This window comes from Pristiophorus japonicus, chromosome 11 (genome assembly GCF_044704955.1).
Source record: "Pristiophorus japonicus isolate sPriJap1 chromosome 11, sPriJap1.hap1, whole genome shotgun sequence".
NCBI classification, from domain to species: domain Eukaryota; kingdom Metazoa; phylum Chordata; class Chondrichthyes; family Pristiophoridae; genus Pristiophorus; species Pristiophorus japonicus.
In genome coordinates this window covers 149,125,050-149,269,228 of record NC_091987.1, presented here as the reverse complement: position 1 = coordinate 149,269,228, position 144,179 = coordinate 149,125,050, and the positions used below count along the sequence as shown (strand labels likewise).

General features: G+C 47.9%; 1 protein-coding gene across 1 annotated transcript; it reads left to right on the top strand.

The window, feature by feature from the left end:
* The first annotated feature begins 34,454 nt into the window (after positions 1 to 34,454).
* On the top strand, positions 34,455 to 109,656 carry tnfsf11 (TNF superfamily member 11). The gene is made up of 6 exons (XM_070892787.1): positions 34,455 to 34,598; positions 56,277 to 56,432; positions 92,472 to 92,508; positions 102,853 to 102,942; positions 107,581 to 107,880; positions 109,235 to 109,656. Exons 1-6 carry the CDS (start codon positions 34,455 to 34,457, stop codon positions 109,654 to 109,656), a joined length of 1,149 nt encoding a protein of 382 aa, XP_070748888.1.
* Positions 109,657 to 144,179: the final 34,523 nt, after the last annotated feature.

Here is a 144,179-nt window from a genome sequence, read left to right as displayed (position 1 = left end):
ACACATCACTCTGGTTGGATGTTTACACTGGTTTCTGTGTTGTTCAGCTTGTAACTGGAAAACCAATCAATTATTGTTTTGATTTGATAACATTACAACAGTGACTACACTATTGATAGAGAATTCAAACAGGCTGCATTTAGACAGGCTGTGAAAATTCACAGACAACAAGTCAGAGATGCTACGCGAGTGGTAGCATGTTGCATTAAGCCATCAATCAACTTGACATTTTAGGACCCTTGGGTAGTGAGCCAATAAGGTCAAAGAAGGCGAGTTCTTTTCTGTAAATTGATCCAGGCATAAATACAGCCATTTTGACCATGTGGTTTCAGTAAGACAAAGGAACTGGCAATCAGCTAGCAGTTTGTTGCTCTCTGCCAAGATTAAAAAGTTAAAACTACAATCGGAGTTCGTATTTCATTGGAAATTAAGAGATCTAACACACTTCATTGGCTGTAAAGCGATTTGGGGCGTCCGGTGGTCGTGAAAGGCGCTATATACATGCAAGTCTTTCTTTCTTTGTCCCATGCTGTGAAATGCACAAACTATTTCTGTTTTATAAACTAATTTCTTGATCATGGTGAATAGTTGAGCAGATAGCCCAGCTACAACAAACTGGATGCATAAAGGCGGGATGAAACGTGCAGCGACACAACTGAGCTGTAAAGCAATAGGACTCAACTTTACATCTGTCACAACAGCTATTCATATTTCTGTAGTGCTCATTACAGAACAGTGAGGCACTTAAGGTAGATAGATAGAGAACAAGATGGAGAAGGGAAGGGTCAGAGGAGGTCAGAAACATCGTTAAAACAAAGGGTCTTACAGAGACTTTTGAAGGGATTGAGATGGCGAAGGGGAGGTGCAGAAGGAGCGACTTCCAAGGCCTGAGAGACCACTAACTCACACACACTGTGTTCTGGTGGTTTCTTGCAACAGCAGGCCAAACCACAGTCAGCAGAACAGATAGTGATTATTTGAGCCAGTCATGACACTGTGTGCTATCGATGTGTGACACCTTGATGAGCTGCCATCAACTCTTCCAATGCTCTCCTGGCTGGCCTCCCATCTTGCAGCCTCCGTAAGCTTCAACTCATCCAAAATTTTACTACTCGTGTCCTAATTCACACCCTAGTCCCACTCACCCATCACCCTTGTGCTCACCAACCCACATTGGCTTCCAGTCCCTTCTGTCTCTCTAATGTCTCCTGCCTCCCACCCTATCACACACCTTCCCTTTTGTTCCGTCCTCCCCTCCTCCTTTCAGTGCTCCTTAAGAATCTGTTCATTTCGAACATTCGCCAGTTCTGACGAAGGGTCATTGACCTGAAACATTAACTCTGTTTCTCTCACCGCTTGACCTGTGAGCAGTGTGGAGGCATACCGCTTCAGGGAGCAGCGCGAGCTGGTGCAGGAGGGTGACGACTTGGAGAGGGGCGACTGGATTGGATGTCACCAAAAACAAGGTCGCTGAATGGACGCTGGTGGGCAGGTACAGCAGGAGCGACGAGGTCGGAGCGAAGGAGCAGCGAGGATTGCAGAGCGACGTGATCAGGGCCCAGGAGATGAGTGAGTTCGGGGCTCTGAAGAGACGAGGGCCCAGGGGCAGCAGGGGTCAGCCCACACTGCGATATGTGTACGCACTAGGTCCGTGCAGCAGAGCTGGTCCTCAGTCGTCCTGGTTAACCCTTGCCACTGGACCAAGCCCTCGCTCTGCCAAGCCCGTGTGGTGGCTGGTGTGCAACGGGCACCCCACATTAAAAAATCCACGCACAGGCATCTTCCACCCTTCAAGATTTAGTTCGGGATCCGGAATATTAGGTCCTTCATTAAAACACCGTGAACTCATCCCTTTTATGTGTGGAAGCAAGTCATCCTCGATACGAGAAGAAGAAGCCTAAGATGGAGAAGAAGTGCAACATCCTGTGTATTTCACTAATGTAGAAGAGTCCATACAATGGGATAGATACAATACTATCTAGCTTGGCCCAGGGCACGGTGCCAAATTAGTCGCTCCACCATTTTAACAGACAGATTAACACCCCAAATTTGTGCAATTTGCTAAAAGTGCTTTAGGCATTGGAATGATAAACTCAGACAGTATCATTTTGTGGCTTCAAGTCTTTAATCCCACAATCATCCTTGGTGCTCTTCTCTGACCTCTCTCATGTCTAGTGTCAGCTGTGGCTCAGTGGGTAGCACACTCGCCTCTGAGTCAGAAGGTTGTGGGTCCAAGCCCCACTCCAGGAACTTGAGCACATAAATCCAGGCTGACACTCCAGGGCAGTACTATGGGAATGCTACACTGTCAGGGCTGCCATCTTTCAGATGAAATGTTAAACGGGGTCCCGTCTGCTCTCTCAGGTGAACGTCAAAGATCCTATGGCACTATTTTGAAGAAGAGCAGGGGAGTTATCCCTGGTGTCCTGGCCAATATCTAGCCCTCAACCAACATAAGAAAAACAGTTTTTCTGGTTATTACTACATTGCTGTTTGTAGGAGCTTGCTGTGCACAAATTGACTGCCGCGTGACTACACTCCAAAAAGTACTCATTGACTGTAAAGCGCTTTGAGATGTCCAGCGGTCATGAAAGGCGCTATATAAATCTTTGAAGGTCAGATGTCCAAATGCAGATCTAGAATTCCAAATTTAGTACTACCAGTCACCAACATATGGTCAGAATAACTCTTAAACTCTGTGGATAATAATTTCACATTCGCAGGATATTGCTGAATACCCTTGTTCCTTTTCCATCTTTCCTTATGGTGATGTCTCCTGCTTGCCATACCAATATTTAGAACCTTACATTAAGATAAAAGGACATAGACAGGCTAAGTGAGTGGGCAAAAATTTGGCAGATGGAGTATAGTGTTGGAAAGTGTGAGGTCATGCACTTTGGCAGAAAAAAATCAAAGAGCAAGTTATTATTTAAATGGAGAAAGATTGCAAAGTGCCGCAGTACAGCGGGACCTGGGGGTACTTGTGCATGAAACACAAAAGAAAAGTATGCAGGTACAGCAGGTGATCAGGAAGGCCAATGGTATCTTGGCTTTTATTGCAAAGGGGATGGAGTATAAAAGCAGGGAAGTCTTGTTACAGTTATACAGGGTATTGGTGAGGCCACACCTGGAATACTGCTTGCAGTTTTGGTTTCTATATTTACGAAAGGATATGCTTGCTTTGGAGGCAGTTCAGAGCAGGTTCACTAGGTTGATTCCGGAGATGAGGGGATTGACTTATGAGGAAAGGTTGAGTAGGTTGGGCCTCTGCTCATTGGAATTCAGAAGAATGAGAGGTAATCTTATCGAAGCGCATAAGATTATGAGGAGGCTTGACAAGGTGGATGCAGAGAGGATGTTTCCACTGATGGGGGAGACTAGAACGAGAGGGCATGATCTTAGAATAAGGGGCCGCCCATTTAAAACTGAGATGAGGAGGAATTTATTCTCTCAGAGGATTGTGAATCTGTGGAATTCGCTGCCTCGGAGAGCTGTGGAAGCCGGGACATTAAATAAATTTAAGACAGAGACAGACAGCTTCTTAAATGATAAGGAATTATGGGGGTCGGGCAGGGAAGTGGAGCTGAGTCCATGATCAGATCAGCCATGATCTTATTGAATGGTAGAGCAGGCTCGAGGGGCCAAATGTCCTACTCCTGCTCCTATTTCTTATGTTCTTATGTTCTCAAGACAGTTGGGCCCGAAATTGCCCCTTTCCTTCAGGCCTATTACCCGCAAATCGGTGGCCACGCTGCGGAGTGGAGTGGCCGCCGACTTTTGCTGGAATGGCTGCTGCTAGCCCAATTGCCCTCCTGAGTTTTCCCGGCGGTACTACTGCGCTGCTGCCGATCTGTGGTAAGCACATCATCACTGTGCGCATCGTCGATCTACCCCCACTCACCCCCCCGCCCCCCCAACGGCAACATTTACCTCTGAAAATCTTCGGCCTGCTCGGCGGTGCTAAAACCTGTTTTCCCCGGTGGTCCAGTGAGGCTGAGGCCTTCTGCAATGGCGATGTGGCTTCACTTAAAGGGGAGGACACACTGCCACGGCCGCCATTTTTTTTTTTGTCGGCCGACTGCCAGGCCGGCCTGACAATTATGCCCCCGGGTTAGGCCGGGCCACTAACAGGTAGCCTGGCACCCCCTCTTGGGAGCCAGACTGCTGGCCCAGCAGGAACCCTCCCTGGTGTCCCAGTGGGCCGAAGTTTTAAAATCACGGAGGCTGTCCCCTTTAAGTGAAGGGGGGAGCCGTGATGCCATCATCATGCAGTCACTCCTGTAGTCACCGCCCCGTATCCGCCCTTCAGGTGATGTCACCGCCCCATTTCTGCCCCTCCTGTACTCGCCGCCCCTTTTCCCCCCCCTCCTGTAGTCACGATCCCGTATTCGCCCCTCAGGTGACGTCACCGCCCCGTATCCGCCCTTCAGGTGATGTCACCACCCTGTATCCGCACCTCAGGTGATGTCATCGCCCCGTATCTGCCCATCAGCTGATGTCATTGCCCTGTATCCGCCTCTCAGGTGATGTTACCACCCCCATTAATAGCGACTTCCGGATCGAAGGAAAAAAAAACAACAAAGAGCTGAATGTCGCTCCAGAGGCAACCTGAACCGCAGCTGTGGTATAAACCATCAAAACGGGGTGGGGCAATTTCTACCCCATTGAGTGTGTCAAGATTCAATCGAACTCAATAAAGATTATTTGCAACATTAAAATCGTGTCTAGACTAAAAACCTCACAAGTGGCGACCATTAACAGGACTTGACAAGCAATAGTCAGACTTAAAGGAGATTGAGTGCCTATGATGGAGAAGGAGCTAAATCTATTCCATAATGGCAGGAATCCATTTTGCCAAGTGCACGGGGTTATCTCTTTCGTCATATGAGTAACCATAGCGACTGTCAAGTAAGTTCTTCAAAAGAAGCTAACTGACAGGGCTGTTGGTCATCATATTGACTAAACCCAACATTGAATCAGAGAAGTTTACAGCACGGAAGGAGGCTATTTCGGCCTATCGTGTCCGTGACGGCCGGCAAAGAGCTACCTAGCCTAATCCCACTTTCCAGCTCTAGGTTACGGCACTTCAGGTGCACATTTTTAAATGTGGTGAGGGTTTCTGACTCTACCACCCTTTCAGGCAGTGAGTTCCAGACCCCCACCACCCTCTGGGTGAAGATATTTCCCCTCAAATTTCCTCTAAACCTCCTACCAATGACTTTAAATTTATGCTCCCTGGTTGTTGATCCCTCTGCTAAGGGAAATAGGTCCGTCCTATCCACTCTATCCAGGCCCCTCATAATTTTCTACACCTCAATAAGGTCTCCCCTCAGCCTCTTCTGTTCCAAAGGAAACATGATGGTGATGACCCACATAGAGGGGTTGGTGAATTAAAAGAGATGACGTTAAAAGCGGGGAAGCATTCGTTAATATACGTGACTCATTTCTGCACAGAAAGAAGCAAAAAGGGGGAGCTGGAATTATTGTGTGAAAAGAGGAAATCCAAAAATATCTGTCTGTGATTGAGGGAATTGAAGAGCTCTGAGAGCATAAGAACTAGGGGCAGCAGTAGGCCACCTGGCCCCTCGAGCCTGCTCCGTCATTCAATAAGCTCATGGCTGATCTTCGACCTCAACTCCGCTTTCCTGCACTGTCCCCATATCCCTTGATTCCCTTAATATCCAAAAATCGATCGATCTCTGTCTTGAATATTCTCAAAGACTGAGCCTCCACAGCCCTCTGAGGTAGAGAATTCCAAAGATTCACCATCCTCTGAGTGAAGACGTTTCTCCTCATCTCAGTCCTAAATGGTCGACCCCTTATTCTGAAACTGTGACCCCTGGTTCTAGACTCCCCAGCCAGGGGAAACATCCTCCCTGCATCTATTTAAGGAGCTAAATTAAAAAGTAGGACCTCAAAAGTAGTAATCTCGGGATTGCTACCAATGCCACGTGCTAGTCAGAGTAGGAATCGCAGGATAGCGCAGATGAATACGTGGCTTGAGCAGTGGTGCAGCAGGGAAGGATTTAAATTCCTGGGGCATTGGAACCGGTTCTGGGGGAGGTGGGACCAGTACAAACCGGACGGTCTGCACCTGGGCAGGACCGGAACCAATGTCCTAGGGGGAGTGTTTGCTAGTGCTGTTGGGGAGGAGTTAAACTAATATGGCAGGGGGATGGGAACCAATGCAGGGAGACAGAGGGAAACAAAAAGGAGACAAAAGCAAAAGACAGAAAGGAGATGAGGAAAAGTGGAGGGCAGAGAAACCCAAGGCAAAGAACAAAAAGGACCACTGTACAGCAAAATTCTAAAAGGACAAAGAGTGTTAAAAAAACAAGCCTGAAGGCTTCGTGTCTTAATGCAAGGAGTATCCGTAATAAGGTGGATGAATTAACTGTGCAAATAGATGTTAACAAATATGATGTGATTGGGATTACAGAGACCTGGCTCCAGAATGATCAGGGCTGGGAACTCAATATCCAGGGGTATTCAACATTCAGGAAGGATAGAACAAAAGGAAAAGGAGGTGGGGTAGCATTGCTGGTTAAGGAGGAGATTAATGCAATAGTTAGGAAGGACATTAGCTTGGATGATGTGGAATCTATATGGGTAGAGCTGCAGAACACCAAAGGGCAAAAAACGTTAGTGGGAGTTGTGTACAGACCTCCAAACAGTAGTAGTGATGTTGGGGAGGGCATCAAACAGGAAATTAGGGGTGCATGCAATAAGGGTTCAGCAGTTATAATGGGTGACTTTAATATGCACATAGATTGGGCTAACCAAACTGGAGGCAATACGGTGGAGGATGATTTCATGGAGTGCATAAGGGATGGTTTTCTCGACCAATATGTCGAGGAACCAACTAGGGGGAAGGCCATCTTAGACTGGGTGTTGTGTAATGAGAGAGGATTAATTAGCAATCTCGTTGTGTGAGGCCCCTTGGGGAAGAGTGACCATAATATGGTGGAATTCTGCATTAGGATGGAGAATGAAACAGTTAATTCAGAGACCATGGTCCAGAACTTAAAGAAGGCTAACTTTGAAGGTATGAGGCGTGAATTGGCTAGGATAGATTGGTGAATGATACTTAAGGGGTTGACTGTGGATGGGCAATGGCAGACATTTAGAGACCGCATGGATGAACTACAACAATTGTACATTCCAGTCTGGCGTAAAAATAAAAAAGGGAAGGTGGCTCAACCGTGGCTATCAAGGGAAATCAGGGATAGTATTAAAGCCAAGGAAGTGGAATACAAATTGGCCAGAAATAGCAGCGAACCCGGGGACTGGGAGAAATTTAGAACTCAGCAGAGGAGGACAAAGGGTTTGATTAGGGCAGAAAAATGGAGTACGAGAAGAAGCTTGCAGGGAACATTAAGACGGATTGCAAAAGTTTCTATAGATATGTAAAGAGAAAAAGGTTAGTAAAGACAAACGTAGGTCCCCTGCAGTCAGAATCAGGAGAAATCATAACGGGGAACAAAGAAATGGCGGACCAATTGAACAAGTACTTTGGTTCGGAATTCACTAAGGAGGACACAAACAACTTTCTGGATATAAAAGGGGTCAGAGGGTCTAGTAAGGAGGAGGAACTGAGGGAAATCCTTATTAGTCGGAAAATTGTGTTGGGGAAATTGATGGGATTGAAGGCCGATAAATCCCCAAGGCCTGATGGACTGCATCCCAGAGTACTTAAGGAGGTGGCCTTGGAAATAGCGGATGCATTGACAGTCATTTTCCAACATTCCATTGACTCTGGATCAGTTCCTATCGAGTGGAGGGTAGCCAATGTAACCCCACTTTTTAAAAAAGGAGGGAGAGAGAAAGCAGGAAATTATAGACCGGTCAGCCTGACCTCAGTAGTGGGTAAAATGGAATCAATTATTAAGGATGTCATAGCAGCGCATTTGGAAATAGGTGACATGATACGTCCAAGTCAACATGGATTTGTGAAAGGGAAATCATGCTTGACAAATCTTCTGAAATTTTTTGAGGATGTTTTCAGTAGAGTGGACAAGTGAGAACCAGTTGATGTGGTATATTTGGACTTTCAGAAGGCTTTCGACAAGGTCCCACACAAGAGATTAATGTGCAAAGTTAAAGCACATGGGATTGGGGGTAGTGTGCTGACATGGATTGAGAACTGGTTGTCAGACAGGAAGCAAAGAGTAGGAGTAAATGGGGACTTTTCAGAATGGCAGGCAGTGACTAGTGGGGTACCGCAAGGTTCTGTGCTGGGGCCCCAGCTGTTTACATTGTACATTAATGATTTAGATGAGGGGATTAAATGTAGTATCTCCAAATTTGCGGATGACACTAAGTTGAGTGGCAGTGTGAGCTGCGAGGAGGATGCTATGAGGCTGCAGAGTGACTTGGATAGATTAGGTGAGTGGGCAAATGCATGGCAGATGAAGTATAATGTGGATAAATATGAGGTTATCCACTTTGGTGGTAAAAACAGAGAGACAGAAAAGGTGCAACGAGACCTGGGTGTCATGGTGCATCAGTCATTGAAGGTTGGCATGCAGGTACAGCAAGCGGTTAAGAAAGCAAATGGCATGTTGGCCTTCATAGCGAGGGGATTTGAGTATAGGGGCAGAGAGGTGTTGCTACAGTTGTACAGGGCCTTGGTGAGGCCACACCTGGAGTATTGTGTACAGTTTTCGTCTCCTAACTTGAGGAAGGACATTCTTGCTATTGAGGGAGTGCAGCGAAGGTTCACCAGACTGATTCCCGGGATGGTGGGACTGACCTATCAAGAAAGACTGGATCAACTGGGCTTGTATTCACTGGAGTTCAGAAGAATGAGAGGGGACCTCATAGAAACGTTTAAAATTCTGACGGGTTTAGACAGGTTAGATGCAGGAAGAATGTTCCCAATGTTGGGGAAGTCCAGAACCAGGGGTCACAGTCTAAGGATAAGGGGTACTCCATTTAGGACCGAGATGAGGAGAAACTTCTTCACCCAGAGAGTGGTGAAACTGTGGAATTCCCTACCACAGAAAGTTGTTGAGGTCAATTCACTAAGTATATTCAAAAGGGAGTTAGATGAAGTCCTTACTACTAGGGGGATCAAGGGGTATGGCGAAAAAGCAGGAATGGGGTACTGAAGTTGCATGTTCAGCCATGAACTCATTGAATGGTGGTGCAGGCTCGAAGGGCCGAATGGCACCAATTTTCTCTGTTTCTATCCACCCATCCCAGGAATCAGTCTGATGAACTCCCTCTATGGCAAGTGTATCCTTCCTTGGGTAAGGAGACCAAAACTGTACACAATACTCCAGGTGTAGTCTCACCAGGGCTCTATATAATTGCAGTAAGACATCTTTACTCTCATACTCAAATCCTCTTGTTATAAAGGCCAACATGCCATTTTCTTTCTGAATTGCTTGCTGTACCTGCAGGTTAACTTTCAGTGATTGGTGTTCAAGGACACCCAGGTCCCTTTGAACACCAACAATTCTCAATCTCTCACCATTTAAAAAATACTCTGCTTTTCTATTTTTCCTATCAAAGTGGATAACTTCACATTTCTCCACATTATATTCCATTTGTCATGTTCTTGCCCACTCACGTAGCCTGTCTATATCCCCTTGAAGTCTCTTTGCATCCTCCTCACAACTTACATTCCCACCTAGCTTTGTATCATCCGCAAACTTCTATATACAGGCAACTCTCGATTATCCGGGTGCCTCGGGGATTGGGCGATGTCGGGTAAACGATTTCTCCGTTGGAGTGAGTTGACATTACAGTTAATGCTTACAGTACTGCAGGTGTGTTCTAACCAATAGTTGTAGCGTATCTTCTCATCCTTCAATTCTAGTCCTCTAGATCTAAAGACCATTAGGCTTATTAATTACTTCCTGTAACTGTTCGTGGCATTTTAATGAATTATGAGAGGCAGTGGAACTGCATGGGAGCTGAGGCAAGGCAGAGAGCTTAAAAGCAGCACGGCAAATGCAGGCTTGACAGAGACAGTGGACCTGTGTGCGAGCAGCAGCAGGAGCTGAGGCAAGGCAGAGTGCATAAAAGCAAGGCTCGAGACTCGAAAGGAACAACAGAGTTTCAAAGTGACGTCACACACATGGAATTTTAAATGCCGTTACAACGGTTTCCCGTTACATCCGTGTGTGGATAATCGAGAGTTGCCTGTATTACATTTGGTCCCCTCATCTAAATCATTGATATAGATTGTGAATAGCTGGGGCCCAAGCACTGATCCTTGCTCTACCCTGCTAGTTACAGTCCGCCAAGTTGAAAATGACCCGTTTTTCAGACTCTCTGTTTTCTGTCCATTAACCAATCCTCTATCCATGCTAGTTTATTACCCCCAATCCCATTAGCCCTAATTTTGTTTGTTGACTTCTTGTGTGGCACCTTATCGAATGCCTTCTGAAAATCCAAAAACACCACATCCACTGGTTCCTTCTTATCTATTCTACTAGTTGCAACTTCAAAAAATGAACAGATTTGGGAAACATAATTTCCCTTTCATAAATCAGTGTTGACTATGCCCAATCATATTATTATTTTCTCAAGTGCCCTGTTACCACGTCCTTAATAATAGATTCTAGCATTTTCCCTTTGACTGATGTCAGGCTAACTGATCTGTAGATCCCCATTTTTTCCCTCCCTCCTTTCTTAAATAGCGGAGTTATATTTGCTGTCTTCCAATTATCGGAAAACGTTTTAGAATCTATGGAATTTTGGAAGATGACAACCAATGCATCACTATCTCTATAGCCACCACTTTCAAAACCCTAGGATGTAGGCCAGGTGATTTATCGGCTTTCAGTCCCATTAATTTCTCCAGTACTATTATTTTACTAATACTGATTTCTTTCAGTTCCTCATTCTCACTAGACCCACTATTTCCGGCAAGTTTTTTGCATCTTCTTCCGCGAAGACGGGCACAAAGTATTTGTTTAATTTCCCTGTCATTTCCTTATTCCCCAGTATAATTTCTCCTGTCTCAGCCTGTAAGGGACCCACATTTACTATTGCTAATCTTTTCCTTTTTACAAACCCATAGAAGCTTTTACCATCTGTTTTTATGCCTCTTGCTAGTTTACTCTAATATTCTATTTTCCCTTTCTTTATCAATTTCTTGGTTCTCCTTTGCTGTATTCTAAAATCCTCCCAATCCTCAGGCTTATTGCTCTTTCTGGCAATATTATAAGCCTCTTCCTTTGATCTAATACTATTTTTAACTTCTCTTATTAGCCACGGTTGGACCACCTTTCCTGTGGGGTTTTTGTGCCTTAAAGGAATGTATATTTGTTGTAAATTATGTATTCAGGATTTGGAAGACACTTTTGAACTGTATGCAGTATGGAAATGTCTGCAGTGAACTCTCTATCCACTGTCACCTCCTTGGAGCAACCTCTCTCACCATTGACAGACCACTTCTGTCATCTCAACCTCATCTGCCATCTATTCCAGCAGCATCGGTGGCCTTGAGAAAATCTCACCTTGGTCCTCAGAATCCCACCACGATCAGCCCCAACACCTCAAGCATCATGACCAACAACGCCAACCTTCTCCGCCTGATTCTGCATAGGACACATGACATCAGTACCTGACCACATTGCTGCCCAGGAGGCCAGTGATGGCCTCACCACGGCCACATTTACTTCACTTGACACTGTACACTCTGGCTGCCACATGATGCGTCAGGTTGGCACCACCCCACACCAGCTCCATAAAGCATCCCTGCAATGTCCAACCCGTTCCTTTCACATTCATCACCATTGTGGGGGGTGCCCTTATGTATCACTATTCACTACAACTCACTAGACCACTTCCAAAGGTTCACACAAATCTGTCCAAGAGTACAAAGTGTTCAAAATAAAGATTTCAATGTTTGACAACTCATTAGCAGAACCTCTTCATGAACATTGGCTAAAACACCCAAGTGTATCGTTAGTCAGTATGATTGGACAAGGATGAGTGTGAGAGGTGGGTGTGAAATGGGGAAGTGATAATGTAGATAGAGAGGGATGGGTGGAGGTGCAAGGTAAGTTGGTATGAGTACGACGAAGCAGGAGTAGGGTAGGGAAGGCAGAGTGATGGGATGTGATGAGTGGCACAGGAGAATGACGTTGAGTGTGGCTTTGCAGTGACATTTTGTAATTACTGAGATCATTGAAAGATTTGTGCAACCAGGTCCTCCTGACCACATCACTGCTTGTGCCCTCATGGGCAATGTGCAACAAGGTTGCATTGGTGTCCTGGGAGGTCTCTTTGATCCATTGGAAGGGAAGAGAACTTCCCTGCGTGTGGCAAAATCATGGCCCTTGGGCCTAGCACACGTCTGTCAAACGCCAATCTCCACACTCTGTAATCGATGCAAAACATTGATAGCAAAGAAAGCCAATGATTGGCACAGAGAATATTACACTGACTCCTGTCATGCCCAGTGAAGAAAAAGAGACGTCATTGAAATGAATGAAAAACGCATTTTTAACTCAAGGGATGATCAATATTTGGAATGATAAGGAGATGAATTCAAGGTATTGGAGGCGTTCACCATACAGTTGGTTGCTGGGCTGGGGGAGCTGGTTTTCTAGAGTCCTTATACCCCTGCTATAGTGTCAGGCCTAAGAACCTTACACTGTGCACAAATTGGTTGCTGTGTTTGTCAACAAAACAGCGACTACGCTTCAAAAGTAACTTATTGCTGTAAAGCATCTTCGGGACATTTTGAAAATGTGAACGTTACTGGAAAATGCAAGTTCATTCTGCTTAACTTCCTGTAACCTGTCACTGTTTCTGAAATGCTTTCACTTTGAGCAGGAAAAACATTACCTTATTTTTACAAAGAAAGTCCCGCAATTAGTGATCTACCAGGGCGAAAGCTTCTGATATGTGAATCCTTCCCGAGGTGTCATTCAGCTGGACCGGCTCATGTCAGTCACTGCAATGGTCAGAGTGACACCTGGAAGTCCCTGGCCAAAGACCGCCCTAAGTGGCGGAAGTGCATCCGGGAGGGCGCTGGGCACCTCGAGTCTCATCGCCGAGAGCATGCAGAAACCAAGCACAGGCAGCGGAAAGAGCGTGTGGCAAACCTGTCCCACCCTCCCGTTCCCTCAATGACTATCTGTCCCACCTGTGACAGGGACTGTGGCTCTCATATTGGACTGTTCAGCCACCTAAGGCCTCATGCTAAGAGTGGAAGCAAGTCTTCCTCGATTCCGAGGGACTGCCTATGATGATGATGATGATGATGAAAGTCACAACTCCTTTCTGGCGTTACACTCCTTTTCATTTTACAGCACTGAAATCAAACTAAGGACACACCTTCTGCTGTTAGGGACACCACAGGCTCGTCCTCTCTTGTTACACTGGAACCTACGATAACACATGAATTAGTCTGTGGCCCTGCAAACATAGCGGGTTGTGCTTGGTCTGTCATCTGGTGGTATTGGTCTAACTGAGGACTTTCTCTGGCTCAGCTCTCCCACAATTCCCTGGCAGGCCAATACATGCCTGGAAGAGTGATGGATGCAGAAACCCTCAGCACTTTTAAGAGATGGTTGGATGGGCACTTGAAGTGCCGTAACCTGCAGGGTTACGGACCGAGAGCTGGTAATTGGGATTAGACTGGATGACCTTTTGTTGGTTGGCGCAGATATAACGGTAAGTACTGCAGGGAATAGAATACGGCCAGGGTGATCTCCTGGGAGAGGAATTTTCCCAGATTTATTCTCCCTAAATTGGCCTGGGTTTTTATCTGGTTTTTGCCTCTCCCAGGAGATCACATGGCTCCAGTTGGGGTGGAGTGTAGAATGTTTCAGTATAAGGGGTGTCGCAGTTGTGTGAGGCGGACTGTTTGGGCTGGGTGCTCTTTGCCTTTCCATCATTGTCCATAGGTTTATGTGTAACCTTTAGGGCTGCTGACCAAGGGCTGTGCGGCTCTTTGTCGGCCGGTGCGAACACGATGGGCCGAAATGGCCTCCTTTTGCGCTGTAAATTTCTATGTTTCTATGTTTCTAGAATTATACAGAATTGTACACCATTCAGAAACAGGCCTTTCGGACCAATAGGTCTACGCTGGTACAGGTATTTAAAAGAAAGAAAGACTTGGATTTATATAGCGCCTTTCATGACCACCGAACGTCCCAAAGCGTTGTACAGCTAATGAAGTACTTTTGGAGTGTAGTCACTGTTGTAATGTGGGAAACACGGCAGCCAATTTGCACACACTAAACTCCTACAAACATCAATGTGATAATGACCAGATCATCTTTTTTTTGTTTATGTTGATTGAGGGATATCGTAGAATCATAGAAATTTACAGCACGGAAGGAGGCCATTTCAGCCCATCGTGTCCGCGCAGCCAACCAAGAGCTATCCAGCCTAATCCCACTTTCCAGCTTTTGGTCCGTAGCCCTGTAGGTTACGGCACTTCAGGTGCACATCCAAGTACTTTTTAAATGTGGTGAGGGCTTCTGCCTCTACCACCCTTTCAGGCAGTGAGTTCCAGACCCCCACCACCCCTGGGTGAAAATATTTCTCCTCAAATCCCCTCTAAACCTCCTACCAATTACTTTAAATCTATGCCCCCTGGTGGTTGATCCCTGTGCAAAGGGAAATAGGTCCTTCCTATCCCCTCCATTGAGGTCCCTCATAATTTTATACACCTCAGTAGGGTTTCCCCTCAGCCTGATCTGCACAGAGATGTCTTAAACGGAGTTGAGTTAAACAGAGTGGTTTATTCGGGAATTTGGAAAGAGTGGGAATTCGGAGAAGAGGGGAAGATTAAAATCAATTAAAAAAGTAAAAATAGCAAAGTGATATTTCACTAGCTGCTGGATTGGTTAGTTTGGCCAGTTTGTTTGGTCAGTTTTTCTCTCTTTTCTTGGGCATTGGTTTAAATTAAGAGCTGGGATTATAAACTAAACGTTCAAAACTTCAAATATTAACTAATTGAATACATCAGAGATGGCAGGGCAGGAGAGGTGTTTCTGCTGTTGAATGTGGGAGCTGGTGGACCCCATTGAGGTCCATCGTGACCACATCTGCAGCAAGTGTCTGCAGCCTCGAGGAACCTCGGCTCAGAGTTGATGAGCTGGAGTCCGAGCTGCAGACACTGCGACACATCAGGGAGGGAGAGAGTTACCTGGATGCTGTGTTCCAGGAGGCAGTCACACCCTCTTAGATTAATTAATTCAAATTTGGTCCATGGTCAGGGACAGGAGGGTGTGACTACGTGTGAGGAAGATATGGGACACAGGATGGAGTGATGGAGGAGCCTCGGCCCTTGTTCTTGTCCAACAGGTTCGAGGCTCTTACTCCCTGGGACTGCAGGGAGGATGATCAAACTGACCACAGCACCGTGGTACAGGGGGCCATTCAAGTGGGGGAAGTAAAAAGAAACATTGTAGTGGTAGTGGACAGTATTAGGGGGATAGATACAGTTCTCTGCAGCCGAGAGCGAGAGTCTCGAAGGCTGTGTTGCATGCCCGGTGCAAGGGTTAAGGACATCTCCTCTGGGCTGGAGAGGAACTTGGAGAGGGAGGGGGAAGATCCAGTTGTCGTGGTCCACGTGGGTACCAACAACATAGGTGGGACAAAGAAAGAGTTTCTGCTGAGAGAGTATGAGCAGCTAGGGGCCAAATTAAAAAGCAGAACCACAAAGGTAATAATCTCTGGATTAGTACCCGAGCCACGAGCAAATTTGCATAGGGTAAATAAGATCAGAGAGTCACGTGGCTCAAAGACTGGTGTGGGAGAAATGGGTTTTGGTTCCTGGGACACTGGCACCAGTACTGGGGTAAGAGGGAGCTGTCCCATTGGTACGGGCTCCACTTAGACCGTGCTGGGACTAGGGTCCTGGCCAATCAAATAACTCGGGCTGTAGAGAGGGCTTTAAACTAATTAGTGGGGGGGAGGGTTCAGGTGAGTGAAAATGTAAAAAGTCAAAGAACAAGGAGAAGGCAGCAGATCAGGGTAGCACTAGGGGAAATGAAAACCAGAGTGTGCCAGGAAGGGACAGAGTTGTATAAATATAAAGGTGAATCAGAAAGTGGGGTCAAAGGAGGAAAAAATGGTAAAAAACACAAATTTAAAAGCTCTTTATCTGAATGCACGCAGCATTCATAACAAAATATATGAGTTGACGGCACAAATAGGTACAAATGGGTATGATCTGATAGCCATTACAGAGACGTGGTTGCAAGGTGACCAGGACAGGGAACTAAATATTCAGGGGTATTTGACAATTTGGAAGGACAGACAGAAAGGAAAAGGAGGTGGGGTAACACTGTTAATAAAGGATGGGATCAGTGCGTTAGTGAGAAACGAGATTGGCTCAGAGGATCAAGATGTTGAATCAATTTGGGTGGAGATAAGGAATAATAAGGGGAAAAAGTCACTGGTGGGCATAGTCTATAGGCCCCCTAACAGTAGCTACACTGTTGGATGGAGTATAAATCAAGAAATAATGGAGGCTTGTAATAAAGGAACGGCAATAATCATGGGCGATTTTAACCTTCATATTGATTGGACAAAGCAAATTGGCCAGGGTAGCCTTGAGGAAGAGTTCATAGAGTGTATCCGGGATAGTTTCCTTGAAAAGTCCGTTGCGGAACCAACCAGGGAGCAGCCTTTCTTAGATCTGGTACTGTGCAATGAGACTGGTTAATAAACGATCTCCTAGTAAAGGATCCTCTAGGAATAGCATGGTTGAATTTCAAATTCAGTTGGAGGATGAGAAAGTTGGAACTCAAACCAGTGCCCTAAGTTTAAACAAAGGCGACTACAAAGGTATGATGGCAGAGTTGGCTAAAGTAGATTGGGAAAATAGATTAAAGTATGAGACAGTTGATGAGCAGTGGCAGACATTTAAGGAGATAGTTCATAACTCTCAACAAAAATATATTCCGTGGCGAACTAAAGAAATAAGGGATGGTATCAAATTGAAAACAAGGGCATACAATGTGGCTAAGACTAGTGGGAGGCCAGAGGATTAGGAAACTTTTAAAAGCCAGCAAAGAACGACTAAAAAAATGATAGAGAGGGAAGATAGATTATGAAAGCAAACTAGCATGAAATATAAAAACCGATAGTAAGAGTTTTTACAGGAAAAGAGTGGCTAAAGTAAATGTTGGTCCCCTAGAGGATGAGACTGGGGAATTAATAATGGGGAACAGGGAAATGGCAGAGACTTTGAACAAATATTCTGTATCAGTCTTTACGGTAGAAGTCACTAAAAACTCGGTAAAATAATGGGACTAAAGGCGGACAAGTCCCCTGGATCTGATGACATCCTAGGGTCTTTAAAAGAAGTGACTGCAGAGATAGTGGATGCATTGGTTGTAATCTACCAAAATTCCCTGGATTCTGGGGCGGTCCCAGCAGATTGAGAACCGCAAATGTAACACCCCTATTTAAAAAAGGAGGCAGACAGAAAGCAGGAAACTATAGACCAGTTAGCCTAACATCTGTCGTTGGGAAAATGCTGGAGTCCTTTATTAAGGAAGCAGTAGCTGGACATTTGGAAAAGCATAACTCAATCAAGCAGAGTCAGCATGGCTTTAGGAAAGGGAAATCATGTTTGACAAATTTGCTGGAGTTCTTTGAGGATGTAAAGAGCAGGGTGGATAAGGGGGAATCAGTGATGTGGTGTATTTTGATTTCCAGAAGGCATTCGATAAGGTGCCACATAAAAGGTTACTGCACAAGATAAAAGTTCATGAGGATGGAGGTAATATATTAGCATGGAGAGAGGATTGGCTAATTAACTGAAATCAGAGAGTCGGGATAAATGGGCCATTTTCAGGTTGGCAAACTATAACTAGTGGCGTGCCGCAGGGATCGGTGCTGGGGCCTCAACTATTTACAATCTATATTAATGACTTGGATGAAGGGACTGAGTATAATGTAGCCAAGTTTGCTGATGATACAAAGATGGGTGGGAAAGCAAATTGTGAGGAGGACACAAAAAATTTGCAAAGGGATATAGACAGGCTAAGTGAGTGGGCAAAAATTTGGCAGATGGAGTATAATGTGGGAAAATGTGAGGTTATCCACTTTGTCAGAAAAAATAGAAAAGCAAATTATAATGTAAATGGAGAAAAATTACAAAGTGCTGAAGTACAGAGGGACCTGGGGGTCCTTGTGTATGAAACACAAAAAGTTAGTATGCAGGTACAGCAAGTGATCAGGAAGGGAAATGGAATGTTAGCATTTATTGCAAGGGGCATAGAGTATAAAAGCAGAGAAGTCGTGCTACAACTGTACAGGGTATTGGTGAGGCCACACTTGGAGTACTGCGTACAGTTTTGGTCTCCGTATTTAATGAAGGATATACTTGCATTGGAGGCTGTTCAGAAAAGGTTCACTAGGTTGATTCCGGAGATGAGAGGGTTGAGTTATGAAGATAGGTTGAGTAGGTTGGGCCTATAATGAGAGGTGATCTTTTTGAGACATATAAGATACTGAGGGGGCTTGACAAGGTGGATGCAGACAGAATATTTCCACTTATAGGGAAAACTAAAACTCGGGGACTTAGTCTCAGAATAAGTGGCCGCCCATTTAAAACTGAGATGAGGAGGAATTTCTTCTCTCAGAAGGTTGTAAATCTGTGGAATTCTCTGCCTCAGAGAGCTGTGGTGGCTGGGTCATTGAATATATTTAAGGCGCAGATACAGATTTTAGAGTGTTAATGCAATAAAGGGTTATGGGGAACAGGCAGGGAAGTGGAGCTGAGTCCATGATCAGATCAGCCATAATCTTATTGAATGGTGGAGCAGACTCGAGCGGCCAAATTGCCTACTCCTGTTCCTATTTCTTATAATGAGAAAGGACTAATTAGCAATCTTGTTGTGCGAGACCCCTTGGGGAAAAGACACCATAATATGGTAGAATTCTTTATTAAGATGGAGAGTGACACAGTTAATTCAGAGACTAGGGTCCTGAACTTAAGGAAAGGTAACTTCGATGGTATGAGACGTGAATTGGCTAGAATAGTCTGGCAAATGATACTTAAAGGGTTGACGGTGGATACGCAATGGTAAACATTTAAAGATCACATGGATGAACTTCAGCAATTGTACATCCCTGTCTGCAGCAAAAATAAAACGGGGAAGGTGGCTCAACCGTGGCTAACAAGGGAAATTAAGGATAGTGTTAAATCCAAGGAAGAGGCATATAAATTGGCCAGAAAAAGCAGCAAACCTGAGGACTGGGAGAAATTTAGAATTCAGCAGAGGAGGACAAAGGGCTTAATTAGGAGGGGGAAGCTTGCCGGGAACATAAAAACTGACTGCAAAAGCTTCTATAGATATGTGAAGAGAAAAAGATTAGTGAAGACAAACGTAGGTCCCTTGCAGTCGGATTCAAGTGAATTTATAATGGGGAACAAAGAAATGGCAGACCTGTTGAACAAATACTTTGGTTCTGTCTTCACAAAGGAAGACACAAATAACCTTCCGGAAGTACTAGGGGACCGAGGGTCTAGTGAGAAGGAGGAACTGAAGGATATCCTTATTAGGTGTGGAATTGTTTTAGGGAAATTGATGGGATTGAAGGCCGATAAATCCCGGGGCCTGATAGTCTGCATCCCAGAGTACTTAAGGAAGTGGCCCTAGAAATAGAGGATACATTGGTGATCATTTTCCAACAGTCTATCGACTCTGGATCAGTGCCTATGGACTGGAGGGTAGCTAATGTAATACCACTTTTTAAAAAAGGAGGGAGTGAGAAAACAGGTAATTATAGATAGGTTAGCCTGACATCAGTAGTGGGGAAAATGTTGGAATCAGTTATTAAAAATGAAATAACAGTGCATTTGGAAACCAGTGACAGGATCGGTCCAAGTCAGCATGAGTTTATTAAAAGGAAATCATGCTTGACAAATCTTCTGGAATTTTTTGAGGATGTAACTAGCAGAGTGGACAAGGGAGAACCAGTGGATGTGGTATATTTGGTCTTTCAAAAGGCTTTTGACAAGGTTCCACACAAGAGATTGGTGTGCAAAATTAAAGCACATGGTATTGGGGGTAATGTAATGAAGTGAATAGAGAACGTGTTGGCAGACAGGAAACAGAGAGTCGGGATAAACGGGTCCTTTTCAGAATGGCAGGCAGTGACTAGTGGAGTGCCGCAGGGCTCAGTGCTGGGACCCCAGCTATTTACAATATACATCAATGATTTGGATGAAGGAATTGAGTGTAATATCTCCAAGTTTTCAGATGACACTAAACTGGGTGGTGGTGTGAGCTGTGAGGAGGATGCTAAGAGGCTGCAGGGTGACTTGGACAGGTTAGGTGAGTGGGAAAATGCATGGCAGATGCAGTATAATGTGGATAAATGTGAGGTTATCCAATTTGGTGGCTAAAACATGAAGGCAGAATATTATCTGAATGGCGGCAGACTAGGAAAAGGGGAGGTGTAGCAAGACCTGGGTGTCATGGTTCATCAGTCATTGAAAGCTGGCATGCAGGTACAGCAGGCGGTGAAGAAGGCAAATGATATGTTGGCCTTCATAGCGAGAGGATTTGAGCATAGGAGCAGGGAGGTCTTACTGCAGTTGTACAGGGTCTTATGAGGCCTCACCTGGAATATTGTGTTCAGTTTTGGTCTCCTAATCTGAGGAAGGACGTTCTTGCTATTGAGGGAGTGCAGCGAAGGTTCACCAGACTGATTCTCGGGATGAGGAGAGACTGGATCGACTGGGCCTGTATTCACTGGAGTTTAGAAGGATGAGAGGGGATCTCATAGAAACATATAAAATTCTGACGGGACTGGACAGGTTAGATGCAGGAAGAATGTTTCCGATGTTGGGGAAGTTCAGAACCAGGGGACAAAGTCTAAGGATAAGGGGTGAGCCATTTAGGACTGAAATGAGGAGAAACTTTTTCACTCAGAGAGTTGTTAACCTGTGGAATTCCCTACCGCCGAGAGTTGTTGATGCCAGTTCATTGGATATATTCAAGAGGGAGTTAGCTATGGCCCTTACGGCTAAAGGGATCAAGGGGCATGGAGAGAAAGCAGGAAAGGGGTACTGATCTTATCGAATGGTGGTGCAGGCTCGAAGGGCCGAATGGCCTACTCCTGCACCTATTTTCTATGTTTCTATGTTTCTATGTTCTTATGTTCTTTTTTTCTCCTCTATTCCAATGAAAATAACCCCAGGCTATCCAATCTTTCTTCATAGCTAAAATTCTCCAGTCCAGACAACATCCTTGTAAATCTCCTTTCTACCCTCTCTGCTCTGAGGACTCGAGTGGTGGGATGGTTGTTGCAGCTCCAACATGCCATTTGTGGCTGATGTGCCCTGTGACCCCCTTTCTCCTCAATGCAAGTAAACTGATGCCAATTATGAAATCAGAAAGTGCATTCTTCATGCTGAAAAATATTCCCGTACTCTGCACTTTTCCTTCCATACAAGTTCCAACAGGGCTGGCTGGCTTGCATGGTCACGGATAATCTCAGTTGTGCCAGCATTGCAAATACCTACAGCGTAGAAAAATATCCTGATTTTTGGGGCAGGAGTGTCAATCACAAATTACATGGTGGGCCTGATCTGACACCCTGGCACTCAGCGTGGGCCAAATTCAGCCAAAGTCCTTTGGACACGCTAGGGTGGAACTTGGTGCGCATTTTGCCCAGTTTTTGTGCGTCAGAAAGATGCAATGTACAACAATTCCTGGACACGATATCCTGTGCCGCCGCCATATTGGTCCTCGTTGTTTTTAGGCGTCCCTGACAGTTACCTGAAATAAGTGTTGGATCAATTTCAAGTTGCAAAGACATAAATATGCCCGGCACCTGTTTCAGCGCCCTTCTACAAATTATGTGTAAAACTAGGTGGAGCAAGCTCAATGTAAGCTGTGACTAGGTCTTCCAGTTCAACGGCCGCCGAAACTGCAGTCCTCAAAGGGAAGACTGCAGCCTGTGAAGGAACAGTCGGGAAATGGTGCCTGTCCCAGCTCCACTGTGCTACTGCGATCTTCTGCTGGCCTGTGCTCGGCTCTCCTGCATTCGCTTGCGCACCGCCTGATCACACAGCATCATCATAGGCAGTCCCTCGAATCGAGGATGACTTGCTTCCACGTCAAAAAGTTCACAGATGTTTCAATGAAGGACCCGATTTCCAGATCCCAAACTACATATTGAAGGGTGGAAGATGCCTGTGCGTGGATTTTTTTAACGTGGGGTGGCCGTTGCACACCAGCCACCACACGGGCTCGACAGAGGTAGGCCTTTATCCAGTGGTGAGGGTTAACCAGGACGACTGGAGACCAGCTCCGCTGCATGGACCTAGTGCGCACTCATATCGCAGTGTGGGCTGGCCCCTGCTACCCCTGGGCCCTCGTCTCTTCTGGGCCCTGAACTCTCGCTTCTCCTGGGCCCCGATCACGTCGCTGTATGATTTCTCGCCGCACCTTCGCCCCGACCTCGCCACTCCTGCTGTACCTGCCCACGCTCCAATCACCGACCTGGATCTTGGTGACGTCCCTCTTCACTGCAGTTGCTCTCCTACTCCAGTTCGTGCTGCTCCCTGGAGTGGTACGCCACCACACTGCTCCTTCTGCTCCCCGGCCTGCTCCAATGGTGCACAATCGCTCTGCCCACCGCCTGGTCACACAACAGGCCCACATTCACTCTTCCCACCGCCTGGTCACACAACAGGCCCACATTCACTCTGCCCACCGCCTGGTCACACAACAGGCCCACATTCACTCTGCCCACCGCCTGGTCACACAACAGGCCCACATTCACTCTGCCCACCGCCTGGTCACACAACAGGCCCACATTCACTCTGCCCACCGCCTGGTCACACAACAGGCCCACATTCACTCTGCCCACCGCCTGGTCACACAACAGGCCCACATTCGCTCCCCAACATTGGCTCAGCTGCCTCTGGAGTCTCTACAGGTGCCAGTAGCTTACCTCTGTTTTTAAAATGAGGGCCTGAGGCCTGATCCTTGGCCAAGGCCGAGGCCTAAAAAGGTAAGTGCATTGGGCCTTTATGGGGGGGACAGGCGGCCACTCCTGGTGATTACCCCGGGGATTACTGCCGCTCTACACCTGGCCATCCCAGGAGACAGTTGCTATAAATGGAGAAATGGGGCAACTTGCGAGCTCCCCCTCTCTGCCCCCATTTACGTGACAGGAGGGAATGGGCGTCCGACAGTAAGTGCAGGCGGGACGGAGATTGTGACTGGGGTGAGATTTCAATGTAACAACAACAGCTTGCATTTCTATAGCACCTTTAATGTAGTAAAACATCCCCAGGCACTTCACAAGGGCGTTAGCAAACAAAGTCTGACACCGAGCCACATAAGCAGATATTGGGGCAGATGACCAAAGAGGTAGGTTTTAAGAGGCATCTTAAATGAGGAGGAAGAGTTTGTAAGGTTTAGGGAGGGATTCCAGAGCTTAGGGCCGAGCAGGGAGTTGTCAGAGCATGGGATGCATTGTTGCAGGACTATTGCATCTTTGAAGGGACTATTAGACAAGTATTTGAAAGAACAAAAGACTTGGATTTATATAGCGCCTTTCACAACCACTGGATGTCTCAAAGTGCTTTACAGCCAATGAAGTACTTTTTGACTGCAGTCACTGTTGTAATGTGGGAAATGCGGCAGCCAACTTGTGCACAGTAAGCTCCCACAAACAGCAATTTGATAATGACCAGATCATCTGTTTTTGTTATGTTGATTGAGGGATAAATATTGGCCCCAGAACATCAGGGATAACTCCCTGTTCTTCTTCAAAATAGAAAAAAATCTTTTACATCCACCTGAGAGAGCAGACAGGGCCTGGGTTTAATATCTCATCTTAAAGGCAGCTCCTCCAACAGTGCAGCGCTCCCTCAGCAGTGGATGGCTGGCACTGTTACAGCCAAGGAGGGTAACAGACTGTTTATTGTCGTGCTCAAGAATGGGCAAACATGCAGGAAATACCTTGACCAGGTTAAACTGCGGCACACGGATGAACTGGAACCGAGTAAGGAAGATGCTGTCAGTGACCAACCAACCATTGTTCACTCATCAGAGGACTCTGCTGACATTACTGACTCTGAACCTTCAGTCTCTGATGTGGTCATGACCACTCCCATCAGATCAGCTACTCAGCCCTCAGTCTCAATGGACTCAGAATGCTCTCCCAGAGCCAAAGTTGAACTGAGACGATCAACTCGTGAGAGGAAAGCCCCTGACTGTCTCAATTTGTAAAAAGACTGTTGTTAAGATTTTAAAAGGGGGATGTTGTTATGTATTAATGCTTGGGGGTCACCAGACACCGGAGGGCGCCGCGGTCAGAGGTCATCAGGCTTTACACATGTGGCATGTGTGCTTGGTCACCTATATATAAGCTGGGTGTCTTTCTCACGCAGGCACGCTTGGGCTGGAATAAAGATGGATCAGGTTGCACCTGAGTGAGTTTACAGTAACCAGACTCTTGAGTCATTACACTTTAGTACTTCGGCAGGGATTCCATCTGCTCCTGAGGCCTTGTTGTTTTTCAATTGTTGGATGGCCTTTTCAACCTCGTGCTGGACTGGGATTGTGCCGAGGTGGTGACAGATAGCATGCTGTGGGATGGAGTCAAGGACGCTCATGTCAAAGACAGAGTCTTGGTTGAGGACCACAAGCTTCACACACCACTCAATGCACCACACCCCAAGCACTGACCCACCAACAATCTCTACCTCGCAACACTCACACCCACATCTCTCACCTGGCTCATAATGGCAGCTATTCAACTATGGCAGGCACAAGGGTCATTAATTATTAGAATTCATGTGATATGTGTGATATGTTTAGAGATACATTTATTAATGGCATTTGGAATATTTTGTGGATTCTCTCGTTTAACCTTTGTGCCCAGGAGGAGGCTGTGATATGGTGTGAGGCAGGGATGGTACAATGAGGCTGTGGTGAGCAACAGGTTTCTGGGTTAATTCATTCGAATCGCAGTCTGATGAGCCAGTAATGGACAGCCTGACCGGAAGGCCAATTGTCTCACTGCTTCCTCCTCCCTCTTGTTCCTCTTCCTGAGGTGGTCCCACAGTCCCTGCTGCCAAGGGCTGTGCCCTCAAGTTGTGGAGCTTGCAGCAGACCACCTCGAATTGGGACACTCACTCCGGCGAGTACTGGAGGGCTCCTCCTGAGCAGTCAAGCCAGTGGAACCATTGCTTCAGTAAGCCGATGCTCTGCTCAATGATGTCGCTGGAGCAACATGGCTCTCATTATAAGATAATGAGGGGGCTCAACAAGGTGAATGCAGAGAGGATATTTCCACTCATAGGGAAAACTAAAACTAGGGGACATAGTCTCAGAATAAAGGGCCACCCATTTAAACTGAGGTGAGGAGGAATTTCTTCTTTCAGAGGGTTGTAAATCTGTGGAATTCTCTCTCCCAGAGAGCTGTGGAGGCTGGGTCATTGAATATATTGAAAGTGAAGATAGACAGATTTTTGAGCGATAAGGGAGTAAAGAGTTATGGGGAATGGGCAGGGAAGTGGAGCTGAGTCTATGATCAGATCAGCCATGATCGTTTTAAATGGCGGAGCAGGCTCGAGGGGCCAAATGGTCTACTCCTGCTCCTATTTCTTATGTTGTTATTATATGAGTACTGGTGTTGCGGAGGGGGGGTCACGAGCCAGGTGGAGAGCGGGTAGCCCTTTTCTCCCAGCAGCCACCCTCAGGCTTGATGTGGTGGCTGTAACAGAGCTGGCACACCGGTCTGGTGCAGGATGAAGGCATCATGGCTGCTGCCAGGACAGCGGGCGGTGAGGAAGCGCTGCATGTGGTCGCACACCAACTGCACCTTACGTGAGCGGCAGCCTTTGCGGTTACGGATGATCTCAGGATTGTGATGCGGTGCCCGCAAAGCCACGTGTAGTCAATGGCGCCCTGCACCATGGGCAAGCCCGATATCCTGGTAAAGTCACACGCACCTTCGTCGTCCTTCTCCCTGGTGATCAGGGAGGAAATGTAATCCCTTCTCCTGGTGTAGAAGAGCCTCGGTAACCTCCCGGACGCAGCGGACTGGGAGGTGTTAGCTACATTTCCTACAGACTGGAAGGATACGGTGGCGAAGAAATTGCGGGCCACGATGACCTTGACTGCCACTGGGAGAGCCGTGGTCACCCTGCTCCCAGGCTGCAGGTCTGGTTACAGGAGGTGTCAGAGTTCTATGACCATCTCCTTGATGAAGCAAAGCCTCCTCATACACTGCTCCTCACTTAATGGAAGGTAGGGAAAGTGATGGCGGAAGACCCTAGCAGGGTGAGGCCTCCTGTGGAGAGCCCCGATGGCCCTCCTTCTCCCTCTGGGCATATGTTCTCATCTTTCTCGCTGCCTCTGCTCCCTCCGTGTACATCCTAGAGGATGAGGTGGACTGCCTGTACAGCCCCCATGAATTTTAGCAAGCCTTTCAAAAATACTGAGGGAGTTTTGTACTTGCCAGAACATTCAGTGATACCAAAGAACCTTGAAATGACCAAAGAAAACTTGTGTAGTGGCAGGAAGCATCACACAGCCACTCAACCTGCAAAACCCTGGCAGGTACAAGTGATTGGTAAGGATCACGGTAAATATCGCCACTGGAGCCGGCTTCCTGCTGCTACAAGCCACCTGAAGCTGCCGTTGCTTACTCCAGCTCGTAAGTAGATTTGCTGAAACGAAGTTGGGAGCTCGGGCATACAGTGAGCGTTGCACACTCACTGATGTCACAAGCTCCATCATGGCAAGCTCCCTGGCGATCAGCGTTACCGGGAGCACTAGCGGCAACATCGATATGGAACCAGCATCAGCTGTCGTTACGGCTGCCAACGGCACTTTATTGCCATCTCCTGGCAATAACGTCTGGCGCAAACCGCACAAATTTCTCCTCCATGGTTGCCAAAGCTTTGCAACACTGGGATTTTCGTCGCCTCAAGTCTGGGTCAATGTCTGAGATTGATGGCTATGATCAGTTAGCAACTCCAGTATTGCTGTATTATGTGACTATCAGGATGTTAGAAGGTGAGCTAGACAGACCTTGGTATTGTTTTCTTTCACAATTCCTATGTTCCTACAACACAGCACTACAACCCTCTGAGATCTCTGTGTTCCTCCAATTCTGGCATCTTGTGCGCCTATGATCTTACTTGCTCCACTATTGGTGGCCGTGCCTTGGCCCCAAGCTCTGGAACTCCCTCTCTAAATCTCTCCGACTCACTACCTCTTTCCTCATTTAAGATGCTCTTTAAAACCTCCCTCTTTGGTCTAGCTTCTGGCCATCTGACCCAATATCTCATTATGTGGCTCGGTGTCAAATTTTGTTCCATAATGTTCCTGTGAAGCACCTTGGGATGTTTTACTCGGTTAAAGGTGCTATATAAATGCAAGTTGTTGTTGTTCCTATGTTCCACTGCAATGGAGGGTCCTTCCTCCATGTTGGATCATAAGGCTTAAGCTTGAGAATAGTTGCTGTGGATCTTCTAAACTAAATGAATGAGCGCTTCAGAATTTTTAATTGTGTGTACTCTTAGCTCTTTTCATACCTATTCCAATAACCTGTTTATGTCTTCCTGAAGTGTTTTACAGTCCTCCTCACTGGCTATCAAATCTTCTAGTTTTATGTCATCAGCTAAAATCAAGATTGTGTCCCCTATAGTCCAAATCATCTCGACCTACCGAGAGCAAAAGTAGACATAGCACTGGTCCCTGAGATACAGTGCTCCCAACCTCAGCATTGAGCCCTGGGATACACCACTCCCAATCACACAAACACACACAGTCATATACACACACAATCACACACACACACAATCATCACACACACACAATCACACAATCATCACACACACAATCACACGCACACAATCATCACACACACAATCATCACACACGCAATGTCACACACTCTCTCTCTCTCACACACACAACAATCACACAATCATCACACACACAAATCACAAACACAATCACACACACACAATAATCACACACACAATGTCACACACTCTCTCTCACACACAGACACACACACACACAATCATCACACACACAATAATCACACACACAATCACTTACACACAATCATCACACACACAATAATCACACACACAATCACACACACACAATCATCACACACACAAAATCATCACACACACAATCATCAGACACACAATGTCACACACTCTCTCTCTCTCACACACACACAACAATCACACAATCATCACGTACACAATCACACACACAATAATCACACAAACAATGTAACACACAATCTCGCACACACAGACACACACACACAATCATCACACACACAATAATCACACACACACAGACAAACACACAATCACACACACAGACAAACACAGACACACTCACACAGACTCCCACACACACACTCACACACACACTCTCTCACACACACAGGCACACACAGATACTCTCACACACGCAGACAGACACACACACACTCACACACACAATCACTTACACAATCATACACTTACACAGTCACATACACAATCAATCACACACACACACAATCACACACACTCTCACACAATCACACACACACAATCACAAACACACTCTCCCCCACACACTCAAACACTCTCTCACACACACACACTCACACTCTCTCACACACACACACTTTCACACACACAGAATCACAGTCTCACACAGTCTCACACACACAGACACACACACACTCTCACATACACACACTTTCACACACACAGACACACACACTCACACACACAGACACACATTCTCACGCACTCTCACACACAGACACACACACAGACACACACACACACTCTCACATGCACAGACACACACACACACGCACACACACACACTCTCTCACACACACTCACACACACAGACACACACACAATCATCATCATAGGCAGTTCCTCGGGTTGAGGATGATTTGCTTCCACACTAAGAAACATAGAAACATAGAAAATAGGTGCAGGAGTAGGCCATTCGGCCCCTCGAGCCTGCACCACCATTCAATAAGATCATGGCTGATCATTCCCTCAGTACCCCTTTCCTGCTTTCTCTCCATACCCCTTGATCATTTTAGCCGTGCGGGCCACATCTAACTCCCTCTTGAATATATCCAACGAACTGGCCTCAACAACTTTCTGCGGTAGAGAATTCCACAGGTTAACACCTCTCTGAGTGAAGAAGTTTCACCTCATCTCGATCCTAAATGGCTTACCCCTTATCCTTAGACTGTGACCCCTAGTTCTGGACTTCCCCAACATCGGGAACATTCTTCCTGCGTCTAACCTGTCCAATCCCGTCAGAATTTTATATGTTTCTATGAGATCCCCTCTCATTCTTCTAAACTTCAGTGACTACAGGCCCAGTTGATCCAGTCTCTCCTCATATGTCAGTACTGCCATCCCGGGAATCAGTCTGGTGAACCTTCGCTGCACTCTCTCAATAGCAACTGCATGGATGAACTACAACAATTGTACATTCCTGTCTGGCGTAAAAATAAAAAAGGGAAGGTGGCTCAACCGTGGATATCAAGGGAAATCAGGGATAGCATTAAAGCCAAGGAAGTGGCATACAAATTGGCCAGAAATAGCAGCGAACCCGGGGACTGGGAGAAATTTAGAACTCAGCAGAGGAGGACAAAGGGTTTGATTAGGGCAGGGAAAATGGAGTACGAGAAGAAGCTTGCAGGGAACATTAAGATGGATTGCAAAAGTTTCTATAGATATGTAAAGAGAAAAAGGTTAGTAAAGACAAACGTAGGTCCCCTGCAGTCAGAATCAGGGGAAGTCATAACGGGGAACAAAGAAATGGCGGACCAATTGAACAAATACTTTGGTTCGGTATTCACTGAGGAGGACACAAACAACCTTCCGGATGTAAAAGGGGTCGGAGGGTCTAGTAAGGAGGAGGAACTGAGGGAAATCCTTATTAGTCGGGAAATTGTGTTGGGGAAATTGATGGGATTGAAGGCCGATAAATCCCCAGGGCCTGATGAACTGCATCCCAGAGTACTTAAGGAGGTGGCCTTGGAAATAGTGGATGCATTGACAGTCATTTTCCAACATTCCATTGACTCTGGATCAGTTCCTATGGAGTGCAGGGTAGCCAATGTAACCCCACTTTTTAAAAAAGGAGGGAGAGAGAAAACAGGGAATTATAGACCGGTCAGCCTGACATCGGTAGTGGGTAAAATGATGGAATCAATTATTAAGGATGTCATAGCAGTGCATTTGGAAAGAGGTAATATGATAGGTCCAAGTCAGCATGGATTAACAAATCTTCTGGAATTTTTTGAGGATGTTTCCAGTAGATTGGACAAGGGAGAACCAGTTGATGTGGTATATTTGGACTTTCAGAAGGCTTTCGACAGGGTCCCACACAAGAGATTAATGTGCAAAGTTAAAGCACATGGTATTGGGGGTAGTGTGCTGACATGGATTGAGAACTGGTTGTCAGACAGGAAGCAAAGAGTAGGAGTAAATGGGGACTTTTCAGAATGGCAGGCAGTGACTAGTGGGGTGCAGCAAGGTTCTGTGCTGGGGCCCCAGCTGTTTACACTGTACATTAATGATTTAGACGAGGGGATTAAATGTAGTATCTCCAAATTTGTGGATGACACTAAGTTGGGTGGCAGTGTGAGCTGCGAGGAGGATGCTATGAGGCTGCAGAGCGACTTGGATAGGTTAGGTGAGTGGGCAAATGCATGGCAGATGAAGTATAATGTGGATAAATGTGAGGTTATCCACTTTGGTGGTAAAAACAGAGAGACAGACTATTATCTGAATGGTGACAGATTAGGAAAAGGGGAGGTGCAAAGAGACCTGGGTGTCATGGTACATCAGTCATTGAAGGTTGGCATGCAGGTACAGCAGGCGGTTAAGAAAGCAAATGGCATGTTGGCCTTCATAGCGAGGGGATTTGAGTACAGGGGCAGGGAGGTGTTGCTACAATTGTACAATTGTCCTACAATTGGTGAGGCCACACCTGGAGTATTGTATACAGTTTTGGTCTCCTAACCTGAGGAAGGACATTCTTGCTATTGAGGGAGTGCAGCGAAGGTTCACCAGACTGATTCCCGGGATGGCGGGACTGACCTATCAAGAAAGCCTGGATCAACTGGGCTTGTATTCACTGGAGTTCAGAAGAATGAGAGGGGACCTCATAGAAACGTTTAAAATTCTGATGGGGTTAGACAGGTTAGATGCAGGAAGAATGTTCCCAATGTTGGGGAAGTCCAGAACCAGGGGACACAGTCTAAGGATAAGGGGGAAGCCATTTAGGACCGAGATGAGGAGGAATTTCTTCACCCAGAGAGTGGTGAACCTGTGGAATTCTCTACCACAGAAAGTTGTTGAGGCCAATTCACTAAATATATTCAAAAAGGAGTTCGATGAAGTCCTTAATACTAGGGGAATCAAGGGGTATGGTGAGAAAGCAGGAATGGGGTACTGAAGTTGCATGTTCAGCCATGAACTCATTGAATGGCGGTGCAGGCTAGAAGGGCCGAATGGCCTACTCCTGCACCTATTTTCTATGTTTCTATGTTTTCCTTGGATTTAACACTATCCCTAATTTCCCTTGCTAGCCCGTTTTATTTTTACTCCAGACAGGGATGTACAATTGTTGAAGTTCATCCATGTGATCTTTAAATGTCTGCCATTGCCTATCCACCGTCAATCCTTTAAGTATCATTCGCCAGTCTATTTTAGCCAATTCACATCTCATACCATCAAAATTACCTTTCCTTAAGTTCAGGACCCTAGTCTCTGAATGAACTGTGTCACTCTCCATCTTAATAAAGAATTCTACCATATTATGGTCACTCTTCCCCAAGGGGCCTCGCATAACAAAAATGCTAATTAGTTCTTTCTCATTACACATCACCCAGTCTAGGATGGCCAGCCCTCTAGTTGGTTCTTTGACATATTGGTTTAGAAAACCATCCCTAATACACTTCAGGAAATCCTCCTCCATCGTATTGCTACCAGTTTGGTTAGTCCAATCTATATGTAGATTAAAGTCGCCCATGATAACTGCTGTACCTTTATTGCACGCATCCCTAATTTCTTGTTTGATGCCATCCCCAACCTCACTACTACTGCTTGGTGGTCTGTACACAACTCCCACTAGTGTTTTCTGCCCTTTGGTATTCAGCAGCTCCACCCATACAGATTCCACATCATCCAAGCTAATGTCCTTTCTTACTATTGTGTTAATTTCCTCTTTAACTAGCAACGCTACCTGACCTCCTTTTCCTTTCTGTCTACTCTTCCTGAATGTTGAATACCCCTGGATGTTGACTTCCCAGACTTGGTCACCCTGGAGCCATGTCTCCGTAATCCCAATTATATCATATTCGTTAATAGCTGCCTGCGCAGTTAATTCATCCACCTTATTACGAATACTCCTTACATTGAGGCACAGAGCCTTCAGCCTTGTCTTTTTAACACACTTTGTCCCTTTAGAATTTTTCTGTAATGTGGCCCTTTTTGATTTTTGCCTTGGGTTTCTCTGCCCTCCACTTTTACTTTTCTTCTTTCTATCTTTTGCTTCTGCCCCCATTTTATTTCCTCTGCCTCCCTGCATAGGTTCCCATCCCCCTGCCATATTAGTTTAACCCCTCCCCACCAGCACTAGCAAACACTCCCCCTAGGACATTGGTTCCGGCCCTGCCCAAGTGCAGACCGTCCGGTTTGTGCTGGTCCCACCTCCCCCAGAACTGGTTCCAATGTCCCAGGAATTTGAATCCCTCCCTCCTGCACCACTCCTCAAGCCATGTATTCATCTGAGCTATCCTGCGATTTCTACTCTGACGATCACGTGGCACTGGAAGCAATCCTGAGATTACTACCTTTGAGGTCCTACTTTTTAATTTAACTCAGGTGACTAATGAATTCATTTGAAATGGTGTAAGATTGCCTGTGCGTAAATTCTTTTAATGTGTGGTGGCTGTTGCACCCCAGCCACCACGCGGGCTTGACGGAGCAAGGTCTTGGTCCAGTGGCAAGGGGATCCAAGACGACTGGAGACCTGCCTCTGCCGCATAATTTTAAACGATAAAATTTAACCATTGGCTGGAAAATAGTACAGAAGTAGTACTATTAGAGCTGCTAAAACTATTGTTTGTTTTTTTGGATTCAACTGTGTTTTTTGTTTAAGCCATGGTCAGAAAGTCACGTTAGTCGGGCTACTGTTGCATTTGGTGCCGTTCAAGTTTAACAGCTGGAACATCATAAAAATATGATACAGATTTAGTATTTAAATCCTAACATTTAGTCCATATGTAAAATGTTTATAATTTTTTAACTGGAGAATGTGATCTCTGAAAAGAGCCACAATATAGCAAGATTAATTTTAGATTACTTCAAATTACCTGGTCTGTGGTGGCACATTATTACTCTCAATCTCACACAATGACAGCACACACAATCATCATCATCATAGGCGGTCCTTCGAAATGAGGATGACTTGCTTCCACGCCGAGAACAGATGAGTTCACAGGTGTTTCAATGATATTCCGGATCCTGAACTACATCCTGAAGGCTGGAAGATGCCTGTGCGTAGATTTTTTTAATGTGTGGTGACCGTTGCACACCAGCCACCACACGGGCTTGACAGAGCTAGGTCTTGGACGGTGGCAAGGGTTAACCAGGATGACTGGAGACCAGCTCTGCTGCATGGACCTAGTGCACACACATATCACAGTGTGGGCTGGTCTGTGCTGTACAGTACAGTACATTATAGAAAACCCTTAGAAGTTAAAGCTAGTCTTAAAATGAGTGATTCTTTGATTCATTGTTAAGTAGACATATGCTGTTCACCTCTTTCTTCAGAGACGCTCTGGGCTTGGAGCGACCACTTCTCATTCTGTTATCCATGGTAGGATGACTGTTGCAGGGTCCAACGCTGGTAACCAGACCAGAGAGTACTACAAACACACAATAAAAACACACTCACAATGACAACACACTGACACACACACAAACACAAATGGCAACACTCTCCCACACACAATGACAACACACTCTCTCTCTCTCACACACACAGACACACAATGACAACACATTCTCTCTTACACACACACAGACTCTCTCACACACACTGACAACACACACACACAATGACAACACTCACACACAATGACAACACTCTCTCTCTCTCTCACACACACACACACACACACACGAAGCTGTGTGTATTGTTGGGAGGAATATGTCTGTGCGAGGAGCCCCGGAGGCAGGGTTGTTACCCAGGCAGTGCCCCCTGTCAGTATGCCTGGTGTTGGGCTCCGGGCCACCAGTGGCCCCAGGTCCGGATACTGAGCAGTGCGGGCGGTGTTTGCGCTCCGGGTTGAGTGCCCGGTGTGTGGGAGAGTGTGTGGGCTGTGCCGGGCTTTGCTGATAGGCCGGCTCCCTCTCTCCCTCCCTCCCCTTGGGCTGGGGAAATCCTCTCTCCCTCCCTCTCTCCCTCACTCTCTCACGGCCCATGGCAGACCCGGCCGCTCGGATGGCCAGCCGGGGCTCCCCGCCTCCCGCTGCCGGTCTGCTGGCCCCTGTGCTGTGTGTCAGCGCGCTGCAGCTCGCCATCACCGTCGGCTTCATTTGCTACTCCCAGGGCCACTGGCTGCAGGTAGGTGTCCGGCCGGCTCACAGTCCTGCCTAGTTATAGCGCCTTTCGCAGCCTCGGGATGTCCCAAAGCGCTTCACAGCGCTTTAGGAATTACCATCATTAGCCCGAACTTAAGATTGGAGAATTCAATTTCTGATTTGTTTTTTTGTTGTTGCAAGAAACAAAGACACTGTCAAATTCTCACAGGTCGTTTGCTGGGGAAAAAATGTAAAATAAAATGCTCAGAATGCAGTTCTTCTTCACAAAGCTTCTGTTGCTGCACTTATGTAAAACAAACCCGAAAGGCTTGCATTTCTATAGCGCCTTCACGACCACTAGACGTCCCAGAGAGGTGAGAGAGAAAAATGAAAGGCTTAAAGAGAGAGAGAGAGACAGAGGACCAGGAGAGGGAAATAAAGAGAAAGAGTGAGGGAAACTGATTGTGAGAGGAATGGGACAGAGAAAGATAGAATGAAAGAACATCTTGCATTTATATAGCGCCTTTCGTGACCTCAGGATGTCCCAAAGCGTTTACAGCCAATGAAGTACTTTATTAGAATATTGTCACTGCTGTAATGTAGCAAAAACCATCATTAGCCTGAACCTCAGTTTTGAGAATTCAATTTCCAATTTCTTCCAAAGTTTTTTTTGTTGCAAGAAAACATTTTTGGCCACGATTGTGCGCAGTTTTTTGGCAGCCAAACGTTTTTAGGTGTGAAATCCTCCGTTACCAACTTTCGCCAACATTTGTACGCCGGCACCAACCATGTGCGCCAGTTTAAAAAATGCTGCCGCAGACACGAGTGAAAATGGGCTCGGGCGCTGTTTTTGTGCCGTTAGGCGATTTTGGCTGGCCACGATTTTTTTCAGCGCGGCGCACACTGCGCAAAAGTCTAGAAAAAAAATCATCACTGAATTTAAGGAAATCGGCGCGGCGCACAAAAGGACATTGGGACCATGCAAAATGCATGAATTTTTTTTGACAGGGTATTCTGAAAATAACTCGAAAAGTAATTTCCGAGTTTTTGGAGCGAGACAATTTAATAAACAAATGTATAATTTTTTCGGAGGGATATGAATTAACTTTGCTGGGTTCTTTCTCGCCCGAATCGCGACTGTCCATCCCAACACAATCGTGCTTGGCCGGGCGAGAGGCACAGGTCGGGAGAGTGCTGGTCGGGCCGGATCGCAAGCTCGGCCGGACACAAGCACCAGAGCCCGGGCTGCTATTGATGCCGAGCGCCGAGTTGTTGTGCTTGTGTCCGGCCGAGCTTGCGATCCTGCCTGGCCGGCACTCCTTCGACCCATGCCTCGAGCTCGATCAGCATCCGAAACGGGACGTTTTGTACACAGGCACAACAAGCTAGAAATGACCATTTGTCACAGGTGACCCAAGATAATCACTGTACAAACAAACAAACCCATGCACAGATCAGGGTGTGGTCTGATCTAGGGCGTCACCCAGCCTTGTGGAGCAAAACGAAGGGGAGAGGTGTCGGTGATTTAAATATTTATCTGCATAATAACAATAATAATGGCCACAATTTTTAGCATGCCTGATGTGATAAGGGCGTTGGCCATACCTGGCATGCACATGCAGAGGCGATGAATAATTCAATGCCGATATCGGGGTGCCAGATTGATGGTGAGGTTGCCTTACCCTCAGCGAGTCTATAGGGAGAGGCGTTTGTACCTGCAACTGAGTGAGGCAGACTGCGTTCACAGGCTGCGATTCAGAAAGGAGGTCATCACTGAGACCTGCCCTGGTGCAAGGGTCAAGGATGTCTCGGAGCGGGTGCAGGACATTCTGAAATGGGAGGGAGAACAGCCAGTTGTCGTGGTGCACATTGGTACCAACGACATAGGTAAAAAAAGGGATGAGGTCCTACGAAACGAATTTAAGGAGCTAGGAGCTAAATTAAAAAGTAGGACCTCAAAAGTAGTAATCTCGGGATTGCTACCAGTGCCACGTGATAGTCAGAGTAGGAATGGCAGGATAGCGCAGATGAATACGTGGCTTGAGCAGTGGTGCAGCAGGGAGGGATTCAAATTCCTGGGGCATTGGGACCGGTTCTGGGGGAGGTGGGACCAGTACAAACCGGACGGTCTGCACCTGGGCAGGACCGGAACCAATGTCCTAGGGGGAGTGTTTGCTAGTGCTGTTGGGGAGGATTTAAACTAATATGGCAGGGGGATGGGAACCAATGCAGGGAGACAGAGGGAAACAAAAAGGAGACAAAAGCAAAAGACAGAAAGGAGATGAGGAAAAGTGGAGGGCAGAGAAACCCAAGGCAAAGAACAAAAAGGGCCACTGTACAGCAAAATTCTAAAAGGACAAAGGGTGTTAATAAAACAAGCCTGAAGGCTTTGTGTCTTAATGCAAGGAGTATCCGCAATAAGGTGGATGAATTAATTGTGCAAATAGATGTTAACAAATATGATGTGATTGGGATTACGGAGACGTGGCTCCAGGATGATCAGGGCTGGGAACTCAACATTCAGGGGTATTCAACATTCAGGAAGGATAGAATAAAAGGAAAAGGAGGTGGGGTAGCATTGCTGGTTAAAGAGGAGATTAATGCAATAGTTAGGAAAGACATTAGCTTGGATGATGTGGAATCTATATGGGTAGAGCTGCAGAACACCAAAGGGCAAAAAACGTTAGTAGGAGTTGTGTACAGACCTCCAAACAGTAATAGGGATGTTGGGGAGGGCATCAAACAGGAAATTAGGGGTGCATGCAATAAAGATGTAGCAGTTATAATGGGTGACTTTAATATGCACATAGATTGGGCTAGCCAAACTGGAAGCAATACGGTGGAGGAGGATTTCCTGGAGTGCATAAGGGATGGTTTTCTAGACCAATATGTTGAGGAACCAACTAGGGGGGAGGCCATCTTAGACTGGGTGTTGTGTAATGAGAGAGGATTAATTAGCAATCTCATTGTGCGAGGCCCCTTGGGGAAGAGTGACCATAATATGGTGGAATTCTGCATTAGGATGGAGAATGAAACAGTAATTTCAGAGACCATGGTCCAGAACTTAAAGAAGGGTAACTTTGAAGGTATGAGGCGTGAATTGGCTAGGATAGATTGGCGAATGATACTTAGGGGGTTGACTGTGGATGGGCAATGGCAGACATTTAGAGACCGCATGGATGAATTACAACAATTGTACATTCCTGTCTGGCGTAAAAATAAAAAAGGGAAGGTGGCTCAACCGTGGCTATCAAGGGAAATCAGGGATAGTATTAAAGCCAAGGAAGTGGCATACAAATTGGCCAGAAATAGCAGCGAACCTGGGGACTGGGAGAAATTTAAAACTCAGCAGAGGAGGACAAAGGGTTTGATTAGGGCAGGGAAAATGGAGTACGAGAAGAAGCTTGCAGGGAACATTAAGGCGGATTGCAAAAGTTTCTATAGGTATGTAAAGAGAAAAAGGTTGGTGAAGACAAACGTAGGTCCCCTGCAGTCAGAATCAGGGGAAGTCATAATGGGGAACAAAGAAATGGCAGACCAATTGAACAAGTACTTTGGTTCGGTATTCACTAAGGAGGATACAAACAACCTTCCGGATATAAAAGGGGTCAGAGGGTCTAGTAAGGAGGGGGAACTGAGGGAAATCTTTATTAGTCGGGAAATTGTGTTGGGGAAATTGATGGGATTGAAGGCCGATAAATCCCCAGGGCCTGATGGACTGCATCCTAGAGTACTTAAGGAGGTGGCCTTGGAAATAGCGGATGCATTGACAGTCATTTTCCAACATTCCATTGACTCTGGATCAGTTCCTATGGAGTGCAGGGTAGCCAATGTAACCCCACTTTTTAAAAAAGGAGGGAGAGAGAAAACAGGGAATTATAGACCGGTCAGCCTGACCTCAGTAGTGGGTAAAATGATGGAATCAATTATTAAGGATGTCATAGCAGTGCATCTGGAAAATGGTGACATGATAGGTCCAAGTCAGCATGGATTTGTGAAAGGGAAATCATGCTTGACAAATCTTCTGGAATTTTTTGAGGATGTTTCCAGTAAAGTGGACAAAGGAGAACCAGTTGATGTGGTATATTTGGACTTTCAGAAGGCTTTCGACAAGGTCCCACACAAGAGATTAATGTGCAAAGTTAAAGCACATGGGATTAGGGGTAGTGTGCTGACGTGGATTGAGAACTGGTTGTCAGACAGGAAGCAAAGAGTAGGAGTAAACGGGTACTTTTCAGAATGGCAGGCAGTGACTAGTGGAGTGCCGCAAGGTTCTGTGCTGGGGCCCCAGCTGTTTACATTGTACATTAATGATTTAGACGAGGGGATTAAATGTAGTATCTCCAAATTTGCGGATGATACTAAGTTGGGTGGCAGTGTGAGCTGCGAGGAGGATGCTATTAGGCTGCAGAGTGACTTGGATAGGTTAGGTGAGTGGGCAAATGCATGGCAGATGAAGTATAATGTGGATAAATGTGAGGTTATCCACTTTGGTGGTAAAAACAGAGAGACAGACTATTATCTGAATGGTGACAGATTAGGAAAAGGGAAGGTGCAACGAGACCTGGGTGTCATGGTACATCAGTCATTGAAGGTTAGCATGCAGGTACAGCAGGCGGTTAAGAAAGCAAATGGCATGTTGGCCTTCATAGCGATGGGATTTGAATACAGGGGCAGGGAGGTGTTGCTACAGTTGTACAGGGCCTTGGTGAGGCCACACCTGGAGTATTGTGTACAGTTTTAGTCTCCTAACTTGAGGAAGGACATTCTTGCTATTGAGGGAGTGCAGCGAAGGTTCACCAGACTGATTCCCGGGATGGCGGGACTGACCTATCAAGAAAGATTGGATCAACTGGGCTTGTATTCACTGGAGTTCAGAAGAATGAGAGGGGACCTCATAGAAACGTTTAAAATTCTGACGGGTTTAGACAGGTTAGATGCAGAAAGAATGTTCCCAATGTTGGGGAAGTCCAGAACCAGGGGTCACAGTCTGAGGATAAGGGGTAAGCCATTTAGGACCGAGATGAGGAGAAACTTCTTCACCCAGAGAGTGGTGAACCTGTGGAATTCTCTACCACAGAAAGTAGTTGAGGCCAATTCACTAAATATATTCAAAAGGGAGTTAGATGAAGTCCTTACTACTCGGGGGATCAAGGGTTATGGCGAGAAAGCAGGAAGGGGGTACTGAAGTTTCATGTTCAGCCATGAACTCATTGAATGGCGGTGCAGGCTAGAAGGGCTGAATGGCCTGCTCCTGCACCTATTTTCTATGTTTCTATGTTTCTAACTAATCAGGGCAGACATACGGCCAAGAAGTGTGTTGTGTACGTAAATAAACAGACAACTTAACTGTGTCCTTCATGGCAACAACTCAAAAAGGTGTCCCAAACCAGCATGAACCAGAATGTTTAAAGCAAGTGTGAATAGCTCCCGGACGGTCCTAATGCCCGTCTAGTTAGCTGTATCGAAAGAGTATGAACACAACATATTTCCCGCCTTTTGAAAACACAGTCTATGAACAGTCAAAGTCCTTGAGATAGCCAGGCCGCGTTCTGATATGCTGAGACCGGTGTGGAGCTTGTGGTGTTTGATCGAGGGTTTCGGTTGGGAAACAGAACGGTGCCTCTGTTCCATCCTGCTGGTCTGTTGGTCTGTGAGTTGGGATCCGTCTACGAGTGTTCCATCGAGTTCCATCATTGAGCTCGTAGGTGTGAGGGCTGAACTTTCACCTGATCTGTTTTGGAGGTGGAAGTGAAGATGCAAGCTTATGACTACTGTCATGTGTTCAACTGTCATTGTAATCCATGTGTAAACTGACCTAAGTTGTACACTGTGAGAACACTGACCACTAGGTGGTGAACTTGTGGGAGACACTCCTAACCTGGACTTTCAGGTATAAAAGGGGAAGCTCCACCCATCTTCTCCACTTCAGTGCTGGCTAATAAAGGTTACTGGTCACAGAGTGACCTTCTCTCTAGTATGGGCCTCGTGTATTTGTACTGTATAGTAAGGACATACCATTGGCGATGAGAAACTGGGATTTAAACCACACGAGCATGGCCACGAGCAGCACAGATGAGAGGTACTTATGTTGGCGATGATTGGGATGATTTTATTGAGAGACTACAGCAAAGTTACGTCACTAATGGCTGGGACAGGAGTCGGCCGACAAACGCAGGGCTCATCTCCTGATGGTTTGTGGATCCAGGACCTTCTAGCGCCAGAGCAGCCGGCGGACAAGACTTTTGAAGAGCTCAGTAAGTTGTTCGGGGAACACTTTAAACCGGCGAGCAGAATGCACATGGCGAGACACCGGTTTTACACGCATCGGCGGCGAGAAGGGCAAAGCGTTCCAGACTTCGTGGCAGACCTCCGGCGACTGGCGAGCCTATGTAAGTTCTCAGATGCATGCAGAGCGGAGATGCTGCGAGACTTTTTTATTGAGGGCATCGGGCACGCTGGGGTTTTCAGGAAACTGATTGAGACCAAAGACTTGACCCTGGAAACAGTGGCTTTGATGGCCCGGACAATTATCTCAGGGGAGGAAGAGACCAGAATGATGTTTGACAAAAATCTTGGTTTAAATGCAGCAAATGGACAGGGAGTCAACATTGTTAACGCGGCACACAGTTCTCCAGGCAGACAGAGGCAATCGGACATGCCCGGTTAGGGCATGTAGTTGAACACAAAGGGGAATTCAACAGAGACAATGGCTAGCTGAACGGCGATTCATGCCATCACAAGGGACAATGCTGCCAGTAGTGGGGCCATCAACACCTGTCAATGGTGCGTTTAAGGTCAGTTACACAGTCAGAGACGATCGACTGGTAATGGACCTTTTGTTTCCAACAACGGCTCATGTTGGAGGTGTGGAGGCAAACATACAGCCAGAGCTTGCAGGTATCAGCAATATATCTACAGAAATTGCAACATCAGCGGTCACTTGGCGCGTATGTGCAGGAAGCCTGCAGCCAGGTTGATGTACGAGGAGGACGGGCCCGATGTAAGCCCTATGAGGCCAAATGGACACTGGGGGAAATCGCTGGAAGCTGAAGTTCAGCGAGTTCATGTGGAGCACATATACAGTTCATACACCAGGACGCCACCGATAATGATGAAAGTGCTCCTCAGTGGCACCCCAGTATCAATGGAGCTAGACACGGGGGCAAGCCAGTCCCTGATGAGTATCAAACAGTTCGACAAGTTGTGGGCGTCCAAGGCCAGGAGGACATAAATTATTGCCGATTGACGCACAGCTACGAACATATACAAAGGAGATCATTCCGGTGCTAGGCAGCGCCATGGTAGTCGTGACCCACAAAGATGCGGAGAACAGGTTGCCACTCTGGATTGTCCCGGGGGACAGTCCCGCACTACTGGGGAGGAGTTAGCTTGCTGTCATGAACTGGAAATGGGGCGATGTCAATGCAATTTCTTCTGTGGAGCGAATATCATGCTCACAGGTCCTGGACAAATTTGACTCACTATTTCAACCTGGCATTGGCACTTTCATGGGGACCAAGGTAGTGATTCACATAAACCCGGACGCCAGGCCAGTACACCACAAGGCCAGAGCGGTGCCGTACGTGATGCGGGAAAAGATAAAATGCGAATTGGACCGCCTGCTAAGGGAAGGCATCATCTCGCTAGTCGAATTCAGTGACTGAGCAACCCGATTGTGCCGGTGCTCAAGACGGATGAGTCGGGCAGGATATGTGGTGATTACAAGGCCCCATCAATCGGGTGTCACTCCAAGATTAGTACCCGCTACCGAGAGTGGAGGACCTCTTTGTGACGCTATCCGGTGGCAAACTTTTTTCAAAATTGGACCTGACCTCAGCTTACATGATCCAGTAGCTGGCGAGTGAGTCGAAGAAGCTGACCACCATCACAACACAGAAGGGGTTGTTTGAGTACAACAGATGTCCGTTCGGGATTCGCTCAGCCGCCGCGATCTTTCAACGAAACATGGAAAGTCTCCTCAAGTCGATTCCAAGGACGGTGGTTTTTCAAGACGACATCCTCATCACGGGTTGCGATACTGAAGAACACCTCCACAACCTGGAGGAGGTGCTACGCAGGTTGGACCGGGTAGGTCTGCGACTGAAAAAGGCGAAGTGCGTCTTCCTAGCTCCAGAGGTAGAATTCCTGGGAATGAGGGTAGCAGCAGACGGGATCAGACCTACTGCATCCAAAACATAAGCGTACCAGAGAGCACCCAGACCCTGTAACACGACGGAGCTGCGTTCGTTCCTGGGGCTCCTGAACTATTTTGGTAACTTTCTTCCCAAATTGAGCACGCTTTTAGAGCTGCTACATGTGCTCCTACGCAAAGGTCGCGAATGGGTCTGGGGGGACAGCCAGGAAAGGGCTTTTGACAAAGCACGCAATTTGTTATGCTCTAACAATCTGTTAAGGCTATATGACCCATGTAAGAAACTTGTGTTAACGTGCGATGCGTCGTCCTATGGTGTCGGGTGTGTGTTGCAGCATGTTAAAGCCAAGGGTCAGTTACATCCGATAGCTTATGCCTCCAGAAGTCTGACCCAGACAGAAAGGGGCTACGGGATGGTAGAAAAGGAAGCGCTTGCATGTGTATATGCAGTAAAAAAAAATGCACCAGTACCTGTTTGGCTGGAAATTTGAGCTGGAGACAGATCACAAACTCCTAACGTCCCTTTTGGCCGACAACAAGGCCATAAATGCAAATGCATCAGCCCACATACAGAGGTGGGCATTCACGTTAGCCGCCTATGATTATACAATTCGGCACAGACCGAGCACTGAAAACTGCGCCGACGCACTCAGCAGGCTCCCACTAACCACCACTGAGGGGGCAACCAAGCATGCTGCTGAGATGGTCATGACTGTTGAAGCTTTCGAAAACGAAGGCTCACCTGTGACAGCCCGTCAGATCAAAGTCTGGACAAATAGAGACCCACTACTGTCTTTAGTCAAGAAATCAGTCCTGAATGGGGACTGGGCTGCCACGTACGGGGCATGCCCTGAGGAATTTAAACCATTTCACAGGCACAAGGATGAACTCTCGATTCAGGCCGATTGCCTACTATGGGGAAACCGAGTAGTCATGCCCCAGATGGGCAGAGAGGCGTTCATCCGAGAACTCAACAATGAGCACCCGGGCATTGTCATGATGAAGGCATTGCCAGGTCACACGTTTGGTGGCCAGGGATAGATGCAGACCTGGAACTTTGTGTTTGCAGGTGCAACACGTGTGCCCTTGGTCCTGGCCCGCCAAGCCATGGTCACGCATCCATGTGGAATACGCAGGTCCTTTCATGGGAAAAATGTTTTTGGTTGTAGTAGACGCCTACTCCAAATGGATCGAGTGACATTCTCAATTCAAGCACATCCTCTACCACGGTAGAAAGTCTACGGGCAATGTTCGCCGCCCATGGTCTACCGGACGTCTTGGTCAGCGACAATGGCCCGTGCTTTACAAGCATTGAATTCCAGGACTTCATGGCAGGAAATGGTATCAACCATGTCAGAGCGGCTCCATTCAAGCCGGCCTCAATCGGCCAGGCGGAATGAGCAACGCAGATAATCAAACTGGGATCTCAGAATCCAAGGGGGTTCCCTCCAAAGCCACTTATCACGCCTCCTGTTGGCCAATGGATCTCGACCACACTCGCTCACAGGGGTTCCATCCGCAGAGCTGCTAATGAAAAGGATGCTCAAAATCAGGTTATCCCTTATACACCCCACCATGAAAGAAATTGTTGAGAGCAGGCGCCGGTCACAATGTGACTACCATGACGGGAATGCAAGAGCGCGATGTATTGATGTCAATGACCCTGTCTTTGTCCTCAACTACGCTGCAGGGCCCAAATGGCTCGCAGGCACTATGATTGCCAAAGAGGGGAATAGGATTCTGGTAGTTAAACTTACCAATGGACAAATCTGCCGTAAACACGTGGATCAAACAAAAAGGATGTTCAGCAACCCCATAGAAGAAGCAGAGGAAGAACACGATGTAGAGTTCACTCCACCACAGGTGACTGAACACCGGAACCAAGTAGAGGAGAGCTCAGTCACTGTGGGCAGTCCGGACAGGCCTGAGATACTGCAAACAGCAGACACTCAGGCCAGCGCCCAACAACCGGAGCCCCAACTCAGGCGCTCTACAAGGGAGCGTAAATCACCAGAGAGACTTAACCTGTGATCCCAATAAGATTTGTGGGGGGTGGGGGGAGGTGATGTCATGTATTCAACTGTCATTGTAATCCATGTATAAACTGACCTAAGTTGTACACCGTGAGAACACTGACCACTAGGTGGTGAACTTGTGGGAGACACTCCTAACCTGGACTTTCAGGTATAAAAGGGGAAGCTCTACCCATCTTCTCCACTTCAGTGCTGGCTAATAAAGGTTACTGGTCACAGAGTGACCTTCTCTCTAGTATGGGCCTCATGTGCATTTGTACTGTATAGTAAGGACATATCAACTACGGTTTGGGCGCTTAACTCTGACCCAATCTCCATTCTTTAGTTGGGGCTTTTGAACACGTTTTGTGTCAGTGTACGACTTCACTTTTTGTTGGCGTTCCAAAATCTGGGATGCGAGTGTGGTTATCTTCATGCTAGGTTTGGCCGGGGGTTTGAGAATGTCCAGTAGCCGGCGAAGATTCCGCCCAATCATGGGCTCAGCGGGTGTCTTCCCCGTTAGCGTGTGCTTTGTCGAACGGTATTTGCGGAGAATGGTTTAAACCACTTCGTCGAATGTTTGGCCTGTTGCGAGGTTGGCTTTCAAACCCTCTTTGATGACGCGGTTAAATCGTTCAACACCTCCATTGCTTTGAGGATTGTACCGAGCAGTAAGTCGATGCTCGATAGCATGATGAGTGAGGAAATCCGCGAACTGGTCGGACACAAACTGTGGTCCATTGTCAGTGATTATCACCTCTGGGAGGCCCCACTTTGTGAACATACGCTGCAGAATAGTGAAGATCATTGATGAGGTCACTGAATTTGTAGCGATTTTGGACCATTTGGAATGCAGGTCATGTACTACAACAAGGAAACGCTGGTGCTGTGGAGCTGCTTCAACTGGACCGAAGATATCCAACTGATGTTGTTGCCATGGCCATGGAATGGGCTTCATTGGCGCTGGTCAGATGTTTGCCACCTTTTTGCTCAGACTGCATGCTTCGCAGTGCGAGACAAACTCCTCGATGTGAGTGTCAGTCCCAGGCCACCATACTGAATCGCAACATCTCTGCTTCATGTGGATAATGCTAGTGTGTCCATTGTGTGCCAATGAGAGAACGTGTTGTTGAAGCGACTTGGGAATTACTGCTCTATCACCACGAGCTCGACAGCCATCGTTCCAAATTGCAAGTTCATCGCAAAGTCTGTGGAAGGTTTTCACCTCTTCCGGAATTTGCTTAGGCCACTCAGTCTGGAGGAAGTGGCATACGTGCTGGAGCGTAACATCACTCTGTGATTCGGTTTTGAGTTTGTTGCAGGAGATAAGGTCTCTGATGGCCTGAGTGATGATCGACGTGACATGTGTGTAATCATCTGTGAACAAGTCAGCACCAGAGTCCGAAACAGGTGTCGAGCGGCTGAGCATGTCAGCTACGTAGTTGCGACTGCCTGCGATGTAGTGTACATCAAAGTTTAATGATGAAAGTGATCTGACCATCGGCTGATTCGTAGTGGTCTGTGCCCAGATCCAGTTGTAGCGAGTTGCATAGTTAGCGCTTGGTGATCTGTATGGAGGGTAAGTTTCCTGCCATAGAGGTAGACGTGCCAGCGTTCACATGCGTAGATGCAAGCGAGTGCTTCGCGTTCCCCTGTAGAGTATTTAAGTTCTGCAGACAAGAGCGTATAAGAGGCGAAGGCGACTGGGCATTCCAGGCCGTCAATCCATTGTGAGAGCACAGCACCCATGGTGGTGACACACGTAGTGGCATTCAGATCAAAGTGTGCGAGGATAGGAGGGGATGTGATTTTCTCCTCAAGCATGGTGAATGCCTGAGCCTGGGAATCTGTCCATTCCCAAGGACGTCCTTGCGCATCAACTTGTGAAGTGGTTTGGCAATATGCGCGTAGATAGAAGCTTCAGATAGAAGTTGCAAGTGCTGAGGAACGATGAAAGTTCTTTGATGTTGGTAGCCTCCTGCATTCGTTGGATCGCGTCAATTTGTGCTGTGACTCTGTAGCCCAGAAAGTTTATTTCTCCAGCAGCGAATGTACACTTATCGGCATTAAGTGTAATGTTATGAGTAGCAAGTCGAGCCATAACTGCGTGAAGTCGCTGGTCATGTTCTTCCATGGACAACGATATCGTCAAGCAGATTGAGGGCTCCCTCTATGCTAGCAGGCATATAGTTGTGACAATCTTCTGAAATACACTTGGTGCAGAAGATAGTCTGTAGGGCATGCGTTGATACTGATACAGACCATCATGTATTGTGAATGCCGTGAGCGGTTTGCTGTCCTCTGCTAGTGGTATTTACAGGTAACTGCGGTGCACGTCGAGTTTCGTAAAAACTATTGAGCCGTGAAATTCTGAAGACAGTTCGTCGATGGTAGGAAGAGGGTACTTGTCGGGGATGAAGGCCTGGTTGACCTCTTTCAGGTCAATGCATAGGTGGATCTCCCCATTTTTATGCCAAGCAATAAATAAATTTGAGATCCAGGGAGAGGAGTCGATGCTTTCAATGATTCCCTGAGATTCGAGTTACGTTAAATTTGCGGATACTTGGTCGTGAACCGCGAATGGGAGACGCGAAGTCGCTGCGTAACCAGTTTGACGGAAGGGTCAATGCGGGGACGATGGAGGAATTTTGTTGTCACTCCAAACTCTGAAGATTGAAGGATACTGCTAGTACAAAATAATGTTAAGATGTCTAATAATGTTAAAAAGACAAATTTAAAAGCATTGTATCTGAATGCACGAAGCATCTGTAGTAAGGTAGACGAATTAACAGCGCAAATAGATCTAAACGGATACGATATTGTTGCAATTACGGAGACATGGTTGCAGGGTGACCAGGGTTGGGAACTGAATATCCAAGGATATTCGATATTTGGGAAGGACAGGCAAAAAGGAAGAAGAGGTGGTGTGACATTGTTAATAAAGGATGAAATCAGAGCAATAGTGAGAAAGGATATTGGCTCAGAAAATCAAGATGTAGAATCAGTCTGGGTGGGGCTAAGGAGCACCAAGGGGCAGAAAACATTGGTGGGAGTTGTCTATAGGCTTCCAAACAGTAGTGGTAGTGTTGGGGATGGCATCAAACAGGAAATTAGAGATGCATGTAGCAAGGGTACTATAGTAATCATAGGTGATTTTAATCTACAAATAGACTGGCCAAACCAAATTAGTAATAATACTGTGGTAGATGAATTCCTGGAGTGTGTACGAAATGTTTTTTTAGATCAGTATGTTGAGGAGCCTACTAGGGAACAGGCTATCCTAGATTGGGTATTGTGTAATGAGAAGGGGTTAATTAACAGTCTTGTTGTGCGGGATCCTTTAAGAATGACTATAACATGATTGAATTTCTTATTAAAGGGAAGTAGTCCAATCCGAAACTAGTGTCCTAAATCTAAACAACGGAAACTACGAAGGTATGAGGAATAAATTGGCTATGATAGATTGGGAAGATTCATTAAAAGGCATGACAGTGGATAGGCAATAGCTAATATTTAAGGAACGAATGCATGAATTGCGACAGTTATACATCCCTTTCTGGCGCAAAAACACAAAAGGAAAAGTGGTCCAACCATGGCTAACAAAAAAAATTAAGGATAGTATTAGATCCAAAGAGGAGTTATACAAAGTTGTCAGAAAAAGTAGCAAGCCTGAGGATTGGGAGCAGTTTAGAATTCAGCAAAAAAGGACCAAGAGATTGATTAAGAGGGGAAAAATATGGTATGAGAGTAAACTTGCAAGGAAAATAAAAATCGACTGCAAAAGTTTCTACAAGTACGTAAAAAGAAAAAGATAGTGAAGACAAATGTAGGTCCTTTTACAGACAGAAACGGGAGAATTTGTAATGGGGAACAAGGAAATGGCAGAACAATTAAATAAATACTTTGGTTCTGTTTTCACAGAAGAGGACACAAATAACTTCCTAGAAATGCTAGGGAACCAAGGGTCTAATGAGCAAGAGGAATTAAAGGAAATGATTATTAGTAAGAAAGTAGTGCTGGAGAAACTAATGGGACGGAAGGCCAATAAATCCCCAGGGCCTGATGATCTGCATCCCAGAGAAGTAGCCATGGGAATAGTAGATGCATTGGTTGTCATCTTCCAAAATTCTATAGATTATGGAACAGTTCCTGCAGATTGGAGGGTGGCAAATGTAACCCCACTATTTCTCTTGCCCCCTTTGATGAAAATTGTATCTCTCCATTGTGATACTTTTCTTTGCCCCAAAATATTTCTCCTGGGCACTTACTGCTTTGTCGTAGGACTCCGTGTCTTTGATTTGGCCAAAGATGCGTTAGCCTTCGGTGCCGAGGCAGTGGATAAGTATTACACGGCGGCAAGGTGGTGTTACGTTGTCGCCATCTAACACACTCGCCGTGATGTAGGTAGAAAACTTTTTTATCCATCTCGGCCACAGAATTGGAGGGTCTCCGAATGTGGAGAGGAAAGGCGGGGACCGGGGGAGAGTCGGGAGGTTAATTTGGTTCATCCTCATCGCCAAATTATGTTGTGTACGGGTAAATAAACAGACTAACTGAAACAGGAGTAAGGTAACTAACTGTGTCCTTTATAGCAACTCCCAAAATGGTGTCCCAAACCAGCATGAACCAGAATGTTTACAGCAACTGTGAATAGCTCCCACAGGGTCCTAATGCCTGTCTAGTGAGCTATAACAAACAAACAGAGTATGAACACAACAAAGTGGAAGGAGGACTGCCCTATCTGTAGAAATAAAGGTAACAGTGGCACTTGCTTTCTATGCTATGGACTGAACTCCGAGATTCGACCTGGGATATTTCACACTTTGAACCCGGTGATTGGATTGGTGTTACCTTACCAAGCAACCCGATTTGGAACATTGTGTCGATGAATTGTAAAGTATCTGTTTTGTTTGGTGTTACTCGCTGTGGGTCAAGTTGTGAACTTTCTAACGTGTGAACTTTCTGTTAATAAAACCATGACTTGGGAAGCACATTGTCCAGAGGTCTTTAAGATGATAAAGGGCTTTGATAGGGTAGATGTAGAGAAGATATTTCCACTTGTAGGGGGGGGAATCCAAAAACTAGGGGTCAAAAATGTAAGAATAGTCACTAAAAAATCCAATAGGGAATTCAGGAGAAACATTTTCATCCAGAGAATGGTGATAATGTGGAACTCGCTGCCTCATGGAGTGGTTCAGGCGAATAGCAGAGATACATTTAAGGGGAAGCTTGATCAGTACATGAGGGGGAAAGGAATAGAAAGGTCTGTTGATGGGGTGAGATGAAGCTCGTGTGGAGCATAAACACCGGCACTAACCTGTTGGGCTGAATGGCCTGTTTCTGTGCTGAAAGCACTGCGGCACGCACCGTTATTACTGCGCAAACCGGCCCGCAACTTGTGGCGAGGAAGAGATTCCCCGTGTAATGCAAATCACCACAAGTTGCTGGACTATTGTGCCACTTGTTATTAGTTTCGTGGAAACAGCAGCTTGCCCTTAACCTACTCACGATGTTGTTGGATTTGCACATTAATTGCCCATTAAACTTGCCACAGAAAGTTAAGTCTAGTAATTAGCAGTGTAACTACCCTTTTAACGATGTGATAATTGTTAATGACTGCCAATCAACCTCTCTGGCCCAGAAAGTGAACAATTAAAAGTGTGGAGTTTCATTCCTTCAGGTAATGAATTGTAATTGGAGATTTTTTTTTTAAATGTCAAATTTTACATTCTTATATTTTTTTATTTTCCTTTCTGTCCCTTTTTTCTCTCTTTTATTGCAATCTCTCTTTCCCTCTCTTTATTTCTCTTTCTGTACCTAATGTGACTTTAATTCACCTTCCTTCTCTGTCATTCCTCTGTTTTTTTCCCAATCCTTCAATCTCATTGCTTAAGGAGGCACACTGTTGGCCCTGTTACCAGCTCACACTTGCACCAAGTTAGAGGGCAAACAGATTTGGAGCTGAGGGAAAACGTCGAATGAATCAGGCACACCACGAGATGCACTGTGGCAAATTCTGACCCATGTAATCATGGAATGTTATTCCAACAATGGGGCAGAAATTCGGCCGCGCCTCTGTTGCGGTGGTAACCCAGGCCGAGCGGTACTTTTAGCGCCTTGAAAAAGTCTGTATTACCCGCCCAGAAATTTGTCAGAATCATTCGAAGAGCTGACAGGGGCGCTAAATCAGCCATTGTACACCAGAGCTGGGGGAACGCTAACGCAAATGGCAGCACTAAATTTAACCAAGTCATTGCGCATGCGCGAAACTCCGATTCAAATCTCGGGAAAAGCCGAGTCTTAAAGGCATAGTAATGCACCTGTTAAAGTTTTCAAAATCACTTTTTCTCAAGGTGAGCTCTTATTTCGGTCTGCTGCTGCAAACTTGGAGGCTCACGCACCGTGCTGTGTGTAAACGGTGAACTGACTGTAACCTCCGAGGGAAGTGCTTCCTTATCCCTTTAAGTAGCCGCCAGTTAATGACTCTGCAAGTCTGCACCGGCTGTTTTTACTGATGTTGTTATTGGTGGGCGCTCAATGAGGTGCACGCACCGAATTTACCGACCGGGGCGCAAGCATGCGTATTACACCAGGAATATGTCACGATCGGAGCGATCATCAGCAGCCGGGCGCTAATAGTTTACTCCCCCGGTGAACCTCGAATGAATTTTCGATTGGGGCGCTAAATGCTGCCCACCCGGCTGGTAACCTCTTACGTTCCCATTAACGCCATCTCTGGCTGCTAACTGAAGTGTTACCAGAAATCCAGCCCGCCATATTTAAATAAGAAAGCAAGAACTTGTTTATTTATAACCTCAAGATGTGCCAAAGGTCTCACAACCAATGAATTATCTTGAAGTGTAATCGCTATATTATAGCGAAACTCGGCAGCCAACTTTCACACAGCAAGATCCCACAAAAAGGAGTGAGATAAATAAAGACTTGCATTTATATAGCGCCTTTCACGATCACCGGACGTCTCAAAGTGCTTTTTGGTGATGTTGTTTCTGGGGGAGAAAATTGGTCAGGTCATCAGGGAGAACTTCCTGCTCATTGTATGGTGTTGTGGGATCTTTTGCATCGACCTGAAAGGGGCAGATGGTGCCTCGGTTTAACATCTCATCTAAAGGCACTTTCAGAACGGCACTGAAAATATCAGCGATTTATCGTAAATTTGAGGGATGCAACTAATTTCCTGTCATTTGTGTCATAGTAACACCGGTTGTTGGGAAATAAAGAAGTAAAGAACTTGGATTTATATAGTGCCTTTCACTACCACCGGACGTCTCAAAGCGCTTTGCAGCCAATGAAGTACTTTTGGAGTGTAGTCACTGTTGTAATGTGGGAAACGCGGCAGCCAACTTGCGCACAGCAAGCTCCCACAAACAGCAATGTGATAATGACCAGATCATCTGCTTTTTGTTATGTTGATTGAGGGATAAATATTGGCCAGGACAATGGGATAACTCCCACTGCTCTTCTTTGAAATAGTGCCATGAGATCTTTTACGTCCACTTGAGAGAGCAGATGTGACCTCAGTTTGACATCTCATCTGAAAGACGGCACCTCCGACAGTGCAACACTCCCTCAGCGCAACACTCCCTCAGCACTGCCCCTCCAACAGTGCAGCGCTCCCTCAGCACTGCCCCTCCAACAGTGCAGCACTCCCTCAGTACTGCAACTCCAACAGTGCAGCACTCCCTCAGCACTGCATTGGAGTGTCAGCCAAGATTTATGTGCTCAAGTTCTTGGAGTGGGACTTGAACCCACAACCCTCTGATTCAGAGGCGAGTGTGCTAACCACTGAGCGAGGGCTGACAGGCACGCTACAACAACAACTTGCATTTATAAAGCACCCTTAATGGTCTAAAATCTTCCTAAGGCGTTATGAACAGAATCTGACACCGAGCCACTTTAGGAGATATTAAGGCAGATGACAAAAGCTTGGGCAAAGAGATAGGTTTCAAGGAGCATCAGAAAGGAGGAGCGAGAGATAGAGAGGCGGAGAGGTTTAGGGAGGGAGTTCCAGAACTTGGGGCCTAGGCAACAGAAGGCACGGTCACCGATGTGGAGCGATTAAATTCGGGGATGCTCAAGAGGACAGGATTAGAGGAGAGGTTGTGGGGCTGGAGGATGTTACAGAGATGGTGATGGAGGGATTTGAAAACCAGGACGAGAATTGTAAAATTGAGGCGTTATCGGACTGGACATCAATGTTGGTCAGCAAGCACGGGTGGTGAGTGAACAGGACTTGGTGTGAGTTAAGACACGGGCAGCAGAGTTTTGGATGAGCTCAGGTTTATGTAGGGTGGAATGTGGGAGACCGGCCAGGAGAACGTTGGAATAGCCTACAGCAGGAAGGTGTAGCAGTAAGAGCAAGGGCGATGCTCGGTATCCACGAAGCATTGCAGATGAGTGTAGCTTGGTGAGAGTTGAACAGACTGTTATTTGTGAGCTGAGACCACAGTCAGTGAGGGCAGAATTGGAAGTCCGAACTGGCAACGAATCTGAAGAAAATACTACCCGTCTAATTTTACATCTAACGCAGATTGTGCCAGTGACCGCACCGAATCACCGTCAGCGTCCGCACCAAATCACCGTCAGTGACCGCACCGAATCACCGGGAGTGACCGCACCGAATCACTATCAGTGACCGCACTGAATCATCAGGAGTGTCCGCACCAAATCATCGTCAGTGACCGCACCGAATCACTGTCAGTGACCGCACTGAATCACCGGGAGTGACCGCACCGAATCACTATCAGTGACCGCACTGAATCATCAGGAGTGTCCGCACCAAATCACCGTCAGTGACCGCACCGAATCACTGTCAGTGACCGCACTGAATCACCGGGAGCATCCGCACCGAATCACCGTCAGTGACAGCACCGAATCACCGGGAGTGTCCGCACCGAATCGCCGTCAGTGACCGCACCGAATCACCGGGAGTGTCCGCACCGAATCGCCGTAAGTGACCGCACCGAATCACCGGGAGTGTCCGCACCGAATCGCCGTCAGTGACCGCACCGAATCACCGTCAGTGACCGCACCGAATCACCAGGAGTGTCCGCACCGAATCATCGTCAGTGACCGCACCGAATCACCGGGAGTGTCCGCACCGAATCACCGGGAGTGTCCGCACCGAATCGCCGTCAGTGACCGCACCGAATCACCGGGAGTGTCCGCACCGAATCGCCGTCAGTGACCGCACCGAATCACCGTCAGTGACCGCACCGAATCACCAGGAGTGTCCGCACCGAATCACCGTCAGTGACCGCACCGAATCACCGGGAGTGTCTGCAGTGAATCACCGTCAGTGACCACACCGAATCACCGGGAGTGACCGCACCGAATCGCTGTCAGTGACTGCACCGAATCACCGGGAGTGTCCGCACCGAATCACCATCAGTGACCGCACCGAATCACCATCAGTGACCGCACCGAATCATCGGAAGTGTCCGCACCGAATCACCGGGAGTGTCTACACCGAATCACCGGGAGTGTCTGCACCGAATCACCGGGAGTGTCTACACCGAATCACCGGGAGTGTCTGCACCGAATCACCGGGAGTGACCGCACCGACTCACCGTCAGTGACCGCACCGAATCACTGTCAGTGACCGCACCGAATCACCAGGAGTGTCTGCACCGAATCACCGAGAGTGACCGCACCGAATCACCGTCAGTGACCGCACCGAATCACTGTCAGTGACCGCACCGAATCACCAGGAGTGTCTGCACCGAATCACCGAGAGTGACCGCACCGAATCACCGTCAGTGACCGCACCGAATCACTGTCAGTGACCGCACCGAATCACCAGGAGTGTCTGCACCGAATCACCGAGAGTGATCGCACCGAATCACCGTCAGTGACCGCACCGAATCACCGTCAGTGACCGCACAGAATCACCGGGAGTGACTGCACTGAATCACCGAGAGTGACCGCACCGAATCACCGTCAGTGACCGCACCGAATCACCGTCAGTGACCGCACAGAATCACCGGGAGTGACTGCACTGAATCACCGGGAGTGACCGCACCGATTCACCATCAGTGACTGCACCGAATCACCGTCAGTGACTGCACCAACACCTAGGAATACCGGTGGCACTTTATGCGAGTATTAACATGCTGCAAATGAGTGCAATGATGTACCAACGCCAGGCACATTGGGGTCATTTTAATCCATCGGGGAACTGATGGGATTGATGGAAGGCTGGTTTTATACTCCACCTGATTTTACTCTCTATTTTATTCGTTTGTGGGATGTGGGCATCACTGGCAAGGCCAGCATTTATTGACCATCCCTAATTGCCCTTGAGAAGGTGGTGGTGAGTTAGCTTCTTGAACCGCTGCAGTCCGTGTGGTGAAGGTACTCCCACAGTGCTGTTAGGGAGGGAGTTCTAGGATTTTGACCCAGTGACGATGAAGGTAACGGCGATATATTTCCAAGTTAGGATGGTGTGTGACTTGGAGCAGAACGTAGAGGTAGTGGTGTTCCCATGCGTTTGCTGCCCTTGTCCTTCTAGGTGGTAGAGGTCGTGGGTTTGGGAGGTGCTGCCGAAGAAGCCTTGGCGAGTTGCTGCAGTGCATCTTGTAGATGGTACACACTGCAGCCACGGTGCGCCGGTGGTGGAGGGAGTGAGTGTTTAAGGTGGTGGATGGGGCACAAAAAGGAAGTAACAGAAAATAATGTAATAGAAGGTGTGTAGTTCCCTGACTGACGGGTTGGGTTAAAATAACCCCATTATTGCGGAGTAAATGGATCGCGTGCGCTCGCCAAATCGAACTGAAGTCAGGATGCCAGCACTTTGAAATCAGTTCAGAAAACCACAACATTCCAGCTTTGCATCAGACTGAAACAACTCAGTTGTGGAATCTCCCCTGCAGTCGCTTCATCCCAGGGAAGCAATGAAAGGGAACCCAGGTATAAGATTGTACACAGTGTCACAGAACGCAGTGCTTGATTAAAGGCCTTGGTACAGATTAAAGACACCTCTGAATGACTTCCCACTCTAGCCCACTCAAGTAAATGTAATGAAGTGAATTAATTTCCCTTAAACCACCACTGTCCAATCTTCTTACCTAAAAGGATCCATGAAATGTACTTGTACCACAGGACCCAGCTCTGTGGGATTGGAGTAGGTGGCTTATGTGAAGAAAAACACCAATAGAGATCTGATGGGCCAACTGGCCTATTTGGAAGACGACCAGGGGAGTAATCCCCGGCGTCCTGGCCAATATTTATCCCCCAATCAACATATCTGGTCATTATCACATTGCTGTTTGTGGCAGCTTGCTATGCACAAATTGGCTGCTGCATTTCCCACATTACAACAGTGACTACACTCCAAAAGTAGTTCATATCACATTTTGTTGATAAAACAGTATAATCCTCTAACTCGCTCCAAGCAATGCCAAGGGTGATCTCCTGGTTCTACTTGTGCATCTTTCTCATTCATTCAATCCATTTGTTAATGTCGATGAAAACTGCATGTGCAGTGTTTTCCAGCTGTAAGATGCCATTGGGTTAACACTCCCGCCTTCCTTTACAGAAAGACGTCAGCGGGATCTCGGGAGAATTCCTGCAGTGCCTGAGACTGGTCTCCAATCATAGCAGTAGTGCCCCGAGACTGTCCGAGGTGAAAGGGCAGGAGGTCTCCGAGTCTTGTTCACAACTGCTGCAAGAACTGAAGCAACTTGTTAACCAGGTGAGAAGTCTAGACTCCTGCCGCAAGCATCTTTACCAGAGCTGCGAGTTTCTGAGGTTTTGTGTTGTGTCATTTGATTAATGGTTCAGCTGCCTCACTGAAAGGGTGCGATCGCAAGGCTCTCGTAGTAGTGCCGCTGATCTCATCGCTGTTTTGGGACGAGAGGATTAGTCTGCCTCCTGTATTTAGTTTGTACTGTCACTTGGCTGTGTCAGGCAGGACTCGCTGGGCAGAACTCCCGCTTCTTGATTCCGAAGGCTGTGGGTTCACATCCCACTCCAGAGACTTGACACTCTGGTGCATGTAATGTATTTGCTTAAGAATCCATACATTGCTATTAAGATCGAGTTTGTTGATCAGAAAAAGGTTTATCAATCACACTACACATTACCAGTTCATCCACCAGGCTCACAACCACCTGCCTCATCGTGGATCCGCCGAACCCAACTGGCTGGGGTTTTATTGAGTCTTGTGAACATCACGTGACTGGCTAAGCCACTCCCAACTCAACAGCTCGACAACTATTTTGTTGCAACGTAAATCAAGTGCCCCCTTTTGGCAAGGGCACTAGAAGCCACAAATTAATGTTTTGAACTTTAACGAAACCTTAAATCAAATTAAAATTTGGTTGCCGGGGTGATGCTGTGCTCCAGACCCTCCGGCGCCCACCTCTGGCGGAAGGCCGCAAGCGCACAGGTGGACATCGCGTGCTCCATCTCCAGGGACACCCTGGCTTGGATGTAACAGAGGAAGAGAGGCAGGCAGGGGGCTGAACAACCCCCTCGACCACCGCCCGCTGCCTGGACCGGCTGATGTCCCCCTTGGCCGTGCCCAGGAGCAGTCCTACGAGGAGGTCCCTCGGTCCTACCCGCTCCCCTCTGCACAGGGTGCCCAAAGATCAGGAGTGTGGGACTGAAGTGCAGCCAGAAATTGAGGAGCAGCCCCTTCAAATAGTGGAACAGGGGCTTCAACCTCGTACATTCAATAAAAACATGGAACACGGACTCCTCTAGACCGCAGAAATTGCAGGTGGCCTGGGAGCCCGTGAACCAAGTTTAAAAATTTATTGCACGGGACAGCTCCATGCACCACCCTCCAGGCCAAGTCCCCAATAAATAAAGGGAGGACTCCCGCGTAGAGTGCACTCCATTGGGGACCCTCGCCTCCTCCAGAAGGCAAGATGGTGCGCCATGGCGTGTCCGGACAGCAGACGAGGATGACAAGGTTGAGAGTGTGTAGGAGCAGCCCGTACAGGAAACCCCTCCGCGCAGAACTGAAAGGCACGGAGGGGATTTCCCCGAGGCGGCTCAAGTTGTAAGGCGTCGGCTCCCGAGGGAGGTTTCGGGGCTTGGCTCAACAGCTTTGCAAATTTGTGAGCATACTCACAGGTGCATACATTACAATGTAGTACTGAGAGAGTGCTGCACTGTCGGAGGTGCCGTCTTTTGGATTGAGGCCCCACCTGCTCCCTCAGGTGGATGTAAAAGACACTATTTCGAAGAGGAACGAAGAAGTTCTCCCTGGTGTCCTGGCCAATATTTATCCTTCAATCGCCTTCCATAAAACAGATTACCTGGTCATTATCACAGTACTGTTTGTGGGAGCTTGCTGTGTGCAAATTAGCTGCTGCATTTCCTACATTACAACATTGACTGCACTTTAAAAAGGTACTTCATTTGCTGTAAAGCACTTTGGGACATTCTGAGGTGAAAGCTGGTATTTTTTGGGTAATTGTGTGCGGACTGCAGGGATTGGAGCGGAGAAGGAGTGATGGGGCTGACACCAGTTGTATAAAAGGGTACAGTGGAGGTGAATTTATTCATCATCGCGGGTCACAAAGCAGCTACAACTATTTTAGTTGAACCTGTAAATCAAATGCCCCCTTATTAAAGGGGCACTAAAACCGACAAATTAAACAAATTAAACTTTAAACGGTCAAGTTAAAATTTGGTTGCCGGGGGTGATGATGCACTCCAGTCCCTCCGGCGCCCACCTCTGGCGGAAGGCCATGAGTGTACCGGTGGACACCGCGTGCTCTTTCTCCAGGGACACCCGATGTTTTGGATTCTCTTACTGATTTGTATCAGGCACTTGCAGTGGGCGCTCAGTCACAGTTTGGGACACCTCCAAACCCGTAGCGTGCCCTCCCCTTTAACGGAAGGGGGCGGGCCCTTGGACGGGTCAGTGCTGTGCGGAGAGGCCACACGGCGCTCTGAACTTCGTCCGGGTAGTGCCTCCCGAGCCAGCCCCGACAGGAAGTGGAGTGTCCGACATTGCTCTCCACGTCCTATCAGGGGCGGTGACCCCAATTTAGGTCGCGGGGTGTGACCTCTGAGCCAGGCACGGGATGTACCGCCCCGCAAAGGTTACCGCCCCCAAACGGGGCGCTCCGGAATTTTGCCCCCTTCCGCCCTTACCTCATCAACTCCCCAACCCGCCCTGTCTCTCCCCCCGCTCCCTCATCCCCCCCCCCCCACACCGGCCTCTTCCCCCACCCCCTCCTCCCTCCACCCCCGGTCTTACCGCCTCCCGCCCCGGCTCTCCCACCCTCCTCCCCCACCCCACAGCCTCTCCCGCTGCCACCACCCCTGACCTCCCCCACCATATACACGTCTGCTTTGCAGGTTTGAGAGAATGGCTCTCTCAGGTCACGATCCTAAGACCCAGCCTATAGTGTTAAAGGGGCGAGAGCAAAAGGCTCCTTAACATTCAGCTGCTTCTGAGGTGTTTGAAACTATGAATTCCTGCGAGCTCCCTTGCTGGTATCTGCCAGGACTGCTGTCCACACAGTACTTACTGCATTCGAGAACTTCCACTACATCTGGAGGTCGTGAGCCTCGGCAGTTTCCCGTTGACCGATAGCTGCAGTGGGTCAATCCTGGGGTCATCGAGGAGAAAATGACCCCATGCTACGAGCACTCAATGAGGGTTCTGATGGAGCGCTGTGTTGTCAGGAGTGATATCTTTCAGATGGGAAGTTCAAGTGAGCTCCCAACCTCTTGCTCAGGTGGATGTAAAAGATCGCATGGCAGTATTTGAAGAGCAGGGGACTTCTCCCAGTGTCCCGGCCAACCATTCATCATCATCATAGGCAGTCCCTCGAAATCGAGGAAGATTTGTTTCCATTCTAAAAGTGAGTTCTCAGGTGGCTGAATAGTCCAATGCGGGAATTACAGTCTCTGTCACAGGTAGGACAGACAGTCATTGAGGGAAAGGATGGGTGGAGAAACTGGTTTGCCACATGCTCCTTCCGCTGCCTGCGCTTGATTTCTGCATGTTCTCGGTGACGAGACTCGAGGCGCTCAGCGCCCTCCCGGATGCTCTTCCTCCACTTAGGGTGGTCTTTGGCAAGGTGCCGGTGGGGATGTTGCATTTTGCGTTTAAACTAATATGGCAGGGGGATGGGAATCTATGAAGGGAGACAGAGAGAAGTAAAATGGGGGCAGAAGCAAAAAGTAGAAAGGAGATAAGGAAAAGTGGAGGGCAGAGAAATCAAAGGCAAAATCAGAAAGGGCCACATTACAACATAATTCTAAAAGGACAAAGTGTTAAAAAAACAAGCCTGAAGGCTCTGTCTCTCAATGCAAGGAGCATTCGTAATAAGGTGAATGAATTAACTGCGCAGATAGCTGTTAATGAATATGATGTAATTGGAATCACGGAGACATGGCTCCAGGGTGACCAAGGCTGGGAACACAATATCCAGGAGTATTCAATATTTAGGAAGGATAGACAGAAAGGAAAAGGAGGTGGGGTAGCGTTGCTTGTTAAAGAAGAGATTAACGCAATAGTAAGGAAGGACATTAGCTTGGATGATATGGAATCTATAAGGGTGAAGCCACGGAATACCAAAGGGCAGAAAACACTAGTGGGAGTTGTGTACAGACCACCAAACAGTGGTAGTGAGGTTGGGAATGGCATCAAACAAGAAATTAGGGATGCGTGCAATAAAGGTACAGCAGTTATCATGGGTGACTTTAATTTACACATAGATTGGGCTAACCAAACTGGTAGCAATACAGTGGAGGAGGATTTCCTGGAGTGTATAAGGGATGGGTTTTCTAGACCAATATATCGAGGAACCAACTAGAGAGCTGGCCATCCTAGACTGGATGTTGTGTAATGAGAGAGGATTAATTAGCAATCTTGTTGTGCGAGGCCCCTTGGGAAAGAGTGATCATAATATCTTAGAATTCTTCATTAAGATGGAGAGTGATACAGTTAATTCAGAGACTAGAGAAAGGTAACTTCGATGGTATGAGACGTGAATTGGCTAGGATAGACTGGCGAATGATACTTAAAGGGTTGACGGTGGCAGACATTTAAAGGCCACATGGATGAACTTCAACAATTGTATATCCCTGTCTGGTGTAAAAATAAAACGGGGAAGGTGGCTCAACCGTGGCTAACAAGGGAAATTAGGGATAGTGTTACATCCAAGGAAGAGGCATGTAAATTGGCCAGAAAAAGCAGTGAACCTGAGGACTGGGAGAAATTTAGAATTCAGCAGAGGAGGACAATGGGTTTAATTAGGAGGGGAAAAATAGAGTATGAGAGTAAGCTTGCAGGCACCATAAAAACTGACTGCAAAAGCTTCTATAGATATGTGAAGAGAAAAAGATTAGTGAAGACAAATGTAGGTCCCTTGCAGTCAGAATCAGATGAATTTATAATGGGAAACAAAGAAATGGCAGACCAATTGAATAAATGCTTTGGTTCTGTCTTCACTAAGGAAGACACAAATAACCTTCTGGAAATACTAGGGGACCGAGGGTCTCGTGAGATGGAGGAACTGAAGGAAATCCTTATTAGTCAGAAAATTGTGTTTGGGAAATTGATGGGATTGAAGGCTGATAAATCCCCAGGGCCTGATAGTCTGCATCTCAGAGTACTTAAGGAAGTGGCCCTAGAAATAGTGGATGCATTGGTAATCATTTTCCAACATTCTATAGACTCTGGACCAGTTCCTATGGATTGGAGGGTAGCTAATGTAACCCCACTTTTTAAAAAAGGAGGGAGAGAGAAAACAGGGAATTATAGACCGGTTAGCCTGACATCGGTAGTGGGGAAAATGTTGGAATCAATTTTTAAAGATGTAGTAGCAGCGCATTTGGAAAGCAGTGACAGGATCGGTCCAAGTCAGCATGAATTTATGAAAGGGAAATCATGCTTGACAAAGCTTCTAGAATTTTTTGAGGATGTAACGAGTAGAGTGGACAAGGGAGAACCAGTGGATGTGGTGTATTTGGACTTTCAAAAAGCTTTTGGCAAGGTCCCACACAAGAGATTAGTGTACAAAATTAAAGCACATGGTATTGGGGGTAACGTACTGACGTGGATAGAGAACTGGTTGCAAGACAGGAAGCAGAGAGTCGGAATAAACGGGTCCTTTTCAGAATGGCAGGCAATGACTAGTGGGGTACCGCAAGGTTCAGTGCTGGGGCCCCAGCTATTTACAATATACATTAATGATTTAGATTAAGGAATTGAATGTAATATTTCCAAGTTTGCAGATGACACTAAGCTGGGTGGCAGAGTGAGCTGTGAGGAGGATGCTAAGAGGCTGCAGGGTGACTTGGACAGGTTAGATGAGTGGACAAATGCATGGCAGATGCAGTATAATGTGGATAAATGTGAGGTTATCCACTTTGGTGGCAAAAACAGGAAGGCAGAATATTACCTGAATGGTGACAGATTATAAAACGGGAGGTGCAACAAAACCTGGGTGTCATGGTACATCAGTCATTGAAAGTTGGCATGCAGGTACAGCAGGCGGTGAAGAAGGCAAATGGCATGTTGGCCTTCATAGCGAGGGGATTTGAGTATAGGAGCAGGGAGATCTTGCTGCAGTTGCACAGGGCTTTGGTGAGACCACACCTTGAGTATTGTGTGCAGTTTTGGTCTCCTAATCTGAGGAAGGACATTCTTGCTATTGAGGGAGTGCAGCGAAGGTTAACCAGACTGATTCCCGGGATGGCAGGACTGACATATGAAGAAAGACTGGATCAACTAGGCTTATATTCACTGGATTTTAGAAGAATGAGAGGAGATCTCATAGAAACATATAAAATTCTGACAGGATTGGACAGGTTAGATGCAGGAAGAATGTTCCCGATGTTGGGGAAGTCCAGAACCAGGGGTCACAGTCTATGGATAAGGTGTAAGCCATTTAGGACCGAGATGAGGAGAAACTTCTTCACTCAGAGAATTGTGAACCTGTGGAATTCTCTACCACAGAAAGTTGTTGAGGCCAGTTCGTTAGATATATTCAAAAGGGAGTTAGATGTGGCACTTATGGCTATAGGGATCAAGGGGTATGGAGAGAAAGCAGGAATGGGGTACTGAAGTTGCATGATCAGCCATGATCATATTGAATGGTGGTGCAGGCTCGAAGGGCTGAATGGCCTACTCCTGAACTTATTTTCTATGTTTCTATGTTTATCAGGGAGGCTTTGAGGGTGTCTTTGAAACATTTCCTCTGCCCACCTGAGGCTCACTTGCCATGTAGGAGTTCCGAGTAGAGTGCTTGCTTTTGGAGTCTTGTGTCGGGCCCACTCAACGAAGCTGGTCGAGTGTGGTCAGTGCTTCGATGCTGGGGATGTTGGCCTGAGTGAGAACACTGACGTTGGTGCATCAGTCCTCCCAGAGGATTTGCAGGATCTTGTGGAGACATCGCTGATGTATTTCCAACATTTACCCATCAACCAACACGACTAAAGATGGATTACTTTAGTTTGGCTCAATTACTGTTGGAAAGATCTTGTTCTGCACAAACTGGCTGCAGTGCTTGCCTACAAGACAACAGTGATTGTCAGTCAAAAGTCATTGATTGGTTCTGAAGAACTTTGGGACTTTTTAAGACTGAAGATGGTGCTGTATAAATAAAAGTTCATTCTTTCTGTATCTCAGTCGAAGATCCTTTGGAGAAGTCATCCCCATCGCTCCTGGTTTTTGAATCAATACCAGGAGGACTAGTCTCTCGCCAACTCGCTATGCCTGTATCAAATGAAGCTCGTTTCAAGCTCGTGAGTCATTACAATCTTGCGACTAAATTTCTAAACGTCTTAGTTGATGGTTACTCTGGTTTAGCCAGCGGAGTTCATATATCGTGATCAATCTACCTTCCCTCATAGTATGAGGAAAAAACAATTGTTGGACATTGTCTCAAGTTTACCCTTTGTAATACTAATCAGTCGCCAAACGGGACTAGTTCTTCCTTTTGAAAAACATTTATATTCCCCAGTTATCATTTAGAAAGAAAGAATTAGCATATTAACAGTGCCTCGCACTACCTCAGGATACTCCAAAGCGCTTTACAGCCAATGACGTACTTCTGAAGTGTCATCACTGTTGCTATATTGGGAAATGCTTCAGCCAATTTATTCACAACAAGGTTCCTCAAACAACAATGATATAAGTGGCCAGATCATTTGTTTTTGATGGTGATGGTTGAGTGATAAATATTGATCAGGACACAGGGAGATCCCCCCCACTCTCCTTCGATATAGTGCCATGGGATCTTTTACGTCCACCCGAGACAGCAGACGGGGTCTCGGTTTAACATCTCATCCGAAAGACAGTGCAGCTCTCCCTCAGCATTGGACTGGAGTGTCAGCCTGGGTTATGTGCTCAAGTCCCAAGTTTAGCATTGTTATTTATTTGTATTTTCCATTTTACAGATAATTGGGCTGGATTTTCGGTTGTCTATACTCTCAGTTAGCGGCCAGAGGGAGCGTTAATGCGAGCTTTAGAGTTTAGCGACTGAGAGTGCAGCTTTTAGCGCCCCGACGGAATGTTCATTAGAGGCTCTTCGGGGTGGCAAACCGCTAGCACCTGGCTGCTGACGATCGCTCCGATCGTGGCATATTCCTGGTGTAACACCCACGTTTGTGTCCGGTCGGTTTATTTGGTGCCTGCGCCTCATTGAGCGCCTGCCAATAATAACATCGGGAAAAACAGTACATGCAGGCTTGCAGAGTCGTTAACTGGTAGCTACTTAAAGGGATGAGGAAGCACTTCCCTTGGAGGTCACAGTCAGTGCAATGTTTACACACAACACTGTGCATGAGCTTCCAAGTTTACAGGGCAGACAGACATAGAAACATAGAAAATAGATGCAGGATCAGGCCATTCGGCCCTTCGAGCCTGCACCACCATTCAATATGATCATGGCTGATCATGCAACTTCAGTACCCCATTCCTGCTTTCTCTCCATACCCCCTCATCCCTTTAGCCGTAAGGGCCACATCGAATTCCTTGTGAATATATCCAACGAACTGGCCTCAACAACTTTCTGTGGTAGAGAATTCCACAGGTTCACAATTCTCAGGGTGAAAAAGTTTCTCCTCATCTTGGTCCTCTATGGCTTACCCCTTATCCTTAGACTGTGACCCCTGGTTCTGGACTTCCCCAACATCGGGAACATTCTTCCTGCATCTAACCTGTCCAATCCTGTCAAAATTTTATATGTTTCTATGAGATCCCCTTTCATTCTTCTAAATTGCAGTGAATATAACCTAGTCGCTCCAGTCTTTCTTCATATGTCAGTCCTGCCATCCCGGGAATCAGTCTGGTGAACCTTCGCTGAACTCAATAGCAAGAATGTCCTTCCTCAGATTAGGAGACCAAAACTGTACACAATATTCAAGGTGTGGTCTCACCAAGGCCCTGTACAACTGCAGTAAGACCTCCCTGCTCCTATACACAAACCCTCTCGCTATGAAGGCCAACATGCCATTTGCTTTCTTTACTACCTGCTGTACCTGCATGCCTACTTTCAATGACTGATGCACCATGACACCCAGGTCTCATTGCACCTCCCCTTTTACTAATCTTTCACCATTTAGAAAATATTCTGCCTTCCTGTTTTTGCCACCAAAGTGGATAACGTCATACTTATCCACATTATACTGCATCTGCCATGCATTAGCCCACTCACCTAACCTGTCCAAGTCACCCTGCAGCCTCTTCACAGCTCACACTGCCACCCAGCTTAGTGTCATCTGCAAACTTGGAGATATTACATTCAATTCCTTCGTCTAAATCATTGATGTATATTGTAAATAGCTGGGGTCCCAGCACTGAACCTTGCGGTACCCCACTAGTCACTGACTGCCATTCTGAAAAGGATGCGTTTATTCCTACTCTTTGCTTCCTGTCTGCCAACCAGTTCTCTATCCACGTCAATACCTTACCCCAAATACCATGTGCCTTAATTTTGCATACTAATCTCTTGTGTGGGACCTTGTCAAAAGCCTTTTGAAAATCCAAATATACCACATTCACGGTTCTCCCTTGTCCACTCTACTAGTTACATCCTCAAAACATTCGAGGAGATTTGTCAAGCATGATTTCCCTTTCATAAATCCATGCTGACTTGGATCGATCCTGTCACTGCTTTCTAAATGCGCTGCTATTTCATCTTTAATAATTAATTCCAGCATTTTCCGCACCACCGAAGTCAGGCTAACCGGTCTATAATTACCTGTTTTCTCTCCCCCTACTTTGAAAAAAATTACAGGTGATAAAAAGTGATTTTGAAAACTTTAATGGGTGCATTACTCTGCTGCGCCGTTAAGACTCGGCTTTTCCCGGGATCTGATTCGGAATTCCGCGCACGCGCAATGTGTCTGACGAATGTAATGACCAAAATTCCGTTAGCACCCCTGCCCTTACCCAGCACTGGTGTGCAACGGTGGATTTAGCGTCCCCGTTAGCACTTCGACTGAATCTGACGAATTTCTGGGTGGGAGGCGCAAACTTTTTTAAGGTGCTAAAAGTCCCGCTCCGCCTGAATTTACACTGCACAGAAAGGTGGCCGAATTTTTCCTCTTTCCTGGCCCGTCAACACTCTGATGTTTTCTGTATGAGCTAATAACAAGTTTTAAAACATTTCCCTTACTTTCTGTCTGGAAGAAATTCACACCTTGACTGATGAGTTGGCACTGAAGAGGTGGATTGTCAAACGAGTGAGCCAACTCACTGCAGAGAAAAGTCGTGGGTCTCAGTTGCTTTCTTTCACAGCAGTAATCACCAAATGATCAAAAGCTGTGATGGCATTTCTGCGCCACTTGTCACCTCCTTTGATTGGCATTGTGGCTTCATTGGCAAGGTCACCATTGTATTATCATCTTTTGTCCTGTTTTGGACTTTGAAGCGAAGGAGTGTAATTGGTGCCGGGTATTAAATGTTCTTACTGGAACCAAGCTTTGGTACACAGTGAACAAGTCAGGGCAGTAGAACACGCGCAAATATCTGATTACATGCACAAACGTTGTATCATGAACATTGGTCCTAACTAAGGATATTACTTCTGAAATCTGGGACAGCATTAAGACATTTTATTGCTTTGTAACAGACTCTGTAAGTTTGAAGCGCATTTGTATTTAAGAACATAAGAATTAAGAGCCATTTGGCCCCTCGAGCTTGTTCCACCATTCAATGAGATCATGGCTGATCTTCTACCTCAACTCCACTTTCCTGCACTGATTCCCTTAATATCCAAAAATCTATCGATGTCTGTCTATAATATACTCAAAGACTGAACTTCCACAACCCTCTGGGGTAGAGAATTCCAAAGATTCACTATCCTCTGAGTGAAGAAGTTTCTCCTCATCTCAGTCCTAAATGGCCAACCCCTTAACCTGAGACTGGTTGTAGACGCCCCAGCCAGGGGAAATATCCTCCCTGCATCTACTTTGTCAAGCCCTGTAAGAATTTTGTATGTTTCAATCAGATCACCTCTCATTCTTCTAAACTGTAGAGAATATAGGCCTAGTCTACTCAATCTCTCCTCCTAGGACAATCCTCCCATCCCAGGAATCAGTCTGGTGAACCTTCGTTGCACTCTCTCTATGGCAAGTGTATCCTTCCTTAGGTAAGGAGACCCAAACTGTACACAATACTCCAGGTGTGGTCTCACCAGGGCCCTATATAATTGCAGTAAGACGTCTTTACTCTTATACTCAAATCCTCTTGTAATAAAGGCCAACATACCATTTGCTTTCTTAATTGCTTGCTGTACCTGCATGTTAACTTTCAGTGATTGGTGTACAAGGACACCCAGGTCCCTCTGAACACCAACATTTCCCAATCTCTCTCCATTTATAAAATACTCCGCTTTCCAATTTTTCCTACCAAAGAGAGGGAAGATAGATTATGAAAGTAAACCAGCATGGAATATAAAAACAGATAGTAAGAGTTTCTACAGGCACATAAAAAGGAAAAGAATGGCTGAAGTAAATGTTGGTCCCTTAGAGGATGAGTCTGAGGAATTATTAATGCAGAACAGGGAAATGGCAGAGATGTTGAACAAATATTTTGTATCAGTCTTCACAGTAGAAGACACGACAAACATTCTAATGGTGGATAATCAAAAGGCTATAGGGAGGGAGGAACAATCACTATCTCTAAAAAAGTAGTACTCGGTAAAATAATGGGACGAAAGGCGGACAAGTCCCCAGGACTTGATGATTTACATCCTAGGGTCTTAAAAGAAGTGGCTGCAGAGATAGTGGATGCATTGGTTGTAATCTATCAAAATTCCATGGATTCTGGGACGGTCCCAGCGGATTCAAAAACCGCACATGTAACGCCCCTATTTAAAAAAGGAGGCAGACAGAAAGCAGGGAACTATAGACCAGTTAGCCTAACATCTATCATTGGGAAAATGCTGGAGTCCATTGTTAAGGAAGCAGTAGTGGGACATTTGGAAATGCATAATTCAATCAAGCAGGGAAATCATGTTTGACAAAGTTGCTGGAGTTCTTTGAGGATGTAATGAGCAGGATGGTTAAGTCGGAACCAGTGGATGTGGTGTATTTGGATTTCCAGAAGGCATTCAATAAGGTGCAACATAAAAGGTTACTGCACAAGATAAAAGTTCACGGGGTTGGGGGTAATATATTAGCACGGATAGAGGATTAGCTAACTAACAGAAAACAGAGAGTGGAGATAAATGGGTCATTTTCCAGTTGGCAAACAGTAACTAGTGGGGTGCTGAAGGGATCAGTGCTGGGGCCACAACTATTTACAATCTATATTCATGACTTGGATGAAGGGACCGAGTGTAATGTAGCCAAGTTTGCTGATGATACAAACATGGGTGGGAAAGCAAATTGTGAGGAGGACACAAACAATCTGCAAAGGGATATAGATAGGCTAAGTGAATGGGCAAACATTTGGCAGATGGAGTATAACGTGGCAGAAAAAATAGAAAAGCACTTTATAATTTAAATGGAGAAAAATTGCAAAGTGCTGCAGTACAGAGGGACCTGGGGGTCCTTGTGCATGAAACACAAAAAGTTAATATTCAGGAACAGCAAGTAATCAGGAAGGCCAATGGAATGTTTGTATTTATTGCAAGGGGGATAGAGTATAAAAGCAGAGAATTCCTGCTATAACTCTACAGGGTGTTGGTGAGGCCACACCTGGAGTACTGCGTACAGTTTTGGCCTCCGTATTTAAGGAAGGATATACTTGCATTGGAGGCTGTTCAGAGAAGGTTCACGAGGTTGATTCCAGAGATGAGGGGTTGTCTTATGAAGATAGGTGGGTCCTATACGCATTGGAGTTCAGAAGAATGAGAGGTGATCATATCGAAACATATAAGATGATTAGGGGGCTAGACAAGGTGGATGCAGAGAGGATATTTCCACTCATAGGGGAAACTAAAACTAGGGGACATAGTCTTAAAACTGAGATGAGGAGAAATGTCTTCTCTGAGTGTTGTAAATCTGTGGAATTCTCTGCCCCAGAGAGCTGTAGAGGCTGGGTCATTGAATATATTTAAGGCGGAGATAGACAGATTTTTGAGCGATAAGGGAATAAAAGGTTATGGGGAGTGGGCAGGGAAGTGGCTGACTCCATGATCGGATTAGCCATGATCTTATTAAATGGTGGAACAGGTTTGAGGGTCCAGGTGGCCTACTCCTGCTCCTATTTCTTATGTTCTTATAACAGGCGATGTGTATGACGGGTGGGTGTATGACGGGCGGGCTGTATAACGGGCGGGGTGTATGACGGGTGGGGTGTATGACGGACGGGGTGTATGACGAGCGGGGTGTATAATGAGCATTGTATAACGGGCAGTGTTTAACGGGCAGGGTGTATAACGGACGGGGTGTATAACAGGCGGGGTGTATAATGGGCAGTGTATAATGGGCAGTGTGTAACGAGCGGGGTGTATAACGGACGGGGTGTATAACAGGCGGGGTGTATAATGGGCAGTGTATAATGGGCAGTGTGTAACGAGCGGGGCTTATAACGAGCAGATGGATAATGGGCGGGGTGTATAATGGGCAGTGTGTAATGGGCAGGTTTCATAATGAGCAGGTGTATAACGTGCGAGGTGTATAACGGGCAGTGTGTAACGGGCGGGGTGTATAACGGACGGGGTGTATAACTAGGCGGGGTGTATAATGGGCGGGGTGTATAATGGACGGGGTGTATAACGGGCGGGGTGTATGACGGGCGGGCTGTATAACAGGCGGGTTGTATAATGGTCAGTGTGTATGACGGGCGGTGTGTATAACGAGCAGGTGTATAACGGGTGGGATGTATAACGGGCAGGGTGTATAACGGGCAGTGTATAACAGGCGGGGTGTATAACAGGCAGTGTATAACAGGCGGGATGTAAACCGAGCAGGTGTATAACGGGCAGTGTGTAACGGGCGGGGTGTATAACGGGCGGGGTGTATAACGGGCGGGTGTATTATGGGCGGGGTGTATAATGGGCAGTGTGTAACGGGCGGGGTGTATAACGAGCAGGTGAATAACGGGCAGTGTGTAACGGGCGGGGTGTATAACGGGTGGGTGTATTATGGGCGGGGTGTATAATGGGCAGTGTGTAACGGGCGGGGTGTATAACGAGCAGGTGTATAACGGGCAGTGTGTAACGGGCGGGGCGTACAACAGGCGGAGTGTATAACGGGCGGGGTGTATAACGGGCGGGTTGTATAACAGGCAGTGTATAACAGGCGGGATGTATAACGAGCAGGTGTATAACAGGCAGTGCATAACGGGCGGGGCATATAATGGGCAGTGTATAATGGGCGTGGCGTATAATGGGCAGTGTGCAACGAGCGGGGTGTATAACTTGCAGGTGTATAACAGGCATGGTGTATAATGGGCAGTGTATAACGGGCATGTTGTATAACGAGCAGGTGTATAACGGTTGGGGTGCATAACGGGCAGTGTATAACGGGCGGGGTGTATAACGGGCAGGTGTATAACGGGCAGTGTGTAACGGCGGGGTGTATAATGGGCGGGGTGTATAACGGGTGTGTGTACTTTGGGCGGGGTGTATAATGGGCAGTGTGTAACGGGCGGGGTGTATAACGAGCAGGTGTATAACGGGCAGTGTGTAACGGGCGGGGTGTATAACAGGCGGGGTGTATAACGGGTGGGTGTATAATGGGCGGGGTGTATTATGGGCAGTGCATAACGGGCGGGGCATATAATGGACAATGTATAATGAGCGGGGTGTATAATAGGCAGTGTGCAATGAGCGGGGTGTATAACGAACAGGTGTATAACGTTTGGGGTGCATAACGGTCGGGGTGCATAACAGGCGGGGTGTATAACGGGCAGTGTATAATGGGCAGTGTGTAACGAGCGGGTGTCTAACAGGCGGTGTGTCTAATGGGCGGGGTGTATAACGGGCAGGGTGTATACCGTGCGGGGTGTATAAAGGGCAGTATATAACGGGCAGTGTATAACGGGCAGTGTATAACGGGCGGGGTGTATAATGGGTGGGCTGTGTAACAGGCGGGGTGTATAACGGGCAGTGTGTAACGGGCGGGGCGTGTAATGGGCAGTGTGTAACGAGCGGGGTGTATAACGAGCAGGTGTATAACGGGCATGGTGTATAATGGGCAGTGTGTAACGGGCGTGTTGTATAACGACCAGGTGCATAACGGTCGGGGTGCATAACTGGCAAGGTGTATAACGGGCAGTGTATAATGGGCACTGTGTAATTGGCGGGGTGTATAACGAGCCGGTGTATAACGGGTGGGGTGTATAACGGGTAGTGTGTAACGAGCGGGGTGTATAACGGGCGGGGTGTATAATGGGCAGTGTATAACGGGCTTTGTGTCTAACGGGTGGGGTATATAACGAGTGGGGTGTATGACGTGCAGGGTGTATGACGGGCGTGTGTATGACGGGCGTGTGTATAATGAGCAGTGTATAACGGGCAGTGTGTAACGGGCGGGGTGTTTAACGAGCCGTTTTATAACGGGCAGGGTGTATACCGTGCGGGGTGTATAAGGGGCAGTATATAACGGGCAGTGTATAACGGGCGAGGTGTATAACGGGCTGGGTATATAACGGGCAGGTGTATAATGGGCGGGTTGTATAACGAGCGGGGTATATAATGGGCAGTGTATAACGAGCCGGTGTATAACGGGCGGGGTGTATAACGGGCGATGTGTATAACGGGCGATGTGTATGACGGGCGGGTGTATAACGGCTGGGGTGTATAACGGGTTGTGTATAAAGAGCAGGTGTATAACAGGCGGGGTGTATAACGGGTGGAGTGTATAATGAGCGGGGTGTATAACGGGCAGTGTATAACGGGCGGTGTGTATAACGGGCATGTGTATAATGGGCGGTGTTTATGACGGGTGTGTGTATAACGGGCGTGTGTATAACGGGCGTGTGTATGACGAGCGGGGATGTATGACGGGCGGGGTGTATGATGGGCGGGGTGTATAATGGGCAGTGTATAATGGGCGGGGTGTATGACCGGCGTGTGTATGACGGGCGGGGTGTATGAGGGGCGTGTGTATGATGGGCGGGGTGTATAACAGGCGGGGTGTAACGAGCAGAGTGTATAACGGGCAGTGTGTAAGAGGCGGGGTGTATAATGAGCAGTGTACGACAGGCGATGTGTATAACGGGCGATGTGTATAATGGGCGGATGTATAATGGGCGGGGTGTATTACGGGCGGTGTGTATAATGGGCGGGGTCTATCTCTGTAATGTCCCCGAGACTGGCTTTCTGGATATTGAATTTCCATATAAAAACGTAAAGCGATTTTATGAAGTGTTTTTAACTTGAGGAATTCAACCATTTAGAGATGGTGAGATTATTTAGCGTGGTGATCTGCGTCATAAAGTAAACTAGAATGAAATATTTTCGATGCAGAAGTTGGTTGGTTTAGGAGCAAAGTACCTGCAGATAATTACCAGCAATGGCCTGCAGTTTCAGGATGAGTAATGCAAGTGACCGAAAGTATGTAAGAAAGGTTTAGGTTTTCAAGTCAACTGGGCAACAATAGCCAGTGAACTTTTAACCTTGGGTTAATAACGTACCGAATAAGCCTGCAAAGAACAATTGTGTTTTTCTGAAGTATGCAGTAGGAGCTTACAGCATAAAGTGCCAGCAGGGCCCAGCAATAGCACTTTGACAATGCTGCACCCCCTCAGTGAGGATTAGGTGCTCACATCTCTGGAACCGGGGCTCAACGCACAACCTTCTGACTCAGAGACAAAAGTTCTACCAACTGAGGCACGGCTGGAAACTTGGCGAGTGACCCCAGATTGTTACTGGGTTACATATTGGCTGTAAAACACATTCAGAGCTGGTGTCGGTGCTCGGGCATCAGTTGCTCCAATTACAGATAGATTATGGTACAGAAGACCTGATTGTCATTCCTTGCTGTTTATGCAAGCCAAGAAACATCACTCCCGAATGAGCTTTCTACCAGGGTGCACACCCTGACCTATCATCTCATCCTTGTTTTCAAATCTTTCCCTGGTCTCGCCCCTCCCCATCTCTGTAACCTCCTCCAGCCCTAGAATCCTCTATTCAGATATCTGTGTTTCTCCAATTCTGCCTCTTGAGCATTCCCGATTTCCATCCCTCCGCCATTGGTGGCCGTGCCATCAGCTGTCTCGAACCTAAGCTCTGGAATTCCCTCCCTAAACCTCTCTGCCTCACAACCTCACTCCTTTAAGACTCTCCTTAAACCTACCTCTTTGACCAAATTTTTGTTCACCTGCCCTAATATCTCTTTACTTGGTTTGGTGTTAAATTTTATCTGATAACACTCCTGTGAAGCGCCTCGGTGTTACTATATTAAAACCTACTGTAATGTATTTGCTTCATGGGTTCTTTGCTTAAGAGTTCATAGCAACACATTGCTATTAAGAATTAATTGGTTTATTAGCAAAGGTTTAACAATCACACTACACATTGCCAGTTCATCCACCAGGCTCACAACCAGCTGCCTCATCTGGATCCCCCGAACCCAATTGGCCGGGGTTTTATTGAGTCTTGTGAACATCACGTGACTGGCTATGCCACTCCCAACTCAACAGCTGTACCAGCCTGTGAGCAGACTCACAGGTGCACACATTACAGGCGCTATATAAATGCAAATTGTTACTGTTTATATCGAATCAGAGGAAAATGTAATGATCTGATAGGTTGTCTTTTTGCTGCTGTCACTGCTATAATTTGGGCTTTCTTTGAACACTGCCAGTGATCTAAAACGTTCACCCATGTGCATGGCATGAATTGGATAGCAGGCTATAGCAATGACACTTATCCTTTGTAGCATGGAGTTTGAATGGAAATAATATGGGATTCCACCTCGGTCTCCTGTCCATTTGGAAGTAATCACAGAATGATAGAATCCTACAGCACAGAAGGTAGCCCATCGTGCCTGTGTTGGCTCTTTGAAAGAGCTTTCCAATTAGTCCCACAACCCCTGCTCTTTCCCCATAGCTCTGCAAATTTCTCCCATTTGAAAGTTACTAATGAATCTGTTTGTACCACTCTCTTCAGGCAGCACATGCCAGATTATAACAACACGCTGCATAGAACATTCTCTCCACATGACCCCTCTGATTCTTTTTCAATGACCTTAAATCTGTGCCCTCTGGTTGCCACTGTTTCTGCCAAACTATTCTATCGAAACATCCTTATTATATGAAAGCCTCTATTAAATCTCCCCTAACTTTCTCTGCTCTAAGGAGAACAATCCCAGCTTCTTCAGACTCTCTATATAACTGAAGTCCCTCATCCTTGGTATTATTCTAGTAAATCTCCTCTGCACCCTCCCCAAGGTAAATATCACATTGTCAGACCAGATTGTTCAGGCTAAAACAAATAGTGACATTTATTTATAAATGAAAGAATTACAAAGAGGCAGCCGCAAAACTAGCGGCACAATACTTAAATAAAACCAGAAAATACTGGAAATCTCAGCGGGTCAGGTAGCCTCTGTGGAGAGAGAAACAGAGTTAACGTTTCAGGTCGATGACCATTTGTCAGAACCCAAGCTAAGTACAATACTTAGATTACTTAATGAAAGTGATTCAAAACAAAAAGTCCCGCATGTTCAGCAGTTCCTGTAAACAACTTTTGAGTTGGGATGAATGTTACATAACAGCTAATTCTTGGTTGTATATGCTTAATCGAAGTAATGCAAGGCAGGCGAGTAGATATCCTAGTAAATACTCTACAGTTCTGCCTAAGCTTTTGCTATTCCAACGGTAATTTTCACGTGAAGATCAGATTCTGCCTGATAGTCCAACTGTTAAATATGAGACAAGCATCTTCTGTTTGAAATGCTCCAGTGCAAAAGCAAACACTATTCCCATATCATGCATTATGTTACAAGAGCCTCAAAAAAATATTTCAATGAGCTGATGTCACACGAGCACATTACAACCAAAGCCCATTTTGAATTCACAATGGCCCAAACCTTCCTGGAAACACATCAGCGAGTTCACGACGCGTGCTGTTATTAATGCACAAGTCGACCAGCAAGTCCAGGGGAAGAAGAGATACGCCGTGAGTCACAAATCTCCAAACTTTCTGCTCAAATGATGCCGCTCTGCCATTAACTTCACACAAACGGCATTTCGCCCTTAGCCTCCCTGATATTTTTAAGCACTTGCTGGATTTTCACATTAATTGCCCATTAAACTCACCACAGAAAGTTAAGTCTAGTAATCAATAGCGTAAGCGCCCTTTCAACAATGTGATATTGTTAACGACTGCCAATCAACACCTCCAGCTAGAAAAAAGACGTGAAAGGCAGACTTGCATTGATATAGCGCCTTTCTCGACCACCGGACGTCTCAAAGTCCTTTACAGCCAATGAAGTACTTTTGGAGGGTAGTCACTGTTGTAATGTAGGAAACGCGACAGCCAATTTGCGCACAGCAAGCTCCCACAAACAGCAATGTGATAATGACCAGATAATCTGTTTTTGATATGTTGATTGAGGGATAAATATTGGCCAGGACACCAGGGATAACTCCTCTGCTCTTCTTCAAAATAGGGATCTTTTGAGAGGGCAGACTGGGTCTCGTTTTAACGTCTCATCTGAAAGATGGCACCTCCGACAGTGCAGCGCTCCCTCAGCACTGCACTGAAGTGTCAGCCTAGATTTATTTTTTGTGCTCAAGTCCCTGGAGTGGGATTTGAACCCACAATCTTCGGATGATGAGTGGAGGTGGCCTTTGAGATGGAGTGGGATAGAGTGGGGGAGAGGTTAGACCCCTGAGGATCTCTTGAGTTAATGGAAAAACGTTTGGAGAAGGAGCCATCAATTGCAGTGGAATAAGAGTGATCTGTGAGGGGACTAGACAGCCATGAACATCTTGTTTGTGGGAGGCCATATCGTTAGTTTGGAACTGTGTGATTCCAGACCCTGTCAAAGGCAGCAGAGGTGTCCAGGGCAAGAACATAAGGAGCAGGAGTAGGCCATTTAGCCCCTCGAGCCTGCTCCACCATTTAATAAGATCATGGCTGATCTGATCTGATCTTGGCCTCAACTCCACTTCCCTGCCTGCTCCCTATAACCCTTCACTCCCTTATCATTCAAAAATCTGTCTATCACCTGAAATATATTCAATGACCCAGCCTCCACAGCTCTCTGGGGTAGAGAATACCAAAGATTCACGACCCTCTGAGAGAAGAAATTCCTACTTTTGCATTAGAGGCTGTTCAGAGAAGGTTCACAAGGTTGATTCCGGAGATGAGGGGGTTAGAAACATAGAAACATAGAAAATAGGTGCAGGAGTAGGCCATTCGGCCCTTCGAGCCTGCACCACCATTCAATATGATCATGGCTGATCATGCAATTTTAGTACCCCATTCCTGCTTTCTCTCCATACTCCCTGATCCCTATAGCCATAAGGGCCACATCTAACTCCCTTTTTAATATATCTAACGAACTTGCCTCAACAATTTTCTGTGGTAGAGAATTCCACAGGTTCACAATTCTCTGAGTGAAGAAGTTTCTCTTCATCTCAGTCCTAAATGGCTTACCCCTTAACCTTAGACTGTGTCCCCTGGTTCTGGACTTCCCCAACATCGGAAACATTTTTCTTGTATCTAACCTGTCCAATCCCATCAGAATTTTAAATGTTTCTATGAGATCCCATCTCATTCTTCTAAATTCCAGTGAATATAAGCCTAGTCGATTCAGTCTTTCTTCATATGTCAGTCCTGACATCCCGGGAATCAGTCTGTTGAACCTTCACTGCACTCCCTCAATAGCAAGAATGTCCTTCCTCAGATTAGAAGCAAAACTGTACACAATATTCAAGGTGTGGTCTCACCAAGGCTCTGTACAACTGCAGTAAGACCTCCCTGCTCCTGTACTCAAATCCTCTCGCTATGAAGACCAACATGCTATTTGCCTTATGAAGATAGGTTGAGTAGGTTGGACCTATACACATTGGAGTTCAGAAGAATGAGAGGTGATCTTATTGAAACATAAAAGATTATGAGGGGGCTTGACAAGGTGGAAGCAGAAAGGATATTTCCACTCATAGGGGAAACTAAAACGAGGGGACATAGTCTTAGAATAAAAGGCCACCCATTTAAAACTGGGACGAGGAGGAATCTCTTCTCAGAGGGTTGTAAATCTGTGGAATTCTCTGTCCCAGAGAGATGTGAAGGCTGGTTCATTGAATATATTTAAGGCGCAGATCGACAGATTTTTGAGCGATAAGCGAGTAAAGGGTTATGGGGAGCGGGCAGGGAAGTGGAGCTGAGTCCATGATCTTATTAAATGGCGGAGCAGGATCGATGGGACCAAATGGCCTACTCCTGCTCCTATTTCTTATGTTCTTATCTTAAATGGGCGACCCCATATTCTGAAACTTTGCTCCCTAGGCAATGGCAAAATAAACTGCAACTCGGCGACCGGATCACCAATGCGTTCACTGTGTGGAAAGTCACTATGAATTAGGCCACAACTGTCAGGTTATTGTTGGATCAGGTTATTGCTGCACCTTTGGGTATGTTTGCAGCGCTCTGGGTGTAGTTGCTCAGTAAGAGGAATATGTTTAAACGGTTGATCGCAAACCTTCTGCACTGACAACGCATTTGTGCTAAAAAGTAGCGCACACAGCCGACAGTCGCTGATAAAACCTCTGAGAAAAGTGCCAGCAAGGGAATCAAGCGCACACAAATCAAAAGTCAGGGTGGACTGACAGGGGAAGGAAATGATTGAGAAAACAGCAGTGTGGTCGACTTGAATGCTTTCATGGTTTGCAGCGACAGGTTCACACCTTAACGCGGTGCAGCGAAGTAGCTGGATATTGTTTTCGCTTTGATTGAGGCTCTCGACCTTTCAAGCGAGCCCCAGCCCTGCACTGACTCGGCAGCAAGCGGCACAGGAGTTTTTCTATTCCGAGCTTGCCACTGAACTTGAAAGCCGTTGACCATCAGTGATGCGGCCGGGGCAGGTTCCAGTAAAGTCAGTTGCGGTGTAACAGCACGTAACAAATCTGGAGACGGTGTTTTCAGAGCCACAGGCGAGCGAGGATGTGCTGACTCTGGGCTCTCCTCAGCGTAAAGTCTCGCACCCCTTCTGCCTGCCTGCCAAAAGCCATTTGTGCCCAGGGCCTGCCAATGCTCCTTGGACTTATTCCTTCAGGTTTCATCACATGATTTCTCACCTCCAATCGTCACCCTCCCACACCACACCCACTACCCCACCACTCCCCCCCCCCACTCCCAGCACCCTACACCCCCCACCCGCTCAACAATGGTGAGCCAAGACCTTTACAATGCACTGCAAGGGACCGCCCATTTACAACGGAGATGAGGAGGAATTTCTTCTCTCAGAGGGTCATGAATCTGTGGAATTCTCTGCCCCAGAGAGCTGTGGAGGCTGGGTCATTGAATATATTTAAGGCGGAGACAGACAGATTTTTGAGTGATAAGGGAGTCGAGGGCTACAGGGAGCGGGCAGGGAAGAGGAGTTGAGGCCAAGATCAGATCAGCCATGATCATATTGAATGGCGGAGCAGGCTCGAGGGCTGTATGGCCTACTCCTGCTCCTATTTCTTATGTTCTTATGTTCCCATACCTCAAATGTAAAAGAGAACAACAACAACTTGCATTTAAATAGCGCCTATAACGTAGTACCCAAGGCACTGCACAGGAGTGTTAAAGACAAAAACTTGACACCAAGCCACATAAGGAGAAATTAAGGCAGATGACCAAAAGCTTGGTCAAAGAGGTAGGTTTTAAGGAGGAAAGAGAGATAGAGAGGCGGAGAGGTTTAGGGAGGGATTTCCAGGGCCGAGGCAACAGAAGGCACGGTCGCCAATGTTTGAGCGATTATAATCAGGGATGCTCAAGAGGGCAGAATTAGAGGAGTGCAGACATTTCGGGGAGTTGTGGGGCTGGAGGAGATTACAGAGATAGGGAGGGGTGAGGCCATGGAGGGATTAGTCAATAAGGATGAGAATTTTGAAATCGAGGCGTTGCTTAACCAGGAGCCAGTGTAGGTCAGCGAGCACAGGGGTGATGGGTGAGCGGTAATTGGTGCAAGTTAGGACACGGGGCAGTGAGCACAGGGGTGATGGGTGAGCGGGACTCGGTGCGAGTTAGGACATGGACAGCCGAATTTTGGCTGACTTCAAGTTTACGTAGTGTAGAATGTGGGAGGCCAGCCACGAGTGCGTTGGAATAGTCAAGGTTTCAGCAGCGGATGAGCTGAGGCAGAGGCCAAGACAGGCGATGTTACGGAGGTAGAAATAGGCAGTCTTAATTATGATGCGGATATGTGGTCGGAAGCTCATTTCAGGGTCAGATATGACACCAAGGTCGCGAACTGTGTGGTTCAGCCTCAGTCAGAAGTTGGGGAGAGGGATGGAGTCAGTGGCTAGGGAACAGAGTTTGTGGCGGGGACCAAAAACAATGGCCTTGGTCTTCCCAATATTCAATTGGAGAACAGTACTGGATGTTGGACAAGCAATCTGACAATTTAGATACCAAGCAGGGGTCGACAGAAGTGGTATTGAGGTGGAGCTGGGTGTTGCCAGCGTACATGTGGAAACTGACTCCGTGTTTTTGGATGATATCGCCAAGGGGCAGCATGTAGATGAGAAATAGGAGGGGGCCAAGGATAGATCCTTTGGGAACACCAGAGGTAATGTTGCGGGAGTGGGAAGAGAAGCCGTTGCAGGAGATTTTCTGGCTACAGTTAGATAGATGAGAATGGAACCAGGCGAGTGCAGTCCCACCCAGCTGGACGATGATGGAGAGGCGTTGGAGGAGGATGGAATGGTCAACCATGTCAAAGGCTGCAGACAGGTCCAGGAGGACGAGGAGGGATAGTTTACCTTAGTCACAAAGGATGTCATTTGTGACTTTGATGAGAGCCCATTTCGGTACTGTGCTGGGGGCGGAAACCTGATTGGAGGGATTCAAACATGGAGTTCCGGGAAAGATGGGCATGGATCCAGTGCGGGCGGTGGCCATGACGTGAAGCAACCCCGCTCCTGGAAATGCCTTTCTCTTAATGGAGACTATTGAGCCTGCCCTGCGCCTTACCCCGCCCAATTAAATGGTGCGGGTCTGGTGACATCATCGATGACGCATTTTCAGCTGGAATCTTTAAAGATGCCATGGCCACATCGCATTTGAATGTCAATGTAACATCTGCTGTCAGTGCACTACAGCACTGGGTGCTGCAAACAGCAACACCACTGCAAGAGGCACAGGGCTGCACCCAGGCGCTCCCATGGCTCCATTCATAACATAGAACCATAGAAATTTACAGCACAGAAGGAGGCCATTTCAGCCCATCGTGGCCGCGCCGGCCGACCAAGAGCTACCCAGCCTAATCCCACTTTCCAGCTCTCGGTCCGTAGCCCTGTAGGTTACGGCACTTCAAGTGCACATCCAAGCACTTGTTAAATGTGGTGAGGGTTTCAGGCAGTGAGTTCCAGACCCCCACCACCCTCTGGGTGAAGACATTTCCCCTCAAATCCCCTCTAAACCTCCCCTCAATTACTTTAAATCTATGCGCCCTGGTTGTGGAGACAGGGACAGCAGTGGAGACTTCTCACCAGAGGGCGCAGGACGCTCCCGGCTCTGCTCAGTTATAACTATTTTAAAGTTGAAACATTAATACAAGTGCCCCCTGATTAAAGGGCGGGGGGGGGGCTACTAAAACTGACACAATTAAACAAATTAAACTTTGCACAGTCAACTTAAATCAAATTTAAAATTTGGTTGCCGGGGGTGACGATGCACTCCAGTCCCTCCGGCGCCTACCTCTCGCGGAAGGCCGTGAGCGTTCTGCTCAGCTGCATGCAGACACTGTGCCTCAGGGGCCATCCAGAAAGAGGGCAGTCCTGGAGGTGCAGCAAGAAGTGCAGGAGGCTTTGACATGTTTTGAGGCTGCGATGTCTGTAAGTGTGCAGAGAATGGAGTAGTTCATCCCCAACATGAGCACCATAATGTCCCAGGCGATGGTGACTGTCGCCTCCTCCGTGGAAAGGATGGCCACCTGTATGGAGCAGCTAATGCACCACTCACAGGAACACATGGTCTCTATGGAGAATAGGTGGCAGAGGCTCATAGACCTCCTCTGTAGAAGAGGTGTCAGTGTAGACGTGGGCCCTCATGCTACGCAGCAAGTTGCTCTCCTGCTCCTTGGCAGCGGGGACGTGAGCAGGCTGCCTCTCGCCCTGCTGAAGCCACAGGGGTGTAGCACCTTGTAGAAGCACACGGAAGAGAAAGATGACACCCAAGTAGATTCACTAGGGTAGCCACTTGTGTGTTTTATCCAACGTTTATGTAAGATTTCCATTAATGTGCCGTCAAACATAAAAATCTTTATTTTCAACACTTTGCGTTCTTGAGCAGATTTGTGTGCACCTTTGTGAGTTGCTATGTGAGTTGCAGTGACTGGTGACACACAACGGTACCTCCAGCAATGGTGGTGCATGTGAAAGGAATGACTTGGGCATTGTCGGGATGCTTTATGGTGTTGGTGTGGGGTGGTGCCAGTCTGACGCATCATGTGGCAGCCATGGCATGAGGCGTCAAGTGAAGTAAATCTGACCATGGTGAGGCCATCCCTGGCCTCCCGGGCAGCAATATGGTCAGGTGCTGATGCCCTGTGTACTGTGCAGTATCAGGTGATTGCGGAGAATGTTGGTGTTATTGTTGGTGCTGCTGGTGTTGGGGCTGATCGTGGTCCGATTCTGAGGATCAAGCTGAGACAGTATAAATGCTGATGGACCTGATGGCAGGTGAAGTAGAGATGACAGAAGCGATCTGTCACTTCCGTTATTGGTTGTACATATATTGGAGATGGGGAGACTGGCTGTTTGACTGACAAGTCAAGATGTATGATTGGGGTGTCAGCCTAGAATATGTGCTCGGGTGTCTGGGATCAGGCTTGAACCCACAACCTTCCGACTCAGAGGTGAGAGGGCTACCCACTGAGGGAAAGCTGAGGCCTCAGGGAGTGAATCAGAGGTGTCAGTCCATCATTTGCCTCTGTTTGCCCCTGTGGAATGGCCCTGTGCGCTGTGTATCCATGCCATCCCAAAGTGCACCGAATGTCACAAAGCGCTTTACAGCCAATGAAGTACTTTTGGAGTGCTGTCACTGTTGTAATGTGGGAAACGCGGCAGCCAATTTGCGCACAGAAAGCTCCCACAAACCGCAACGTGATAATGACCAGATAATATGTTTTTTTGTTATATTAATTGAGGGGTAAATATTGGTCAAGACACCGGGGATAACTCCCCTGCTCTTCTTCGAAATAGTACCACGGGATCTTTTACGTCCACCTGAGAGGGCAGACGGGATCTCGGTTTAACGTCTCATCTGAAAGGCAGCACCTCCGACAGTGCAGCACTCCCTCAGCACTGGAGTGTCAGCCTGGATTTATGTACCCCCTGGAGTGGGTCTTGAACCCACAACCTTCTGACTCAGAGGTGAGAGAGAGTGCTACCCACTGAGCCACAGCTGACACCGTGGTGACAACCTGTGCGCGACTGTGACCCCCACCCCGGCTCGCGATGTCTAACCTGACCTTTCCATGGGTTGGCCTGTGGTGGGAGAGTTGGCTGGAGCCTGCCCTGGATTTGAAATGCGTGGGTTTGACCTCCAGCCCGCTTGCTTCATGCTACCACTGCTCATATAAAAATAATTATGCCCGCGAGAATGAGAAAGGTCCAACCCACACAGCTGTGGTTTTGGCAGGGTCGGTGAGAGCCTGATTCACTGCTCTGCAGCAAACTGTTCACCCGTCCGCTCACACTCTGGTTAGCAGCTGTGCAAAGTGTCACCGACCTGTGAGTCAGCAAGTTTACACTCCTTGTGGTGTATGCACCTGGGAGAATGCTCACAGATTTGTACAGCTCTTGCCACCCTGTGCGGAGGGGAGCGGGTAGGTCCGAGGGCCTCCTCGTAAGACTGCTCCTGGGCACGGCCAAGGTGACCATCAGCCGGTCCAGGCAGCGGGCAGTCGAGAGGATCGTTCAGCCCGACTGCCTGCCTCTCTTCCGCGGTTACATCTGAGCCAGGGTGTCCCTGGAGATGGAGCACACAGTGTCCACCGGTACGCTCGTGGCCTTCCGCGAGAGGTGGCCGCCGGAGGGACTGGAGTGCATCATCGCCCCTGGCAACCAAATTTTAATTTGATTTTATATGTTTTAAAGTTTAATTTGTTTTATTGCTGGGTTTTAGTGCCCCCTAACCTTTAGCCAGGGGGCACTTGTATAATTTGTGGTTTTAGTGCCCAAAAAACCCCCCCAAAAAAACAAAAAAAAACAAAAAAGGGCACTTGAAAAGTGTTTGGAGTGTTCCCCCCTCACCGCCCCCCCTCTTTATTCAGGGGCACTTGATTTAATGTTTATTTATTGCTCTCTCAAAAGAGTTGTAGAGCTCTTGCCAACCTGTGCGGAGGGGAGCGGGCAGGTCCGAGGGCCTCCTTGTAGGACTGCTCCTGGGCATGGCCAAGGGGACCATCACCCGGTCCAGGCAGCGGGCGGTCGAGGGGATCATTCAGCCCGACTGCCTGCCTCTCTTCCGCGGTTACATCCGAGCCAGGGTGTCCCTGGAGATGGAGTATGCGGTGTCCACTGGTACGCTCGTGGCCTTCCGCGAGAGGTGGGCGCCGGACGGACTGGAGTGCATCATCACCCCCGGCAACCAAATTTGAATTTAATTGTTTAATATTGAAAAAGTTTTATTTGTTAATTTGTGGGCTCTAGTGCCCCTTCAATAAGGGGGGCACTCGGCTTTATCTGTTTATTTAAAATAATTGTAGAGCTGTTGAGTTGGGAGTGGCTTAGCCAGTCATGTGATGTTCACAAGACTCAATAAAACCCTAGCCAGGCAGGTGGTTGTGAGCCTGATGGATGAACTGGTAATGTGTAGTGTGATTGTTAAACCTTTGCTAATAAACCAACTAGTTCTTAATAGCAATGTGTTGCTATGGATTCTTAAGCAAAGATCATCATCATCATCATCATCATTGGAGTCGAGGAAGACTTGCTTCCACTCCTAAAGTAAGTTCTTTGGTGGCTGAACAGTCCAATACGAGAGCCACAGACCCTATCACAGGTGGGACAGACATTCGTCGGGGCAAGGGGGGACTGATTTGCCGCACGCTCCTTCCGCTGCCTGAGCTTTTACCAGGCGTAAGAATTTGAAGGACATTCACTGGGCAAGAGTTGGACAAGAGCGGATGCGTGCGATCTGTCAAAAGAAATTTTGACAAATCGCAAATTCTGGTTCTCAGCGCATGTACATCGCGGGCCTAAAATCAGCATTTGCGAGGCCTCTTCAGGTGTGTGCACACATGGTCTGCACCCGGAGAGGCCACAATTTTCCGTCCATTATTTTTTTCTATCTCCTCCTGTTGTACCCATTATTGATTTTCTATCTGCTGCCCCTTCTATTTAGCTGCTTGCCGTGGTCAGTGGGTAGCATTGCCCCTTCTGAGTCAGACGGTTGTGGGTTCGAGTCCCACTCCTCGATGTAAACACAAAATCCAGGCTGACACTCCAGTGCAGTGCTGAGGGAGCGCTGCACTGTCGGAGGTGCCGTCTCTCAGAAGAGACGTTAAACCGAGGCCCCGTCTAGCTGTTGAATTGGATGTAAGATCCCACGGCTCCTTCGAAGAAGAGCATGGGGAGCTCTCCTATTGTCCTGCTCAACTTTTATCTCTCAACTAACTGCATTCTGGTCGCGATCGCACGGCTGTTTTGTGAGATCTTGCTATGTTTAAAAAATAGCTGCCGCGTTTCCTACATTACAACAGTGATCACACTTCAAAAAGTGCTTCATTGGCCGTAAAATGCCTTTGGGACATCCTGAGGTAGTGAAAGGCGCTATATAAATTCTAGGGGGTCGAAAAAAATGCTTTAACGCCACCTGCTGCTGCTGGAGAGGGGCAGTTAACGGACGGCCAAGTCCTTACCGTTGGCGGGGAGCGGGTTCCTGGGCTGATGGGAAATTGAGTCGGGAGGTGGGGGCGAGGCCAAGAGTGGCTGCAGGATATTCTGGGGGGAGAGGGCGAATAGGTACCAATGACATAGGTAGGAAGAGGGATGAGGTCCTGCAGGCAGAGTTTAGGAGCGAGATTAAAAAGCAGGACCTCAAAGGTAGTAATCTCCGGATTACTCCTAGTGCCACGAGCTAGTGAATACAGAAATAGGAGGATAGAGCAGATGAATACATGGCCGGAGAGATGGTACAGGAGGGAGGGCTTTAGATTCCTGAGGCATTGAGACCGCTTCTGGGGGAGGTGGGACCTGTACAAGCCAGACGGGTTGTACCTCAACAGAGCCGGGACCAATATTCTCGCGGGGAGGTTTGCTAGTGCTGTTGGGGAAGGTTTAAACTAGCTTGGCAGGAGGATGGGAACCTGAGAGTTGATTCAGTAGGGAGGGGAGTAAAGTGGAAATTAGAAAGCAAAAATAAAGAAAGTGGGTTTGAAGGAGACAGGAATGAAGCAGGAAAAAGGGTAAAAGAACAAATTTAAAGGTTCTTTGTCTAAATGCACGGAGCATTTGCAACAAAATAGATGAGTTGACGGCACAAATAGATACAAATGGGTATGATCTGATAGCCATTACAGAGACATGGTTGCAAGGTGACCAGGACTGGGAACTAAATATTCAGGGGTACTTGACAATCCAGAAGGACAGACAGACAGGAAAAGGAGGTGGGGTAGCTCTATTGATAAAGGATGGAGTCACTGCAATAGTGAGAAACGATATATGATCAAAGGTTCAGGATGTTGAAACAGTTTGGGTGGAGTTAAGGAATAATAAGGGGAAAAAGTCACTGGTGGGCGTAGTCTATAGGCCCCCTAACAGTAGCAACTCTGTTGGTCGGACCATAAACCAGGAAATAGTGGGGGGCTTGTAAAAAGGGAACAGCAATAATCATGGGTGATTTTAACCTCCATATTGATTGCACAAATCAAATTGGTCAGAGTAGCCTTGAGGAGGAGTTCATAGAGTGCATAAGGGATGGGTTCCTTGAGCAGTATGTATCTTAGATCTGGTCCTGTGTAATGAGAGAGGATTAATAAACAATCTCCTAGTAAAGGATCCCCTTGGAATGAGTGATCATAGCATGATTGAGTTTATAATTCAGATGGAGGGTGAGAAAGTTGGATCTCTAACCAGCATACCAATCTTAAATAAAGGAGACTATGAAGGTATAAGGGCAGAGTTGGCTAAAGTGGACTGGAAAAATAGATTGAAGTGTGGGACGGTTGATGAACAGTGGTGTATACTTAAAGAGATATTTCACAACTCTCAAGAAAAATATATTCCAGTGAGGAGGAAAGGGTATAAGAGAAAAGGAAGCCATCTGTGGCTAACTAAAGAAATAAAGGACGGTATCCAATTAAAAACAAGGGCATACAAAGTGGCCAAAACTAGTGGGAGGACAGAAGATTGGGAAGCTTTTAAAATCCAGCAAAGAATGATTAAAAAAATGATTAAGAAAAGGAAGATAGACTATGAAAGTAAACTAGCGCAAAATATAAAAACAGATAGCAAGAGTTTCTATAGGTATATAAAAAGGAAAAGGGTGGCTAAAGTAAATTTGGTCTCTTAGAGGACAAGACCAGGGTGTTAGTAATGGGGAACATGGAGATGACAGAAACTCTGAACAAATATTTTGTATCAATCTTTACGGTAGAGGACACTAACAATATTCCAACAGTGGATAGTCAAGGGGCTATAGGGGGAAGGAACTTAACACAATCACAATCACAAAGGAGGTGATACTCAGTAAGATAATGGGACTAAAGGCAGATAAATCCCCTGGACCTGATGGCTTGTATCCTAGAGTCTTAAGAGAAGTAGCGGCAGGGATTGTGGATGCATTGGTTGTAATTTACCAAAATTCCCTGGATTCTAGGGAGGTCCCAGCAGATTGGAAAATTGCAAATGTAACACCCCTATTCAAAAAAGGAGGCAGACAAAAAGCAGGAAACTATAGACCAGTTAGCCTAACATCTGTGGTTGGGAAAATGTTGGAGTCCATTATTAAAGAAGCAGTAGCAGGACATTTGGAAAAGCAAAATTTGGTTAGGCAAAGTCAGCATGAATTTATGAAGCGGAAGTCATGTTTGACAAATTTGCTGGAATTCTTGAAGGGTGTAACGAACACAGTGGATAAAGGGGAACCAGTGGATGTGGTGTATTTGGACTTCCAGAAGGCATTTGACAAGGTGCCACATAAAAGGTTACTGCACAAGATAAAAGTTCGCGGGATTGGGGGTAATATATTAGCATGGATAGAAGATTGGCTAACAAACAAAAAACAGAGAATCGGGATAAATGGTTCATTCTCTGATTGGCAATCAGTAATGAGTGGGGTGCTGCAGGGATCAGTGCTGGGGCCCCAACTATTTACAATCTATATTATCGACTTGGAAGAGGGGACTGAGTGTAACGTAGCCAAGTTTGCTGACGATACAAAGATGGGAGGAAGGGCAATGTGTGAGGAGGACATAAAGAGGCTGCAGGAGGATATAGACTGGCTAAGTGAGTGGGCAAGCATTTGGCAGATCAAGTATAATGTTGGAAAGTGTGAGGTTATGCATTTTGGCAGAAAAAAATCAAAGAGCAAGTTATTATTTAAATGGAGAAAGATTTCAAAGTGCTGCAGTACAGCGGGACCTGGGGGTACTTGTGCATGAAACACAGGGGAAGGTTATCCAGGTACAGCAAGTGATCAGGAAGGCCAATGGAATCTTGGCCTTTATTGCAAAGGTGATGGAGTATAAAATAAGGGAAGTCTTGTTACAGCAGTACAGGGTACTGGTGAGGCCACACCTGGAGTACTATGTGCAGTTTTGGTTTCCGCATTTACGAAAGGATATGCTTGCTGTGGAGGCAGTTCAGAGCAGGTTCACTAGGTTGATTCTGGGGATGAGGGGGTTGACTTACGAGGAAAGATTGAGTAGGTTGGGCTCTACTCATTGGAATTCAGAAGAATGAGAGGTGATCTTATAGAAACGTATAAGATTATGAGGGGGCTTGACAAGGTGGATGCAGAGAGGATGTTTCCACTGATAGGGGAGACTAGAACTAGAGGGCATGTGCTTAGAATAAGGGGCCGCCCGTTTAGAACTGAGGAGAAATTTCTTCTCTCAGAGGATTGTGAATCTGTGGAATTCGCTGGCTCAGAGAGCTATGGAGGTTGGGACATTAAATAAATTTAAGACAGAAATAGACAGTTTCTTAAACGATAAGGGAATAAGGGGTTACATAGAAACATAGAAAATAGGTGCAGGAGTAGGCCATTCGGCCCTTCGAGCCTGCACCACCATTCAATAAGATCATGGCTGATCATTCACCTCAGTAACCCTTTCCTGCTTTCTCTCCATACCCCTTGATCCCTTTAGCCGTAAGGGCCATATCTAACTCCCTCTTGAATATATCCAATGAACTAGCATCAACAACTCTCTGGTAGGACATTCCACAGGTTAAGAACTCTCTGAGTGAAGAAGTTTCTCCTCATCTCAGTCCTAAATGGCTTACCCCTTATCCTTAGACTGTGTCCCCTGGTTCTGGACTTCCCCAACATCGGGAACGTTCTTCCTGCATCTAACCTGTCCAGTCCTGTCAGAATTTTATATGTTTCTATAAGATCCCCTCTCATCCTTCTAAACTCCAATGAATAAAGGCCCAGTCGATCCAGTCTCTCCTCATATGTCAGTCCAGCCATCCGGGAATCAGTCTGGTGAACCTTCGCTGCACTCCCTCAATAGCAAGAACGTCCTTCCTCAGATTAGGAGACCAAAACTGAACACAATATTCCTCACCAAGGCCCTGTACAACTGCAGTAAGACCTCCCTGCTCCTATACTCAAGTTCTCTAGCTATGAAGGCCAACATATCATTTGCCTTCTTCACGGCCTGCTGTACCTGCATGTCAACTATCAAAGACTGATGTACCATGACACCCAGGTCTCGTTGCACCTCCCCTTTTCCTAATCTGCTGCCATTCAGATAATATTCTGCCTTTGTGTTTTTGCCCCCAAAGTGGATAACCTCACATTTGTCCACATTATACTGCATCTGCCACGCATTTGCCCACTCATCTAACCTGTCCAAGTCACCCTGCAGCCTCTTAGCATCCTCCTCACAGCTCACACCACCACCCAGTTTAGTGTCATCTGCAAACTTAGAGATATTAAACTCAATTCCTTCATCTAAATCATTGAAGTATATTGTAAATAGCTGGGGTCCCAGCACTGAGCCCTGCTGCACCCCACTAGTCACTGCCTGCCATTCTGAAAAGGACCTGTTTATCCCGACTCTCTGCCAACCAGTTCTCTATCCATGTTAGTACATTACACCCAATACCATGTGCTTTAATTTTGCACACCAACCTCTTGTGTGGGACCTTGTCAAAAGCCTTTTGAAAGTCCAAATACACCACATCCACTGGTTCTTCCTTGTCCACTCTACTAGGTAAATCCTCAAAAAATTCCAGAAGATTTGTCAAGCATGATTTCCCTTTCAGAAATCCATGCTGACTTGGATCGATCCTGTCACTGCTTTCCAAATGCGCTGCTATTTCATCTTTAATAATTGATTCCAATATTTTTCACACTACTGATGTCAAGCTAACTGATTTATAATTACCCATTTTCTCTCTCCCTCCTTTTTTAAAAAGTGGTGTTACATTAGCTACCCTCCAGTCCATAGGAACTGATCCAGAGTCGATAGACTGTTGGAAAATGATCATCAATGCATCCACTATTTCTAGGACCACTTTCTTAAGTACTCTGGGATGCAGCCTATCAGGCCCCAGGGATTTATCGGCCTTCAATACCATCAATTTCCCTAACACAATTTCCCGCCGATTAAGGATATCCTTCACTTACTCCTTCTCACTGGACCCTCGGTCCCCTCGTACTTCCAGAAGGTTATTTGTGTCTTCCTTTGTGAAGACAGAACCAAAGTATTTGTTCAACTGGTCTGCCATTTCTTTGTTCCCCATTATAAATTCATCTGAATATGACTGCAAGGAATCTACGTTTGTCTTCACTAATCTTTTTCTCTTCACATATCTGTAGAAGCTTTTGCAGTCAGTTTTTATGTTCCCGGCAAGCTTCCTCTCATACTCTATTTTCCCCTTCCTAATTAAATCCTTTAGCCTCCTCTGCTGAATTCTAAATTTCTCCCAGTCCTCAGATTTGCTGCTTTTTCTGGCCAATTTATATGCCTCTTCCTTGAATTTAACACTATCCTTAATTTCCCTTGTTAACCACGGTTGAGCCACCTTCCCCGTTTTATTTTTACTCCAGATATACAATTGTTGACGTTCATCCAAGTGAACTTTAAATGTTTCCCATTGCCTATCCCCCGTCAACCCTTTAAGTATCATTTGCCAGGGGTTATGGGGAGCGGGCAGGGAAGTGGACCTGAGACAATGATTGGATCAGCCATGATCTTATTGAATGGCGGAGCAGGCTCGAGGGGCCTTATGGCCTACTCCTGCTCCTATTTCTTACGTTCTTATGTACCCCTGCGTGCTTGACCGCCACCCACGTGGTGACATCATCGAGCGTGCAGCGCCCCTTGCCGCCGCGGCGGCGATATTCGGTGAGTCGGGTGGCCTTACCGGTAGGTGTCCATACGGCCTGGTAAAGGTCGTGGGACATTGGGGATCCTGGGGCGGGAGCATCCAGGGAGCAAGGTCAGTGGTTATGATGATATTTTTTAGCATTTAGTTATTACTGGGACCAGCGGGGAATTGTGGGGAAGGGAAAGTGTGGGAAACTTTTCTTCATTTTTTTAAACTCGCAGCCTACCGTGGGACAGTTCGGCCGGCCTCCTGAGCTCTCGCTCCGTGGGTTCCCGAGGCACTTTCAGCGCTGCTCTCTCATCTTTGGGTTAGAAAACTGAATTTTGCACGGTTTGAGCCTGCACCGACCGCCTGGCGGTAAAAACCGGCGCTCACCCCGTGTCACCGCCTCAAACACGGCGGGACCGAATTTCAACATCTTCCTCGTGTTTTTTACCCATAGGCAGACCGTGCGCCAAGCAGAATATCGGCATCTGTTAGCGTCACTCGGTGTCCGTCCGGGGGCAGGGTGGGGCGGTGGGGTGGGGTGGGGGAGGAATTCATGGTTGATGGGAAAATCAGCTCTGCATTGCTGCCACCCCATTGCGAGTTGCGTTGCTGCCTCGATCGGGCCGTGTGCTGGGCCTGTTCCTCACTGAACCCGCCCTGATACCCACCTCCTCACTTCCTTTGCGACAGACTTTGCCGAGTGGTTTGTAACGGTTTGCTGCTGTTAGTACGTGTTTGACTGGTGTGGAGCGCAGGTGTGACACCACAGGAAGGAGCGGCGAGGAGTTACCACCGTGAGACTTGGCGAGAGGAATTCCCACGCACCGATCTCTCAGAGCAAGGGCCTACTCTATGTAGCGTCAGGAACCACAAACACGGCCAGCTCTCTGTGCACGTGTTGCAATGTTTTTGCTTCTTGGGTTCTTTGCTGAAGAATTCCTAGCAACACATTGCTATTAAGAACTAGTTGGTTTATTAGCAAAGGTTTAACAATCACACTACACATTACCAGTTCAACTCGTTTAGTTGTGCACTTTAAACAAATGCCTCCTGCAAGACGGGGCACACTCCAAAATAATTTTTTTTCCAGTGTCCCTTTTTTTGGGGGCGGGGGGGGGGCGCGGATTTGAGAGCACCAACACAAATTATACAAGTGCCCCTGGCTAAAAGTGGGGGGGGGGGGGGCGCACTAAAACCGGCAAATTAAACAAATTCAAGTTAAAATTTGTTTGCCGGGGTTAATAATGCACTCCAGTCCCTCCGGCGCCCACCTCTGGCGGAAGGCCGCGAGCGTACCGGTGGACACCGCGTGCTCCATCTCCAGTGACACCCTGGCTCGGATGTAACCGCGGAAGAGAGGCAGGCAGTCGGGCTGAACGACCCCCTCGACCGGCCGCTGCCTGGATCGGCTGATGGCCCCCTTGGCCGTGCCCAGGAGCAGTCCTACGAGGGGGCCTTCCGACCTGCCCGCCTCCCTTCGCAAAGATTGCCCAAAGATCACGGAGCGAGGGACTGAAGTGCAACCAGAATTTGAGGAGCAGCCCCTTCAAATATTGGAATCAACAGCTGTACATATCTGTGAACGTACTCACTGACTGCATACATTACACTTGAGGCAGTTAAGCTCCACTGGAACAAGTGATACCTCGGGACTGATGCAAATACGGACAGAAAGATAATCACCTGTCTCTGCTTTTTGTTTAGGTCACGTCGAGCACCACAGATAAACAACAACACAAAGGTAGGCCTCGGGCTTTGTTTCTGTACTTTGATCCAGGGGCAAATAGGTTTGTTGATCAACTCTGGCCCTCACTCAGGCACAGTCCCGGTGGGACAGCAGCACTGCCGTGTATGTCGCTGAAGAGGCCGTTCCTTGTTGAGTCGAGGCATTGAGTGTTATCCAGCAAGTCAGTCAGGCAATGAATCAGAATCCAGCCCAGTCCCGTCTCCATTAATACTCATTCTCTCAGCTTCTCTCTCCCTCTATCTTCCATCTCAGTATCCTCTATCACTTCATCTCAGAAATTCACTTACCAAACTCTCTCAGCCACTCACACACTCACTCGCACACTCACTCGCACACTCACACACTCTCTCACACATCACACACTCTCTCACACTCTCTCTCACACTCTCACACTCTCTCACACACAATCTCACACGCACTCTCACACTCTCTCTCACACTCTCTCACAATGTCTCTCACACTCTCCTAACACTCTCTCATACTCTCACACTCTCACACACACTCTCACACTCTCTCTCACACACTCTCACTCTCTCTCACACACTCTCACACTCTCTCTCACACACTCTCCTAACACTCTCACACTCTCACACACACTCTCACACTCTCTCTCACACACTCTCACTCTCTCTCACACACTCTCACAGTCTCTCTCACACACTCTCCTAACACTCTCTCACACTCACACACACACTCTCTCACAAACACACTCTCTCACGCTCTGTCTCACACACACTCTCTCACACACATTTTCTCACTCTCTCTTACACACACACTCTCCATCATCATAGGCAGTCCCTCGAAATCGAGGAAGACTTGCTTCCACTCCTAAAGTGAGTTCTTTGGTGGCTGAACAGTCCAACACGAGAGCCACAGACTCTGTCACACACACACTTTCACTCCCACACTCTCCCACACTCCTTCACACACTCTTGCGCTCTCCCTCACTCCATCAAACTCTCTCTTTCTCGTTCACTCTCTCTCTCACTCACACACACTCTCTCTCGCCCTCATACAAACCTCTCTTTCACTTTCTGTTTCTCAGGTTTTCTGTCATCCCCACACTCTCTGATTATCTTTCTCCATTCTCTTTCTCTCTTGCTTTCTTTCTCTCCCTCTCAAATTCTCTCGCTCTAAAATCCTGGGAATGAATGACGTTAAATCTGATGTCCTGGTCCGATGTACATATTTACCTCTGCGATGTCGAGGCACTGACCGTCCCAGCATTCTGCATCTTTAACAATAGCAGGATATGCCCTGTCTGTGTCACTCTCAGCCCTATCATGGCAGTAACATAAGCTCAAGCTCACCTCTACAACAGCTAAGATTTAGCACACTGATTCTCCTTGGCCATCGCAAGGCTGATTGGGTGCGATAGTGTAGTGACTGTGGCGATATGTGTGTGCGCACTAGGTCCAGGCAGCAGAGCTGGTCTCCAGTCGGCTTGGTTAACTCTTGCCATTGGACCAACACCTAGCTCTGTCAAGCCCGTGTGGTGGCTGATGTGCAACGGTCACCACACATTAATAAAATCCACCCACAGGCATCTACCACCCTTGAGGATGTAGTTCGGGACCTGGAATATTAGGTCCTTCTTTGAAACACCTGTGAACTCATCCTTTTTTGGCATGGAAGCAAGTCATCCTCGTTTTGAGGGACTGCCTGTGGTGATGACAGATTGGATAGGCCGGGTCTGTTTTCCTTAGAACAGAGGAAGCTGAGGGGAGACCTCATTTGACGTATATAAAATTATGAGGGGCCTAGATAGAGTGGATAGGAAGGACCTATTTCCCTTAGCAGAGGGGTCAACAACCAGGGGCCATAGATTTAAAGTAATTGGTAGGAGGTTTAGAGGGGATTTGAGGGGAAATGTCTTCACCCAGAGGGTGATGGGGGTCTGTAACTCACTGCCTGAAAGGGTGGTAGAGGCAGAAACCCTCACCACATTTAAAAAGTACTTGGATGTGCACCTGAAGTGCCCTAACCTACAGGGCTACGGACCGAGAGCTGGAAAGTGGGATTAGGCTGGGTAGCTCTTTGTCGCCGGCGCGGACACGATGGGCCGAATGGCCTCCTTCGTGCTGTAAACTTCTATGATTCTATGATTCAATGATTGGACTAGCAGCTTTTAAGAGGGTATTGTAGCATAGGGATTACAATCCAGAGCCTTGGATTGATGATCCACAGACTGAGAGTTCAAATCCCACCTTGCTCAGCTTGAAAAAATTGAATTCAGTTTTTATTTCTTATGTTCTTATATATTCAAGACAGAGATCAATAGATTTTTGGATATTAAGGGAATGAAAACATATGGGGACAGTGCAGGAAAGTGGAGTTGAGGTCGAAGGTCAGCCATGATCTTATTGAATGGTGGAGCAGGCTCGAGGGGCCTGTTTAACGACATGTCTTGCTCCTGGTAACTCTTCCATTGGTCTTTAGCAGCAGAGGAAAGTGTAGGCCGAACATGAGTAATCCGACGGAGGGCGGCAACTACAAGTTGAGATAAGGGATGTGATTGGGCGCTCCTCGATCACTCTTCCATTAAAAACCTTGCAATTCCCCCTCCTCTCCCCATGGGACGCAACGGCCTCCACCTCCACCTCCATTCCTAGCTGGAGCCCACTCTCTGCTTTACTCGTTCTGTGTGAGGAACTGCTCCCTCCTGTCAGTCCCCAACCTGCCTTTCCCTAGTGTGTGGCCATGTCACTCCCGCCTTGTGGACCGGAGCGGTGCTGAAGATGCACGTTTCTATCGCCCTGCAGTGGGGAGTATACCCTTGGATCGTTCCCGCTCATTTGCCTTATGCGAGACGGAAGAGCCCAGGAGGGCCGAAATTGCCCCTTCCCTTCAGACCTGTCAGCACCTGGAATCGGCGGCCAAGCTGCGGAGTGCAATGGCCACCGACTTTTCCTGTAATGGCTGCCATTATCAAAACTCTGCTCCTGCGGTAACCCGGCCGTGACCCGCTCTCTCTCCACCACACACCCACCCACCCCAAACACATACACCGCTCCACTGCAGCCCATCCATGCTACGTGTGTCATCACCGTGTGCACCACTGATGTAAACATAGATATAGAAACATAGAAAATAGGTGCAGGAGTAGGCCATTCTGCCCTTCGAGCCTGCACCACCCTTCAATAATATCATGGCTGATCATTCCCCTAGTACCCCTTTCCTGTTTTCTCTCCATACCCCTGATCACTTTAGCCGTAAGGGCCATATCTAACTCCCTCTTGAATATATCCAATGAACTGGCATCAACAACTTTCTGAGGTAGAGAATTCCACAGGTTAACCACTCTCTGGGTGAAGAAGTTTCTCCTCATCTCGGTCCTAAATGACTTACCCCTTATCCTTAGACTGTGACCCCTGGTTCTGGGCTTCCCCATCATCGGGAACATTCTTCCTGCATCTAACCTGTCCAATCCCATCAGAATTTTATATGTTTCTATGAGATCCCCTCTCATTCTTCTAAACTCCAGTGAATACAAACCCAGTTGATCCAGTCTCTCCTCATATGTCAGTCCTGCCATCCTGGGAATCAGTCTGGTGAACCTTCGCTGCACTCCCTCAATAGCTAGAACATCCTTCCTCAGATTAGGGGACCAAAACTGAACACAATATTCCAGGTGTGGCCTCACCAAGGCCCTGTACAACTGCAGTAAGACCTCCTTGCTCCTATACTCAAATCCCCTAGCTATGAAGGCCAAAAAACTCTATAAGATTTGTCAAGCATGATTTCCCTTTCATAAATCCATGCTGACTTGGACCGATCCTGTCACTGCTTTCTGAATGCTCTGCTATTTCATCTTTAATAATTGATTCCAACATTTTCCCCACCACCATTGTCAGGCTAACCGGTCTATAATTCCCTGTTTTCTCTCTCCCTCCTTTTTTAAAAAGTGTTGTTACATTAGCTACCCTCCAGTCCATAGGAACTGATCCAGAGTCAATAGAATGTTGAAAAATGATCACCAATGCATCCACTATTTCTAGGGCCACTTCCTTAAGTGCTCTGGGATGCAGTCTATTAGGCCCTGGGGATTTATCGCCCTTCAATCCCATCAATTTCTCTAACACAATTTCCTGACTAATAAGAATTCCCTTCAGTTCCTCCTCGCTAGACCCTCAGACCCCTAGTATTTCCGGAAGGTTATTTGTGTCTTCCTTAGTGAAGACAGAACCAAATTATTTGTTCAATTGGTCTGCCATTTCTTTGTTTCCCATTATAAATTCACCTGATTCTGACTGCAAGCGATCTACATTTGTCTTCACTAACCTTTTTCTCTTCACATATCTCTAGAAGCTTTTGCAGTCAGTTTTATGTTCCCTGCAAGCTTCCTCTCATACTCTATTTTCCCCCTCCTAATTAAACCCTTTGTTCTACTCTGCTGAATTCTAAATTTTTCCCAGTCTTCAGGTTTGCTGCTTTTTCTGGCCGATTTATATGTCTCTTCCTTGGATTTAACACTATCCCTAATTTCCCTTGTTAGCCACGGTTGAGCCACTTTCCCCATTTTATTTTTACTCCAGGCAGGGATGTACAATTTTAGAAGTTCATCCATGTGATCTTTAAATGTCTGCCATTGCCTATCCACCGTCAACCCTTTAAGTATCATTTGCCAGTCTATTCTAGCTAATACACGTCTCATACCATCAAAGTTACTTTTCCTTAAGTTCAGGACCCTAGTCTCTGAATTAACTGTGTCACTCTCCATCTTAATAAAGAATTCTTCCATATTATGGTCACTCTTCCCCAAGGGGCCACGCACAACAAGATTGCTAATTAATCCTCTCTCATTACACAACATCCAGTCTAGGATGGCAAGTTCTCTAGTTGGCTCCTCGACATATTGGTCTAAAAAACCATCCCTAATACACTCCAGGAAATCCTCCTCCACGGTATTGTTACCAGTTTGGTTAGCCCAATCTATATGTCGATTAAAGTCGCCCATGATAACTGCTGCACCTTTATTGCACACATCCCGAATTTCTTGTTTGATGCCATCCCCAACCTCACTACTGCTATTTGCTGGTCTGTACACAACTCCCACTAGTGTTTTCTGCCCTTTGCTATTCCGCAGCTCCACCCATACAGATTCCACATCATCCAAGAGAATGTCCTTCCTTACTATTGCGTTAATCTCCTATTTACCCAGTGGGTACTTGTGCATGAAACACAAAAGGATAGAATGCAGGTACAGCAAATGATCAGGAAGGCCAATGATATCTTGGCCTTTATTGCAAAGGGAATGGAGTATAAAAGCAGGGAAGTATTGCTACAGCTATAAAAAGTATTGGTGAGGCCACACCTGGAATACTGCATGCAGTTTTGGTTTCCATATTTACGAAAGGATATACTTGCTTTGGAGGCAGTTTAGAGAAGGTTCACTAGGTTGATTCCGGGGATGAGGGGGTTGACTTATGAGGAAAGATTGAGTAGGTTGAGCCTCTACTCATTGGAATTCAAAAGAATGAGAGGCGATCTTATCAAAAAATATAAGATAATGAGGGGGCTTGACAAGGTGGATGCAGAGAGGATGTTTCGACTCATGGGGGAGACTAAAACTAGAAGGCATAAGGGGCTGCCCATTTAAAACAGAGATGAGGAGAAATTTCTTCTCTGAGGATTGTAAATCTGTGGAATTTGCTGCCTCAGAGAGCTGTGGAAGCTGGGACATTGAATAAATTTAAGACAGCAATGGACAGTTTGTTGAATGATAAGGGGATAAGAGGTTATGGGAAACGGGCAGGAAAGTAGAGCTGAGTCCATGATCAGATCAGCCATGATCGTATTACATAGAAACATAGAAAATAGGTGCAGGTGTAGGCCATTCGGCCCTTCGAGCCTGCACCACCATTAAATAAGATCATGGCTAATCATTCCCTCAGTACCCCTTTCCTGCTTTCTCTCCATACCCCTTGATCCCTTTAGCCGTAAGGGCCATATCTAACTCCCACTTGAATATATCCAACGAACTGGCATCAACAACTCTCTGCGGTAGGGAATTCCACAGGTTAACAACTCTCTGAGTCAGGAAGTTTCTCCTCATCTCAGTCCTAAATGGCTTACCCCTTATCCTTAGACCCTGGTTCTGGACTTCTCCAACATCGGGAACACTCTTCCCGCATTTAACCTGCCTAGTCCCATCAGAATTTTATATGTTTCTATGAGATCCCCGCTCATCTTTCTAAACTCCAGTGAATAAAGGCCCAGTTGATCCAGTTTCTCCTCATATGTCAGTCCAACCATCCCGGGAATCAGTCTGGTGAACCTTCGCTGCACTCCCTCAATAGCAAGAACGTCCTTCCTCAGATTAGGAGACCAAAATTGAACACAATATTCCAGGTGAGGCCTCACCAAGGCCCAGTACAACTGCAGTAAGACCTCCCTGCTCCTATACTCAAAACCCCTAGCTATGAAGGCCAACATACCATTTGCCTTCTTCACCACCTGCTGTACCTGCATGTCAACTTTCAAAGACTGATGTACCATGACACCCAGGTCTCGTTGCACCTCCCCTTTTACTAATTTTTCACCATTCAGATAATATTCTGCCTTCTTGTTTTTGCCACCAAAATGGATAACCTCACATTTATCCACATTATACTGCATTTGCCATGCATTTGCCCACTCACCTAACCTGTCCAATTCACCCTGCAGCCTCTTAGCATCCCCCTCACAGCTCATATCGCCACCCAGCTTAGTGTCATTTGCAAACTTGGAGATATTACATTCAATTCCTTCATCTAAATCATTAATGAATATTGTAAATAGCTGGTGTCCCAGCACTGAGCCCTGCGGCACCCCACTAGTCACTGCATGCCATTCTGAAAAGGGCCCATTTATCCTGACTCTCTGCTTCCTGTCTGCCAATCAGTTCTCTATCCACGTCAGTACATTATCCCCCAATACCATGTGCTTTAATTTTGCACACCAATCTCTTGTGTGGGATCTTGTCAAAAGCCTTTTGAAAGTCCAAATACACCACATCCACTGATTCTCCCTTGTCCACTCTACTAGTTTTCTCTCTCCTTCCTTTTTTAAAAAGTGATGTTACATTAGCTACCCTCCAGTCCATTGGAACTGATCCAGAGTTGATAGAGTGTTGGAAAATGATCACCAATATATCCACTATTTCTAGGGCCACTTCCTTAAGTACTCTGGGATGCAGACTATCAGGCCCCGGGGATTTATAGGCCTTCAATCCCATCAATTTCCCTAACACAATCTCCTGCCTAATAAGGATATCCATCAGTTCCTCCTTCTCACTAGGCCCTCAGTCCCCTAGAACTTCCGGAAGGTTATTTGAGTCTTCCTTCGTGAAGACAGAAGCAAAGTATTTGTTCAACTGGTCTGCCATTTTTTTGTTCCCCATTATAAATTCACCTGAATCTGACTGCAAGGGACCTACGTTTGTCTTCACTAATCTTTTTCTCTTCACATATCTATAGAAGCTTTTGCAGTCAGTTTTTATGTTCCCGGCAAGCTTCCTCTCATACTCTATTTCCCCCCGCCTAATGAAACTCTTTGTCCTCCTCTGCTGAATTCTAAATTTCTGCCAGTCCTCAGATTTGCTGCTTTTTCTGGCCAATTTATATGCCTCTTCCTTGGATTTAACATTATCTTTAATTTCCCTTGTTAGCCACGGTTGAGCCACCTTCCCTGTTTTATTTTTACTCCAGTCAGGGATGTACAATTTTAGAAGTTCATCCATGTGATCTTTAAATGTTTGTCATTGCCTATCCATTGTCAACCCTCTAAGTATCATTCGCCAGTCTATTCCAGCCAATTCACGTCTCATACCATCGAAGTTACCTTTCCTTAAGTTCAGGACCCTAGTCTCTGAATTAACTATGTCACTCTCCACCTTAATAAAAAATTCTACCATATTATGGTCATTCTTCCCCAAGGGGCCTCGCACAACAAGATTGCTAATTAGTCATTTCTCATTACACATCACCCTAGGATGGCCAGCCCTCTAGTTGGTTCCTTGACATATTGGTCCAGAAAACCATCCCTGATACACTCCAGGAAATCCTCCTCCATCGTATTGCTACTAGTTTGGTGAGTCCAATCTATATGTAGATTAAAGTCGCCCATGATAACTGTTGCACCTTTATTGCACACATCCCTAATTTCTTGTTTGATGCTGCCCACAACCTCACTACTACTGTTTGGTGGTCTGTACACAACTCCCACTTGTGTTTCCTGCCCTTTGGTATTCCGCAGCTCCACCCATACAGATTCCACATCATCCAAGGTAATGTCCTTCCTTATTATTGCATTAATTTCCTCTTTAACCAGCAACGCTACCCCAACTCCTTTTCCTTTCTGTCTATCCTTCCTGAATGTTGAATACCTCTGGATGTTGAGTTCCTAACCTTGGTCACCCTGGAGCCATGTCTCCGAGATGCCAATTATATCATATTCATTAATAGCTGTCTGCGCAGTTAATTCATCCACCTTATTATGAATATTCCTCGCATTGAGGCACAGAGCCTTCAGGCTTGTCTTTTTAACACACTTTGCCCTTTTAGAATTTTGCTGCAATGCGGCCCTTTTTGATTTTTGCCTTGGGTCTCTCTGCCCTCCACTTTTACTTTTCTTCTTTCGATCTTTTGCTTCTGCCCCTATTTTACGTCCCTCTGTCTCCCTGCATAGGTTCCCATCCCCCTGCCATATTAGTTTAATCCCTCCCCAACAGCACTAACAAACACTCCCCCTAGGACATTGGTTCCGGTCCTGCCCAGGTGCAGACTGTCCGATTTGTACTGGTCCCTCCTCCCCCAGAACCGGTTCTAATGTCCCAGGAATTTGAATCCCTCCCTTCTGCACCATTCCTCAAGCCGCGTATTCATCTGAGCTATCCTGCGATTCATACTCTGACTAGCACGTGGCACTAGTAGCAATCCTGAGATTACTACCTTTGAGGTCCTACTTTTTAATTTAACTCCTAGCTCCCTAAATTCAGCTTGTAGGACCTTATCCCGTTTTTTACCTATATCGTTGGTACCTATATTCACCACGACAACTGGCTGTTCACACTTCCCCTTCAAAATGTCCTGCACCCGCTCCGAGACATCCTTGACCTTTGCAAAGGGGAGGCAACATACCATCCTGGAGTCTCGATTGCGGCCGCAGAAACGTCTATCTATTCCCCTTACAATAGAATCCCCCACCACTATAGCTCTCCCACTCTTTTTCCTCCCCTCCTGTGAAGCAGAGACACCCACAGTGCCATGAACTTGGCTGCTGCTGCTCTCCCCTCATGAGTCATCCCCCTCAACAGTACCCAAAGCGGTGTTTCTGTTTTACATGGGGATGACCGCAGGGAACCCCTGCACTCCCTTCCTCCCACTGCTCTTCCTGTTGGTCACCCATCACCGATCTGGCTGTGTACCCTTTACCTGCGGTGTGGCCGACTCACTAAGCGTGCTATTCACGACATCCTCAGCATCGCAGATGCTCGAGAGTATATCCACCCGCAGCTCTAGTGCCTCAATGCGGTCTGTCAGGTGCTGCAGGCGGATACACTTCCCGCACATGTAGTCGTCAGGCCGTATTAAATGGCGGAGCAGGCTCGAGGGGCCGTATGGCCTACTCCTGCTCTTATTTCTTATGTTCTTAACCGGAAGCCAATGTAGGTCAGCCATGGCTCAGTAGTCGGCACTCTTGCCTCTGAGTTGGAAGGTTGTGGGTTCAAGTCCCACTCCAGGGACTTCAGTGCAAAATCGAGGCTGACAGTCCAGTGCTGAGGGAGCACTGCACTGTCGGAGACGCCGTCTTTTGGATGAGATGTTAAACTGAGACCCCGTCTGCCCTCTCAGGTGGACGTAAAAGATCCCATGGCACTATTTCGAAGAAAGAGCAGCAGACTTCGCTTCGGCATCCTGACCAATATTTATCCCTCAACCAACATCTCTAATAATCTGGTCATTATCTCAGTGCAGTTTGTGGGAGCTTACTGTGCGCAAATTGGCTGCCGCGTTTCCCACATTACAACAGTGACTACACTCCAAAAGTACCCTACTGGCTGTAGGGATCAACCTGACGGCCCGTCTCTACCATTGCAAAGGCTGAAGAATTTCCCTTGCGCTCAGATTTCTGCCATGACACTTAAATAACCCCTCCCCTCCCCAGCGGTTTCACCTGAAAAATCTAACCCTGTTTACCATCTGGATTTAATTTTGAATTGACGGGTTTAAATTGGAGGGGAGATTGTAACATGCACAGACGCCAGATCTCAGGGTGTGAATGTGGGCATGTTAGGACCTTGTTGGTTGAGGCAGTTTGCCTGCACAAGTTTTCATCGGCAGTGCGTTTGCTTTTCAGGGGCAGTATCAAGTCATTCGAGGAAGAGTTCGCCACAGCTGTCGGTCTGCGCCCACCTCACTGTCAAGAAACCGGTCCCAGGTTCCCCAGGTATGTGCCATTGACATGACTGAAGTGTTTCTGTGCTCAAACTCTCAGACTACAGCTGCAGCTGACACAGGAATTCAACCCACCCCTCCCTCCAAAAAAAACCTAACAAGCCTAGGGCATTTTATTCTCCCTCAAGAGAAACCTCCCAACTTTGTCCACGGAATTCTCAACTCGTCGCGTTACTTTCCGCTCGATACCCCGGAGTGGGAATGGAGCCGGTTTGGGTTACCAAGGTGTTCCTGGAGGATTCATCACACGGCCTCCCACCCACCGTCAACATCCTCGTCCCCGTCAAACAGGCTTTTTTCTCCCATTCCCAATATTTTTACAACTAACAAATGAAAGTGTTCAAAGAAAATTAAAAAACCCCACAAAAAACCCCCCACAAAGACTTGCATTTATATAGCGCCTTTCATGACCACCGCACGTCTCAAAGCGCTTTACAGCCAATGAAGCACTTTTGGAGTGTAGTCACTGTTGTAATGTGGGAAACACAGCAGTCAATTTGTGCTCAGCAAGCTCCCACACACAGCACTGAGATAATGACCAGATAATCTGTTCTTAGGTGTTGGTCGAGAGGGGAATATTGGCCAACAACAGGTCAGCTCTTTGAATAGTGCCATGGGATCTTCCTTGTCCACCTGAGAAGGCAGACGGGGCCTCGGCTTAATGTTTCATCTTACTGATGGTGCCTCCAACAGTGCAGCACTCCCTCAGCACTGCACTGGGTATCAGCCTAGGTCAAGTGCCTGGAGTGGGGCTTGAACCCACACCCTTCTGACTCAGAGGCAAAGAATGCTGCCCACTGAGCCCAGGCTTGACCGAAGGCAATCTTTCCAAAATGGCAGTCTCCCTTTAGATGCAGGCAATGTGAGATGTGAATCGGCGGGCTCTCGAGCTGGTACCTCCGAACCCACTGGCTCTGTGATTCACTGGATGCTTCCTCCTCGAGTTGACTATCTCAATCCACTGGGATCACTGTAACAGTGTGCGGTGCTGGCTTCCTCTGAGGCACTGGGTGCTGGGGATCCCGGTACAAAAAGTAGAGGATGTGTTAGACTACTGGCTGCATGACATCCCTTCCAATATTGGCCATGGGGTCTTTTACATTCACCTGAGGGAGCAGATAGGGCCTCGGTTTTATGCCTCATCCGAAAGACAGCACCTCCGACAGTGTGGCATTCCCTCAGCACCGCACTGCAGTGTCAGCCTAGATTTATGTGCTCAAGAACCTGGAGCGGGATTTGAACCCACAACCTTCTGACTCAGAGGTGAGAGAGAGTGCTACCCACTGAGCCACAGCTGACACCGTGGTGACAACCTGTGCGCGACTGTGACCCCCATCCCGGCTCGCGATGTCTAACCTGACCTTTCCATGGGTTGGCCTGTGGTGGGAGAGTTGGCTGGAGCCTGCCCTGGATTTGAAATGCGTGGGTTTGACCTCCAGCCCGCTTGCTTCACGCTACCACTGCTCATATAAAATTAATTATGCCCGCGAGAAATAGAAAGGTCCAACCCACACAGCTGTGGTTTTGGCAGGGTCGGTGAGAGCCTGATTCACTGCCCTGCAGCAAACTGTTCACCCGTCCGCTCACACTCTGGTTAGCAGCTGTGCAAAGTGTCACCGACCTGTGAGTCAGCAAGTTTACACTCCTTGTGGTGTATGCACCTGGGAGAATGCTCACAGGTTTGTACAGCTCTTGCCACCCTGTGCGGAGGGGAGCGGGCAGGTCGGAAGGCCTCCTCGTAGGACTGCTCCTGGGCACGGCCAAGGTGACCATCAGCCGGTTCAGGCAGCGGGCGGTCGAGGGGGTCGTTCAGCCCGACTGCCTGCCTCTCTTCCGCGGTTACATCCGAGCCCGGGTGTCCCTGGAGATGGAGTATGCGGTGTCCACCAGTACGCTCACGGCCTTCCGCGTGAGGTGGGCGCCGGAGGGACTGGAATGCATCATCACCTCCCGGCAACCAAATTTTAATTTGATTTAAGTTTACTGTCTAAAATTAATTTGTTTAAGTCTGTCGGTTTTAATGCCCCCTTTTAATCAGGGGGCACTTGTATTAAAGTTTGCAACAAAATAGTTGTGAAGCTGTTGTCCAGTGGAGTGCTCTCTACGCGGGAGTCCTCCCTTTATTTATTGGAGACTTAACCTGGAGGGTGTTGCATGGAGCAGTCCTGTGCGATCGGTTTTAAGTCGGTTCATGAGCTCCCAGGCCGCCTGTAATTTCTGCGGTCAAGAGGAATCCATGTTCAAAAGTTGAGAGGCCGTTCCCCTGCACACATTTCCTCCCTTTGGTCTCGTCCTGAAGGAAAGTAAGGTAGAGAAATTGGGGTTATTTGTGCCTCCCATTAGCCTCTGGGGGGGTGGGCGCAACCGACATTTTGCCCGGGTGCGGTGCCGCTAACGCCTCCCGCTAAATTCGGCGGGAGTTTGGCGGTGGCGGTAACCGGTAGCGGCTCTGCTGCGCCGGTGATGACCATGTCATGGCTGTGCACAGTGCCCCATTCTCGCCCCCTGAGGCTGCGCAGGGCGAGGACACCGACGGGTTCAGGGGGTGCGGGCCGGGCGCTCGCGGGGCACGAGTTAAAGGGGCGATGGCGCACGCCTCCTCTGTTCCAAAGAAAACAAACCCAGCCTATCCAATCTTTCCTCACAGCTAAAATTCCCCAGTCCAGGCAAGATTCTTGTAAATTTCCTCTGTACCCTCTATTGCAATCACATCTTTCCTGTAATGTGGTGACCAGAACTGCATGCACTACTCCAGCTGTGGCCTAACTAGTGTTTTATACAGTTCAAGCATAACCTTCCTGCTCTTGTATTCTATGCTAAATATACCACATTCATAATCCACCATCCTAAACCACCCACACACAGCATCGTGGGATACTCCCCATCACTTGCTTATTCACTAACTTCAGTCTCGTCGATCTTGACGTTGTGCAATGCTATAAAATGGGAGATAGTGACTCAGCAGCTGATTTACATCCCTCCCTATTTTTACTTCTGGTAACTTCAGCGAGAGATGTAGAGCAGGCTGCCGACTCACCCTCACCAGTTTTACACGATCCCACAAAGTCAGGATCTACCCCAATAAGTTGCCCACTACTCATAAATATGTTGGCAAAATTAACTTTCTCAGTTAAATCTAATTAACTCTGTTTATTTCTGAGATTTCATAAATAGAATCAACACGGGAAATACACTTTTCAATCAATACCTTGCTCAGTAACATTCATATAACTTCTCTCTCCATTTGCAACAAATTACAGGAGGATATTAATAAACTTGCAGACTGGGCATATCATTGGCGAATGAAGTCTAACACAGATAAACATGAGGTAGTACATTTTGGTAGGAACAATAGGGAGGTCACAAAGTGCTGCAAGTCTGGGTGGGATAAAGGAGCAAAGGGATCTTGGAGTGCAGATACACAAATCACTAAATGTTGCGACACACGTTAGCAAGGCCATAAAGAAAGCAAACCAAGCACTGGGGTTTATTTCTAGGCTTGGGGCTGGATTTTGGGCTCTTCTGTTTTCGGGGTAAAAACGGAGGCAGGGCGGGAAAGTTACCGGCCGGGAATAGTTTGCGCTTTGGTAAGGAAGTTTCACCATCTGGGCCCTGCGTCAGGGGGCGCAGCACGAAAGGAGGCGTTGGACAACTTTCGAGGTACAAGGATGGGAATCTCGCGAACTAAAGTGCCGGGTCGTGTGCGCTCCGAGAGAGGCCTCGGGGGAGGGGAGGGGGGGACCTTAAAAATAACATAAACATTCCCAAAACATTGCCCACGCCACCGCAACACAAATCGCTGAGAATATTAAAAGAACAAACATTTGCACTTACCTTTATATAAGAACATAAGAAATAGGAGCAGGAGTAGGTCATACGGCCCCTCGAGCCTGCACCGCCATTCAATAAGATCATGGCTGATCCGATCATGAACTCAGCTCCACTTCCCTGCCCGCTCCCCATAACCTCTTATCCCCTTATCGATTAAGAAACTGTCAATCTCTGTCTTAAATTTATTCAATGTCCCAGCTTCCACAGCTCTCTGAGGCAACGAATTCCACAGATTTATAACTGAGAAGAAATTTCTCCTCATCTCAGTTTTAAATGGGCGGCCCTTTATTCTAAGATCTTGCCCTCTAGTTCTAGTCTCCCTCATCAGTGGAAACATCCTCTCTGCATCCACCTTGTCAAGCCCTCTCATAATCTTATACGTTTTGATAAGATCACCTCTCATTCTTCTGAATTCCAATGAGTAGAGGCCCAACCTACTCAACCTTTCCTCATAAGTCAACCCCCTCATCCCCGGAATCAACCTAGTGAACCTTCTCTGAACTGCTTCCAAAGCAAGTATATCCTTTCGTAAATATGGAAACCAAAACTGCACGCAGTATTCCAGGTGTGGCCTCACCAATACCTGTATAGCTGTAGCAAGACTTCCCTGCTTTTATACTCCATCCCCTTCGCTATAAAGGTCAAGATTCCATTGGCCTTCCTGATCACTTGCTGTACCTGCATACTAACCTTTTGTATTTCATGCACAAGTACCCCCCAGGTCCCGCTGTACTGCGGCACTTTGCAATCTTTCTCCATTTAAATAATAATTTGCTCTTTGATTTTTTTTCTGCCAAAGTGCATGACCTCACACTTTCCAACATTATACTCCAGCACTTTACCTTTCTCACTGCCGCCGGCATGGTGGATCGCACCGATTTCCCAGGCGGTCATTGCGAGACGCGATTCCAGGCAGATGGGTCGAGTCCGAGTCAAAACTCGGACGGTGCCGCAACCAGAGGAGCTACTCAGCCCCACCGCAAAACCCGAGCCGAGGATTGTAACCGGACACAGGAGACCTCACTGCCGTGTCTCACACCGCTCCGGGGCAAAACCCCGAGCGCAAAGGACGAGAAAATCCAGCCCAAAGAATTGAAAAGTAGGGAAGTTATGCTAGACCTGAATCGAACCTCGGTTAGACCACACTTGGAGTACTGAGTGCAATTCTGGTCGCCATATTATAGGAAGGATATAGAGGCACTAGAGAGGGTGCAGAGATGATTCACAAAGATGATACCAGAAATGCAAGGGTTTACATATCAGGAACGGATGAACAGGCTGGGTCTCTTTTGTCTTGAAAAAGAAAAGGCTGATGGGTGACCTAATAGAGGTCTTTAAAATCATGAAATGTTTTGATAAAGTGGATACAGAGAGAATGTTTCCACTTGTGGGGAAGAGCTAGAGGCCATCAATATCAGATAGTCAGCAAGAAATCCAATAGGGAATTCAGAAGAAACGTCTTTACCCAGAGAGTGGTGAGAATGTGGAACTCGTGACCACAGGGAGTGGTTGAAGCGAATAGTATCGATGCATTTAAGGGGAAGCTAGATAAGCCTATGAGGGAGAAGGGAATAAAGGGTTATGCTGATCAGGTTAGATGAGGAAAGGAGGAGGCTCGAGTGGAGCATAAATGCCAGCATGGACCAGTTGGGCCGAATGGCCTGTTTCTGTGCCGTATATCCTATAGAATCCTGTGTAATTTACTCTGTGATAGCATCACTCCAGGGCTGGATTTTTGGCTTTCTGGCGGGCAATAATGGCAGCGGGGCGGTTAAGTTTGCGCCCGGGAATAGTTTACGCCTCTCAGCAAAATTTGGTATCTATGGGGTGGAGCGCTAAGGGAGGCGTTGCTCACCTCTCTCAGGGTGCATGGGAAAATCCTGAGCTAAACAGCCGGCCCGGGAGCGTTCTGAGAGGGTCCTGGGGATAAAATAAAACTGGAAAAAAAAACCACCAAAAACATTCCCAATACATAGCCCATGCCACCACAACATAAATCGCAAAAATAAAATAAAAAACCCAATCACACTGCCCTGAGATGGACAATACTGACCTCACTGCGGCCGGTATAGGACGGACCGCCCGCTTTCACAGGTGGTCCCAGCAGGGGGCGCTCTACGGGTCGGGCGGGAGGCAAAAATCGAGCCGTTGTCGCAACCAGGGGCGTTGCACACTGGCTCGCCTCTCCCGGAAGGTAATGCTCTGCGCCCCCGTCGAGACTGGCCCCGAACACCTCGGTGGGACGCCCGCCCAGAGAGCTCACCACCGCCATTGCCGTCCCTTCGGGGTGAAAACAGAGGCGACAACGAGCGGAAACTCCAGCCCTTGCCTTTTATGACAAAGCTTCCCAATTTGCCACTGAGCAATACCACAGGAGATCAACTAATACAGGTGGAGGAGGCGTTGGGAAATGCCATGCTCATTCACACCATGTACATTGTCTTTTCACTCAGGTCTGAAGACCCGTTTTCCTGGATTAAAAGGGAAACTGATAACATCCTGGGAGGAGAAGGTGGGCGTGGCACATCTGAGAGAGATGCACTACAGCCAGGGCTCGCTGAGAATCAAGCACCAAGGCCTGTACTATATTTATGCCCAGATTTTGTTTCGATACCATGCCGACCATCCCATGAGCACCAGGGAGTACCAGCTGATTCAGTACGTCTACAGGAAGATGGCTAGTTATCCAACGCCCGCTTTAATCTTGAGAGGTGCCAGCACTTGGTGCTCGGGCAACCATAACTTGTATTCGGTTTATCAAGGAGGGGTATTCAATCTGCACCATGGCGACGAAATCTTTGTGACTGTGTCAAACATATCTTTGGTCGATGTCGACGAGGCATCCAGTTACTTGGGAGCATTCAAACTGGATTAAGTGAAGCGGTGCTTATGCATCATTGAGGTTTAACCTCCTTTGCATTGGCGCACAGCCAACAATTTAACCCTGGCACCGTCAGCACTTTCTGAGCTAAATCATTCCTTGCCTGAATGTGGAAATTAAATAACGGATGTGTATGATGTAAGAGTGTCTGCTGAGACTATTTAGAATTGGCCACCATGTATTAGCCAACTGGCTGGTTTTTCATCTAGCTGGAATCTAGCCCTACAAATGATGAATAGGTCAGAGCCTATCGGAGTAGGGATCGACGCCAAAGTGAAGTTGTAACAGGAGATTATACGGGTTGAGACACAAGGTAACACTGCCACAGGAAATGGGACACAATGTCCCTCCCCATTGGACCAGCAGCCAAGTTGCTTGATTTGACCCACGATCTTTGAACAAGATGTGGCAGAAAAAGATGATGGCCCAGAAATCCCGGCCTCCCTGGGTCCGTACGGAGCGTGTACGGACCCGGGAAGGCATCGCAAAATGCGCATACGCTGAAAACCGGCTTTTACGATCTGTCAAGTTCCAGCTTAACACATTCTCCGTATCCCCACAGCCAAGACATTCACAAGGGCGAGATTGTGGGATTTACCCATATCTTGCCCAGCGGATGTCCTGAAAACTCTTGCACCTGATAAAAGCAGGCGCATAGCCTACTGTTACAGGCGTAAGAGTTTTGAAACACACTTAAAACATAAAAAATAAAATTAAAAAAACACATTTTATTTTTCAAAACCCTGCCCACCACATTAAAATTATTTTAAAGCATAATTAAACATTTTTTTTTAAATCAGAAAAATATATATTTTTAATAATACATAAATAACTTTAATTTAAATTAATGTTAAATATGTAGTGTACTTTTCTATTTTTATTAATGTTTTGGATGTTTGGGGAGGGTTTCTTAATCATAATAATGAACTCCAACTTACGACGTTCCCATTATTATAAGTGAGAACATACTTTACCTGATTGGCTGCCCAGGGCCATGTGACTGCAGCTCCAGCCCTGCGCATGTCCCGACATGCACGTGCTGCGATGCGCAGTCAGTGGAGGCCTCAGGACCAGGAACTCGCGTGGGCACAGCAGGATAAGGTCGGTGCGCATCTTTTTTGTAGAATCTAGTCGAACGCCCGTGGGAAGGAGAAACCGTGATTTCTGGGCTGATGTGCCTGTGGTACATTTACATGTGACCCTGTGCCTCTTTAAAGTGACAGGGTGCATCGGAGACCTGAAATAGGCCCAATGCGAGCCTGAAACTAGTCTATCTCGGATTGCTTCAGATTCAGGATGTAATCCAGGTCTCTTCCCTTGTCGTTCACGTGCCTGAGCCCCGATACTTTCTCCCTCCCTCCAATATTCGGAGATGGATAAAATTCAAATCACCAATTTGGCAAATCCCGTCCCGTGATTCCCTTGAAAGAATGATCTGGCCCCGTAGACATCGAGGTATCCATTGGCAGTGACTGGCCCCTTTGACATGAGGACCACCAAGCTGTCTGAGCCAAAGTGAGCCAGACAGTCAAACTGAATGGAGGACATGTATAACAATTGGATCTTGAGGCTTAAGAGAAACAAGCTTCATTGCGACTGACATTCATGAGGCTAATGTCATACACGTATACAGGGATCAAGGACAAAGGTTTAAAAAAAAGTTAAAAGTGCGAAAGCAGGCGTCACTCAGCTGTTGGAACTCGCTTGTTTTGACTCATACTTCACACTTAGTCGTGCTGTCGGACTGATGCATTTATAGGCTGCCACAACCGCCATGTGTGGTCCGTGCAGCAGAGCTTGGTCTCCAGTCGTCCTGGTTAACCCTTGCCACTGGACCAAGACCTTGCTGTGTCAAGCCCGTGTGGTGGCTGGTGTGCAACGGCCACCCCAGGTTAAAAAAATCCACGCACAGGCATCTTCCATCCTTTGGGACCTGGAATATTAGGTCCTTCATTGAAACATCTGCGAACTCATCCCTTTTTGGCGTGGAAGCAAGTCATCCTCACTTCGAGGGACTACCTATGATGATGTATTTGGGGGCGATGGTAAGTTGGGTCACCCCATTAACATTTAAGAGTGAATTAGATTGGTTGTTGAAGGAAAGTGTGAACAAGGGGACTGAGAATAGGGTGGACACCTTGTGTGAAGGTTTAAACACCCGACACGGACTGCGTGGCCTCAGCAGTCTGAGTGCATGTCGCTCAGTCGGCCTGAGCAGGAGTTATACTCCCGGCAGCGCAGCCCTCATAGACGCACACACAAGCTTTCCCACCACCTCCAGTCTCAGTCCCAGGGGTGCAGAGAAAATATTGCTTTAATATTAATAATCGTCATATCGCTATTTCAAAGAGTTGAGCCCACTGGGCACCTCTCAACAGGCCTGACTCTATTTTCCCTTTCCTCATTATGGTGTCCATTACCAATAGACAAAACTGTCTTGCCAAACCTGTCTTTTAGGCGCATACAGCCAAGTGTAGGATTTCTCCTTGTAGAGAGTTGGAACACACGTGTCTATTGCTCAAGAGTTGTCTGCCCTTATCAGTATTATGGAAAAGTGGAGAATGTGTATGCAATGTAATCCTCTTCACTGTTTGAAAGAACTATGGATGTTATCTGTTGATATCTGCTGTATATTTGGATTATTTTTAAGAATACATCATTTAATCGTTTTCATTTCTAGATAATCATAAGGTTTATCATCAAACAAATAAATTGTGCTATTGAATCTATAACTGGTTTCAAGTATTTTTTTTGTGAATGGAGTTTTGATTTTTACATCAGTGCAGTCCCTTACAGTTTAAGACGGAAACGAGAGTGTGCAGGTTGTGAAATATGCTTGGATAAAATCCTCACAGTGTAGTAACAGGAACAATGTGGTGGAAATAGGCAATCTTGGTGTTGAAGAGGATATGGGTTCGGAAGCTCAGGAAGACAATGGCTTCGGTCTCCTCAATGTTTATTGGAGGAAAGTTGTGCTTATCCTGCACTGAATGTCCGAGAAGCAGGGTTACAAATTAGAGGCAGTGGAGGGGGCGAGAGAGCTGGTAGTGAGGTAGAGCTGGGTGTGACTTTATTGTTATACATCAGTAGTTGCATCACCACAGTAGTCCACTAGGGGGAGCTCTATATTATTGTACTGTCTATTGAGGAATAAATATTGGCCAGGACATCAGGGATAACTTCCCTGCTCTTCTTCGAAATAGTGCCCGTGGGATCTTTTATGTCCACCTGAGAGTGCAGAAAGGGCCTTGGTTTAACGTCTCATCCAAAAGACGGCACCTCCGATTGGAGTGCACTGGAGTGTCAGCCTAGATTTTGGTGCTCAAGTCTCTTGAGTGGGATGTGAACCCACAACTTTCTGACTCAAAGCCATGGCTGGTGCTCTGACTAGAGAGTTGGGAGGTTGAAAGTAATTGCTCCATTAGAACAGTGACTATACTTGAAAAGCACTTCTTTGCTGTGGAGTGCTTTGAGACATCCTGAGGTGGTGAAGGGTGCTATATAAATGCCAGTCTATTCTTTCTCTAATGTCTTTTCAGTAATAGGTCCCCAAAACTGCACGCGGCTTTCTAAACTGTGGTGTAAGCAACATTTCATACGAAATTATCATTACTCTTGTACTCGATACTATTTGCCATTTCACACGGCTTGATCTACCTGCACACACACCTTCAGAGTGTTCGGTACATTAAATACATGTTTGTTGTGATCGCACGACAATGCTCTTTGCTCTTCACTCTGGTTCAGATCATTATCCCATCAGATGGCGGGGAGAAGGTGGGGGAGGGAGGAGTTCTGTCAGGAAGCACAAGCATTTCAACCGCCCCACCCACCTTATCCTTCCCAGGCGAGCTTTGCCTGCCTGAACTATTCTATCTGGCCGAGGGTGGACAACCTTCCGGGATTGTCCTGGGGACCTCCGGGAATCGGGAGCAACCCAGGAGATAAATCATAGGCACAGTAAAGGGATTGTGTGCATTTTTCCATTTTATTAAAGAGTTTTACTTACTGGTTAAAAAAAATAGCGGAGATGGGAAATGTTTGAGAAGGCGATTGGAGAAGAAGAAGACTTGCATTTATATAGCGCCTTTCACGACCACTGGATTTCTCAAAACGATTTACAGCCAAAGAAGTACTTTTGGAGTGTAGTCACTGATGTAATGTAGGAAACGCGGCAGCCAATTTGCGCACAGCAAGCTCCCACAAACAGCAATATGATAATGACTAGATCATCAGTTTTTTTGTTATGTTGATTGAAGGATAAATAATGGCCAGGGCACCGGGGCTAACTCCTCTTCTTCAAAATAGTGCCGTGGGATCTTTTACGTCCACCTAAGAGAGCAGACAAGGCCTCATCTGAAAGGAGGCAGGAGGTCATGGAGGTTGGCAACCCTAGTCTGGGGGAGGGGGGAGGGGGAAGGGGGGGATTTTGAAGGGGTGAGACAGACGAACCATGAGGGTGACAAACAAGGTCTTTGGCTTACAGCAACCGAATAAAAGTCAAATTCTGTTTTTAGTGCATGATGTTCCAAGACTCTCAACTGCGGATCAATATTCTGTAATCTTATCCATTTTCTTCCCATGAAAACGAAGCCAGTGGCCTTGGTGGCCAACACAAGGTGGCAGACTGTGTTTTCCATTGGCATCTCCCTGCTCTCTCCAAAGTACTGCCCGGGATACTTGTACAAACTTGTACAAACCATTGAGCCTCCCTCTCCCGGCCTTCACCAGATCCCACGTCTTCTTCCCCCTCGGGGCATTTCTGGCCTTTGGTGTTTAAAGTTTACGATCTGGACCATCGCCGCATCAATGGGTTCAGTTGTTGGGCCGCCATCCTGTTGTGATGGCAGAAGTTTCGAATCCGATGGAAAACGGAGAAATATAAAGTAACATCAACAATGGAGGCAGTGTGACATGTTACCCGAAATGGTCACAATCCTTCAGTGTTGATTGGGTTTCACTGTTTCCTAGCATTAGAATAGTGTCTCTATTCACGGCCCCTGGAACAATGCCCTGGAACGGTGCTTTGGCAGGTCAGCCCAGTGTTTGGGGGTAAATACAAGAAATATTTTTATTGTTAAAACTGGTGGCGTTTCTTCAGAATAGTTTTACATATTAAACTCTTTAAAATCAAGAAGGACATGAAGGGGTTGGATGAAAAAGGGTGAGAGGAGGCTCAAGTGAAGCATATACACCGGCGCGGATCTATTGTGTTGTCATTTACTGCACTTAGCCTCTGAACCCACCTTAATATTTGGCCTCTTTTTAAAAATTAGTTCCTGGGATATGGGCTTCACTGGCAAGGCCGGCATTAATTGGCCAACCTTAATTGCCCTCGAGAAGGTGGTGGTGAGCCGCCTTGAACCGCTGCAGTCCGTGTGGTGAAGGTGCTCCCACAGTGCTGTTAGGGAGGGAGTCCCAGGAAATTGACCCAGTGACGATGGAAGATCACTTAGGTCTGTATCTTCCTCCCACTGCCTCTCAGAGAGTTGTTAACCTCTGGAATTCCCTACCACAGAGAGTTGTCGATGCCAGTTCATTAGATATATTCAAGAGGGAGTTAGATATGGCCCTTACGGCTTAAGGGATCAAGGGGTATGGAAAGAAAGCAGGAAAGGGGTACTGAGGGAATGATCAGCCATGATCTTATTGAATGGTGGTGCAGGTTCGAAGAACCGAATGGCCTACTCCTGCACCTATTTTCTATGTTTCTATGTTTCTATGTTTCTATGCCTCACTGACTCAACCTTAATCTCTCCTGCCCCGCCCACAGTGGAATGCCACCTCACCTGGTTAATTTACAGGGTTCTTTATGAAGAGGAATGTACCTTGAATGTTTTTGGAAGCAGTGTGATTAAACAGACAAAGTGAACACCAACAGAACAGATTAAACAAGGACACTGTCATCGATGTCATCACCTTTGACATTGACTCCCTGATTTTCCTTTCATATCAATAACGCCAACTCGCATTTTTAGAGCACCTTTAATGTAGTAAAGCGTCTCAAGGTGCTTCACAGCAGTGTCATCAGACACAATCTGACACAGCCATGGAAGGAGATATTCGGACAGGCGACCAAAAGCTTGGTTAAAGAGCTAGCTTTTAAAGAGCATCTTAAAGGAGGAAAGAAAGGTTTAGGGAGGGAATTCCAGAGCTTAGTGCCTAGGCAGCTGAGGGCATGGCCGCCAATGGTGGAGCGATGGAAATCGGGGATGGGTAAGAGACCAGAGCTTACAATGTGGTCTGCCTCTGCCCCCACCTTGCCCTACCCCACTATAGAACCCCTTATCCACACCTTCATCATCTCTAGTCTTGCTATCTCCAATGGTTTCCTTGTTGGCCTCCCAACTTGTACTGTCCGTAAACCCCAAACTATCTAAAACTCCGACTGCCACCGTCCTGTGCTGCTCCCCCACCACCATCACTCACTACACTGGCTTCCTGAGCTCATCTACCGATTGCTCTCTACCTTACCGCTGAAACTTTCTCCAGCCTTATGTACCTTCCCATGTCCCATGCCCCAAGCCCCAAGCTCCTCTGACTCTGGCCTTTTATGTATCCCCACCCCATATCTCCCTCCGCTGCAGTATTGCTACCAGAGTTTCCAGAGTGTTGCCGGGGTGCATTTTAGTTGGAGGAATATGGAGGCCATCTACTCCTCGGAGGTTAAGAGTCTAAATGGGGTAGATGCACAAAGGGATCTCGGGGTACAGATTCACAAACCATTAAAATAAGCAACCCAGGTTAACAAGGACATAAAAATGCAAACACAGCACTGGGGTTAATTTCCAGAGGATTAGAGTTGAAAAGCAGCGAAGTAATGTTACTCTTATATAGTTAGACTGGATTAGACCACACTTGGAGTGCTGTGCACAGTTCCGGGCTCCATATTACTGAAAGGATAGAGGGCCAGACTTTCGGCTTCATTGTCGGCAATTTTCTTGGCGTTGCAGCTGTTTTTTTGCACGCAAGTTTTTTACCTGGTATCGCCCACATCAGAAGTCGCCCACCGGGACCAGACCGCCCATGTGCAATGCCCAGAATAACCTGCAGGGCATAACTTTGGGCTCAACCACTGACGTCCAGATCGCTGAGAGGCTCGCGCTGTAAACACTGCAAAGAAAGGTAAGTGGAAGGTTATTTATTTATTTATTTAAAATGTTACCACATTGATTAGGCTTAAAACTGTCTTGCGAATGAATTGTATGTGTTTTTTTTTAATGATAATTTTTTATTTAAGTTTTCCCTCCCTCTGTAGGCCCAACCGCAGCCTGGGCCTAAATTTCTGCACTCACCGTCCATTCCAGTAACGACCGCCCATTTGGCTAACTTTCCACTTACTCACCGAGAGACTGCCGAATGAGTGTGCAACACCAATTTTTTCCGCCGGGTAATCAGTTCCACACACCTTTACCCTCAAAATGCTAATTTTCCCCTGTTTTTTTCGCCGAGCGTTAGCGATGCTTCTCAGCGGGCAATCGGTTGAGGGCCTTTATGGAAAATCTGGCCCATTGAGGCACTGGAGAAAGTGAAAACAGATTTACAAGAATGATGCCAGAACTGAGAGGTTTTCACCAGCATGACAGACTGACCAGCCTGGGGTCCTTTTCACGAGGAAAGGGAAGATAGAGAGGTGACCTGGTAGAGGTCTATAAAATCATGAAGGTGCATAAAGGTAAGATAGTCAGTCATAATCTCAATAAGGAATTCAGGAGAAATCTCTTTACACAAAGAGTGGTGAGATGAAGGGGTTGTCTTATGAAGAAAGATTGAGCAGGTTGGGCCTATACTCATTGGAGTTTAGAAGAATGAGAGGTGATCTTATTGAAACATATAAATTTCTGAGGGTGCTGGACAGGATAGATGCAGAATAGGCTCCAGGGGACAAATGGCTGACTCCTGCTCCTATTTCTTATGTTCTTATGAACGTGAAGCTCAGTTGTCTTTTTTCTCCGCAGTTCTGCCAAGATCTTGTAAAGTGTCACTTTGTTTCGTACTAGCAGAAACAGGATTAGACGATAATAATCTCCATTTTACACAACCTAAATTGCCAAACTGACACTGATTATTTCTCCGGGAGGGTGGTGGTGTCAACAGACTGTGTGATGTTATAAATTGAGATTAAATGGATTGCTTTGTACAATGCCATTCTGACTCTGGGCCAGGTTTAACACAGCATACACAGTTTAAGAACTCCTGAACAGGAGCACAATCACTGGGCTAGTAACCCAGAGTCCTGGACGAATGATCAGGCGATTATGAGTTCTAATCCTATTGAGGCAGCTGGGGAATTTAATTTCAGTTCATTAAATAAATTTGTAATAAAAAGCTAGTAATGTCAGTAATGGTGACATTGAAACTACCGGATTGCTGTAAAAACCCATCTGGTTCGCAATTGTCCTTTAGGGAAGGAAATCTGCGCCCTTACCCGGTCTGGCCAATATGTGACTCCAGACCCACAGCAATATGGTTGACTCTTTACTGCCCTCTGAAATGGCCCAGCGAGCAACACAGTTATATCAAACTGCTACAAAAATCAATAATAAGACTAAAACCGTACGGACCACCTGGCTTCAACCTTGGTACGGGTTTCGGACACGACATCGGTACACCCAGCCCAGTCGACCCTGCAAAGTCCTCCTCACCAACATCTAGGGACCTGTGCCACAATTAGGAGAGCTGTCCCACAGACTAGTCAAGCAACAGCCTGATATAGTCATACTCACAGAATCATACCTTTCAGCCAATGTCCCAGACTCCTCCATCAACATCGCTGGGTATGTCCTGTCCCATCATCATAGGCGGTCCCTCGAACGAGGATGACTTGCTCCCACGAGTTCACAGATGTTTCAATGAAGGACCCGATGTTCCAGTCCTGAACTCCAATTGAGGGGCTGGAAGATGCCTGTGCGTGGATTTTTTTAACGCGGGGTGACCGTTGCACATCAGCCACCACACGGGCTTGACAGAGTGAGGTCTTGGTCCAGTGGTAAGGGTTAACCGGAATGACTGGAGACCTGCTCTGCTGCATGGACCTAGTGCGCACACATATCACAGTGTAGGCTGGTTCCCCTATCCCCCATTTACTGGTGCCCCTCCCCTATCCCCCATTTACAGGTGCCCCTCCCCTATCCCCCATTTACAGGTGCCCCTCCCCTATCCCCCATTTACAGGTGCCCCTCCCCTATCCCCCATTTACTGGTGCCCCTCTCTATCCCCCATTTACTGGTGCCCCTCTCTATCCCCCATTTACTGGTGCCCCTCCCCTATCCCCCATTTACTGGTAACATAGAAACATAGAAACATAGAAAATAGGTGCAGGAGTAGGCCATTCGGCCCTTCTAGCCTGCACCGCCATTCAATGAGTTCATGGCTGAACATTCAACTTCAGTACCCCATTCCTGCTTTCTCGCCATACCCCTTGATCCCCCTAGCAGTAAGGACCTCATCTATCTCCTTTTTGAATATATTTAGTGAATTGGCCTCAACAACTTTCTGTGGTAGAGAATTCCACAGGTTCACCACTCTCTGGGTGAAGAAGTTCCTCCGCATCTCGGTCCTAAATGGCTTACCCCTTATCCTTAGACTGTGACCCCTGGTTCTGGACTTCCCCAACATTGGGAACATTCTTCCTGCATCTAACCTGTCTAACCCCGTCAGAATTTTATATGTTTCTATGAGGTCCCCTCTCATTCTTCTGAACTCCAGTGAATACAAGCCCAGTTGATCCAGTCTTTCTTGATAGGTCAGTCCCGCCATCCCGGGAATCAGTCTGGTGAACCTTCGCTGCACTCCCTCAATAGCAAGAATGTCCTTCCTCAGGTTAGGAGACCAAAACTGTACACAATACTCCAGGTGTGGCCTCACCAATGCCCTGTACAACTGTAGCAACACCTCCCTGCCCCTGTACTCAAATCCCCTTGCTATGAAGGCCAACATGCCATTTGCTTTCTTAACCGCCTGCTGCACCTACATGCCAACCTTCAATGACTGATGTACCATGACACCCAGGTCTCTTTGCACCTCCCCTTTTCCTAATCTGTCACCATTCAGATAATAGTCTGTCTCTCTGTTTTTACCACCAAAGTGGATAACCTCACATTTATCCACATTATACTTCATCTGCCATGCATTTGCCCACTCACCTAACCTATCCAAGTTGCTCTGCAGCCTCACAGCATCCTCCTCGCAGCTCACACTGCCACCCAACTTAGTGTCATCCGCAAACTTGGAGATACTACACTCAATCCCCTCATCTAAATCATTAATGTACAGTGTAAACAGCTGGGGCCCCAGCACAGAACCCTGCGGTACCCCACTAGTCACTGCCTGCCATTCTGAAAAGTACCCATTTACTCCTACTCTTTGCTTCCTGTCTGACAACCAGTTCTCAATCCATGTCAGTACACTACCCCCAATCCCATGTGCTCTAACTTTGCACATCAATCTCTTGTGTGGGACCTTGTCGAACGCCTTCTGAAAGTCCAAATATACCACATCAACTGGTTCTCCCTTATCCACTCTACTGGAAACATCCTCAAAAAATTCCAGAAGATTTGTCAAGCATGATTTCCCTTTCACAAATCCATGCTGACTTGGACCTATCATGTCACCTCTTTCCAAATGCACTGCTATGACATCCTTAATAATTGATTCCATCATTTTACCCACTACCGATGTCAGGCTGACCGGTCTATAATTCCCTGTTTTCTCTCTCCCTCCTTTTTTAAAAAGTGGGGTTACATTGGCTACCCTCCACTCCATAGGAACTGATCCAGAGTCAATGGAATGTTGGAAAATGACTGTCAACGCATCCACTATTTCCAAGGCCACCTCCTTAAGTACTCTGGGATGCAGTCCATCAGGCCCTGGGGATTTATCGGCCTTCAATCCCATCAATTTCCCCAACACAATTTCCCGGCTAATAAGGATTTCCCTCAGTTCCTCCTCCTTACTAGACCCCCCGACCCCTTTTATAACCGGAAGGTTGTTCGTGTCCTCCTTCGTGAATACCGAACCAAAGTACTTGTTCAATTGGTCCGCCATTTCTTTGTTCCCCGTTATGACTTCCCCTGATTCTGACTGCAGGGGACCTACGTTTGTCTTTACTAACCTTTTTCTCTTTACATATCTATAGAAACTTTTGCAATCCGTCTTAATGTTCCCTGCAAGCTTCTTCTCATACTCCATTTTCCCTGCCCTAATCAAACCCTTTGTCCTCCTCTGCTGAGTTCTAAATTTCTCCCAGTCCCCAGGTTCGCTGCTATTTCTGGCCAATTTGTATGCCACTTCCTTGGCTTTAATACTATCCCTGATTTCCCTTGATAGCCACGGTTGAGCCACCTTCCCTTTTTTATTTCTATGCCAGACAGGAATGTACAATTGTTGTAGTTCATCCATGCGGTCTCTAAATGTCTGCCATTGCCCATCCACAGTCAACCCCTTAAGTATCATTCGCCAATCCATCTCAGCCAATTCACGCCTCATACCTTCAAAGTTAGCCTTCTTTAAGTTCTGGACCATGGTCTCTGAATTAACTGTTTCATTCTCCATCCTAATGCAGAATTCCACCATATTATGGTCACTCTTCCCCAAGGGGCCTCGCACAACGAGATTGCTAATTAATCCTTTCTCATTACATAACACCCAGTCTAAGATGGCCTCCCCCCTAGTTGGTTCCTCGACATATTGGTCTAAAAAACCATCCCTTATGCACTCCAGAAAATCCTCCTCCACCGTATTGCTTCCAGTTTGGTTAGCCCAATCTATGTGCATATTAAAGTCACCCATTATAACTGCTGCACCTTTATTGCACGCACCCCTAATTTCCTGTTTGATGCCCTCCCCAACATCACTACTACTGTTTGGAGGTCTGTACACAACTCCCACTAACGTTTTTTGCCCTTTGGTGTTCTGCAGCTCTACCCATATAGATTCCACATCATCCAAGCTAATGTCCTTCCTAACTATTGCCTTAATCTCCTCCTTAACCAGCAATGCTACCCCACCTCCTTTTCCTTTTATTCTATCCTTCCTGAATGTTGAATACCCCTGGATGTTGAGTTCCCAGCCCTGCTCATCCTGGAGCCACGTCTCCGTAATCCCAATCACATCATATTTGTTAACATCTATTTGCACAGTTAATTCATCCACCTTATTGCGGATACTCCTTGCATTAAGACACAAAGCCTTTAGGCTTGTTTTTTTAACACCCTCTGTCCTTTTAGAATTTTGCTGTACAATGGCCCTTTTTGTTCTTTGCCTTGGGTTTCTCTGCCCTCCACTTTTCCTCATCTCCTTTCTGTCTTTTGTTTTTGCCTCCTTTTTGTTTCCCTCTATCTCCCTGCATTGGTTCCCATCCCCCTGCCATATTAGTTTAACTCCTCCCCAACAGCACTAGCAAACACTCCCCCGAGGACATTGGTTCCGATTCTGCCCAGGTGCAGACCGTCCGGATTGTACTGGTCCCACCTCCCCCAGAACCGGTTCCAATGCCCCAGGAATTTGAATCCCTCCCTGCTGCACCATTGCTCAAGCCACGTGTTCATCTGTGCTATCCTGCGATTCCTACTCTGACTAGCACGTGGCACTGGTAGCAATCCCGAGATTACTACTTTTGAGGTCCTACTTTTTAATTTAGCTCCTAGCTCCTTAAATTCATTTCGTAGGAACTCATCCCTTTTTTTACCTATGTCATTGGTACCAACGTGCACCACGACAACTGGCTGTTCTCCCTCCCTTTTTAGAATGTCCTCCACCCGCTCCGAGACATCCTTGACCCTTGCACCAGGGAGGCAACATACCATCCTGGAGTCTCGGTTGCGGCCGCAGAAACGCCTATCTATTCCCCTTACAATTGAATCCCCTATCACTATCGCTCTTCCACTCTTTTTCCTGCCCTCCTGTGCAACAGAGCCAGCCACGGTGCCATGAACTTGGCTGCTGCTGCCCTCCCCTGATGAGTCATCCCCCTCAACAGTACTCAAAGCGGTGTATCTGTTTTGCAGGGGGATGACCACAGGGGACCCCTGCACTACCTTCCTTGCACTACTCTTCCTGCTGGTCTTCCATTCCCTCGCTGGCTGTGGACCCTTCTCCTGCAGTAAGACCAACTCGCTACACGTGATACTCACGTCATTCTCAGCATCGTGGATGCTCCAGAGTGAATCCACCTTCAGCTCCAACTCCGCAACGCGGACCGTCAGTAGCCGGAGGTGGACACACTTCCCGCACATGTAGTCGTCAGGGACACTGGTGTTGTCCCCGTGTTCCCACATGGTACAGGAGGAGCATATCACGTGACCGAGCTGTCCTGCCATGACTTAACCCTTAGATACACTTAAATTGCCGACAACAATGTTAAAAGTTACTGACTAATAAAGAAAAAGAAAAACTACTCACCAATCAGCAGCCAATCACTTACCACGTTGGCTGTGACGTCACCTTTTGATTTCCTTCTACTTCTTTTTTGCCTTCTCTCCCAGCTGGAGCTGCACCGCTACGCCTCTCTCGACGCTCCCCGGACTGCTGAGCCTTTTATAGGCCGCTGCCTCTCTGGACTCCCGCCTCTCTCGACGCTCCCCGGACTGCTGAGCCTTTTATAGGCCGCTGCCTCTCTGGACTCCCGCCTCTCTATCTCCCATTTACTGGTGCCCCTCCCCTATCCCACCATTTACTGGTGCCCCTCCTCTATCTCCCATTTACTGGTGCCCCTCTATCCCCCATTTACTGGTGCCCCTCCCCTATCTCCCATTTACTGGTGCCCCTCCCTATCTCCCATTTACTGGTGCCCCTCTCTATCCCCCATTTACTGGTGCCCCTCTCTATCCCCATTTATTGGTGCCCCTCCCCTATCCCCCATTTACTGGTGCCCCTCCCCTATCCCCCATTTACAGGTGCCCCACCCCTATCCCCCATTTACTGGTGCCCCTCCCCTATCTCCCATTTACTGGTGCCCCTCGCCTATCTCCCAGTTACTGGTGCCCCTCCCCTATCCCCCATTTGCTGATGCCCCTCCCTATCTCCCATTTACTGGTGCCCCTCCCCTATCTCCCATTTACTGGTGCCCCTCCCTATCTCCCATTTACTGGTGCCCCTCTCTAACCCCCATTTACTGGTGCCCCTCTCTATCCCCCATTTACTGGTGCCCCTCCCCTATCTCCCATTTACTGGTGCCCCTCCCTATCTCCCATTTACTGGTGCCCCTCCCCTATCCCCCATTTACTGGTGCCCCTCCCTATCTCCCATTTACTGGTGCTCCTCCCCTATCCCCCATTTACAGGTGCCCCTCCCCTATCTCCCATTTACTAGTGCCCCTCCCCTATCTCCCATTTACTGGTGCCCCTCCCTACCCCCATTTACTGGTGCCCCTCCCCTATCCCCCATTTACTGGTGCCCCTCTCTATCTCCCATTTACTGGTGCCCCTCTCTATCTCCCATTTACTGGTGCCCCTCCCTATTCCCCATTTACTGGTGCCCCTCTCTATCTCCCATTTACTGGTGCCCCTCCCCTATCTCCCATTTACTGGTGCCCCTCTCTATCTCCCATTTACTGGTGCCCCTCCCCTATCCCACCATTTACTGGTGCCCCTCCTCTATCTCCCATTTACTGGTGCCCCTCTATCCCCCATTTACTGGTGCCCCTCCCTATCTCCCATTTACTGGTGCCCCTCCCCTATCCCCCATTTACAGGTGCCCCTCTCTATCCCCCATTTACTGGTGCCCCTCCCCTATCCCCCATTTACTGGTGCCCCTCCCCTATCCCCCATTTACTGGTGCCCCTCTCTATCCCCCATTTGCTGGTGCCCCTCCCCTATCCCCCATTTACAGGTGCCTCTCCCTATCTCCCATTTACTGGTGCCCCTCCCCTATCTCCCATTTACTGGTGCCCCTCCCCTATCTCCCATTTAGAGGTGCCTCTCCCTATCTCCCATTTACAGGTGCCCCTCCCCTATCCCCCCCATTTACTGGTGCCCCTCCCCTATCTCCCATTTACTGGTGCCCCTCCCCTATCTCCCATTTACTGGTGCCCCTATCTATCCCCCATTTACTGGTGCCCCTCCCTATCCCCCATTTACTGGTGCCCCTCCCCTATCCCCCATTTACAGGTGCCTCTCCCTATCTCCCATTTACTGGTGCCCCTCCCCTATCTCCCATTTACTGGTGCCTCTCCCTATCTCCCATTTACAGGTGCCCCTTCCCTATCCCCCCCATTTACTGGTGCCCCTCCCCTATCTTCCATTTACTGGTGCCTCTCCCTTTCTCCCATTTACTGATGCACCTCCCCTATCCCCCCCATTTACTGCTTGTACTTGATATGTCAGTGTCAACCTAACAAAAACAGATTACTTGCTGTATTTGAATACTAACTTTTTGTGTTTCCTGCACAAGGACTCCCAGGTATCCATATACACTACATCAAACGCACTACCCTTATTGACCCTCCCAGTTACCTTCTCAAAAAATTCAATCAAGTTAGTCAGACACGACCTTCCTTTAACAAATCCATGCTGACTGTCCTTGATTAATCCACGTCTTTCTAAATGAAGATTTATCCTGTCCCTCAGAATTTTTTCTAACAATTTGCCCACCACCGAGGTTAGACTGACTGGCCTGTACTGATATTGGCGGACGCTATAAAAACAAGCCTGTTCTAATATAGGGGACACTGTGTAATAACAGGAATATACTGATATAGGGGACACTGTAATAACAGGAATGTGATGATATAGGGGACACTGTAATAACAGGAATGTGATGATATAGGGGACACTGTGTAATAACAGGAATGTACTGATATAAGGGACACACTGTAATAACAGGAATGAGCTGATATAGGGGACACTGTGTAATAACAGGCATGTGCTGATATAGAGGACACTGTAATAACAGGAATGTGCTGATATAGGGGACACTGCGTAGTAACAGGAATGTGCTGATATAGGGGACACTGTAATAACCGGAATATGCTGATATAGGGGACACTGTGTAATAACAGAAATGTACTGACATAGGGGAAACTGTAATAACAGGAATATACTGATATAGGGTCACTGTAATAACAAGAATGTGATGATATAGGGGACACTGTGTAATAACAGGAATGTACTGATATAGGGGACACTGTGTAATAACAGGAATGTATTGATATAGGGGATACTGTAATAACAGGAATGTACTGATATTGGTGGTCACTCTATAAAAACAGGCCTGTTCTGATATAGGGGACACTGTGTAATAACAGGAATGTACTGATATAGGGGACACTGTCAGTCAGAAAGCACGCATTACACAATTTAATATTCCACAGTAGACATACCACAGCTGGAGCTGAACAATCATTAGATGGATTCAACATTGTGGACCCAATGGAAACTTCACACATTGTTCAGTCCAATTGACCTGTTCCTGTGTGTCTGTGTGTGTCTGTGTGTGTCTCTATGTCTGTATGTGTGTCTCTGTGTATATGTGTGTCTGTGTGTCTGTGTGTGTGTGTGTGTCTCTGTGTCTGTGTCTGTATGTGTGTGTGTGTATGTGTGTATATGTGTCTCTGTGTGTGTGTGTGTCTGTGTGTCTGTGTGTCTCTGTGTGTCTCTGTGTCTGTGTGTGTGTATGTGTCTGTCCCACCACAGGACAGACCCACCAGGGGTGGTGGCACAGTGGTTACAGTCAGGAGGGAGTTGCCTTGGGAGTCCTCAACATTGATTCTGGACCCCATGAAGTCTCATAGTATCAGGTCAAACATGGGCAAGGAAACCTCCTGCTGATTACCACCTACCATCCTCCATGGGTGGCTCTGCTGCACAGAAGTGCGGGAAAAAGAGTGGGAGAGCTATAGTGATAGGGGACTCTATTGTAAGGGGAATAGATAGAAGTTTCTGCGGCCGCAACCGAGACTCCAGGATGGTATGTTGCCTCCCTGGTGCAAGGGTCAAGGATGTCTCGGAGAGGCTGCAGAGCATTCTGGAGAGGGAGGGTGAACAGCCAGTTGTCGTGGTACATGTAGGTACCAACGATATAGGTAAGAAGCGGGAAGAGGTCCTATAAGCTGAATTTAGGGAGCTAGGAGTTAAATTAAAAAGTAGGACCTCAAAGGTAGTAATCTCTGGATTGCTATCAGTGCCACGTGCTAATCAGAGTAGAGGGAGCAGGATAGTTAGGATAAATACGTGGCTTGAGCAGTGGTGCAAGAGGGAGGGATTCAAATTCCTGGGACATTGGAACCAGTTCTGGGGGAAGTGGGACCTGTACAAAAGGGACGGTTTGCACTTGGGCAGGACTGGAATTAATGTCCTGGGGGTAACATTTGCTAATGCAGTTCAGGAGTGTTTAAACTACCGGTAATATGGCAGGGGGATGGGAACCTATGCAGCGAGACAGGGCAAAGTAATATAGAGTCATAAACAGATGGTAGAAAGGTAAAAAGCAAGAGTGGAAGGCCGAGTAAACAAAGGCAAGAATCAAAAAGGGCCACACTACATCATAATTCTAAAAGGACAAAGGGTGTTAAAAAAACAAGCCTGAAGGCTTTGTGTCTTAATGCAAGGAGTATCCGTAATAAGGTGGATGAATTAACTGTGCAAATAGATGTTGACAGATATGATGTGATTGGGATTATGGAGACGTGGCTCCAGGATGATCAGGGCTGGGAACTCAACATCCAAGGGTATTCAACATTCAGGAAGGATATAATAAAAGGAAAAGGAGGTGGGGTTGCATTGCTGGTTAAAGAGGAGATTAATGCAATAGATAGGAAGGACATTAGCTTGGATGATGTGGAATGTATATGGGTAGAGCTGCAGAACACCAAAGGGCAAAAAACGTTAGTGGGAGTTGTGTACAGACCTCCAAACAGAAGTAGTGATGTTGGGGAGGGCATCAAACAGGAAATTAGAGGTGCATGCAATAAAGGTGCAGCAGTTATCATGGGTGACTTTAATATGCATATTGATTGGGCTAACCAAACTGGAAGCAATACGGTGGAGGAGGATTTCCTGGAGTGCATAAGGGATGGTTTTCTAGACCAATATGTCGAGGAACCAACTAGGGGGAAGGTCATCTTAGACTGGGTGTTGTGTAATGAGAGAGGATTAATTAGCAATCTCATTGTGCGAGGCCCCTTGGGGAAGAGTGACCATAATATGGTGGAATTCTACATTAGGATGGAGAATGAAACAGTTAATTCAGAGACCATGGTCCAGAACTCAAAGAAGGACAACTTTAAAGGTTTGAGGCGTGAATTGGCTACGATAGATTGGCGAATGATACTTAAGGGGTTGACTGTGGATGGGCAATGGCAGACATTTAGAGACCGCATGGATGAACTACAACAATTGTACATCCCTGTCTGGCGTAAAAATAAAAAAAGGGAAGGTGGCTCAACCGTGGCTATCAAGGGAAATCAGGGATAGTATTAAAGCCAAGGAAGTGGCATACAAATTGGCCAGATATCGCAGCGAACCCGGGGACTGGGAGAAATTTAGAACTCAGCAGAGGAGGACAAAGGGTTTGATTAGGGCAGGAAAAATAGAGTACGAGAGGAAGCTTGCAGGGAACATTAAGACGGACTGCAAAAGCTTCTGTAGATATGTAAAGAGAAAAAGGTTAGTAAAGACAAACGTAGGTCCCCTACAGTCAGAATCAGGGGAAGTCATTACAGGGAACAAAGAAATGGCAGACCAATTGAACAAGTACTTTGGTTCGGTATTCACTAAGGAGGACACAAACAACCTTCCGGATATAAAAGGGGTCAGAGGGTCTAGTAAGAAGGAGGAACTGAGGGAAATCCTTATTAGTTGGGAAATTGTGTTGGGGAAATTGATGGGATTGAAGGTCGATAAATCCCCAGGGCCTGATGGACTGCATCCCAGAGTACTTAAGGAAGTGGCCTTGGAAATAGCGGATGCATTGACAGTCATTTTCAAACATTCCATCGACTCTGGATCAGTTCCTATGGAGTGGAGGGTAGCCAATGTAACCCCACTTTTTAAAAAAGGAGGGAGAGAGAAAACAGGGAATTATAGACCGGTCAGCCTGATATCGGTAGTGGGTAAAATGATGGAATCAATTATTAAGGATGTCACAGCAGCGCATTTGGAAAGAGGTGACATGATAGGTCCAAGTCAGCATGGATTTGTGAAAGGGAAATCATGCTTGACAAATCTTCTGGAATTTTTTGAGGATGTTTCCAGTAGAGTGGACAAGGGAGAACCAGTTGATGTGGTGTATTTGGACTTTCAGAAGGCTATGAACAAGGTCCCACACAAGAGATTAATGTGCAAAGTTAAAGCACATGGGATTGGGGGTAGTGTGCTGATGTGGATTGAGAACTGGTTGTCAGACAGGAAGCAAAGAGTAGGAGTAAATGGGGACTTTTCAGAATGGCAGGCAGTGACTAGTGGGGTAACCGCAAGGTTCTGTGCTGGGGCCCCAGCTGTTTACATTGTACATTAATGATTTAGACGAGGGGATTAAATGCAGTATCTCCAAATTTGCGGATGACACTAAGTTGGGTGGCAGTGTGAGCTGCGAGGAGGATGCTATGAGGCTGCAGAGTGACTTGGATAGGTTAGGTGAGTGGGCAAATGCATGGCAGATGAAGTATAATGTGGATAAATGTGAGGTTATCCACTTTGGTGATAAAAACAGAGAGACAGACTATTATCTGAATGGTGACAGATTAGGAAAAGGGGAGGTGCAAAGAGAGTTGGGTGTCATGGTACATCAGTCATTGAAGGTTGGCATGCAGATACAGCAGAGCTTAAGAAAGCAAATGGCATGTTGGCTTTCATAGCGAGGGGATTTGAGTACAGGGGCAGCGAGGTGTTACTACAGTTGTACAGGGCCTTGGTGAGGCCACACCTGGAGTATTGTGTACAGTTTTCGTCTCCTAACTTGAGGAAGGACATTCTTGCTATTGAGGAAGTGCAGCGAAGGTTCACCAGACTGATTCCCGGGATGGCGGGACTGACATATCAAGAAAGACTGGATCAACTGGGCTTGTATTCACTGGAGTTCAGAAGAATGAGAGGGGATCTCATAGAAACGTTTAAAATTCTGACGGATTTAGACAGGTTAGATGCAGGAAGAATGTTCCCAATGTTGGGGAAGTCCAGAACCAGAGGTCACAGTCTAAGGATAAGGGGTAAGCCATTTAGGACCGAGATGAGGAGAAACCTCTTCACCCAGAGAGTGGTGAACCTGTGGAATTCTCTACCACAGAAAGTTGTTGAGGCCAATTCACTAAATATATTCAAAAAGAGTTAAATGTAATCCTTACTACTAGGGGGATCAAGGGGTATGGCGAGAAAGCAGGAATGGGGGACTGAAGTTTCATGTTCAGCCATGAACTCATTGAATGGCGGTGCAGGCTCGAAGGGCAGAATGACCTACTCCTGCACCTATTTTCTATGTTTCTATGTTTCTATCAGTTGATGAATCAGTGCCCCTGCATGTTGAACACTTGGTAGAATCTCTGACCCATCGCCAGAAGTGGCTCGGTAGCACCAATGCTGGCCGTGTCCTGAACGACATAGCCGCCAGACTGGACCTGCAGCAGGTGGTGAGAGAACCAACACAAGGGAAAAAATCTCTTGACCTGGTCCTCACCAATCACAGATGTATCTGTCCATGACAGCATTGGTAGCAGCGACAACCACACAGTCCTTGTGGAGATGAAGTCCCGACTTCACACTGAGGACAACCTCCATCGTGTTGTGTGGCACCACCGTGCTAAATGGGATAGATTCAGAACAGATCTTGTTCTCCTTGGAGCAGAGAATAGAGGCATCAACATTTTGAAGGATTTTGATAAAGTAAATAAGGAGAAACTATTTCCAGTGGCAGGAAGATCGGTAACTAGAGGATTTGAGATAATTAGAATATAAAAGCAGCGATTATGGTAGAACTCGACAAATCACAGGTTAGGCCCCAGTATTGTAGTCAATCCTGGGCACCACACCAGGAAAGATGTAAAGACCTTAGAAAGGGTATAGAGGAGGTTTACTGGGATGTTCCGAGGGATGAGGGACTGTGCTTGGAACAGAGAAGGTTAGGAGGTGACCTAACAGAGGTTTTCAAGATGATGAGAGGCTTTGATAGAGTAGATCGAGAAAAACTATTCCGTCTGGTGAGTGAGTCAATAACCAGAGGTCACAGATTTAAAATCATTGACAAACGATCTGGAGGGAAGATGAGGAGAAATGTTTTCATTCAGAGAGTTGTGGGGATCTGGAATGTTCTACCTGAAAAGGTGGTGGAAGGGTCCCAAATCCGGACTTTCGGGACCGAGGCCGTTCTGGATTCTGTGTTTTTCCGGACTTTGTAACGTCTTTCTGACGTCATGAATCAGGAAACACCTGAGCCCAGGTTCAGGTATTTCCAGATTTCGGAACGTCAGAAAAGGGGGGGGTGTCCCCACCGAGGAGCTGTTCGGGTCGCTGGCCCCATCGATGAGTTCTTCGGGCGGGGCCCTGTCACGGAGGAGGTGTTGGGTCGCGGCCCCATCGCGGAGGAGTTGTTCGGGCGGGCCCATCGCAGAGGAGGTGTAGGGGCGGCCCCCATCGCGGAGGAGGTGTTGGGATGGTTCCCATCGCAGAGGAGGCGTTAGGACAGGCTCTGTCGCGGAGGAGGTGTTGGGGCAGGGCCCCGTCGCGGAGTCCCTCAGCCCTGGACCCATTCGAGTGAAGCCCCTCGGCACCCTCGGCCAGCCCCGGCCATCCTTCCTGACGTGTGACACCCAGAATTGAACACAGTCTCCAGCTCAGGCCTAACCAGTGATTTATCAAGTTCGTGCCTTTATATTCTAGTCCTCTATTTATAAACCCAAGAAACCCATATACTTGTTGAACCACTGTATCAACTTGCCCATCACCTTTAAGAATTTGTGTATATGGACACCAAGATCTATCTGCTCATCCACACTTTTCAAAATCGTGCCATTTATCGTATACTGTCTTTCCATATTAGTTCTCCTAAAGTGCATCACTTCATACTTCTCAGCATTGAACTCCATCTGCCATGCCTCTGCCCATTTCATCATCCTGTCTATGTCATCCTGAAGCCTATAATTATCCTCTGCACTGTCTAATACATTGCCAAGTTTCATATCATCTGCAAGCATTATAATGCTGCTCCCTACACCCGTGCCTAGGTCATTTATAAATATTCTGCTTTAATGTTCCCTATACTCTGAACACTGCACACGTCTATATGATCACCGCTCAGGTGCCTCCGGTTCTAGCTGGAGACACTGGAGTTCAGCCTCCATCCCATAGTCAATGGGGAGACAGCCGTCCCAGTCACACCTACACTGCCCTTCACATACACACCTATACTCATTTTTCACTGCTCACCTTCAGTAAAACGGCACGAAAAGAAGTAATTGATTACAAATGACGGTGGGAGTGACCATCTCGTCTTCATCGCTGGGGTCCTTCTCTCCACAGCTCAGTTGACAAGACAACTGTAATGTGTGTACCTGAGAGTATACTCACAGGTTTGTAGAGCCGTTGAAGGGGGTTGCTCAGCCCGACTGCCTATCTCTGTTCCGCGGTTACATACGATCCAAGGTGTCCCTGGAGATAGAACACGCGGTGTCCATCTCGCGGCCTTCTGCGAGAGGTGGGCGGAGGGACTGGAGTGCATCATCACCCCCTGCAACCAAATTTTAATTTGATCCATTAAAGTTCTCTTGAAAGTTTTATTTGGTCATTTGTGGGTTTGAGTGTCCCTTTAGTAAAGGGGCAGTCGGCTTTATCTGTTTATTTTTAAATAATTGTAGAGCTGTTGAGTTGGGAGTGGCTTAGCCAGTCATGTGACGTTCACAAGACTCAATAAAACCCCAGCCAGTTGGGTTCAGGGGATCCACGATGAGGCAGGTGGTTGTGAGCCTGATGGATGAACTGATAATATGTCGTGTGATTGTTAAACCGTTTGCTAATAAACCAACTAGTTCTTAATAGAAATGTGTTGCTATGGATTCTTAAGCAAAGAACCCATGAAACAAATATATTACAACAACCAATTCCATGACATCAATAATAACAGTACTACTCACGGTAACGAGGCAGAGTATAAAAGGTGTATACTACCCCAATCCTTGAGCGAACAGACAATTTTTTGCTCCTGCTCTGACCTTCCCCCATCATAATCATAGGCAGTCCCTCAGAATTGAGGAAGACTTGCTTCCACTCTTAAAATGAGTCCTTAGGTGGCTGAACAGTCCAATACGGGAACCACAGTCCCTGTCACAGGTGGGACAGATAGTCGATGAGGGAAAGGGAGGGTGGGACTGGTTTGCCGCATGCTCTTTCTGCATGCTCTTGGTGATGAGACTCAAGGTGCTCAGCGCCCTCCTGGGTGCACTTCCTCCCCTTAGGGAGGTCTTTGGCCTAGGACTTCCAGGTGTCAGTGGGGATGTTGGATTCTTGCTATACCTCAAACTCCACATGACCATGACAATATCCACCCTCAGCCAATCAGTGACACTGGAGCCCCTCTAACCCATATATGGGCATGATTTCATTCTGCTCCTCCCAGACGCTTTAGGACAGTTTTCCAGCAGACACAACCTAAACCGCACTGCAGTGAGATGGTTTAGGATTACTCCTCTTGCCCTCTAATTGGATGGCAGTGGTTTGGGTGCATGGCTACCCAATCTAGCGCTCCTTCCAAACCAAGTCCCACTGACAGCAGACTGGGAGACTGGGTGAAGCGGTGACTCCGGAACGTGGGACTGGGAATGAGCATGGAGCACTGACCCTGGAAGGACTGCTCTCCTGGGTTCTGCTCCACCTCAACCTTGGCTCAGTGGGCAGCACTCTCACGTCTCAGTCGGAAGGTTGTGGGTTCATGTCCCGCTCCAGAGACCTGAGCACATAATCCAGGCTGACGCTCCCAGTGCAGTACTGAGGGAGCGCTGCACTGTCGGAGGGGCAATACTGAGGGAGTGCGACACTGTCTGAGGGGCGGTACTGAGGGAGCGCTGCACTGTCAGAGGGGCAGTGCTGAGGGAAAGCTGCACTGTCTGAGTGTCTGTACTGAGGGAGCGCTGCACTGTCGGAGGGTCAATCCTGAGGGAGGTACTGCAGTGTCGGAGGGGCAGTACTGAGTGAGGTACTGAACTGTTGGAAGTGCAATCCTGAGGGTGGTACTGCACTGTCGGAGGGGCAATACTGAGGGAGATACTGCACTGTCAGAGGGGCAGTGCTGAGGGAGTACAGCACTGTCAGAGGAGCAGTGCTGAGGGAGTGCTGCACTGTCGGAGGGGCAATACTGAGGGAGGTACTGCACTGTCAGAGGGGAAGTACTAAGGGAGTGCTGCACTGTCAGAGGGGCAGTGCTGAGGGAGTGCTGCACTGTCAGAGGGGCAGTACTGAGGGAGCGCTGCACTGTTGGAGGGTCAGTACTGAGAGAGCGCCGCACTGTCAGAGGGGCAGTACTGAGGGAGCGCTGCACTGTTGGAGGGTCAGTACTGAGAGAGCGCCGCACCGTCGGAGGGTCAGTACTGAGGGAGAGCTGCACTGTCGGAGGAATAGTACTGAGGGAGTGCTGCACTGTCGGAGCGGAAGTACTGAGGGAGGTACTGCACTGTCGGAGGGTCAATACTGAGGGAGAGTTGCACTGTCGGAGGGGCAATGCTGAAGGAGGTACTGCACTGTTGGAGGGTTAGTACTGAGGGAGAGCTGCACTGTCAGAGGAGCAGTACTGAGGGAGTGGCGCACTGTTGGAGGGGCGGTACTGAGTCAGTGCTGCACTTTCTGGGGCAGTACTGAGGTAAGTACTGCACTGTCAGAGGGTCAGTACTGAGGGACTGCTGCACTGTCAGAGGGCAGTACTGAGGGAGTGCAGCACTGTCGGAGACACAGTACTGAGGGAGCGCCGCACTGTCGGAGGGGTAGTATTGAAGGAGGTACTGTACTGTCAGAAAGGCAGAACTGAGGGAGTGTGCACTGTCGGAGGGGCAGTACTGAGGGAGTGCTGCACTGTCGGAGGGGCAATACTGAGGGAGGTACTGCACTGTCAGAGGGGCAGTGCTGAGGGAGTGCTGCACTGTTGGAAGGTCAGTACTGAGGGAGGTACTGCACTGTCGGAGTGGAAGTACTGAGGGAGAGTTGCACTGTCGGAGGAATAGTACTGAGAGAACGCCGTACTGTCAGAGGGGAAGTACTGAGGGAGTGCTGCACTGTTAGAGGCGCAGTGCTGAGGGAGTCCTGCACTGTCAGAGGGGCAGTACTGAGGGAGCACTGCACTGTCTGAGGGTCAGTACTGAGAGAGCGCCGCACTGTCAAAGGGGCAGTACTGAGGGAGCACTGCACTGTTGGAAGGTCAGTACTGAGAGAGCGCCGCACTGTCGGAGGGTCAGTACTGAGGGAGAGCTGCACTGTCTGAGGGGCAGTACTGAGTGAGCACTGCACTATCGGAGGGGAAGTACTGAGGGAGAGTTGCACTGTCGGAGGAATAGTACTGAGGGAGTGCTGCACTGTCGGAGGGGAAGTACTGAGGGAGATACTGCACTGTCGGAGGGTCAATACTGAGGGAGCACTGCACTGTCGGAGGTGCAGTGCTGAGGAAGTGCTGCACTGTCGGAGGGGCAGTTCTGAGGGAGCGCTGCACTGTCGGAGGGGCAGTACTGAGGGAGTGCCGCACTGTCGGAGGGGCAGTACTGAGGAAGTGCTGCACTGTCGGAGGATCAGTACTGAGGGAGGTACTGCACTGTCAGAGGGACAATACTGAGGGAGTGCTGCACTTTCGAAGCTGCAATACTGAGGGAGTGCTGCACTGTCGGAGATGCAGTACTGAGGAAGGGCTGCACTGTCGGAGGGGCATTACTGAGGGAACGTCGCACTGTTGGAAAGGCAGTACTGTGGGACTGTGCACTGTCAGAGGGGCAGTACTGAGTGAGCACTGCACTGGCAGAGGGGCAGTACTGAGGGAGAACTGCACTGCTGGAGAGGCAGTACTGAGGGAGTGCTGCACTGTCAGAGGGTCAGTACTGAGGGAGGTACTGCAGTGTCGGAGGTGCAGTACTGAGGAAGTGCTGCACTGTCGGAGGAGCAGTACTGCGGGAGCACCGCACTGTCGGAGGGTTGTATTGAGGGAGGTACTGCAGTGTCAGAGGGTCAGTACTGAGGAAATGCTGAACTGTCGGAGGAGCAGTACTGAGGGAGTGCCGCACTGTCGGAGGGTCAGTACTGAGGGAGGTACTGCAGTGTCGGAGGTGCAGTACTGAGGAAGTGCTGCACTGTCGGAGGAGCAGTACTGAGGGAGCACCGCACTGTCGGAGGGTTGTATTGAGGGAGGTACTGCACTGTCGGAGGGTCAGTGCTGAGGGAGTGCAGCACTGTCAGAGGCATAGTACTGAGTAAGTGCTGCACTGTCGGAGGGTCAGTACTGAGGGAGGTACTGCACTGTCAGAGAGTCAATACTGAAGGAGTGCTGCACTGTCGGAGGGTAAGTACTGAGGGAGCACTGCACTGTCGGAGGGCAGTACTGAAGGAGAGTTGCACTGTCGGAGGGGCAGTACTGAGGGAGCACCGCACTGTCGGAAGGGCAGTACTGAGGGAGCGCTGCACTGTCGGAAGCATAGTACTGAGGGAGTGCTGCACTGTCAGAGGGGCAATGCTGAAGGAGGTACTGCATTGTTGGAGGGTCAGTACTGAGGGAGAGCTTCACTGTCGGAGGAGCAGTACTGAGGGAGTGGCGTACTGTTGGAGGGGCAGTACTGAGGTAGAGCTGCACTTTCTGAGGGGCAGTACTGAGGTAAGTACTGCACTGTCAGAGGGTCAGTACTGAGGAACTGCTGCACTGTGGGGGGGCAGTACTGAGGGAGTGCCGCACTGTCAGAAAGGCAGTACTGAGGGAGGGTGTACTGTCGGAGGGACAGTACTGAGGGAGTGCTGCACTTTCGTAGGGGCAGTACTGAGGGAGCGCCGCACTGTCGGAGGGGCAGTACTGAGGGAGTGTGCACTGTCGGAGGGTCAGTACTGAGGGAGGTACTGCACTGTCGGAGAGTCAATACTGAGGGAGTGCTGCACTGTCGCTGGGGCAATACTGAGGGAGTGCTGCACTGTCGGAGAGTCAGTACTGAGGGAGCACCGCACTGTCGGAGGTGCAGTACTGAGGAAGTGCTGCACTGTCGGAGGGGAAGTACTGAGGGAGTGCTGCACTGTCAGAGGGTCAGTACTGAGGGAGCACCGCACTGTTGGAGGGGCAGTACTGAGGGAGAGCTGCACTATCGGAGGTGCAGTACTGAGGAAGTGCTTAACTGTCGGAGCGGAAGTACTGAGGGAGTGCTGCACTGTTGGAGGGGCAGTATTGAGAGAGCGCTGCACTGTCGGAGGGGCAGTACTGAGGGAGTGCCGCACTGTTGGAGGGGCAGTACTGAGGGAGCGCTGCACTATCGGAGGGTCAATACTGATGCAGTGCTGCACTGTCGGAGGGGCAATACTGAGGGAGTTCTGCACTGTCAGAGGGTCAGTACTGAGGGAGCACCACACTGTCGGAGGGGAAGTACTGAGAGAGCGCTGCAATGTCGGATGGGCAGTTCTGAGGGAGCACTGCACTGTCGGAGGGGCAGTACTGAGGGAGTGCAGCACTATCAGAGGGGCAGTACTGAGGGAGCACCGCACTGTCGGAGGGGTAGTATTGAGGGAATGCCGCACTGTCAGAATGGCAGTACTGAGGGAGTGTACATTGTCGGAGAGGCAGTACTGAGGGAGTGCTGCACTGTTGGAGGTGCAGTACTGAGGGAGTGCGGCACTGTTGGAGGGGCAGTAATGAGGGAGTACTGCACTGTCAGAGGGGCAGTAGTGAGGGAGTGCTGCACAGTTGGAGGGGTAGTACTGAGGGAGTACAGCACTGTCAGAGGGGCAGTGTTGAGGGAGTGTTGCACTGTCAGAGGGTCAGTACTGAGGGAGCACCGCACTGTCTGAGGGGCAGTAGTGAGGGAGCGCCGCACTGTCGGAGGGATAGTATTGAGGGAGCTACTGCACTGTCGGAAAGGCAGTACTGAGGGTGTGTGCACTGTCGGAGGGGCAGTACTGAGGGAGTGCTGCACTGTCAGAGAGGCGTACTGAAGGACTGCTGCACTGTCGGAGGGACAGTTCTGAGGGAGCGCTGCACTGTTGGAGGGGCAGTACTGAGGGACTGCTGCACTGTCGGAGGGACAGTTCTGAGGGAGCGCTGCACTGTCGGAGGGTCAGTACTGAGGGTGTGCTGCACTGTCGGAGGGTCAGTACTGAGAGAGCGCCGTACTGTCGGAGGGTCAGTACTGAGGGAATGCTGAACTATCGGAGGGGCAGTACTGAGGGAGCGCCGCACTGTCAGAGGCATAGTACTGAGGAAGTGCTGCACTGTCGGAGGTCAGTACTGAGGGAGGTACTGCACTGTCGGAGAGTCAATACTGAGGGAGTGCTGCACTGTCGGAGGTTCAGTACTGAGGGAGCAACGCACTGTCGGAGGTGCAGTACTGAGAAAGTGCTGAACTGTCGGAGGGGAAGTACTGAGGGAGTGCTGCACTGTCAGAGGGTCAGTACTGAGTGGAGCACCGCACTGTTGGAGGAGCAGTATTGAGGGAGAGCTGCACTATCGGAGGTGCAGTACTGAGGAAGTGCTGCACTGTCGGAGGGGAAGTACTGAGGGAGTGCTCCACTGTCAGAGGGTCAGTACTGAGGGAGCACCGCACTGTTGGAGGGGCAGTACTGAGGGAGAGCTGCACTATCGGAGGTGCAGTACTGAGGAAGTGCTTAACTGTCGGAGCGGAAGTACTGAGGGAGTGCTGCACTGTTGGAGGGGCAGTATTGAGAGAGCGCTGCACTGTCGGAGGGGCAGTACTGAGGGAGTGCCGCAATGTTGGAGGGGCAGTACTGAGGAAGTGCTGCACTGTCGGAGGGGCAATACTGAGGGAATTCTGCACTGTCAGAGGGTCAGTACTGAGGGAGCACCACACTGTCGGAGGGGAAGTACTGAGAGAGCGCTGCAATGTCGGATGGGCAGTTCTGAGGGAGCGCCGCACTGTCGGAGGGGCAGTACTGAGGGAGTGCCGCACTGTCGGAGGGGCAGTACTGAGGGAGAGTTGCAATCTCGGAGGAATAGTACTGAGGGAGTGCTGCGTTGTCGGAGGGGAAGTACTGAGGGAAGTACTGCACTGTCGGAGTGTCAATACTGAGGGAGCACTGCACTGTCGGAGGGGCAGTACTGAGGGAGAGTTGCACTGTCGGAGGAATAGTACTGAGGGAGTGCTGCGTTGTCGGAGGGGAAGTACTGAGGGAAGTACTGCACTGTCGGAGTGTCAATACTGAGGGAGCACTGCACTGTCGGAGGGGCAGTACTGAGGGAGAGTTGCACTGTCGGAGGGGCAGTACTGAGAGAGCGCCACACTGTCGGAGGGGCAGTACTAAGGGAGCATCGCACTGTCGGAGGCATAGTACTGAGGGAGAGCTGCACTGTCGGAGAAGCAGTACTGAGGGAGTGGCGCACTGTTGGAGGGGCGGTACTGAGGCAGTGCTGCACTTTCTGGGGCAGTACTGAGGTAAGTACTGCACTGTCAGAGGGTCAGTACTGAGGGACTGCTGCACTGTCGGGGGGCAGTACTGAGGGAGTGCAGCACTATCGGATGGTCAGTACTGAGGGAGCACCGCACTGTCGGAGTGATAGTATTGAGGGAGGCACTGTACTGTCGGAAAGGCAGTACTGAGGGAGTGTGCACTGTCGGAACGGCAGTACTGAGGGAGTGCTGCACTGTTGGAGGTGCAGTACTGAGGGAGTGCTGCACTGTTGGAGGGGCAGTAATGAGGGAGTACTGCACTGTCAGAGGGGCAGTACTGAGGGAGTGCTGCACAGTTGGAGGGGTAGTACTGAGGGAGTACAGCACTGTCAGAGGGGCAGTGTTGAGGGAGTGTTGCACTGTCAGAGGGTCAGTACTGAGGGAGCACCGCACTGTCGGAGGGGCAGTAGTGAGGGAGCGCCGCACTGTCGGAGGGATAGTATTGAGGGAGCTACTGCACTGTCGGAAAGGCAGTACTGAGGGAGTGTGCACTGTCGGAGGGGCAGTACTGAGGGAGTGCTGCACTGTCAGAGAGGCGTACTGAGGGACTGCTGCACTTTCGGAGGGACAGTTCTGAGGGAGCGCTGCACTGTTGGAGGGGCAGTACTGAGGGACTGCTGCGCTGTCGGAGGGACAGTTCTGAGGGAGCGCTGCACTGTCGGAGGGTCAGTACTGAGGGTGTGCTGCACTGTCGGAGGGTCAGTACTGAGAGAGCGCCGCACTGTCGGAGGGTCAGTACTGAGGGAATGCTGAACTATCGGAGGGGCAGTACTGAGGGAGCGCCGCACTGTCAGAGGCATAGTACTGAGGAAGTGCTGCACTGTCGGAGGTCAGTACTGAGGGAGGTACTGCACTGTCGGAGAGTCAATACTGAGGGAGTGCTGCACTGTCGGAGGTTCAGTACTGATGAGAGCTGCACTATCGGAGGTGCAGTACTGAGGAAGTGCTGTACTGTCTGAGCGGAAGTACTGAGGGAGTGCTGCACTGTCGGAGGAGCAGTACTGAGAGAGCGCTACAATGTCGGAGGGGCAGTACTGAGGAAGTGCCGCACTGTCGGAGGGTCAGTACTGAGGGAGTGCTGCACTATAGGGGAGGCAGTACTGAGGGAACACTGCACTGTCGGATGGGTCGTATTGAGGGAGGTACTACACTGTCGGAAAGGCAGTACTGAGTGAGTGTGCACTGTCGGAGAGGTAGTACTGAGGGAGTGCTGCACTGTCGGCGAGGCAGTACTGAGGGAGTGTGCACTGTCGGAGGGGCAGTACTGAGGGAGCGCCGCACTGTCGGAGGGGCAGTACTGAGGGAGCACCACACTGTCGGAGGTGCAGTACTGAGGAAGTGCTGCACTGTGAGAGGGGAAGTACTGAGGGAGTGCTGCACTGTCAGAGGGTCAGTACTGAGGGAGCACCGCACTGACGGAAAGGGGCAGTACTGAGGGAGTGCAGCACTTTCGGAGGGGCAGTACTGAGGGAGCGCTGCACTGTCGGAGGGGTAGTATTGAGGGATGCACTACACTGTCGGAAAGGCAGTACTGAGGGATTGCTGCACTGTCGGAGAGGTAGTACCGAGGGAGCGCTACACTGTCGGAGGGGCAATACTGAGGGAGTGCTTCACTGTCGGAGGGTCAGTACTGAGGGAGCACCGCACTGTCGGAGGTGCTGTACTGAGGAAGTGCTGCACTGTCGGAGGGGAAGTAGTGAGGGAGTGCTGCACTGTCAGAGGGTCAGTACTGAGGGAGCACCGCACTGTCGGAGGGGCAGTACTGATGGAGAGCTGCACTATCGGAGGTGCAGTACTGAGGAAGTACTGCACTGTCTGAGCGGAAGTACTGAGAAAGCGCTGCAATGTCGGAGGGGCAGTTCTGAGGGAGCGCTGCACTGTCGGAGGGGCAGTCCTGAGGGAGTGCTGCAGTGTCGGAGGGGTAGTATTGAGGGAGCGCTGCACTGTCAGAGGGGCGTACTGAGGGACTGCTGCACTGTCGGAGGGACAGTTCTGAGGGAGCGCTGCACTGTTGGAGGTGCAGTACTGAGGGACTGCTGCACTGTCGGAGGGACAGTTCTGAGGGAGCGCTGCACTGTCGGAGGGGCAGTACTGAGGGTGTGCTGCACTGTCGGAGGGTCAGTACTGAGAGAGCGCCGCACTGTCGGAGGCTCAGTACTGAGGGAATGCTGAACTATCGGAGCGACAGTACTGAGGGAGCGCCGCACTGTCTGAGGCATAGTACTGAGGAAGTGCTGCACTGTCGGAGGTCAGTACTGAGGGAGGTACTGCACTGTCGGAGAGTCAATACTGAGGGAGTGCTGCACTGTCGGAGGTTCAGTACTGAGGGAGCACCGCACTGTCGGAGGTGCAGTACTGAGGAAGTGCTGAACTGTCGGAGGGGAAGTACTGAGGGAGTGCTGCACTGTCAGAGGGTCAGTACTGAGTGGAGCACCGCACTGTTGGAGGAGCAGTATTGAGGGAGAGCTGCACTATCGGAGGTGCAGTACTGAGGAAGTGCTGAACTGTCAGAGCGGAAGTACTGAGGGAGTGCTGCACTGTCAGAGGGGCAGTACTGAGGGAGTGCTGCACTGTCAGAGGGGCAGTACTGAGAGAGTGCTGCACTGTTGGAGGGGCAGTTCTGAGGGAGCGCTGCCCTGTTGGAGGGGCAGTTCTGAGGGAGCGCTGCACTGTCGGAGTGGCAGTACTGAGGGAGTGCCGCAATGTCGGAGGGGCAGTACTGAGGGAGAGTTGCACTGTCGGAGGAATAGTACTGAGGGAGTGCTGCGTTGTCGGAGGGGAAGTACTGAGGGAAGTACTGCACTGTCGGAGTGTCAATACTGAGGGAGAGTTGCACTGTCGGAGGGGCAGTACTGAGAGAGCGCCACACTGTTGGAGGGGCAGTACTAAGGGAGCATCGCACTGTCGGAGGCATAGTACTGAGGGAGAGCTGCACTGTCGGAGGGGCAGTACTGAGGGAGTGGCGCACTGTTGGAGGGGCGGTACTGAGGCAGTGCTGCACTTTCTGGGGCAGTACTGAGGTAAGTACTGCACTGTCAGAGGGTCAGTACTGAGGGACTGCTGCACTGTCGGGGGGCAGTACTGAGGGAGTGCAGCACTATCGGATGGGCAGTACTGAGGGAGCACCGCACTGTCGGAGTGATAGTATTGAGGGAGGCACTGTACTGTCGGAAAGGCAGTACTGAGGGAGTGTGCACTGTCGGAACGGCAGTACTGAGGGAGAGCTGCACTGTCGGAGAGCACTACTGAGGGAGTGCTGCACTGTCAGAGGGTCAGTACTGAGGGAGCACCGCACTGTCGGAAAGGGGCAGTACTGATGAGAGCTGCACTATCGGAGGTGCAGTACTGAGGAAGTGCTGTACTGTCTGAGCGGAAGTACTGAGGGAGTGCTGCACTGTCGGAGGAGCAGTACTGAGAGAGCGCTACAATGTCGGAGGGGCAGTACTGAGGAAGTGCCGCACTGTCGGAGGGTCAGTACTGAGGGAGTGCTGCACTATAGGGGAGGCAGTACTGAGGGAACACTGCACTGTCGGATGGGTCGTATTGAGGGAGGTACTACACTGTCGGAAAGGCAGTACTGAGTGAGTGTGCACTGTCGGAGGGGTAGTACTGAGGGAGTGCTGCACTGTCGGCGAGGCAGTACTGAGGGAGTGTGCACTGTCGGAGGGGCAGTACTGAGGGAGCGCCGCACTGTCGGAGGGGCAATACTGAGGAAGTGCTGAACTGTCTGAGCGGAAGTACTGAGGGAGTGCTGCACTGTCGGAGGGGCAGTACTGAGAGAGCGCTGCAATGTCGGAGGGGCAGTTCTGAGGGAGCGCTGCACTGTCGGAGGGGCAGTACTGAGGCTGTGCTGCACTGTCAGAAGGGCAGTACTGAGTGAGCGCTGCAATGTCGAAGGGGCAGTTCTGAGGGAGCGCTGCACTGTCAGAGGGGTAGTATTGAGGGAGGTACTACACTGTCGGAGAGGCAGTACAAAGGGAGTGCTGCACTGTCGCAGAGGCAGTACTGAGGGAGCGCCGCACTGTCGGAGGGGCAATACTGAGGGAGTGCTTCACTGTCGGAGGGTCAGTACTGAGGGAGCACCGCACTGTCGGAGGTGCAGTACTGAGGAAGTGCTGCACTGTCGGATGGGAAGTACTGAGGGAGTGCTGCACTGTCGAGGGTCAGTACTGAGGGAGCACCGCACTGTCGGAGGGGCAGTTCTGAGGGAGCGCTGCACTGTCGGAGGGGCAGTACTGAGGGACTGCTGCACTGTCGGAGGGTCAGTACTGAGGGAGGTACTGCACTGTCGGAGAGTCAATACTGAGTGAGTGCTGCACTGTCGGAGGGGCAATACTGAGGGAGTGCTGCACTGTCAGACGGTCAGTACTGACGGAGCACCGCACTGTCGGAGAGGCAGTACTGAGGGAGCACCACACTGTCGGAGGTGCAGTACTGAGGAAGTGCTGCACTGTCGGTGGGGAAGTACTGAGGGAGTGCTGCACTGTCAGAGGGTCAGTACTGAGGGAGCACCGCACTGACGGAAAGGGGCAGTACTGAGGGAGTGCAGCACTTTCGGAGGGGCAGTACTGAGGGAGCGCTGCACTGTCGGAGGGGTAGTATTGAGGGAGGTACTACACTGTCGGAAAGGCAGTACTGAGGGATTGCTGCACTGTCGGAGAGGCAGTACCGAGGGAGCGCCACACTGTCGGAGGGGCAATACTGAGGGAGTGCTTCACTGTCGGAGGGTCAGTACTGAGGGAGCACCGCACTGTCGGAGGTGCAGTACTGAGGAAGTGCTGCACTGTCGGAGGGGAAGTACTGAGGGAGTGCTGCACTGTCAGAGGGTCAGTACTGAGGGAGCACCGCACTGTCGGAGGGGCAGTACTGATGGAGAGCTGCACTATCGGAGGTGCAGTACTGAGGAAGTACTGCACTGTCTGAGCGGAAGTACTGAGAGAGCGCTGCAATGTCGGAGGGGCAGTTCTGAGGG

Bases quoted from the DNA above. Each gene is read 5' to 3' on its own strand.
- tnfsf11 (XM_070892787.1), top strand. From the start codon at position 34,455: ATGGCAGACCCGGCCGCTCGGATGGCCAGCCGGGGCTCCCCGCCTCCC. The intron at 34,599-56,276 runs GTAGGTGTCCGG...CTTCCTTTACAG, and splicing joins CCCAGGGCCACTGGCTGCAG to AAAGACGTCAGCGGGATCTC. The intron at 102,943-107,580 runs GTATGTGCCATT...TTTCTGCCAAAG, and splicing joins ACCGGTCCCAGGTTCCCCAG to TGCATGACCTCACACTTTCC.